This window comes from Oryzias latipes, chromosome 21 (assembly GCF_053564925.1).
Source record: "Oryzias latipes strain Hd-rR chromosome 21, Olatipes_Hd-rR_3.1".
Taxonomy (NCBI): Eukaryota; Metazoa; Chordata; class Actinopteri; order Beloniformes; family Adrianichthyidae; genus Oryzias; species Oryzias latipes.
This window is the reverse complement of record NC_136257.1, coordinates 6,842,203-6,984,787: the sequence shown is the minus strand read 5'-3', so window position 1 is coordinate 6,984,787 and position 142,585 is coordinate 6,842,203. Positions and strand designations below refer to the sequence as shown.

Genomic DNA, 142,585 nt, shown 5'->3' with positions numbered 1-142,585 from the left:
GAGTGGCGGCAGCTGTGGTGAATTAGGCCAAGCAGAGAGGGGAGGGGGGAGGAACCTGACAGAGGCACCATGACAGTACCCCCCCTCAACGACCGCCTCCAGGCGGTCCAGGGCGGCGATCAGGATGGGCCCGGAAGAAATCCTCGATGAGGGACGGGTCCAGGATGAGAGAGCGCGAGATCCAAGACCGCTCCTCAGGACCGTAACCCTCCCACTCAACCAGGAACTGGTGCCCGCGACCCCGACGCCGGACGTCCAGAATCCGGCTAACCGTGAAGGCGGGGGCGCCGTCGATGACCCGGGCGGGTGGTGGGGAAGCGGACGGCGGGCACAGAGGACTGTCCTGAACAGGTTTGATTTGGGAGATGTGAAACGAGGGGTGTACCTTGAGAGCTCGTGGCAAACGAAGTCGGACACAGGTAGGATTAATGATCCTGTCAATGACGTAGGGTCCGATGTACCGTGGAGCCAGTTTCCGGGAGGTGGCTTGGATGGGAATGTTGCGAGCGGAGAGCCATACCCTCTGACCAGGCTGGTAAGTGGGCCCCACCACCCTGTGTCGATTGGCAATGCGGCAGTTGCTCTCCTTGGTGCGGAGGAGAGCAGCTGTGGTCTGTTGCCAGATGCGTTGGCAACGCCGGAGATGTTCCTGGACAGACGGCACCGCCAAATCGAGTTCCTGGGACGGAAACAGAGGTGGTGAGTACCCGAGGGCGGCTTCGAACGGAGACACCCCAGTAGCGGAGGACGAGTGTGTATTGTGGGCATACTCAATCCATACTAAATACTGGGACCAGTCCTTGTCGTTCTGTGCCGCCAGGCAACGCAAAGCTGCCTCCAGTTCCTGGTTGGCCCTCTCCGCTTGACCATTGGACTGAGGGTGATATCCAGAAGTGAGGCTGACCGTGGCCCCCAAGGCGGAGCAGAAGGCCTTCCAAACCTGAGAGACGAACTGAGGGCCACGGTCAGAAACAATGTCCAGGGGAATGCCGTGATGCCGGAACACCTGATGAACCAGGACTTCAGCAGTTTCGGTGGCTGTGGGCAACTGGGCAAGGGGAATGAAATGAGCCATCTTGGATAACCGATCAATGACAGTGAGGATGACGGAATTACCCTGAGAAGGGGGCAAACCGGTGACAAAGTCCAAGGCAATGTGTGACCAGGGACGGCTGGGGGTAGGCAATGGTTGAAGTAGTCCTGCCGGTGCAGAATTGGATGACTTAGAGCGGGCGCAGGTGGTACAGGCAGCCACAAACTCTCGAACATCCTTGTCCATAGAAGGCCAGAAAAACCTTCTACGGAGGAGATTGAGGGTTCTCTGGACGCCGCCGTGGCAGGACACCCGAGAGGTGTGTCCCCAGGAAGTTACTTCCGACCTGAGAGAGGTAGGGACATACAGAGTGCCATTAGGGCAGGGGGCATGATCGGGTTCCTCACCTTGGGCCTGGATGACACGGTTTTCGATGTCCCAGGTAAGGGCGCCCACGATACAGGTGGAAGGGACGATGGTGGCTGTGGACTTGTCCGAGGAGCTATATTTGCGGGAAAGAGCATCGGGCTTGACATTCCGGCTATTGGGTCTATAGGTTATGGTGAAACGAAAGCGATCAAAAAATAAGCACCAACGAGCCTGTCGAGAGTTAAGCCTCTTAGCCGTCCTCAGGTATGCCAGGTTCTTGTGGTCCGTCCAGACGACGAAAGGGTGTTCAGCCCCCTCCAGCCAGTGCCTCCATTCCTCCAATGCTAACTTGATGGCCAGCAGCTCCCGGTTTCCCACATCATAATTTTGCTCTGCTGGTGATAATTTTCTAGAAAAGAAGGCACAAGGCTTGAGCTTACCGGTGTGTTGCTCTTTCTGGGACAAGACCGCTCCGACCCCTGAGTCCGAGGCATCCACTTCCACGATGAACTGGCGAGAAGGGTCGGGTTGAATCAGGATAGGAGCTGTGACGAAGAGCCCCTTGAGCCGATCAAAAGCCTGTTGAGCTTCCTGGGTCCATTGAAAACTTTGAGTGGTGGAAGTGAGGCGTGTAAGGGGTGCTGCAATACCGCTATAATTCCTAATGAATCGCCTGTAAAAATTGGCAAAACCAAGGAAATGTTGGAGTTTTTTCCGGCTGTTTGGGGGTTCCCAATTGGAAACAGCTTCGATCTTTGAAGGATCGGGTCGAATTCGTCCCGCCTCTATGATGTATCCCAGAAACTGTACATGGTCGACGTGAAATTCACATTTCTCTGACTTGACATAGAGTCGATTCTCCAGGAGTCTGGTGAGAACCTGGCGGACGTGTTGTTCGTGTTGGGTCTGATTATTAGAATAGATGAGGATGTCGTCAAGATAAACAAAAACAAACCGGTTCAGAAAATCACGAAGGACGTCGTTTACTAGTCTCTGGAAGACAGCGGGGGCATTAGTCAGCCCAAAGGGCATGACCAGATATTCATAATGACCTAGTGGAGTGTTGAATGCCGTCTTCCACTCGTCTCCCTCCTTAACACGGACCAGGTGATAAGCGTTGCGTAAATCCAGCTTGGTGAAGACACGAGCTTCCTGAACAGAGTCAAAAACAGATGAAATAAGAGGTAGAGCGTACTTATCTTTTATGGTGATTTGGTTGAGTTCCCGATAATCGATACAGGGGCGTAGTGTCTTATCTTTTTTCTCCACAAACAAGAAACCAGCAGCTACAGGGGATGACGAGGGGCGTATATGACCCAGGGATAGTGCCTCCTGGATGTAGCTCTCCATAGCGAGTCTTTCGGGTCCGGAGAGGTTGAATAGTCGCCCCTTAGGGAGGGTGGAGCCAGGTTGTAATTTTATTTCGCAATCATAAGGGCGATGGGAAGGAAGAGCGCAGGCTTTAGTTTTGCTGAAAACGTCCTGTAGATCGTGATAACAGGTAGGGATATTTTCCAAATTGACAGCAGTATGATTTTCAGGGGACTGCCGATAAGTGGCGGGTATAGCGGAAGAAAGGCAATTAGCCAAACAGTATGCGCTCCAATTGGTGATTTGTCCAAGGCTCCAATTAAACTGTGGGTTGTGAAGCTTTAACCAGGAAAACCCCAGGATAATAGGGGTGTGTTTGGAACGTGTGATGAAGAATTGGAGGGTTTCTCTGTGATTACCGGAAGTGAGTAGCTGGACGGGTTTGGTGCGGTGTGTAATCCGAGAAAGGTGCTGACCTCCCAAGCCGGAGGCCTCAACAGGGTTATCCAAAGGTTCTGTGGGGATACGTAGTTTAGTGACGAGATCCAAATCAATCAGGCTTTGTTCGGCACCGGAGTCTATGAGGGCCTTGGTGCTATGGACTTCCGTTTTGGTACAAAGTTTAACAGGAATGTAGAGGAAATTAGGAGTAGTATGAATGGTGGAACATTCCCCAAGCGACTTGTCACTAGGCAGGGAATTCAGGAGTTTACGTCGCGGGCATTTAGAAACTAAATGTCCCAGAGCACCGCAGTAGTAGCACGAACCTTCTTCTTGACACCGCTTTCGCTCCCCCGCCGACAGTTTAGAATGTCCAACCTGCATCGGTTCCTCCGAAGTGAAATGATCTGCTTTGGTTGGTGACTGGCGCGGAATAACAGAAAAATAAGGTTGGCTAGTGGATATGTGTTGATTACTCTGGCGATCGTTATGCCGTTCACGAAGCCGGGAATCAGACCTGAGAGCTGCAGAAACAAGCTCTTCGAACGAGTTAGCATCTGGTTGGGTGCATAGATGATCCTTAATGGATTCGTTTAGAGACTGGTAGAATATTCCTTTTAATGCTATATCTGGCCAGCCTGCTTCAACTGCCAGGACACGAAAATCTATAACGTGGTCACTTACTGACCGACCATGCTGTTTTAAATTTAACAGGCGTCTGGTGGCTTCCTCTTGCTTGCGAGGCTGATCAAAAATTAGGCGAAATTCATGAATAAAATGTTCATAACTAAGGTGAGTAATGGGATTAGCTGATATAAAGGCGTGAGCCCATTGTAGGGCTTTATTTCTGAGTGAGTTGATGATGAGAGTGATTTTACTGTGGTCCGTGTGATAATACCTGGGAGCATGTTGAAATATGAGCTGACACTGTAATAGTAAGCCGCCACAGGCTTTGACGTCACCCGAAAACGGCTCAGGTTGGAGCCGGAAGTTTTCCGTAGCATGGGTGGGATCGGAAGCGGAAGTGTAGCTGTTGCCGGAAGATGGAAAGTGAGTACCTGTAGCAGAGTTAGCATATTGTCCGGTTAAATCAATTAGAGCTTGCGTCATACCGTCTAAACGGCGGAATAAGTCCTGCTGAGCCGACGCCATTTGAGTGAGGGTGTTAGCTTCATGTCCTAGCATAATCCCTTGCTGAGTTACGGCGAGGCGAAGTTCCTCCGGGTCAGCTAGGTCGGGGTTCTGGCGAGTTCGTTCTGTCATGACTTGCAAGGCTAGGCAGACCCAGATGCTGAAACCCGGAAGGACGACAGAAGGTGAGTAAGGATAGGTAAGAGTTTATTTTGCTCCGCTAATGGGTGATGTTCCGGTACGGCAGGGAGGTGGCGTGGCTGGAGAGGGTCCGTGGATCCGGGGCGAGACCTGAGGATCGGCGATGGTTCGAGACGAGGCTGGAGGTCCGGCTAAGGCTCGTGAGGCGGCTAGGCGTTCGGCGAGATTCCCCAGTGAGGCAGGTAACTCCCGATGGGCGTCTGCTTGGCGAGTCCAGATTTGAGTGTCCACTCGTGGCATGAGATTCCTGGAGACAGGACAAGATGTACGTAAGATAATGCGAGAGATCTATGACAAGGGACTGTGAGGTGACCAGACTAAGCACCATTAGAGGCAACGAACTCGCGTTGAATACTGGTCCTGGAGCTCCTTATGAAGGTCTGGCAGGCTGATGAATTGAGTGGCGGCAGCTGTGGTGAATTAGGCCAAGCAGAGAGGGGAGGGGGGAGGAACCTGACAGAGGCACCATGACAGTTGCCTTGCGACATGATGGAGAAGATGTCAATAGATGATGTAGAAAAGAACCTCAAACGAGGTATTTACAACAGCAGTCCAACCCTTTGGCCTCGGACCGGTAGCGGTCATTTGGTACCGGGCCGCACAGAAAAAAATAAAATAACTTACACGACTTCCGTTTTATTTTTTTCTGAAACAACAGGCTTTTAATAATTATACAAAAAAGAAGTCTAAATGAAGTGCTTACCTTTGAAATAATTACATAAAAAAGAAAGAAAGTCTATCCATTCTGGTTTAAAAATTCTGCCCACTTTTATCTTTTTGGACCCCAACATTTCAATGTTTATCTCTTTCTTTTTCAGTTTCACCCATCTCTTATTCTGTCACTCATATCTTTCCATTCCTCATTTTGAGAAAGCAAACAAAGGTTTCATAAATCAAAAACTGTGTTTTTTTTTTATAACTTAAGTTTTATTTTTCATTTTTGTTAACAAGATATAAGACACTTGAACATGACATCAAACGAATTGAATCTTACAAAGAGAAGAAAACGAAAGAAAAAGAATGATAATAATAACTAAAAATAAATAGATAAAAAAGACAAGAAAAAAAAAGAAAATTGAACATGTCAGCCACCATTCCAGAAATGTAAACACGTTATACATTGGCCAGTGAGTTTTTATATACAGTCCATTTGTCCCATTTTTCCTTAAAATGTCTTTCTCTCAATCTTAAAGCAAAAGTCATCTTTTCCATAATATAAATCTCCTCCACTATTTCAGTCCAGTCTGTAATGGTTGGTGGTTCTGGCTTAAGCCATCTTCTGGTTATTGCTTTCCTTGCTGCAATCAGGAATATTTTCACCAAATACTGATCTTGAGAAATAACTGTTTCAGAAATGTTGCCCAGATGTAATACTATCTGCTTGAAGGGGATTGTGTAGCGCAAAGCGTTTGTTAAGAAATGATGAATGGAATGCCAAAATGGTCCTATTTGCGAACAGTTCCAGAAGATATGAGAATGATTTGCCTTTACTGCACCACACTGTCTCCAACACATCTGTGGATTTGCTGATAGTTTACTTTTAATTGAAGGTGTAATAAAGAAACGCATGAGGTTTTTCCAATTAAATTCCCTCCATTTCATTGATGTGGTAGAGGACTGAGTTGATGCACATGTTGAATACCATTCTTTCTCTGAAATAGTGATGGACATTTCTTTTTCCCACTTTTCTTTAACATATAAAGTTCTGTTTTTCTGACATGAAATGAGGCTGTGGTACAGTTTAGAGATCGTTTTGGATGATTTATGCTGGTACGCTCCAATTACTACCTCTAAGACTGGGTTTTGTTCACTCCCCTCTTCTGATCTAATTGCTTTGTTAAAATATTCCCTCACCTGGAGGTATCGAAAAAAATCATGGTTGGTGAGTCCAAATTCCACCTTTAAGTCCTGGAAGTCCCTCATCTTATTTTTGTTTGTGATTGTGGCAAAGGCTGTAACCCCCTTTGTTCTCCACTGATTAAATGTGGAATAGTCTTTTGCTGGTTTGAAGTCTTTGTCAAGATAAATCCATTTAAGTATTTTCTTTTCCTTTTTCAGCCTTAATTGCCGTACTACCTTTTGCCAAAGTTCCATGGTATATGTTGTTATTGGATTTAATAATGTGGTAATGTTGTTTGGTAAGTCCTCCTCTCCTAAAATGGTCTGAATCGGGTGTCCTGATACACCTATCTCAATCTCTTTCCACCTGGAATAGTATTCAGAGTCACACCAACAGCAAATGTAGCGCATCTGTGCTGCAAAAAAATATAATTTCAGATTGGGGAGAGACATTCCCCCTTTATCTTTAGGCAATTGTAATGTTGCATATCTAATCCTGGGTTTTTTCCCTTCCCATATAAATCTGGATATCATCCTGTCCCATTCTATGAACTGCTTGGGAGGTATTTCTATTGGAAGTGACTGGAATAGGAAGAGTAGCCTTGGTAAGATGTTCATTTTCACCACATTTATCCTATCTGTTAAATCAAAAGGGTAAGTTGACCACCTCTTAATATCCAGATTGATGTTTAAGTTAACTGTATTATAATTTTCTTCGTATAGGAGTGACAAATTTTTGGGTAAAAAGACTCCAAGGTACTTAATTCTTTTATTGTCCCACTTAATATTGTAGCTAGATGCAGTTTTTTCTGATGGGGAGTGGTTGAAAAGCAGGGTTTGAGTTTTAGAAATATTTAATTTATATCCCGCAAGAGAGTTAAATTCTTTCAGGAGTGTCATTAGTTTAGGCATGGAAGTGTTTATGTTCTTTAAGAACAGTAACACGTCGTCTGCAAATAATCCAATTTTTTGTTCTCTGCCGTCAATTTTGATTCCTTCTAGTTCCTCGCACTGCCGGATGGCCTGGGCCAGTGGCTCAATATATAGAGAAAAAAGAGTCGGACTGATGCCGCAGCCCTGCCTCGTTCCTCTTTTTAACTCGAATCGGTCTGTGAGGGAGCCGTTTATTTTTATTCTAGCTGTAGGCTTGTCATAGATGGCTTTTATACATTTAATTGAGTTCTGTGTGAATCCAAATTTCTCTAGGGTTTGGTAGAGGAAATCCCAGTTCACCCTATTAAAAGCCTTTTCTGCATCAAGGCTAATTAGAGCTGCTTTTATTTTGTTTTTAGTTATGGTGTGAATTACATGCAGGCTTCTTCTAATGTTATCCTGGGTTTGTCTGCCTCTCACAAAACCAGTTTGGTCTTCATCAATTAACTCAGCAATAAATGTTTCAAATCTTTTAGTTAAGATTGATGTATAGATTTTATAATCCACGTTTAACATTGATATTGGTCTATAATTAGTGCAATTCTGTCTATCTTTATTTTCCTTGGGGATTAAAGTGATTATTGCGTCTTTCCATGAAGGTGGAGTCCTACCTTCTTTGTGGGTATAATTTAGGGCTCTTAGTAAAAGTGGCATTAGTTCCAGTTTAAATTTTCTGTACCACTCTATGGGGAATCCATCACTACCTGGAGCTTTATTTGTTTTAAATCTACCTATTGACTTTTCAACTTCTTGTTGTGTTTTTTCCTTTGTTATTATTTTATTTTGGATTTGTCCTATACAAGGTAGATCTAGTTTGTCTAAAAAACTTTTAATTGCTCCCCTGTCAGTGGCGCCCTCTTGTGAGTACAAACTGCTATAATAACAGTAAAAGGTGTTTTCTATTTTTTGTGGATCCGAATGAATTTCTTGAGAGAGTGGGTCTTTGATATTTGGGATTGCAGAATCTACTTGCTGCTTGCGTAGCTTTCTAGCTAACAATCTAGTGTATTTTGGGCAAAAAACTGTGTGTTAACATATTCTTTAGTATATAAATCATGATTTAATCCAGGTTTGAGCAGTCCAGATGCAGTGGTTTTTGAACATGACCTGGGGCCTGTTGCACAAAAGTAGGATAAGGGATTAAGCCAGGATATCTTGGTGATCCTGGCTCAATTGATCCCCAATCCGGTTGCACTAAAGCTGGATAGGGGGCAGGAGGATATGTTATGGTATAAGTTACCATGGAGATTTATTCTGTGGAGCTAGCCTGCTCCAGACCAGGCTAAATTCCAGGATCTATTTAATCTCATCCCTAATGTCAGTCAGCAGTCGCCACAAATGGAAACCAATAGTTATTTCACTGCTCACTATACATTGTTATCACATATAACTAGACCCACTGTCATTATTTAAACGTTCGTGATCATTAATTTCAATAATTTTGGATAAACAATGAGTTTTAGATGATGTTGCTGTCATTAGATAATTTACAGTTTCCCATAGACTATAAAGCTATATATAAAATGATAGAATATTAGGGCCACAGAGGGAAAAAAAGACAAGTCATAATATTGTAACCAGTTGTTTTAAAGGAGGACAGTTGTTAAAATGACAGATGTGGGGCATTTCATGAAATTGTCCTTCAGTATGGTTTCATAAACGAAGACATGCTGTGAAGTATCACTATCAAAACTGTAAAAAGAATATGTTGCTTTTCTGCAGAAAGAACCAGCCTCATAAATTTATGACTTTATCCTTTTTTCCTTAGTGGGCCCTAGTACTCTGTCATATAAAATAATACACATTCCATTTAAAACACAATGTGTAACATTATGTTCCTTTATTGAATAAGGACAAATTAAAGCAGGTAAACTACACTCAAAAAAAGGTTCACTTTGAATTAACATAAGAAAATTATGGAAATGATTTCCACATGATTAGATAGGGTTACTTGAACAAAAATGAATCATATTGGTCCTACTTAATGTACTTAGGTTCAAACTAATAAATTTAAGTTGATTCAATCTAAATACTGCAGTTGGACCCAACTTTAAATTAATATTGTTGCTCACTCTAAAAAGATAAAAGTTGATCCAACTTAACTGAATCACTTCAATTGGTAACACCTCATTAAATTAAGTTTATTCAAATTAAATTTGTATGACTTCCTAACACAATTTATGTTGATATAACTTAATTTTTTGCTTTAATGTTATTTCTATATCTGACATTGATAATGTTTTCCAATGGGTCTTTTAATTTTCGCATCAAAGACATAAAATGCGCAGTGATGTCCCACATCACAAGACAGGAGTTCAAATAACGCGAATTCTGTTTTAAGTTACATGAACGGTTTACCGCACAAGGGGTTTGGTCATCATCCTCTCCCACACTCTAACTCATGGTGCAGAAAAGAAATAAACATATCAGTTTAAATCACTAGTTAAAACAGAGTAAAACAGCTAGACAATAAAACCCATGGACAAAAACTCACACTTAGACCCCAATCTGCCCAGATAGACAAAGAAAATGGAATCCCACAATTCCTTGCGATTACTAATGTATCCAATTCAACGGTATCATGTTGGATCAACATGATTGAAATTAGTAACTTTTAAATGGATTATTTTTATGTACGATCGACATGATTCATTCACGTAAGATTTACAAACATAACATTTTCTGGTTGAAATGACAACTTACATTTTCATAAAATTTATTGGCTGGAAATTTAATTTAAAAAAATCTCGAGTGTGCTTTATCACTGTGGCGGTGTTGCCTTTCTTCTTAATTATATCTTTTACCTCCTCGTATGCCTCCATGAGGATTTGTGCTTCCGACGGGGAAAGGTACGCGGCTCTAGTTGCCATGGTAAATCAGTTTATCTGTGATCTTCGGCGGGGTCTGTTTGAGTGAGCCGTGAGCGCGCACCTATCCAGGATTGGTTACACCTGGCTTGATGAATCCGTGTCTGCTCATCCTGGCATGGTCTTTGTGCAACCGATTAAGCCTGGACGCACATGTTTTGGATTCATTGAGCTCAGCTCAGTCATTTATCCCGGATGTCTTAATTCTACTTTTGTGCAACAGGCCCCCGGGGCCTCATTTATAAACGTTGCGTACGCACAAAAGAAGGCGTACGCCACTCTCTACGCAATAGTTGAGATTTATAAAAAGCAAACTTGACGGGAAAATGTGCGGTCCTTCACGCAAGCTCTGACCCAGGCGTACGCACAAAAATGGGTGAAATAAGAAATGGCGACACCGTCGGCAGATGGAAGAAACACGTGAAAGTGAAAATGACAATACTGCCTCTCATAAATAACATGAAGACTTCACAAAGCAAGTCTTAAGGCCCGTACACACCGGGACGAATATTCGCCAGGCGTTATTCGTCAGCGTTTTTCGCCACGTTTTTTGTGTTCACACCCAGGCGATTTTCGCTGACGATGAGTGGAGTGAACATGCAATTTCATTCCCTGACATTAGATGGCGCTTAATGTAAAACAGAAATACTCCTGTACACAAGGTGGCGCTGCGCAACTTTACGCTTCTTAAAGTCGCTTTTCACTCAGAAGAAGAGAGCAAGTATTTACACGCTTGTCAGAATCAAACAAAGAAAACATGAATATTTCAAGCACCAGTAGCTCCAACTGGTGCTTGGTTCGGGGATGTTTTAGAATGTCCGTCATTATTGCTTCGCGGCTGTGTAGACGCTACTTGGCGTCTATCTTCTTCGCTGGTATGTGTGCTCAGCAAGGCAGTTTTGTGTTTGAGCGCCCCCAAGTTGTGTTTTACTGTAACTTCAAGAGCTCCAGACACGTGAGCAAAAGCGCCGTTCTCATTGGTCGAGTAGATTTCGACGCGACGCGTCGAAAAAAAAAAATGAACCCGAGGCGTTTTTTTTTTTTTGACGCTTTAACGCCTGGCGTTTTTTTGCGTCGGTGTGCACACTGTCATTGGTGCCCTTTGTTTAGTCACGAGGCGTTAAACGTCGGCGAAAATCGCCGGCGAAATTCGTCCCGGTGTGAACAGGCCTTTACAATTAACAGCCTACACGAACACCCATTTGATCGATCAGCAGTGAAACAAAAAAAAAAAAAAAATCAAACGAAAATTAAAGCTACAAGTAGCATTTAGCGGGCCCGAGCACGTGCGACCGCCTGGCACGAGCGACCACCCCGTGAGCAACGCCCTGCTCGAGCCATTCTCGTCGTTCTTTCTTGTCCATTCTGGAGCTCCAAGCTAATGTTAATATGACAACAGCCTGTGGGGGGTGGGGGGGGGGGGGGACTGTAATCTGTTGCCTTAAGGGACAAAGACTTTTGCATATAGCATGAAAAAAATTCTTAAATCTAAGCCTCGTTTAGACCTGCTCATTTTCTCATTAAGGAGAAGAAGGTTTTTTATCAGATTAAGAAACAATTAATGATGATAATTGCTATTACTGTTCCTAAGAATGAGAAGAATAGAACTCATTCAATTTCCACTACAATGTCAGAGTGTCAGCTATGTCTGATAACTTGGCGAATTAGCTGGACCGGGATCTTGCAAAGTGCAGGTGGTTAACGTCCAGTGTGATGAGTCTGTGGACGGCAACAGTACAGCATAGCTTTTGGTTTCCACAAGAGAAGAATTCCTGACACATCTGCCCTAACAGACAACTACAAGAGGAGTTGAAATGTATAACACGGTGAAGGAGTTTTTGTGCAGAAAAAGGTACCATTAGAAAAGCTGGAAGCCATATCAGCAGACGGGGCTCCTGCTATGATTGACCGACAAACAGGTTTCATAACTAACTGTAAAGCTGACCAAGACTTTCCAAAATGTCTGCATTACTGCTGCTTCATTTACCAGTAGGCCTTATGTGCAGAAGTGATTGGCTCTGGACACATAATGACTCCTATTGTGAAAATCATAAAAAAACCTCAGCTGCAAAGCAAAACAGCACAGGGTTTTTAAGGTGCTATTGGTGGAGATATCTGCTGAATATGGTGAATATGAATATGGTGAATCTGAACTTGTATTCTTGACTGACATTACTGGAAAACTAAACCACTTGATCTGCGAGCTGCAAGACATTGGCAAAACTATATTTTTTTTAATTGACCAGCCTGCCTGAGCCAGTGTTTTTCTTGTGGGGATCTTTTCTGCCAGAGCTTGGTCAGTGGATGTTGCTGCAGTTGTCTCCCTTGCTGGGACAGCTGGAGTTAAACATAGCAGCCTCACGGCTGTGAAGTGGACCCCGTTGCTGTCCCAGTCTGGATGGGCACTGTGGTAATGTTCCAATGTTCAGGCTGGCTCCTGGTATGAGGAGATTCCCAATTACCATTTCCTAACCGCAGAGCCAAGGATGTGTTTACATGTTTAGGTCAAAAATGTGATGGACAGCTTCATGTTGTCTATTGATGTAAGTTTACACCTAAACATGCCATCCTGTTACTAATCCAGTTGATGTGGTTCTCCATCTGTGTCTAGGTGATAGAAAAGCATTTTTTTATATTTAGAGCTCTAAGCAAACAAACAGTTGTCTATATAAAAGAGCTTTTACAATTGTGCACTTTTAGCAGGACTTTGAGTACATGTGACCAATGTATAATGGATTTTTACAGACTTTGTTTAAAACTGAAGGTGACAGAGACTTTGGAGAAGTGGCTACATTGTTCTGGACTTCTTTGTTTCATCCACAGAAGAGTAAAATATGTGATTGATTTTGAAAAGCTGCTGAAAAATGTATCTTTTTGAAAATTGCAATTCTAATTTAGGTTTTACATTTTGTGTTCCATTTTTTGTGATTTTATTAGAAAGATTTGTGTTTTATTTGGTGTTTAAAGGTGGTACATATTGTATATACACAATCTTCTTAGAGACATTTGCTATATGTTGTGTTTGTTGTCATTGTAGTTTAATTTTATTGGATGTATTGAAAGGAAATGAAAAGAAGTTGCAGCATTGATTAAAAAAGCATAAAAGAGACATTTACTGTCTGATGTTACATCTGTAGGAGTGTACTGAGGCTGGGTTTTGTTTTGGAGCACATTCATATGTTTTGTTTGTAAAAAAAAAAAAGATAAAATATAAAGTTAATTGTATTTTGGATGAATAAAAAAGCAATGATTAGTGCTAAGGATGTATAAAAGACAAACAAAACAAAGGAAATTGCTGTATTTTAGTGTTGAACCAGGCTTTCTAACTGTTTTACTTTCTGTCTTCCACTCCTGGCTAATTTACATGTGAGCACACAGCCGGGGGGTGGGGGGGGGGCTAACTCCACTCCTGCAGCAGGGGAGACTGATGAAAAGCTTGAGGATGTAAGATTGAAGTTGACCAGTTCCTTTTTCTCAATGTAAATATTTTTTATTTTGGTGCTGATAAACTAAACAGAAGTTATGATAAAAATATTTGCTTGAGTCAAAATGTCCAAAAATTTGCTTTTAGCACAATAGGGTGATTAAGGTGGGTAAATGTTTCTCGTACGTATAGTGCTGCTTTTCAAACGTGGAGCTTTGTAAGACGCATCTAATTCTGAAATCTCAGCTTCCTGAGACAAAGGGCTGATTTCCTATGAAGCTTGATTATATGACTGCAACGGAATCGACCACTTCCTGTTTGGCAGTGCCTTACGCAGGCACCGTCAGATGTACAGCCATGAAACTTGAGATGATGAGAGAAGAGCCTTCTGAGTATCTCCAGTTTTAATTTCATGCACATCGGAAAAAGCACATAGAAAATACAGGGGAGAATGTGCCCCATGCAATAACTAGGTGGCGCTATAGAGCTCGTCCAAAGTTGTCATATCCATTGGTTCAGAATGGAAGCCTCATCATATCCATTGAATTTCAGTGAGATTGGACAAGGAATGTGCACGTGAGAGCAACTTTTATGTGCATGGCGAGACGCCCAACTTTGCCGCTCTGTCACGACCACACACCCGCATTGAAAGTTATGGCTTTTTATCAGAGTAAACTTCAATGGCTTTTTAACAGGTGGACATCATTTTGAGGTGTGTCGGCTCATCCTACTTGGAGCAGTGATGCTCCAAGTAAAACATGTCATTTCCTGTTGCCAGCAGGTGGCGCTACACCTTTTCCAGATTTTTCCACTGCAGATTTGTTCAAAGTCAGACTACAATAATGCACATCAATTTTTGTTCAGATTAGATTATGCATGGCTGAGTAATGGCCATTTTTCTTTTCATGGCGTGTTTTCGAAACGACCTCCAATTTTGACGTGCCGCCACGGTCACAAACAACCGTAAAAACTTAAAAGCTTCGCAATTTAACATCGGACATGTGTTTAGTTTACAAAACCAATGTTTGGAGTCATTATTCACAAATCTCTAGGAGGAGTTCGTTCTAGAATGAGGCCTGCAAATGACCAAAATACAGCAAAAACGACATATTGACACCAATATAGCAGACTTCCTGTTCAACTGACAGCTTGGTACCAAGAGACTTTTTTGTAGGTTTTCATTTGATGAACATGTCCTGTGAAAAATCAAGCTTGTATGTTAAAGAACATGGCGGGGCTTGCGAAAACAAACATTGTAGGTGGCGCTATTGAGCCGTTTTTGTGCACCCGTGGGAGTGCTGTATATCTAAGTTGGAGATATGTATGGGGGAATCTCATTCTGAAATCTCAGCCTTGTGATACAAACGGCTGATTTTTTATGAATTTTTAATTATCTGACTGCAACGCAATCAACCACTTCCTGTTTGGCGGTGGCTTGCACAGGCACCGTCAGGTGTACACCCATGAAACTTTAAAGGATGACAGAAAACCCTTGTGAGTATCTCCTGTTGAAATTTTATGAACATCGGACAAAGCACAGAGAAAAGATAGGTCAGAATGTGACAAAAAATGGATTTGTCACTATCTAGGTGGCGCTATGGAGCTCGTCCAAGATTGTCATATCCATTGGTTCAGAATGGAAGCTTCATCATATCAATTGATTTTCAGTGAGATTGGACAAGGAATGTGCACGTGAGAGCAACTTTTGTGTGCACGGCGAGACGCCCAACTTCGCCGCTCTGTCACGACCACACCCCCGCATTGAAAGTTATGGCTTTTTATCAGAGTAAACTTCAATGGCTTTTCAACAGGTGGACATCATTTTGAGGTGTGTCGGCTCATCCTACTTGGAGCAGTGATGCTCCAAGTCTAACATGTCATTTCCTCTTGCCAGCAGGTGGCGCTACACTTTTTCCAAATTCTTTCACTGCAGATGTGTTCAGAGTCAGACTACAATCATGCATATCAATTTTGGATCAGATTGGATTATGCATGGCTGAGTAATGGCCATTTTTCTTTTCATGGCGTGTTTTCGAAACAACGTCGAATTTCTACGCGCCGCCACGGTCACAAACAACCGTAAAAACTTAAAAGCTTCGCAATTTAACATCGGACATGTGTTTAGTTTACAAAACCAAAGTTTGTAGTCATTATTCACAAATCTCTAGGAGGAGTTCGTTCTAGAGCGAGGCCTGCAAATGTCCAAAATAGAGCAAAAATGACATATTGACCTCAATATATCAGACTTCCTGTGCGAGTGACAGGTGGGTCCTTTCAGACTTTTTTGTAAGTCTCCATCTGAAGAACATGCCCTGTAAAAATCAAGCTTGTACGTTAAAGCGTATGCGGGGCGTCGGGACAAACGTCACTGTAGGTGGCGCTATCGAGCCGTTTTTGTGCGCCCATGCCAATCTCCTATAAAATACGAAATTTTTCGCGACTCCTGATGTGTGTGCCAAATTTGGTGAGTTTTGGGGTATGTTAAAGGCCTCAAAAAGGCGACTCTTCCGGTAGAATAATAATAATAATTAAAGCTACAAGTAGCATTTAGCGGGCCCGAGCACGTGCCACCGCTTGGCACGAGCGACCGCCCCGTGAGCAACGCCCTGCTCGAGCCATTCTCGTTGTTTTTTCTTGTCCATTCTGGAGCTCCAAGATAATGTTAATATGACAGCAGCCTGTGGGGGGGGGGGGGGGGGGGGGGGGACTGTAATCTGTTTCCTTAAAGGACAAAGACTTATGCATATAGCATGAAAAAAATTCTTAAATCTAAGCCTCGTTTAGACCTGCTCAATTTCTCATCAAGTAGAAGAAGGTTTTTATCAGATTAAGAAACAAGCAATGATGATAATTGCTATCACTGTTCCTAAGAATGAGAACAATAGAACTCATTCAATTTCCACTACAATGTCTAGATGAGTGTCAGCTATGTCTGATAACTTGGCCAATTAGCTGGACCGGGATCTTGCAAAGTGCAGAGGGTTTACGTCCAGTGTGATGAGTCTGTGGACGGCAACAGAACAGCATAGCCTTTGGTTTCCACAAGAGAAGAACTCCTGACACATCTGCCCTAACAGACAACTACAAGAGGAGTTGAAATGTATAACACGGTGAAGGAGTTTTTGTGCAGAAAAAGGTACCATTAGAAAAGCCAGTAGCAGTGACTGCAGACAGGTTTCATCACTCACTGTAAGCTGTAAAGCTGACCCAGACTTTCCAAAATGTCTGCATTACTGCTGCGTCATTCACCAGTAGGCCTTATGTGCAGAAGTGATTGGCTCTGGACACATAATGACTCCTATTGTGAAAATCATAAAAAAAACCTCAGCTGCAAAGCAAAACAGAACAGGATTTTTAAGGTGCTATTGGTGGAGATATCTGCTGAATATGGTGAATATGAATATGGTGAATCTGAACTTGTATTCTTGACTGACATTACTGGAAAACTAAACCACTTGATCTGCGAGCTGCAAGACATTGGCAAAACTATATTTTTTTATAGACCAGCCTGCCTGAGCCAGTGTTTTTTTTGTGGGGATCTTTTCTGCCAGGGCTTGCCGGCTTGGTCAGTGGATGTTGCTGCAGTTGTCTCCCTTGCTGGGACAGCTGGAGTTAAACATAGCAGCCTCACGGCTGTGAAGTGGACCCCGTTGCTGTCCCAGTCTGGATGGGCACTGTGGTGATGTTCCAATGTTCAGGCTGGCTCCTGGTATGAAGAGATTCCCAATTACCATTTCCTAACCGCAGAGCCAAGGATGTGTTTACATGTTTAGGTCAAAAATGTGATGAACAGCTTCATGTTGTCTATTGATGTAAGTTTAAACCTAAACATGCCACCCTGTTACTAATCCAGTTGATGTGGTTCTCCACCTGTGTCTAGGTGATAGAAAAGCATTTTTTTATATTTAGAGCTCTAAGCAAACAAACAGTTGTCTATATAAAAGAGCTTTTACAATTGTGCACTTTTAGCAGGTCTCTGAATACATGTGACCAATGTATAATGGATTTTCACAGACTTTGTTTAAAACTGAAGGTGACAGAGACTTTGGAGAAGTGACTACATTATTCTGGACTTCTTTGTTTCATCCACAGAAGAGTAAAATATGTGATTGATTTTGAAAAGCTGCTGAAAAATGTATCTTTTTAAAATTGCAATTTCTAATTTGGGTTTTACATTTTGTGTTCCATTTTTTGTGATTTTATTAGAAAGATTTGTTATTTATTTGGTGTTTAAAGGTGGTACATATTGTATATACACAATCTTCTTAGAGACATTTGCTATATGTTGTGTTTGTTGTCATTGTAGTTTAATTTTATTGGATGTATTGAAAGGAAATGAAAAGAAGTTGCAGCATTGATTTAAAAAAGCATAAAAGAGACATTTACTGTCTGATGTTACATCTGTAGGAGTGTACTGAGGCTGGGTTTTGTTTTGGAGCACATTCATATGTTTTGTTTGTAAAAAAAAAAAAAAAAAGATAAAATATAAAGTTAATTGTATTTTGGATGAATAAAAAAGCAATGATTAGTGCAAAGGATGTATAAAAGACAAACAAAACAAAGGAAATTGCTGTATTTTAGTGTTGAACTAGGCTTTCTAACTGTTCTACTTTCTGTCTGCCACTCCTGGCTAATTTACATGTGAGCACACAGCCGGGGGTTGGGGGGGGGGGGGGGCTAACAGCACTCCTGCAGCAGGGGAGACTGATGAAAAGCTTGAGGATGTAAGATTGAATAAATAAAATCCTAGAGTTGACCAGTTCATTTTATAAATGTAAATCTTTTTTATTTTGGTGCTGATAAACTAAACAGAAGTTATGATAAAAATATTTGCTTGAGTCAAAATGTCCAAAAATTTGCTTTTAGCACAATAGGGTGATTAAGGTGGTTAAATGTTTCTCCTACGTATAGTGCTGCTTTTCAAACGTGAAGCTTTGTAGGACGAAATTTCAGCTTCCTGAGACAAACGGCTGATTTCCTATAAAGCTTGATTATATGACTGCAACGGAATCGACCACTTCCTGTTTGGCAGTGCCTTACGCAGGCACCGTCAGATGTACAGCCATGAAACTTGAGATGATGAGAGAAGAGCCTTCTGAGTATCTCCAGTTTTAATTTCATGCACATCGGAAAAAGCACATAGAAAATACAGGGCAGAATGTGCCCCATGCAATAACTAGGAGGCGCTATAGAGCTCGTCCAAAGTTGTCATATCCATGGGTTCAGAATGGAAGCTTCATCGTATCCATTGAAATTCAGTGAGATTGGACAAGGAATGTGCACATGAGAGCAACATTTGTCTGCATGGCGAGACGCCCAAATTTGCCGCTCTGTCAAGACCACACCCCCGCTTTGAAAGATATGGCTTTTTTATCAGAGTAAACTTCAATGGTTTTTCAACAGGTGGACGTCATTTTGAGGTGTGTCGGCTCATCCTACTTGGAGCAGTGATGCTCCAAGTAAAACATTTCATTTCCTGTTGCCAACAGGTGGCGCTACACCTGTTTCGGATTTTTCGACTGCAGATGTGTTCAAAGTCAGACTACAATCATGCACAACAAATTTGGATCAGATTAGATTATTTATGGCTGAGTAATGGCCATTTTCTTTTCATGGCGTGTTTTCGAAACGACCTCAAATTTTGATGCGCTGCCACGGTCACAAACAACCGTAAAAACTTAAAAGCTTCGCAATTTAATATTGGACATGTGTTTAGTTTACCAAACCAAAGTTTGGAGTCATTGTTCAAAAATCTCTAGGAGGAGTTCGTTCTAGAACGAGGCCTGCAAATGACCAAAATACAGCAAAAATGACATATTGACATCAATATAGCAGACTCCCTGTGCAACTGACAGCTTGGTACCAAGAGACTTTTTTGTAGGTCTCCATCTGATGAACATGTCCTGTAAAAATCAAGCTTGTATGTTAAAGAACATGGCGGGGCTCTCAAAAACAAACATGGTAGGTGGCGCTATTGAGCCGTTTTTGTGCACCCATGCAAGTGCTGTATATCTAAGTTGGAGATATTTATGAGGCATCTCATTCTGAAATCTCAGCCTTGTGATACAAACGGCTGATTTTTTATGAATTTTTAATTATCTGACTGCAACGCAATCAACCACTTCCTGTTTGGTGGTGGCTTGCGCAGGCACCGTCAGGTGCACACCCATGAAACTTTAGACGATGAGAGAAAACCCTTATGAGTATCTCCTGCTGTAATTTTATGAATGTCGGACAAAGCACAGAGAAAAGATAGGTCAGAATGTGACATAAAATGTATTTGTCAATATCTAGGTGGCGCTATGGAGTTCGTCCAAGATTGTCATATCCATTGGTTCAGAATGGAAGCCTCATCACCTCTATTGAATTTCAGTGAGATTGGACAAGGAATGTGCACGTGAGAGCAACTTTTGTCTGCATGGCGAGACGCCCAACTTCGCCGCTCTGTCACGACCACACCCCTGCATTGAAAGTTATGGCTTTTTATCAGAGTAAACTTCAATGGCTTTTCAACAGGTGGACATCATTTTGAGGTGTGTCGGCTCATCCTACTCGGAGCAGTGATGCTCCAAGTAAAACATGTCATTTCCTTTTGCCAGCAGGTGGCGCTACACCTGTTCTGGATTTTTCCACTTCTGATGTGGTCAGGGTCAGACTACAATCATGCATATCAATTTTGGATCAGATTGGATTTTGCATGGCTGAGTAATGGCCATTTTTCTTTTCATGGCGTGTTTTCAAAATGACCTCCATTTTCGACGCGCCGCCACGGTCACAAACATCCGTAAAAACTTAAAAGCTTCACAACTTAACATCGGACATGTGTCTAGTTTACAAAACCAAAGTTTGGAGTCATTACTCCAAAATCTCTAGGAGGAGTTCTTTCTAGAGCGAGGCCTGCAAATGTCCAAAATGAAGCAAAAATGACATATTGACCTCAATATATCAGACTTCCTGTGCGAGTGACAGGTGGGTCCTTTCAGACTTTTTTGTAGGTCTCCATCTGAAGAACATGCCCTCTAAAAATCAAGCTTGTACGTTAAAGCGTATGCGGGGCGTCGGGACAAAAGTCACTGTAGGTGGCGCTATCGAGCCGTTTTTGTGCGCCCATGCCAATCTCCTATAAAATACGAAATTTTTCGCGACTCCTGATGTGTGTGCCAAATTTGGTGAGTTTTGGGGTATGTTAAAGGCCTCAAAAAGGTGACTCTTCCGGTAGAATAATAATAATAATAATAATTAAAGTTACAAGTAGCATTTAGCGGGCCCGAGCACGTACGACCGCCTGGCACGAGCGACCGCCCCGTGAGCAACGCCCTGCTCGAGCCATTCTCGTCGTTTTTTCTTGTCCATTCTGGAGCTCCAAGCTAATGTTAATACGACAGCAGCCTGGGGGGGGGGGGGGGCTGTAATCTGTTGCCTTAAGGGACAAAGACTTTTGCATATAGCATGAAAAAAATTCAAGCAATGATGATAATTGCTATCACTGTCCCTAAGGATGAGAACAATAGAACTCATTCAATTTCCACTACAATGTCTAGATGAGTGTCAGCTATGTCTGATAACTTGGCCAATTAGCTGGACCGGGATCTTGCAAAGTGCAGGTGGTTAACGTCCAGTGTGATGAGTCTGTGAACGGCAACAGTACAGCATAGCTTTTGGTTTCCACAAGAGAAGAACTCCTGACACATCTGCCCTAACAGACAACTACAAGAGGAGTTGAAATGTATAACACGGTGAAGGAGTTTTTGTGCAGAAAAAGGTACAATTAGAAAAGCTGGTAGCAGTGACTGCAGATGGGGCTCCTGCTATGATCAATAGACAAACAGGTTTCATCACTCACTGTAAAGCTGACCCAGACTTTCCAAAATGTCTGCATTACTGCTGCGTCATTCACCAGCAGGCCTTATGTGCAGAAGTGATTGGCTCTGGACATATAATGACTCTTATTCTGAAAATCGTAAACAACCTCAGCTGCAAAGCAAAACAGCACAGGATTTTTAAGGTGCTATTGGAGGAGATGTCTGTTGAATATGGTGAATATGAACATTGTGAATCTGAACTTGCATTCTTGACTGACATTACTGGAAAACTAAACCACTTGATCTGCGAGCTGCAAGACAATGGCAAAACTATTTTTTTTTGACCAGCCTGCCTTAGCCAGTGTTTTTCTTGTGGGGATCTTTTCTGCCAGGGCTTGTCAGCTTGGTCAGTGGATGTTGCTGCAGTTGTCTCCCTTGCTGGGACAGCTGGAGTTAAACACAGCAGCTCACGGCTCTGAAGTGGACCCGTTGCTGTCCCAATCTGGATGGGCACTGTGGCGATGTTCCAATGGCCAGGCTGGCTCCTGGTATAAAGAGATTCCCAAATACCATTTCCTAACCGCAGAGCCAAGGATGTGTTTACATGTTTAGGTCAAAAATGTGATGGACAGCTTCATGTTGTCTAAACATGCCACCCTGTTATTAATCCAGTTGATATGGTTCTCCATCTGTGTCTAGGTGATAGAAAAGCATTTTTTTTTATATTTAGAGCTCTAAGCAAACAAACAGTTGTCTATATAAAAGAGCTTTTACAATTGTGCACTTTTAGCAGGTCTCTGAGTTCATGTGACCAATGTATGGTGGATTTTCACAGACCTTGTTTAAAACTGAAGGTGAGAGAGACTTAGAGAAATGGCTTCATTGTTCTGGAGTTCTTTGTTTCATCCACAGAAGAGTAGAATTGGTGATTGATTTTGAAAAGCTGCTGAAAAAAGTATCTTTTTCAAATTGCAATTTCTAACTTGGGTTTTACATTTTGTGTTCCATTTTTTGTGCTTTAATTGGGAAGTATTTGTTATTTGTTTGGTGTTTTTAAGGTTCTGCAAATATACACATCATTTTTTAGAGACATTTGTTATCAGTTGTGTTTGTTGATTTGTAGTTTAATTTCATTGGATGTATAGATGTCGTGTGGGGGGGAGGCTCGAGAGCAGGTAGGACCCAGGCGCAGAGACGTGAGGCAAACGGGTTCAGGGCAAGTGGGTTTATTTAACTAACAAAAAGCGCTGCAGAGCAGGATGACAAAACTAAAAACAAAAACTTACTGTGGCATGGCAAGGGACATGGACGCCAGACAAGAAGACGTGATCAACATGAGCAGAAGTTAATGGACCAGCACAGGAGGAAGGCAGAGACAAGACTTATATACAGACAGGGCAGACAAGACACAGGTGAACACGATTAGGGCAGATGGGGACCAAAGGAAGTAAAACTCAAGAAACATGACAAGACAGGAAACCTTTCAAAATAAAACAGGAAACAGAACCAAACAAGACAGAACAAGAACTAAAGCGAAAAACAAGACAACAAACTGAAACCATGACAATAGAAAGGAAAAGAAGTTCAAACATTGATTATAAAAAAGGATATAAGAGATAAAAAAAAAGAAAAAGGAAAAGAAAAAAGATAAAATATTGATTTAATTGCATTTTGAATGAATAAAAAACAATGATTAATAGAATCAGAAATCAGAAAAAGTTTTATTGCCAGGTTCAGTAGAGCGCACTTTACAAAACGAGGAATTTGACTTGGTGTATAGTGCAATTAAGAATAAGTTAAAAATTAAGTTAACAACAACAACACACTATATACAGTAGAGTAAGGTGAATTAAAGTGGGAGCACAGATGGGCTGGGATGGTGGGGCCTGTAAGTGGCACCGACAGTCCTTTGGTGGGCGGGGGGGTAGGGGGGGTCACCTGGGGGAGTTGGGGTACTGTTCAGCAGGCTGGCTGCAGTGGGGAAGAAGCTGTTCTTGTGGCGCGAGGTCCTGGTCCTGATGGACCGGAGCCTCTTGCCAGAAGGGAGGGGCCGAAAGAGATTATGTCCTGGATGAGAGGGGTTGGCTACAATCCTGGCTGCCCGCCTCCAGGTCCTGGAGATGTGCAGCTCCTGGAGAGACGGGAGGTGGCAGCCGATCACCTTCTCTGCTGAGTGGATGACGCGTTGCAGCTTGGCCTTGTCTCTGGCCGTGGCCGCAGCGAACCAGACTGTGATGGAGGACGTGAGGGTGGATTCGATGATGGCGGTGTAAAAGTCTACCAGCATCTTTTCAGGGAGGTGAAACTTCTTCAGCTGCCTCAGGAAGTACATCCTCTGCTGGACCTTCTTAGTGATGGAGCTGATGTTCTGCTCCCACTTGAGGTCCTGGCTGATGATGGTTCCCAGGAAGCAGAAGGACTCCACAGAGGTCACCGGGGAGTCACAGAGGATGACAGGGGGGAGGGGGGCTGGGGCCTTCCTGAAGTCCACTGTCATCTCCACTGTCTTCAGAGCATTAAGCTCCAGGTTGTTAGCGCTGCACTATGACACCAGCCTGGCTATTTCACTCCTGTAGGCCGACTCATCTCCGTCAGAGATGAGGCCGATGAGTGTGGTGTCGTCAGCAAACTTCAGGAGTTTGACAGACAGGTGACCAGCTGTGCAGCTGTTTGTGTACAGGGAGAGTAACAGGGGTGAAAGGACACAGCCCTGGGGGGATCCGGTGCTTGTGGTCCGAGTATCTGAGACGAGCTTCCCCAGCCTCACATACTGCTGTCTGTCCGTCAGGACTCCTGTGCCTGACTCCACCTGCAGGTGGAGTCAGGCACATCCATCTTGGAGAGTTTTTAATACTAAAGATGTATGAAAGACATACCGAAAAAATATGTCTTTCAGTGTTTAACTGGCTGTCTTTGGATTATGCATGCCTGAGTAATGGCCATTCTTACTCCTCATCTCTCTGTTCACTGCTTGCTAATTTACATAGCAGGGGTCCCAGCAGGAGGGGGCGGGGTTGTAACACGACTCCTTCAGCAGAGCCAGGCTGAGAGAGGCTTTGACATGTAAGATGTTAGATGTTAGAATGCTAGATGTTACAATGACCAGTTCATTTTATATCTATGAAAATATTCAGGGACCTATGGGACATGTTCAGCTATAGGTTTGTGAAAATTGGTGTCGATTGTTGAAACATAAGTTACCATAAAAAAATGTTTGTTTGGAGTCTAGACAGATTTAACACAGGTTTTTGGATGAAAAAGGATTTTTTATAAATCATCTGTTACACTTTTAAGTCTGAAAAAAATATGGAAGGCAGCAAACACAGATCCCTACCGTTTTTAATTTTTTTGTGTTGATATTTGAAAGATAAGTTATCCAAAAAAATAGGTGTTTGCAGTTTTGCCTAAAAAGACGTTTTCGGACCTTTTTGGATGAAATGCTGTCTAAAAGTTCACCTGTAACTTCAATCATTCTGAATTTTTTTAGGAAGCAGTAGCACATAAATGCCTATTAAAGTGTAGTCTTTGGTGCTGATAACCTAAACAGAATTTATGCTAAAAATCTTTGTTCAGTCCAAAATTGCATAGGAAAAACACCGGTATGAAGTTTCTCGTAGACCCTATAGTGCTATCTATCAAAGTTGGAGATTTGTAAGAGGCATCTAACTCTGAAATCTCAGCTTCCTGAGACAAACGGCTGATTTGCTATGAAGCTTTGTTTTATGAGTAAGTGCAATTGACCACTTCCTGTTTGGGGGGGCCTTATGAAGGCACAGTCAGATGTACACCCATGAAATTTTAGATGATGAGAGAGGACCTTTCTGAGTATCTCCAGTTTTAATTTCATGCACGTCGGACGAAGCGCAGAGAAAAGATAGGTCAGAATGTGACATAAAATGTATTTGTCAATATCTAGGTGGCGCTGTGGAGTTCGTCCAAGATTGTCATATCCATTGGTTCAGAATGGAAGCCTCATTACCTCCATTGAATTTCAGTGAGATTGGACAAGGAATGTGCACGTGAGAGCAACTTTTGTGTGCACGGCGAGACGCCCAACTTCGCCGCTCTGTCACGACCACACCCCTGCGTTGAAAGTTATGGCTTTTTATCAGAGTAAACTTCAATGGCTTTTCAACAGGTGGACATCATTTTGAGGTGTGTCGGCTCATCCTACTTGGAGCAGTGATGCTCCAAGTCAAACATGTCATTTCCTGCTGCCAGCAGGTGGCGCTACACCTGTTCTGGATTTTTCCACTGCAGATGTGTTCAGAGTCAGACTAAAATCATGCATATCAACTTTGGATCAGATTGGATTTTGCATGGCTGAGTAATGTCCATTTTTCTTTTCATGGCGTGTTTTCAAAATGACCTCCAAGTTCGACGCGCCGCCACGGTCACAAACATCCGTAATACCTTTAAAGCTTCGCAATTTAACATCGGACATGGGTCTAGTTTACAAAACCAAAGTTTGGAGTCATTATTCATAAATCTCTAGGAGGAGTTCGTTCTAGAAGGAGGCCTACAAATGTCCAAAATAGAGCAAAAATGACATATTGACATCAATATAGCAGACTTCCTGTGCGACTGACAGCTTGGTACCAAGAGACTTTTTTGTAGGTTTCCATCTGATGAACATGTCCTGAAAAAATCAAGCTTGTATGTCAAAGCATATGCGGGGGCTCGGGACAAATGTCACTGTAGGTGGCGCTGTTGAGCCGTTTTTGTGCGCCCATGCCAATCTCCTGTAAAATACGAAATTTTTCGCGACTCCTGATGTGTGTGCCAAATTTGGTGAGTTTTGGGGTATGTTAAAGGCCTCAAAATGGCGACTCTTCTGTCGGAAGAAAAAGAATAATAATAATAACTCTTACAGATACAATAGGGTCCTTGCACTCCGTGCTCGGGCCCTAATAAACATTCGAATTACAATAGGGTCCTTGCACTCCGTGCTCGGGCCCTAATAATAATAAACATTCGAATTACAATAGGGTCCTTGCACTCCGTGCTCGGGCCCTAATTACAACAGAAATTCAAATGAACACTTATTTGCAAACGAAAAGTGAAATATGTTCTACAATATTGGCATGTTGTGCAATTCATCCTCATAAATAATAAAGTTAGCAGAACGAAATAATGTACAAAACTGATATTCTCGTCAATGTGTCCGTCTGGCGGAGCAGATATAGGTGCGGGCGTGCGGACGGACGGACAGATGTATTAATTGTCCACTGGGGAAAGTTGTTTTCATAGTAAAACATTTCTTCATAAGCTACGGAATTATGGTTTTCATGCATATGCCTTTAGATTGTTTTATTTTTGATAAAACAATGTATGGCGTATGTCTGAACCATTCAGAAAGCAACAAGAAATTACATTTGCGCGGAACAATTTCCCATTTCCACGTCGATTATTACCGACATCTGTAGCTTGTCAGATGTAATTAAATGGATGGAAATAAAATGCCCCATTACAATGCGTAATGACGCACAATGGTTGATCTTGCGCTCTTAGAAGATGTGGCAAATGGAAGAATTCGGAGTGAACGCATCTTTAGACAGCAAGAAGACTTGCTGACAAACGAGGACGAGTGGCTTATGAGCCGGTTCAGACTTCCTCGAGCCGTCCTGTTGGACCTCTGCGGGCTTTTGGGCCAGGCGTTACAGAGGGGCACTCGGAGGAACCACGCGTGTCACCCGGTGCATCTGGCGCTCCGGTCCCGCCCGCGATGCACTACAGCATTACGGCGTCTGCCACCGTTTGCCGCTCACGTGCCTTTTTGGCATTAGTAATGCCCACACTGTGCCCTCCAAACAACACTTTTCTCCTCTTTTCCACCTCGCCAACGATAACTTCTACTTCACATTGAGTGAAGTTATGTTTTTTTGATTTCCTCTCGGTGTTTGCCATGGTTTCGCAATCAATGAATATTCATTTGTGGGCGTTTCACGGACTATTTATGGGCAACTATGGGCATGTCATTAAGCCGCAAAAGCTGCGCTGCATTTAGAATCGGTTGTGATTTATTAAGGGAAAGATGCGTAGGACGTGCGTGCGCACGGTTTTATAAATCCGAATATTTCTGTGCGTACGCACGTCCTATGTTTCATCCGTACGCCACTTCTGACGCAAATCCTACGCAAAGTTTTATAAATGAGGCCCCTGGTCTTAGGTGGACTCAGTGCGCAAAATGCGATTAAAATCATCACATTTCACATGTTTAGAATACTCTGAAAAAAAAAAGGGGCTCCTGGTTGACTTCATAAATACATTTACATTGTAAGGCCCAACTCACACCAGAGTTTATTTCCTTGAATAATCCACTTTCTTTGGCAGAAGTTAAAACCTCACCTGGGGCCTCATTTATAAAACTTTGCGTAGGATTTGCGTCAGACATTGTTTTATCAAAAATAAAACAAACTAAAGGCATATGCATGAATACCATAATTCCATAGCTTATGAAGAAATGTTTTAATATGAAAACAACTTTCCCCAGTGGACAATTAGTACATCTGTCCGTCCGTCCGCACGCCCGCACCTATATCTGCTCCGCCAGACGGACACACTGACGAGAATATGAGTGTTGTACATTATTTCGTTCTGTTAACTTTATTATTTATGAGGATGAATTGCACTACATGCCAATATTGTAAAACATATATAACTTTTCTTTTTCCAAATATGTGTTCATTTGAATTTCTGTATTAATTTTCGTTAGATTTTTTTTGTTTGTTTCACTGCTGATCGATCAAACGGGTGTTCGTGTAGGCTGTTAATTGCACATTGGAAATTTTAAGCAAGACAAAATATTAACACATTATTTAAAACAGGCAGATTTTGTTTCTATTTATTTATCGATGTTTGGATCTGAATGGGTTTAAAGAAAACTAAAGGAGAAATTCATAGAAAGTCACTTTCTGTTCCTCCTGATTGGTATCAAAAATAGTTTCAGAACAGGTCGGATATATTTTTATGCAGCAGCAGCAACAATGTGAGAATCTGGCTTGGTCTGTGCTCTAACCAACAATGAGGAAGCGTTTTTCTCCAAGTCTAATTTGGGTTGTACTTCTGTTGCATCTATTTCTGAAACTTTTGGGTTTTAGCCAAAGCATTACCATTATTATTAAACTGAAATCAAGCGTAATCATCCCAGAAAGGTATCAATGATTCAAGGACGAAGTCAGTGAAGTCTTCATAGCTTCTTTTTGTTTACTTCTTTTTTCATTTTCTTTTAGATAATCCATTTGTATGCTACATGGTATAGCTGCATCTTCACAAATGTACATTTTAATACAGAATTTTAAAACTTACTCTGTTTTTAGTCCATCAGGTTCTCTTTTTTTTTCAATGATACTGGAATTCATCCTCTCAGTAACAGCATTCAGATGCTCAGTCAAATTGTCTTTGCTGTCAGAGATTTCTGACAAATATCTTACTGAATCACCATCTGAAAGAAGTCAGGCCAAAATAAAAACTTTATCAGTGACTTACTCACAGAATAGATGGTAGAACAAGTGCAGTTAACTAACAGACTATAAGAGTAAAGGTGCAGAGAAAATATTAAACATTATTACCCAACATGCAGGAATAGACTGTACAAAATGGGTGCATAAAGCCAGATCTTCACAGAGAAAAAATGAACAACAAAGTTTAACTTCTCTTGTTTTTAATGATAAAACATTAGAGAGACTGATTTGTTAGCCATAGTGGAGTTTGGAGTGTGACTGTTTGAAGTTTGTGGTTGTTTATTATATAGATAACCAGTTCAAACAGGTCCCATTAATACAGGTAACGAGTGGAGGACTGAGGATCCTCTTACAGAAGAAGTTACAGGTCTGTGAAACCAGAAATCTTGCTTCTTTCAAGATACATTTTTTCCACCATAATTTTCAAATGCATTCTTTAAATATCAGACAATAGGATTTTCTCTTTATGTCTCTCATAGTTGATGTTTACTTATGATGAAAATTACAGACCACCTCTCACCTTTTTATGTGGGAGGACTTTCACAATTGGTGGATAACTAAAGACTTTTTTGTCCCACTGTAAAACAAATCCTCATCTGACCTGTGGTCGTTGCCTGTTCCACCAGTTTTTTATTGAAGTTGTGAAATTGCCAGATAGTGAAATTTTTTATTTTTTTATTTATTATGCTATGCTGCCTAATAATGTTACCTAATAGAGACATTTTGATCAAGTGGGTCAAATGAAGCACTGAGGCCTAAAAAACATTTACAAATGTTATTTAATATTTATCGCACTGAAGTAAAAGCATAAAGCCACATAATTAGCTTTCTCTTACAGCAAAATGTTTTCATTCTGTCATCTGCTGTTTTATCTCTCACATGCCTTCCTGCTTCTTCTACGACATTCATAGATCTTCACTGTGGTTTTTTGTATTGAAAACTCCTATATAATATTCTACCAACATGTCTAAATTTTTCCGATGTGTCAAATTTAAGATTTTTAAATGCATTTTTTAAGACCATGAAGCAGCATAGAGCAACAAGTTTACTGGTTGTTTATCATTACGGTAAGGTTCAAATGTAGTACAAATCTCATAGGTCGGGGTCTGTCCACACACACACTCAAATGTTATCAACACACCTGCTAGCTGCAAAAAAGTCCACATGTCTACATGTACACAAAACAGAAAGTGTTCACACACGCATACTTATTTATGCCTTCAAACCAACTAGTGTGAAATATTTCATTCATTCAATCATGCAAACTATTAGTGCAAAGGTGAGCTAAGACCTGTTCTCAGGTGAGTGTTTATGTTCTCCTAAAATGGATGGTGGAATGTGAAAAGAAGGAGGGAGAGTGCCCAGCCATCCCCACACCAAGACCCCCGCCGCAGCGGCAGCCGGAACCCCCCAACGCCACACGGCAGCAGGCAGGGAACAACCGCCCCTCGGGCGACCACATCGGCCACCCAGGCCAGGGCCAGCAGGACTGCCGCGAGGCCCCCAGAACCAGAGAGCAGGGAGGCATGGGGGGAAAGAGAGTGCTGCCTCAGCCCAACCAGGAGAGCAGCCCCCTCCGCTGCGCCGGGTGGGCCCAACGCAGGGCCCCATCCGAGAAGGGCGCCCACAGCCCCAGACGAGCACCCCATCACCACCCAGGTGTTCTGAGCATCCCCCGCCCCAACCCCAGGTACGAGCCAGGACCCCCCAAGAAAGACCCACTCCGCACTCCAGGCAGCCACCCACCCGGCCCACGGTTGGTCCAGGAATGAGCAAGGCAGGGGCCGGCCGCTCCCGCCCAGGAGGGGAGCAACCCGGGGAAAAGGGGGGCTCACAAGGGGTGTTGTAAACATGGCCCGACCAGGCTCGGCCACAGTTGGAAATTTGGCGGGGCCCAGCGCTCAGGGGCAAGGACCAGAACCCACCCCACAGGGATACGGACACCCCCGGCTCAGGTGTAATGTGAACCCCCTCCCCGCGCGGAGAGAGCACCGCCGGGCCCAGGAAACCGGCACCCATGGGACACGGCCTCCGTTACCAAGGGCCCCGTACCCCCCACCAGGGATGGGGTAGGGGACAGATGGTCCTAGGTACCATCTTCCTTGCAAAATGTGTGTGCGTTTGTGTGTGTTTGTGAGGGTGTGTGTGTGCATGTGTGTGTGTGTTTATGTTTGAATGTATATTTTGAGGAGTAAAGGTGTGTGTACTACGGGGGTGCAGTTAAAATTGGCGGGTAGGGCACTGAGGGGACATCTGCTTACTCACAGTGATGTCCCCTCACCCTCCCCACCAAGGGGCCGTAAATGTCTAAGGTGCGGTTAAAATTGGCGGGAAGGTGCTAGGAGGACATCTGCTGCTTGCTGGCAGTGATGTCCAAGCACCCCCCCTACCAAGGGCCCTACATGTCTAAGGTGCAAATAAAACTGAAAGAGGGGGGTCCATTCCATACGGCAACCATGGGAGGGGGACCACTGCCAAGCAGCCCCCACCCCCAAGCGCCGGCCCTGGAAGAGCTCTGGTCAGGCCTCGAACGGGACTGAGGCAGCCAACCGGCCGGGGCAACCGCCGGTTTGACTTTTACAATAGGTGGGTATTAGGGGTGTAACATGTTCACCCCTAAAAGACCATTCCAGGAACAGCCGCAGCCAACTCCTCATATCTGAAACTTCAGGGGAAAATGAAGAGTCTGGCTGGTCCCATCATAATACAAACCAATTCAACAATTATTATGATAGATATTTAATATTGCTATATTTTATGAATTCCAAAAAATTCCTTATCAACATATAAAAATCTTTACAACTTTACAATCATCTTTTTTGTAAGAGTATTTACTTTGATATTTCATGTCAAAGTCAAAGAATTTTCAAGGACACTGCAGGGAGTTGAACCCCGTCTAGCTGAAGCCAGAGTACCATCTACCAATGCCTTTTGCTTTTTTGACTGAATATGGAAGCAAAACCTGGATTCCAACCAGCATGCGACTTCACATGATTAAATTCACTTGAACTAATTGTTAATGTAATAACTTTAAAAACTGTTGCACATTACAATGTGTTTTTGTGTCACATGCTTGTTGAAATATAGTAAAAGGAACCAAACATTTTATAACAAATGAACATTTACAAGGAAAGATGAACTTTCAAAATGAACACATGCATTACAACAACCCGGTCTCATCCTAAAATGTGTAGTAGCTACATTTGTCCACATGGAAATGCGTGAGAGTTTTACAAAAACGCCCCCTAAACTGTGAGGGGGATACGTTTCATTTTTCTATTCATTTTCTACGAGCCTTCTCAGGATCACGTGACTTTGGAGGTTTGGCCTGCCGTGAGCAAAAAACATGGCGGATGCACGTTCATTTTTCGGTGGAATATCCCATAAAACAAGATATTTTGAGGACTAATTTTTATTTTGACAACATTTCTAGTGAGAAATATACCATTTTCTTTTAAAATATGTTTTCATTTTGGACATACAGTTTGTAGTTTGCTTGTTTCGTTCAACTTTTTCTCCCAAAGGCTCTGTTACGTTGGAGAAACACGTTAACTTTCATTCATATCTGCAGACGTGCGCGTGGGTCACGTGACTAATATGTTTCTCTTTTTTCCGCAGAAAATGCAATAAAATAGGAGTGATTGTGGACTAATTTATTTTTGAAAACATTTCTAGCAGTATATATCCCCTTTATTTTCATAATATCCATTCATTGCAGACATGCAGTTCGTAGTTTGTTTGTTACGTTCAACTTTTCCTCAAAGGATCTGAAGGCGTTTGATCTTTTCCATAAATATATGCGGATTGACGTGGGTCACGTGACGTGACCTGAGTTTCTCTTTTTTCATATAGAAGATCTCGTAAAAAGGTACGTTGCTATTTATTAATTATTTTTATTTACATTTCTACGGACCCGTGTATAGGTTTCATGCTGTGTAGTAGTTGCGACTTTGAAGGACATTTAAACAAACCGGAAGAATGTTGTTCAGGAACGGACTGGAGAGTTCTCTAAATTTACTTAGCGATTTATTTTATTCAATATTCTTTTACATGTTAAAGTATTCACACTACAAGTCTAAATGCTGTGTACAATGTCTGATCTTTCCCATCATATCTGTGGGCCGACGTGGGGTCATGTGACGCGAGTTTCTTTTTTTTCCCGTGGAAAAAAAATCTCGTAAAATAAGATCGTCTGAGGTTTAATATTTACGTTTAATAACATTTCTAGGGACCGATGTACTCTGTCGTAACGTCCATGCAAGCGTATTTTTTCAACATCAACTAGTTGAGTTAAGAAATACACTGTAAATAATAAAAAAAGACGTTTGGCTCTAAACTGGTTTTGTGATTGCTCCCACGTTTATCGGGAAGATTAAGTTTTAAAAATAAGCCCAGCGACAAACAGGTGTTTATTTTTATTTTTTACAGAAATTAATGTTTCCATTACTAATGCAAACTTTTTGTTTTGCAGGTACTTAAAGAAACAAAAAATCAAATGTTTTTCAGAGCGAAGGTACCTTGTCGCATGACAGATTGCAGTTGTTTTTTATTCAAACTTTATTGACTGTAACAATTCAAAACAACAATTCCAAAAAGCAACAAGACAGAAACAAACCAGGGGATTATTATGAAATTTTTCACAAAAACATTGAAACTGACGCACAGATTGAATGTTTTAAATGCTTTCTTATTGTCAGAGTTTCTTACTGTGTTCATGTTTTGTTTGAACTCATTGATAAAGTCAGAAAAATGGGGGGTATGATTTATAACTTTGTATTTATGAATGTGCCATATGAATAAAAATAAAAAAAGGTTAATGATGTAGAATTGTTCTTTTTTATGGGATGGACAGTGGGTGAGGCACGACAGATTACAGTAAAACAGTCAAACTGCTACCACAATAGCGTTGAACTTCTGTTGAGAATAATTCATTCATAAATCTGTCTATATATTAGAATATCAGCATCTGGATCATTTACGTCTATTTTAACATAAAAGGGGCTAAAAAGAACTAACATCAACAAACAACAACTACTAATAAATATTATAGGAAATAAGGAAACTAAGTATAAAAAAGTAAAACAAAATAAATGTACATAGTATATTATTTATTATTGTAAATAAAAAAAAATAAACATGTCTGACTAAGAGTGGGGGTTGAGGTCGGGGGGGTTTTTGTCTCTTTTTTGGAATCCAGTGTAGAGGCCATGACCCCCCCCTGCAAGAAAAGTAGAGAAGGTTCAATCAAACTGTGATAGACAATGGGCTACAGTTTGTTCACTCAGTGCTTACAGGACGACTGTTTTTAATTTGATTAGTGTCAGTTATCCTTTGTAGGAAATATTAGTACTATTCAAATATTCATGAATAATTACAATATTACATTGATTTTTAACGCATAGCACAAAAGCATCAAATAATCAATATCTAACAACTTGTAGAACATGAATAATAAAACTTGGACATGCATCCATCATCTACCCCTTTTGTCCTTTTATTGACAAAATTAGAAAAGATTTATATAATTTTAAATAAACAAAAAAACAAATTAGGCTGATTATTATTTGGACTTATTTATTTGCGACCAAGCAAAAAAACTGATGGAAATTCATGTTGAAGAGGAACGTTGCTGGATTGTCCGCACGTATTTTAACCATAACCCCGGCTTCTTTACTTGCAAACAGGCATTTCAAAATAAATAAATCAATTCATTAATAATATATACAACATAAAACATGACGAGCACTCCATTAACTCCATCTGGGTTTCATAAATAAAATAAAAACGTTTACCACTCAAAACAATCATCAGAACTCTAACACAGTAAATATGCCAAACAAATTAATAAAAAAGCATTTATATACATTAGAGTTCTACTTTAAAATAGTAATAATGTAAAATAAAAACTGCTCCTTTTTTCTTTAAATGTCCTCATTGCATATTAATCTTTTCCTCCAATCACACGGCTGCATTCTGAAAGATGAAAAGTGTAAACTTGTTTAAGAGATGTTTAAGAGGACCACTGTAAACTAAGATAAATGTGTTAGTTAAAATAAAGTAATAATGCATAGTTATTTTATAATAAAAGACTAAAAAAGGCAAATTAATAATACAAAATCCAAATCTTTACAAATTCTGCAAGTATTTTGTCGTATTACTTTTTACTGGTGGAAATGCAAAGAAAAGCGACAACTTAGAAGAACTGGTTTGAACATGAATTATTGCACAAAGACGGAAAGGTGGGCGTGTCTCCAGGAAAGAGATCCTCATGACAACCAACATGATTTTTGATACGGAGGCTGATGCTTCAAGGAGAAAAGAAACGTCAACAGCCAGTGCTGATCAGAACACAATCCAATATTCTCATCATTTGAATAAATCCTGAAATGTTCATCTGCTGGTGTTTGTCTACATTTCTTGATGAAATTTTGCTGCAAAATAAACCCATTAACCATCACCGTGCTGTCTGTGATGGAATAAACGCCAGGGCTACTATTGTAAGATATACGGTAGTCAACATTTTCTTGGAAAGGATTCTTTTTAAATAATATTTTATAGAATCTTTTAATAGTGTGTAAAATGTTTTTAACTACAAAGCATTTTAATTGCATGTTATATGTTTTATATCAACTGTAATGCCCATTAAAAAGAAAAGCTAAAGTAAACTTGAACTGAATTATTTCTTTCTTATTAAAGATTTGAGGAAAAGTGTAAAAATAACCACCAGATGAATAATTCTGTAGTTTCACATTTCTTTGGAGAAACATTTGTTGAGGATAAAAAAACACAGGAATTTCTTAAAAAACACATCATTTTTGCTAACTGTGCAGAAAAATAAGATTGTACCAGGATAGTAAAATGTCAGGACTTGGGACACTGGTGGACGGCTGTGGGGCTGAAGTGGTGGGAGGATGGATGTCTGAAACGGTTGATGGTTGGACGGCTGAAGCACTGGAGGGCTGCTGGTTTTTCCAACCTTAATGGATGAAAATGATAAAATGATTAGTGTGGTTGTTTTGGTGAGACATGACCAGATCTGCTGACGGTTCACAAATGAAAGTTTCTAATCAAACTAGAGTTCATGCAGATTGAAGATGTCGTGTCATCAAGCTTCCATGAATAATGAGTTAAAACAACAGACTGAGGTGAATGTAAAATTATTATTACCAGTATACCTGATACAAGGCCTTCATCCAGTCAAAGCACGTTTCTGCTTGATCAGGGAACTTAGGGCAACTCAGGGGGCACAACATGTGTGTGGTAAGAGGCGGGACTTTTTGGCAGGTTTGGCAGCAATTTTTGTATCGTCATCGTCAAAATTTAAATTATCATATAACACTGTGAACAGATCGACAATTGGTTAATGACTCTGAGTCACAGATGGTAAATACATACCAATACAGACACTTCATCACATGTGAGGCGTTCTCTTTTGGCCTGAAATCTTTGTAGCCCGCCTTACATTTGGATGTTTTGGCGGCCACAGCGATCACAGTTGATGCAAGAAGTTGTCGAGCCTCGTGGCAGAGTCAGCTGAAAATAGGAAAAGCAGAATTTTTATGTCTCCAGTTCCCCATTCTGATAAGATTTGGGGAAAATATTGCCATATTAATGACAATTAGTGGTTATTAGTTTTACAATTAAATTAAGGTAGCAATTGAAGTCTAACAGTTTTGTAAGAATGTGCAGGTTATTATTTCTGAATTTTAAAAAGAAAAGTTATAAAAAAAGGTCATGAAGACTTGGTTTTGAGCTGAAGATGTCTTTCCTCTTATCCAAAATGATTTCTGGAATAAAACTGGTAAAAAAGCAGTTTGACTGGATCAGAGAAAAGGTTTGAGCGAGTGTGACGTCACCCATTTCCTTCCAGATCCATCATAACAAATTCAATTCTGTCGTCGTTTCTCTGTGATACAGACGTCACCACGTTGGAGCCAGTTGACAGTGATTGATCTGAGTATCAATTCTATGGCAACTACTGTCGCCAATCAGGAGTAAGCTTGTTGAAAGTCCACACTGCTTCCACTGAAAGTGAGCTTGGTGGAATTTGTCAAACAAACATTCAAGGTGGCACATGCTATTACTGAGGCATCTGTTGGTCAGTCTATAATTTGAATAACTTGTGATAAAGAAACAGTTTTGTAAAACAAATAACTGGAATTAGCAAAAAAACGCCTCGTCATTCAACGTTTATCCTAAACAGCCAACACGTTTTTACTAAAAACCCATCTCTGGTTTCCCAAATCTAAACATTACATTTCTACAGAGAAAAGTTCAAAGCATCGCCCACCTTCTTTCAGATGACCATAAAGTATTTTCATTACTGCCTCTTGTGTTTACATTTCTTACCTTTGAGACTTCTTTAGCTCGTGCAGAGATGCAGAACGCGCGACAACCAGATTACCTTTATTGACGCCCAACACCCACCGACCGGCGCGCGGATACGTGGGGGTGGGGTGGCTTAATGTGCACGGCGCGCACGCATGCGTATTTGCACTAAAATTTTCACATGGCCTCTTTGACATATAAACCTAACATTTCTATCATTTGTGTCTAAATTACGAGCATTAAATAACACAACTTGATGTGTGTCTGTCATAAAATATTCCATGTTGGGTCTAAATCAGATAAGCATTGTTCATCACATCAAATATTTACATATTTACTGTATTATACTGTTTTCATATATTTATTACTTTTATCATCTAAATTGTCCTAAGATTTATGAAAAAATGAAAATCACACACTGAAAAATAGGGTTTGCTTTATCAGTTTATTCTGCATAATGGAATGTTTGGCTCAAAACTGAGCTCTTTGGCATCAACTCAACCATTGGGTTTGGAGGAAGAGAATTGCTACCTATGACCCCAAGAACAGCTTCCCCACTGTCAAACATGGAGGTGGAAGCATTATGCTTTGTGGCTATTTTTCTGCACAGAGCTACGTCACCACGTTGATGGAGCCATTAATGGAAAATCCTGAGTGAGAACTTCCTACCCTCCTTAAGCCAGGACCCTTCAAATCAGTCATGGATGGGTCTTCCAACAGGTTAGTGACCTAGAACCTACAGCCAAGGCAACCAAGGAATGGCTGAAGAACAATCATATCAAGGTCATTGAGAGGCCCAGCCCATGTCAATCCTATGGAGAGATCTCACAGTCGCCAAGCAACAGCCACCAAATATTCATGATGTAGAAGGGTCAAAAGAAGGGCAAATACATTTATATAAATTCTTTCAACTTGATTTCTTTCTAGGTTTGCAATTCTGCACAACAAACAAAGGACAAAAACTTTTTTTCCTCCAAATAAAGGGAAAAACCTTGAAACTTCATGTGAGTTCTTGGCAACTGCCATTTCCCAAATCCTGCTCATACTGGACCCACATCTCCATGTCTTGGATATAAGTAATTAACTTGCCAATAACAAAGACTTATTAAAGGTCACTGAGGTGAACTTTGTAGACAAGTGCGGAAACTGTATAGTGTAAGGCTGATCGGCAAATAAAAGACCATGAAAGTCATCTTGGACTATAGTAGGCACAGAGGGTTCACAGCTTCCCTTTCCTTGGCATCCCCATCTCAGCTGATCTAACTTGGTTTCCTAACATCCAGGACGTTATAAACAAGGCACATCAGCACGTCTGAAGCTGCTGGCAACCTACCGCTCAGCCAGTCCAACTGCATCATGGTCTGGCTCTCAGATCAAACTGAAGAAGAGCAGTAGAAGCTTCAGTGCTGAAGATACTGGAGCAGATCATCGGCTACCCCCTTCCCTACCTGTCATCCTGTCTGAGTAAAGGAACGTGTCAAGGACAGCACCCTTCCTGCAGCTAACATACTGATAAATACACGTATCACTCCACACTTCTAATATTCTTAATTTCTCATGTCATTTACCCCTAATTTAAGATAACTCATTGTCATTTTGTTACATTTTACTTCAGTCTTGCTACAATTAAAATGTAGTCTGTACCCTGACAAAGGATTTGGAGATGCATAGCACATTATATGAGTTTAATAGGTCAGTGTTTCATTGTAAGGTGTTGGACATACAAATCAAAGGCCAAACGTTTGAGTTAAAATGAGAAGTGTCTTCAGCACAGGTGTGAGCACTGAAATGTTTAGCTAGTGTTGTAGAAACTTGAACGGAGGTAAAAAACAATGTAATTGTTGAAATTTAGGTTGAAAAACCCTTCATTGGTGCAGTTCAGAAAAAAATCTCTCATTTCAATTAAAAGTCATTTATTGGTACAAAGTTGAAATGAGGTTTTCCTTTATATAAGCCTTTTTTTAGGGGTGGAGCTGGGGCTTGAACTGCAGAAAGTCTCCTCCTCAGCAGACAATTAGTCCCTCATGTTCTCTCTCCATCAATGACTCTGTGCTGCCTAAAAATGAAATGAAGAAGAAAACACATAAATGCCACAAGCCCTGGACATCCATGCAGATCACAAAGAGAAACCTCCTGACTTTGTGGGGCAGAACCTTCCAAAAGCTGGGAGGAGAGCTCTTCAACCACACTTCAAGGACCTGCAGTGCTGCTGGACTTCACCAACCACAGTCTGGTCAGCAGCATGACATCATAGAGCCTTTAGTTCTTTACCATGGCACCATAACCTGCAATCCATCACATCATGCTTGATCAGTTATGCAACAACTTTAGAAAGTGTAACCCTTGTTCTATCCTAGGCACTTTACCATTGGGAGTTGGGTCATCTAGACCCACTAGACAGTGCTCTGAACCTTTTTTCTTCAATGATTTGTGATCTTCACTGGTGTCCATGGATTACATGAAATCTTTCCACCTTTATCCACCTTTGTCATGGTAGGGAGAACACGTCAATGTGAGGGTGGGGTCATAGGATAGCACAAAGATTACAAAAGATTTTTACCATATGTTGATGACAGCTGATTCTTGTTTTCCTGATGCTCAGACAAAGCCCTTCAGTGTTTTTCTCTGGGTCATTTTGATTGGTCCTTGTGGGAAGAGATTAATGTATTAATAATACTGAAGAAATCAAGAGATATTCCACATCAACAGCATGAGAGTAACATGAAAGAAACAAGCCAACATTTATCTACAACATTACCACAGTCTTTACCTGGAGGTATCATTCTGGTAACGTCTGCTCCAGCTTTTCTGACTTCCGCTTGTTCCAGCCACCGGCCTGAACGGCGAGGATGTCTGTGCAGAATGAAAAGATCAAAATGTATTAAACTGAGAAAACAAACTACACAAAAAGGATGCATCTTCAATGAGTATTTACCAATATTTGACACATATGTACTCGGAACATGTGTCTGCTGAAGAGAGGAAGCTGTTCAGTCGGTTCAGTCCCTTTCCCTGATGTTGTCCCTTCTTGATTTCATCCTCGGATCCTCATCATTTCAACCAAAATGTATGTTTGCAAACTTTTGAAACATAAGGGGTTAGAAAAAAACTCCAACAGGAATAAGGGCAGAGGCCCTAAGGGAGACCCAGGACACGCTGGGGAGACTACGTCTCTCAGCTGGCCCCGGGGTCCCCCAAGAGGAGCTGGAGGAGAGGGAAGTGTGGGCATCTTTGCTTAGACTGCTGCCCTCACAACCTGGTTCCTGATGAATGGAAGAAGATGGATGCATGGATGGAACGTGTTCAGGCCTTTCAGCAAAACTCCACGATGGCAGACTGCGATCCTTCCTCATTTACTTTGCCAGAAAACTTGTTGGAGGACTCTGGTGCTGCCACAAACTTACCTGCTCCACATCTCCCATCTCCAGGATTCTATCAAAACAAATGAATGTCGTATATTAACATGATGATATGACACAAAATACAATAAAACATATATGGAGGCATGTTCATTTTCTTAAGGAAGAGGCCATGAAAATAACTTTACATATTCTATTTCCCCATGAATGCAGTTCACAAAGGAGGTCACCACAGTGTTTTTGGTCAAAAACGCATCTTCCAAATAACCACTGAGCCTAAAAGAACAGAAAAGTTTACATAAAAAAAACATTTAGACCATCAAAAATGTAGGTGGAAAAGAATTTTACACAACCCAGTTGGCTCTCAAAACAGTACATTTAGCAAGTTCCATCCACTGCTACAGCCAACATGGAGGGAGAGCATGCAGGACCCTGAAACAGATGAACCTGACAGCCTCTCCATCTCAAAGTTAGCAGAAGATCAGTCCAGGAACTATTTGTACATGTTGTCTCCAAATAACTGACCAGTCTGAGAGAGGAAAGGGAAAAAAACATGAGGTTCTTTTATGTATATACATACATACAAGAATCAGGAATCAGACATTCTGTTGTCCCACTCCAAAAGAATTTTTAGCTATTATAAAATCGTTCCCAGTTTTTTTTGTAATTACGATCATTTTGTTTTTTTAAGACATTTTTCTGCAGCACAGCAGCTCATAAGAATTTCACCTCAGAGCTGTGGTGCAGATGTTTGCCTCTGCTAATTTCCCATAAACCATTTGTTGATTCTCTCTCCCGCTAGCTTATAGCACCTCACAAGCCCTAGCCGACATTAGCATAGCAAAAAAAAAAAAATCAATGAGCAACATTGGAGCTATCCATGTGTACACTTTTGAGCCAGATACCAGCTCAGACAAGGGAACTCAGGACATTAATGGATCTACCGGTATTTGTCTGCAGTGGATGCATCAGAATTGGAGTGGAGCAGAGACTCTGCCCATTCATGGCAGTTAGAGCGTCACAACTATAAGCTTTTTGAGACAATCAGTTTCATCTTCTCCTGATCCATTGAGATTTGAATAAATACTCAGAAACAGTTTTAATCTTATATTATTGTGTATGTGTTTATATTTTTGTTAATGTTCTCAATAAAGAGAAAAATGTTTGATCTTAAAAACATGACTTCCATTGGAGCGGCTCTTTAACTTTGTTGACAACGCTAGGATAAATAAATGTGGTCAGCCAAATCAGCCATAACTGTTTAGACCAGGGGTCTACAGCCTGAGGCTCCACAGCCACAAGTGGCTCCTTGACCCCTCCTCTGTGGTTCTCCGACAAAAAATAAAAATGTTTTTAATTCAAACAAATATCCTATTTTTCAGACGACACAGCGCATCACGCAAAACAAAACAGTCAGATAAGTCAAACTTTACTCAACTTGGTGATCTACTCAACAGTTGAAGCAAAGTATTACTGTGCCAGGCTCCTGACTACAGTACCCATAATGCTTCAATAATCTATCAAGCGGTGATGCACAATATTTTAAGAAATTCCAGCATTTATGAAGAATTTTTTTAAACCTGACAACGTACCCTAAAAAAATCAATTTGAGGTCAATACGCACAATTTAGAGGGCCTATACCATGCTAGCCATTTAGAATAAACTATTTCCTCGATCTCTGAGGCTCCGCCTTTCTCTTCTTGTGGGTGTCGCCTATTTCATGACATCAACCTAGAGTCGGCGTCGGCAGCGTTTCTGCGTTTCTTCCATCCAAACTTTTGCAAAGATGGATGTGAATATTGTGCAATGAAAGCATTTTGCTGATCACCACTAGCTCCATTGAGAAAGTGGGCGTGTCTGTTAGCCTGGAGGCGGTTTTAGCTGCACAGGCTCTTCCTAGAAGAGGCTGCTCCTCACTTATGATGACGTCACAATGTGAGGACCCTCTTATTGTGAATTGGGAGGGGCTGGTGCTCAGAGGGTTTCAGAGGAATGCTGAGAGATGCGTGAATGGATCAAAATACCGCTGTGGATTAGTTTTTGTGAGGAATTAACATTATAATACACTTTAAAATTTTAAATCGTTGGTGTTGCATGATATAGGCCCTTAAAGAAATACTGGCTGAGATGTACTAACAACATAAAATCTACAATGTGTAAAAAAAAAAGCCTTTGTAAACCCCAGTAGTTATCCAGTTTCCAAAATAACATAAATGCAAATGAGTGTTTGATTTTCTAAAGGCTGAAGAGACACCTTGTGTGTCCTACTGAGTTCTGGACAGTGAGACATTTGAAAGGCTCTTAGCTGTTTAAAGGGCTGCAGACCCCCGTTTCTGGCTAAATGAACCAAAAGGAAACTTACCTCTGCGGAGACCACGTGACGTTTCCGCCCCCGTCCTCTATACAGAAGAGGCCTTCACCGTGATCCTGCGGCCTTTTAAATTTAAGATGGAAAAACGCCTCGTCATTCAACGTTTATCCTAAACAGCCAACACGTTTTTACTAAAAACCCATCTCTGGTTTCCCAAATCTAAACATTACATTTCTACAGAGAAAAGTTCAAAGCATCGCCCACCTTCCAGCTGTCCAAGAGTTCTTCAGCCGCGCGCCTTCCTGCGGGTTCATCCGGGGGTTTCCGGGGGAGTGAGGTGGGGGTGCCCGTATGACGCTGCGTTCACTGGCTTTTCGAAATGCGCACTTCATGTCAATAGACCTTTTTCGCAAAAACCGGAAACACGTCAGCAACGTGTAAACCTAGTTCCGGTTTGTGCTTCGCTGGCGGAGAATGGCAGAGCCTAGAGCAGGGGTCGGGAACCTTTTTGGCCAAGAGAGCCATAAATGCCACATATTTTGAAATTTAATTTCGAAAGAGCCATACAATAATGTAGTGTCCTTTCCCCACACTGAGGCACGGAGACTTAACCTCTTTTAAAGTTCTTTATTCCGATTACTGCAGACCGCAACAAACGCCCTTCAATTAATTCAGCAACTCCTGAATCTCTCCCGCCGACACGAGAGCGCTTCTCCCAACTTTAAATTCCCCTGCTCCCGCTGCAGCCCTCCCATTTCCCTTATTCGGCCCATAGCTGAACCCCATTGGTCCAAACTACCTAACAACAGGCTGAGCGACAGAACTGAGGGCCAATCAGATCTCTGCTTGACGCGTTCAATGAACTCCAGAACTTTTAACGCGGCCCAACAGCCATCCAACTCAGTCCGCGACAATTTGTTTAAAACTAAATATACAAATGAATGTGTGCATTTGATTTAATTTTAACATTTTTAAAGTAAAATAAGTCTGTGGATTCTTTTTAATAACATTGTTATTCTGTTGCTAATAAATGATGAGTATTTCTCGTGGTAGTTTTGCTGATGGTCTAGTCTGGTTGATACGTGGTGAGTTTCTGCTTCGTTCAGGCGTTGAGACTTTAAACGTCATCGTAGGTCTGAATGTTCTGTAGATGTGAGACAGACTGCTCACATGCAGACGGGGAGCCAAACACACACTCACACGCTGCAGTGAGTGACGGGAAGCGGGTTTTACGTTTTTACAATCCCTGCGCGATTCACCTGCTGCCTGTCCCCACAACACCTCAGCCCCACCCTCTGCTTTCTCCCTCACACATCCCGTCCCCGCATCTGCGCGCTCTTTCTCAGAGACGGGAGCGCGCAGTTTTAGGCACGTCAATTCACAGGTTTCCAGCTGGTACAAACTCTGTGAAACAATAGATAATAGTAACTGATAGCGCTGGCGCAGATTTCTCTCTCTAAGCACTGCTACTACTGCGCGCCTCTGACATCGCATCGCGCCCGAGAAGGACTGGTCTAATGAAAAAAAAAAACTATAATTAAAGATTTGTCTGCGAGCCACATGTGACCATCAAAAGAGTCATATATGGCTCGCGAGCCATAGGTTCCCGACCCCTGGCCTAGAGTGTTTTCGAAGAGCCTGAGTTGTGTTCCGAAGTTCATCAGCGCCGATGCGATGAAGAGTGTGAAGATGCATTCGTCCACTAAAGGAAACAAATTGGACAAGGGATATAAATTCGTCCATGAAGAGTTTATCCACCATTACCAAGGTAAGCTTCAGCTAGCTTAGCCATAGCCGCATCACCGGTAACTCTGTGTGTTTGTTTACGTCAACTGTAAATCCTGGTGTTATTTGTAATATAAGGTATAACACATCGCAGTTAATATGTTGTGTGTGTGTTTAAGTGAAAAGGCATGAGATTAACATAACACCCAAAAATTTGGTGAAGCTGTAAATAAGAAATGTTAAGGTGCCCGTTTGCGTCTTCATTCTTCTTGCTGCAGACAGTTGCGGCACTTTCTTCACTTACTATTAGTATTATTTTTCTGAAAGTAGGGTGACCACACGTCCTCTTTTCCTGGACATGTCCTATTTTTCGATACTTATATGATAAAATAACATTGAACATAGATGAAATGTAATCATATTTGCTTCATGTATGCAGCTCTGCACACCAATTACTCTCGATGAAATATCTCACAAACTCACTTCACTCCTCTTTTTTACAAACTCAAATCTGGTCACCCTACTGACAGTTATAGTTTCATGTTACATTGATGTAGCAACATAAGTATGTCTTAATTTTAACCTATTTAATTTATTGTGGTTAGATATCACTGGATGCAGAAAGTGCCAACCTGAAAGCTTTCTCCTGCAGTTGTGCAGCTGGTAAAGGATTCTGCAATGACATCCTTTTGCCATCCTGTTCCAGACCGCACATTATTCACAGCTGGGTCAGCAGGCTGATCCACCCCCCCCTGGCCTGCACGAGTGGCTTGCAAAGATGGCACAGACCAAGAACACAGGTGGGTTTGTGATCAAATTATCATTATGATTTAAGAATGGATGTGTATCCATAACAACTGTAGATTATTATAAAAACACCCCCAGTAGTTATTACAGACTGTAATTTCTTTTTGCCTTTTATTTATAAGGGAATCCATCCTGAACCGGTTAGTGAGCTGGTGGTGCAAAAGCCCAAAACAGTTGGCAGGGACGGTCTGAGGTCCACACTGTACAAGGCATTTACAGGTGAATAATTTAACTTTTTGTTGCTTTGTGAGAGCAAGTTAAGTTTAAATGTAAAAAAATTACATTAAATTTAAATGTAGTTATGCACTTATGTCTAACTTTTGTGTGTTGTGTTTCTCTTGTGTAGGACCACAGCCAGATCCATATATGATGGCATCTGGAAGCAGATTATGCCAGGTGCAGCCCCAACCTCTCATGGCTGTGTTGGATGGGGTTTCTGAGATGGAATGAAAGAGAACTTGGATAGATATTATAGCAAATGCATGAATGCATACCTTAAATTACACTTATCTTGTCTTTAACAATCAGTTCAGCCTTCTGCCTTACTGTTGATCTGTAATGTTATTTTTTATTGTAAATGTTTGTTATTTGTGTTGTTATTAATCAGTTGTTGTTACGCATACCTAAAAATATTAAATGAGGCACAATTTTGACCAAAATTGTTTTATTTGTTCATCTAATTTTTTTGTGAAGTCAAAGTCACATTTCAACAGGAAAATATTACGAATATAACAATTATATTTAACTAGATTTTAAGAATATGTGGAAACACTAAATTTTTCCATACTATTTGCACATTATACATTATTTACATACCAAACATTAATTCACTCTTCAACACAAAAAAGTCCTTGACAATTTGCCAAAACACGGCATTTAAGCCAGATCTGATTCACACTGCCCATCAGTGTGAGCGGCATGAGAGAGTCCCAGATGTGAAAGGACTTTATCCTACTGATCACTCTTTCCACCATAATTCTGAGGCGGGTAATGGCTTGGGTTTGTTCTATTTCCTCCTTGCTGATGGAGCTGAAAGCTTAAAAGGTGGAATCATGATCTTAGACCCATTGTCAGTAAGGAGGTCTTCAATGAGGAACTTTTGTCCGCCATGACATCGTCTCCTGGCTGCAGCAAAGGAACTTGGCTTCTAAGTCATGGATGTAATCCAAAGCCTCATCCAGAGCACCTGTGAAGATAAAGAAATTAAAAATCAGTCTTAATATATTTATTCTACCTTTCAACACAACACAGTAATCATGTTTTGAAAAGTATGTTAAGTATTTAATTACAAATACATTTCATTTATTTTGGTTAATGACAAAATACCCAAAATTAATTAAATACATGTAATTAAAATAGGTGAGAGCGTGAACAGCTTTTATTATATACATTAATTTTTTCAGGTAGAAATGCATTTATCCAATAACGGTACACATAGTTGACTAACGTTAACCAAACACATTATGAACAACCTTACCTGCAGGTGGGTGTGTCACGTAGTCCTGATCCATCTCTACTGCCTTAGCTTAGCCACCGTGTCGCTAGCTTCACAGCATAGCTGCATAGACTGACGTTTGAGGTTCTGTCATATACTGACTCCCTTCTCAAAGGAGCAGTAAAGTTTTTCCAAGGGAAAATACTCGGGACGACACCACTCTTCAGGCGACGAACGACGCAGCCGCACCACACATCCGGAGCGAAGTTAGTAAGTGCCGACAGCAGAGGGTGCTACCTGTGTTTACATTAAAACTATGCCCTTCCTCTCTTCAGATCGCCTATATCCATTTGGGTTTCAGGTTTGGATCCACAGGAAAATAATGATACGAGAGGCCAGGCTGTTTTTGGTTGGAAGACGAACAGCCTGGAACACAACAGAAACTGCAACTCTTCGACTCTGCCATTCTTCATATGTGCCGCTATGCTAACAGGAAGTTGTTTTACACGTCATTGACGTATTTCCGGTCAAAAAATGCGGAAGTGTGAAAAAGGTCTATTGGGGCAAATTGAAGGCTTAAAAGCCTGTTTACTTTAGATAATATATCCTATTTAATATATCCTATTTAAAACATTATTGAGAATTACTACAGGAAACAGTGATGAAACCTTTTTTAACAGATAAATTAGAGCACTTCATTGTAATACTATAATATATGAGATACGTCAAAAAATTGACAGTTAAAGAAAAAAGAATATAATAGATCCTAATATTTTATAAAGCCCATCAAAATAATTGTTTCATCTCATTTATCATAATATTTATAGTTTTTTTTTTTTTTTATCACACACCATTAGACTCGTAGTGTAAATAAATTAAAATGCAGAAAAATCAATTTAAAGAACTCTTTGGTCCGTCCCTGAACTCAACATTTTCCCGGTTTGTTGTCACATGTCAATCAAAGCCTGATCGCCGCAAGAGCAACACGGAACGAGAAAACCTATACACGGGTTCCTAGAAATGTAAATAAAACAAATTAGTAAATCGCAACGTACCTTTTTACGAGATTTTCCACAGGAAAAAAAGAGAAAGGCACGTCACGTGACCCACGTCAGCCCGCATATATGAATGGAAAAGATCAGACGCTTTCAGATCCTTTGAGGAAAAGTTGAACGTAACAAACAAACAACTTCATGTCTGCAATATTAAGAAAATAAAGGGGATATATACTGCTAGAAATGTTTTCAAAAATAAATTAGTCCACAATCACTCTTATTTTATGGCATTTTCTGCGGAAAAAAAGAGAATCATATTAGTCACGTGACCCACGCGCACGTCTGCAGATATGAATGAAAGTTAACGTGTTTCTCCAACGTAACAGAGCCTTTGGGAGAAAAAGTTGAACGAAACAAGCAAACTACAAACTGTATGTCCAAAATGAAAGCATATTTTAAAAGAAAATGGTATATTTCTCACTAGAAATGTTGTCAAAATAAAAATTAGTCCTCAAAATATCTTGTTTTATGGGATATTCCACCGAAAAATGAACGTGCATCCACCATGTTTTTTGCTCACGGCAGGCCAAACCTCCAAAGTCACGTGATCCTGAGAAGGCTCGTAGAAAATGAATAGAAAAATGAAACGTATCCCCCTCACAGTTTAGGGGGCGTTTTTGTAAAACTCTCACGCATTTCCATATGGACAAATGTAGCTACTACACATTTTAGGATGAGACCGGGTTGATTACAAATACAAAAAGAACACAACTTACCTTTGGTAATTATAATACTTAACAAGACCCGGGCAATAAACAGCTACACACTGCCAGTCATCAGATACCCTGCAGGAATAATAGGATGGCCAAAGGAAGCGATACAGACCACAGATGTTAAGATATGAAAGCTCCTCACCATGCATGGAGGGTTCCATCCCAAATCCAGCACCCTGAGAAATCCAAGATGCATGAGTACATCAAGCTCAAGGCCCCAACTGACAGTGTGCTCAGTGAATGTCTCAGGCAATGGAGATAAGAGGATGTAGTGCTGGAGGTCAGATTCTCATGGGAGGACAAACCCCAGCATGGGATGTACCACCGGACCACAACTGAAGTGGCTGATGGTCCTACCAATGGCTAGAAAGGGTGGTCTACAGGACAGCACTGAAGCGCTCATCCTGCCAGCTCAGGGCTTGTTCCTGAGCTGCCAGTGCATTGCCACAGAGCAGCATTGCCTGGCAGTCGGGAACAGTTCCACTGGACTGGCAGACATGGTTGGTGGCTCCTGTTTTTAAGTGGGGAGACCAGATGATGTGGATCTGGAGAGTAGAGTTTGGCTGATAGTCAAAACTGAGATCCAGGACAGAATTTCTGGGTACAACCAGGGCCGAGACGGTCTGGTTTGATGACCACAGGATTTCCTGTGGCAGTTGTTGTTAACCTTATAGCACCATCGGCCGGTGGGTGATTTTCACCCGAGCAAAACTATCTTCATTAATTTCAATATGTCGCGTGTGAAGGAGTCTGTGCCATCAACAGGGTAGTCTCACATGTCCCAGGAATGGGATGTTCAAAGACCAAGTATCTAGTTTAATTTTATTGTTGTTTTTTTGGGAATTTTTTGTTCCCAAATTCCCAATTTTTCAGTAATTCTTGAGCATGTTTTTAGGAACGTCCTGTGTTTTTCTTTTTCATTTTATTACACGTTACCAAAGCTGTGTAACTTTGGTATGCGTGATAAAAGAAAAACCCACTGTAATTTATCATGTGGCTCGCTGATTCGAGACCCGGTTCTGGGATTTTTCCCAAATATATAGTTTTTGTTATTGTGCTGTTTTGACTTAATCTATGATCAACTTAATTTTTCAATCAACAATATAGCATTAAATCCTGGATTTTCTCCTGGAAATGCAGCTCCTTAGTTTCTTTCTTTATTATAGTATCTTCTGCCAGTTTTTGGTGCTTAACTCTTTCCACAATTTTTTAGCTGTTTTAATCATTCAAATATTAAAATTTTCATCTATGACTTTTGGTCCTTCTAATCCTCAAAATTTTCAAATTATTCCAGGATTTTTGGCTCCTTTGAAATACATGGGGAATCCTTGGTGCAGAAGCTCACTGGATCGAGACCGGGCTCTGGCTTTTTTCCTAAATATATATATTTTTTTAATGTGCTGTTTTCAATTTATTTACAGTCAACTTTGATAATTTCTTTCTTTATTGTTTTGCCAATTATTATTCAAGTTTCATTTTCATTCAGCAGGATTTCAACCCTGCATTTTCTTCTGGAAATGCAGATCCTTCTAAATATATTTTACAATCAAATTGGAATTAGAAAGAGTCCAAAGGGTGGTCATGTGATGCAATTTGAGAAGAGTCCCACTACTAACTTCTTGGGGCCAAATAAAAACCAACATCAGAGTACTGCTAACCCCAACCCTTTGAAGTAATACCTACTCACTAAAAAACAACTAAAAATACTTAACCAAATGAAATGTTGATGTTGTTTTTTTATTTTTATTTTTTCCTTTTAATAGAACAAAGAACAGAACAGGATCCTACTAAAGGTTTCCTCCATTTTTAGGAGAAAACCTTCTAAAACACTAAACTAATATTAACTAACCTACTAGGGTTCACTTCCCTTAATAAAACACCCTGTTGACACCTATCTCAATTTTTGAGATAAACCTTACAAACTTAGATCTCTTTTTCAGAATGTGCTTTTCAAAGGTTTTAGCCACGACAAAGTCACACACAGACTGGTCCAAGTTCATGCACATGAGAGTTACACTTTCTGGATATTTACAGAAATTGATCAAATTCATGTACGTCACTTTTTCCAGGCCTTTTAGTTTGTCATTTGCCAAATTGAAACCATAAGCCTTGCACATTTCCCACAGGACATCATACAGCCTTTTGAAAAGCAGTTGAAAGTTACTCTTGGAACATGTATAACCTGCTTTTCTGAAGACGTAAGGAATTGCAAATGTGAGGTACTCGTTTAACAAGGTGTTGCAATTTTCCATCTTGGCCTCTAGAATGTCTAATTCCTCAGGTGACAGGAGGTTTATGTCCACAGAGGTTTGGGTTGACCAAGATTTACTTGTGGACGTTTCTGGAAGGACTGATTTTAAGATTGACTTCTGTTCATCTGTCTTTTTCTTGCCGTTGCATGTCTGCATTGCAGCAACTTGTTTTTTCCGAGCAGAAGTCATCTTTGGGCAGCTGTTGAGGTCTCTGCAGACAACCTTTTTTGTCAAAAGGCTTTGTTTAAAGATGGCTGCAACAAGGTTGTCATGTATTTGATCCTCCAGATCCATAGCCATGACTATTGGAATGCCATTCATCTTTAAACTTTCTGTGACCTTTTTATAAATGACTTTGCTTAGTCCTTCAAAGTTTTTCTCACTTATGTAGCATTCCAAGGTCTCTGCTTCTTTCCAGAGTCTTGTAAAGAGACGCCTCCTGTAGGATTCAAACTTTTCTTGGCCTAAAGGCGTTTTACTCTTTTTGAAGGTACATTTTATGAGATCCTCCACCAGTTTTTCAAGAAGGGCCTTTTGAGCTTCTTTGGCTGCATGCAGATCCTTCTGGGCTTTTCCATCATCCCTTTTTTGGGATGTTTGGGTTCCAGCATTACTTTTTTCAGCTGTGAGCCCATCCGCCGCAGTGGAGCCAGCTTGCTGCTTGGTTCCTTCTTTGCATTTTGTTTTTATACAAAGATCCCCAAGTAACTTACAAAAGCTTGATACAATTAAATCAAAGTTATTGGAAAAGCTTTGTAAGTTGCTGGATTCCCTTTGCCTCAACACCTCCTCGGTTATTAAGACAATCAAGGTGTTGCAGGCGTGGGATGATGTGGGGTCTTTGCTGCTGTGGAGGACTTCCATGAATGCTGTGGGAAGAGTCCTGGTGACAAGGTCCATGACGGCTTCCTTTGTTCGCATACCTTCATTCGTATTTTGCAAATGTTTTGAAATCAGGTTTACGATCTTTGACATCAAATCTCTTATTATTTCTTTGGATTTGACATCAGGATGTCCTTTGATCAGCTGTGATCTTTGTGACCCTGAAAATCTGAGCAGGTCAAACTGCAAGAGCAACGTTAAGTCTGTGCTCAGATCGTTTAAGTATAATGGGGCCATCTCTCCCCTCAAGTTTAAAATCGTTGACAGATTTTCCCAAGTTTGGGGTCTATATAGAAACTCTGTTTGATGACATCAAATGACATTCATACCAGAAATGCAGCAGAAAAAACACTTAATGAGATCATAAAGTGTCATTAAAAAAAATCATGACATCATAAAGTGTCAAAGTGTCATAAATAAAAAAAATCATGACATCATAACGTAAACACATCATTAACACATCATAAATGACGCTTTATGATGTCAGACATCATAAAGCGTCACGTAAACACATCGTGACATAAACACATTGTGAAAACACTAGCCCTGCCCCCACCCACTCGCATTTATTACGGCCCTTCTCTGCATCATAATGAGATCACTGACACACACAAACCTCAGGTTTTTGTTTTGGTCACTAATTAAATTTTTTCACTGTAATCAGCTGCTATGGTAGACTGTAGAGCCCTACGCGGGACTATTTCCTTCATCCCGCTCCCGCCCGCAACCGCCGAATTTTGACCAATCCCGCCCGCTCCTGCAACGTATGCGTTATACTCCCACCCGCACCCGCAATATGTATGTCCACTCTCACCCGCACCCGCAAAACTCTGAGAATATATTCTCGCACAGTAATTGAGATGCATTGATTTTGTATTGTCTCTCTTCCCCCAGGAAAAAAACACGTATTTGTGTTGACATTATTTAAGAGCTTCATGTCCCTCCTCCAGCCTCATCTTTTCATGCATTCCTCTTTTGTGTAATGTGCAACTTAATATTAAATATAACATCTGGGAACGTGTTCACTGACGGTCACACGTTCCCAGATGTTTTTGCCATAGGGAAAGTGGGTGCTCCTCGCTCAGGGAGGTTCTGATGGAGTTTAGCTTTCTGGTTCTGATGGTTTTGGAGGAGGTTCTGCCTTCGGTTTGGATTCACGGAGAGTTTGAAGGTCAGCCTGCAGCTTTGCTCTGAAACGGTGAAAGAGAAGAAAACTCTTCTTCATGTTTGCTCTTTACACCTTCTTTCATTTCTCTCCATTCAGCAGCAGCTCACGGACGCGTAGACTTGATGACTTCTGAGTTGTGACAGCTCAGAGGGATGGGATTTTGCTTTTGCTGTAAAATATGATCTTTAATATATCTTTAAAAATTGTCCCTCCGTGTGTGCGTGTGTCCGCGCGCAGACAGACGGCCTAAAGCGCGCTGAACCAGCTGGTAAAGATGCAGGTCAAAGTCATTTGAATTTATCGAGGAAAAAAACATTGTAATGGTTCAACAGGACTTTAAGCTCCACAGACAAAGCCCAAATTAATGAAAGGAGGTTTTTGGGTTGTTTGATTCGTTTCCCTGGCCTGCATGTAAAAAAAAGACAAACACACAATACATTCAAACATAATTCCGTTTTATCAAAAACTTTGAACATAAAAATAGACTGCTTTACAAAAAAATATACATAATATGATGAATTAGGCTACATGAAAAACAACAGTTTTATAATTATTAGCCAAATGTTGCAGGTATTCTGTTTAAAAAATACAAATAAGAATAAAAACATTTAAACTTAGGCAGCCTGCTCAATAATACTGGCATCATCACGCCTCTTGGCATCGAGGGACTGTGCTGAAAAAAACAACACTCATAAATAACATAAAATAAACAACGTTAACTAATGAATTTAACAAATGAATCACTTTGCAATGTTGCTGTGGAGGAAGAGAATGTTGCTGATCGACTGCGGTCCCAATCCTGTGCGTCTCTCTTCCAAGATGCGCCCACAGACACTAAAGGCCCGCTCTGAAGGCGCACTGAATGCAGGGATACTAAAGATGAAACGTGCCAGCTTTGAGAGCGCCGGGAAGTGCTCTTTGTTGAACTTCCACCATTGAAGCACGCTGTCTGGGTCTGGGTTATCAGAGAGCCAGGAGCTGAGATATTTAGCCATTACATCATCCATCAGCTTTGGCACTGAAGCAACGGACACATCGTCTTCCCAGTCTCCAAAACAGTCTGTGCTTTGCCTTTTGGCTGGTGGCCCATCCTCTGCTGTGGCTGTGTCCAGGTGAAAGTGCATCTTCTGGATCATTTCCTTTGGACCTTTGGATAGGATTTGATTAATATAAAAATTAATATGTATTTTGAAAATGGCTCATTAGATTTTTTATTAATTCATTGTCTTTTATCTGCGTTTCTTTTTTTTAAACTGCTTTTCACTTATTCTATTGTCATTGCACTGTGTTTAGTTTATATCTGTAATAGGTTACATATAGCCCACCTTTACCCACTTCATCTTTTTCATCTGGGGGCAGCATCCCTAGCATTTGCATTTTAGGAGTCAGGAGCGTTGCAATTCTGTACATCATGTGGAGAGGTGATACAGATGTGTCACTGGTACCCATCAGTTCTTCCAGATGCGAGGCACATAGCTTGGCGACTCCAGAGAGCAAGGGCTCGAGCGTTGCTGCTTGGCAGTGTTCAATGAGTTTCACGGACCACGGCAGTGGAAGTGCTGCGCTGGGAGTGGAGTTGTCGGACTCTAAGTCATTCGTAGCTTCCTTGAATAACTTAAGGAACACAACTACTGTTTTTAACGTGTTTGCATTGAGCTGTGCAATTCTTTCATACTGGTTATTTCTAAGCAGTATTGTGGAGATCTTCTCATGCTGTTGCAGTATGGAATCCAGCATTTCATTATTTGAATTCCATCGTGTCTCGATGGATTGCTTAAGGGATTTTTTTAAGCTGTTTTGAAGACCGGAATGTTTGAAATATTTCACCAGGTTTTTTTGCACTGGTCAACAGTTCGGACAGCTCAGTACTTTCAGCCAACACGTCTGGCGCAAATGCACTTGATAGGGTGACGTTCAGGTGTGCGTTACAGTTCAGTCTGGTGTATCCGCGCAGGGCAGCAGCTATGTTGGCTCCACGGTCAGTGACGAACACAACACGGCCAGATAGGAGTGATACATCTATTCCAAATTCACGGAGTTTCTGGAACAGCAGGCTCCTGATAGTCTCCCCTGTCTTTGACACACCACTCTCAAAAGGAGCCGCGAATAACACCCTGGAAACAAGGTAGAAGTTGTTATTTGTATAATGGATGGTGCCGGATTTGAAGGAAGTTTTATGATAATCCTCCATCCATATATCGGTTGTGATGGCACATCCATACGTATCAATGATAGGTTTTATCTCCGCTGCCACTGACGCCTGCAGAACTTGGGCACGCCCTTCGACATGTCTGGATACAGTGGTTGGATGAGGTAAAACATCTTTAACGTCAAATTTGCCTCATTTATCGGCGGCATTAACAAAGTGTTGTGATATATTAACAAAGCCTTTCCCGGCGACAAAGTCATATGGCCTTATGTCTAGACAGCACATTTCCACACATTTTTCTGTAGTTTCTTGCTTAATGTGCGTAGGGAGATGTTTATCCTTAAAAACCAGCTTACTTTGACCGGGGAGAACAAACACAGGTGTGTCACCTCAACCCAGACGTGCCGGATTTGTGCCCATTGAAGATGAGCATTTTACCACATTTGTCACGACGAACAAAGTCCAGCTCCTTTCCATCCTCATCACAAACTATCGAGAAAGTCCTCCAAATGTCAGACTTTCCTTGTTTCGCTTTTGTGCTGTAAATACCTACTTTGAGGTTCTTTTCTGCTTCATCAATTGACATTTTTTAGCCAGGCAACCTGCTCCTTCCTTATCCCGCAGTGTTTTTTATTTCCGCCCGCGGCACAATTCTAACCGCCCGCTCCCGCAAGATTTGGGTTGGGTCCCGCGGGACCTGATTCCAATGCAGCCCTCTAGTAGACTGCATCAACAGCATGGTTGATTTCAGATTGTTAATAAGTCGTATCTGACAACCCTCTGCATTTATCTGGACTTGGGACCAGCACATGAAAGCATAAGATACTACCTTCTTCTGGTTGCTTATTGTCTCTTTTTTCTTTTCTCTTTTACTGTGTACAGTGTTCCCTCACTTGAAAAGTGTTACAAGTATACCTTGTGCTATCCTAGGCACTTTAACATTGGGAGTTACTAGACAGTGCTCTGAACCTTTTTTCTTCAATGATTTGTGATCTTCACTGGTGTCCATGGATGACATGAAATCTTTCCACCTTTATCCACTTTTGTCATGGTAGGGAGACGCGTCAATGTAAGGGTGGGGTCATCTAAGATAGCACAAAGGGTTAAGATGACTACTTTGCAGATTTGACATTTTGTATGTTGTTTTTTGAATGTATCTCCCACAATAATCAAAAGACCACAATTGGTTGAATGCTATACAGCTTTCAACCAATTGTTTTCCTGTTTCGTTTTTCGGCTCTTAACTCCTTTCAGCTATTTTAACCATTTAACTAATAAAATGTTCAGCTCTTTTAGCTTTTTCCTGCTACGATTTTGGGCCTTGAAATCCTTGAACTTTTCAAGATATTCCAGGATTTCCAGGACTTTTGGCTCCTTTGTGCAGCATCTCGCTGGTTCGAGACCCGGCTCTGGGATTTTTCCCAAATATATTTTTTTGTTATTGTGATATTTTGATTTCATCTATGGTCAACTTAATTTTTCATTCAGCAATATAACATTCAACCCTGCATTTTCTCCTGGATATTCAGCTCCTTAGTTTCTTTCTTTATTATAGCATCTTCTGGCAGTTTTTGGTGCTTAAGTCATTCTACAATTTTTCAGCTGTTTTAATCATTCAATATTAGCCATGTTCAGCTGTTGCAGCTTTTTCCATCTAAGACTTTTGGTCATTCTGTGATGTTCAAAGACCAAGTATTTAGTTTTATTTTATTGTTTTTTAGGGGAATTCTTTGTTCTCAAATTCACAATTTTTCGCTGGTTCAAGACCCGGCTCTGGGATTTTTCCCAAATATATATTTTTGTTATTGTGCTGTTTTCAATTTATTTACAGTCAACTTTGATAATTTCTTTCTTTATTGTTTTGCCAATTATTATTCAAGTTTCATTTCATTCAGCAGGATTTCAAACCTTCCTTTTTTTCTGGAAATGCAGATCCTTCTAAATATATTTTACAATCAAATTGGAATTAGAAAGAGTCCCACTACTAACTTCTTGCGGCCAAATAAAACCAACATCAGAGTACTGCTAACCCTAACCCTTTGAAGTAAGACCTACTCACTAAAAAACAACTAAAAATACTAAACTAAATGAAATGTTGACATTGTTTTTTTTATTTTTTTCCTTTTAATAGAACAAAGAACAGAACAGGATCCTACTAAAGGTTTTCTTCCATTTTTAGGAGAAAACCTTCTAAAACACTAAACTAATATTAACTAACCTACTAGGGTTCACTTCCCTTAGTAAAACACCCTGTTGACGCCTATCTCAATTTTTGAGATAAACCTTGCAAACTTAGACCTCTTTTTCAGAATGTGCTTTTCAAAGGTTTTGGCCACGACAAAGTCACACACAGACTGGTCCAAGTTCATGCACATGAGAGTTACACTTTCTGGATATTTACAGAAATTGATCAAATTCATGTACGTCACTTTTTCCAGGCCTTTGAGTTTGTCATTTGCCAAATTGAAACCATAAGCTTTGCACATTTCCCACAGGACATCATACAGCCTTTTGAAAAGCAGTTGAAAGTTACTCTTGGAACATGTATAACCTGCTTTTCTGAAGATGTAAGGAATTGCAAATGTGAGGTACTCGTTTAACAAGGTGTTGCAATTTTCCATCTTGGCCTCTAGAATGTCTAGTTCCTCAGGTGACAGGAGGTTTATGTCCACAGAGGTTTGGGTTGACCAAGATTTACTTGTGGACGTTTCTGGAAGGACTGATTTTAAGATTGACTTCTGTTCATCTGTCTTTTTCTTGCCGTTACATGTCTGCATTGCAGCAACTTGTTTTTTCCGAGCAGAAGTCATCTTTGGGCAGCTGTTGAGGTCTCTGCAGACAACCTTTTTCGTCAAAAGGCTTTGTTTAAAGATGGCTGCAACAAGGTTGTCATGTATCTGATCCTCCAGATCCATAGCCATGACTATTGGAATGCCATTCATCTTTAAACTTTCGGTGACCTTTTTATAAATGACTTTGCTTAGTCCTTCAAAGTTTTTCTCACTTATGTAGCATTCCAAGGTCTCTGCTTCTTTCCAGAGTCTTGTAAAGAGACGCCTCCTGTAGGATTCAAACTTTTCTTGGCCTAAAGGCGTTTTACTCTTTTTGAAGGTACATTTTATGAGATCCTCCACCAGTTTTTCAAGAAGGGCCTTTTGAGCTTCTTTGGCTGCATGCAGATCCTTCTGGGCTTTTCCATCATCCCTTTTTTGGGATGTTTGGGTTCCAGCATTACTTTTTTCATCTGTGAGCCCATCCGCCGCAGTGGAGCCAGCTTGCTGCTTGGTTCCTTCTTTGCTTTTTGTTTTTATACAAAGATCCCAAAGTAACTTACAAAAGCTTGATACGAATAAGTCAAAGTTATTGGAAAAGCTTTGTAAGTTGCTGGATTCCCTTTGCCTCAACACCTCCTCGGTTATTAAGACAATCAAGGTGTTGCAGGCGTGGGATGATGTGGGGTCTTTGCTGCTGTGGAGGACTTCCATGAATGCTGTGGGAAGAGTCCTGGTGACAAGGTCCATCACAGCTTCCTTTGTTCGCATACCTTCATTCGTATTTTGCAAATGTTTTGAAATCAGGTTTACGATCTTTGACATCAAATCTCTTATTATTTCTTTGGATTTGACATCAGGATGTCCTTTGATCAGCTGTGATCTTTGTGACCCTGAAAATCTGAGCAGGTCAAACTGCAAGAGCAACGTTAAGTCCGTGCTCAGATCGTGTAAGTATAATGGGGCCATCTCTCCCCTCAAGTTTAAAATCGTTGACAGATTTTCCCAAGTTTGGGGTCTATATAGAAACTCTGGTTTGATGACATCAAATGACATTCATACAAGATATTCATCAGAAAAAAACACTTAATGACATCATAAAGTGTCAAAGTGTCATATCACTTTATGATGTCATGACATCATAACACATCATGACATAAACACATTGTGAAACCACTAGCCCTGCCCCCACCCATTTGCATTTATTACGTCCCCTTCTCTGCATTATAATGAGATCACTGACACACACAAACCTCAGGTTTTTGTTGTGGTCACTAATTAATTTTTTTCACTGTAACCAGCTGCTATGTTAGACTGCATCAACAGGGTTGTGCTCATGAAAATGTGCGTCTTTGCCACTTCCGGTTCCGAGAATTGTTTTAAAAACCATCTTGACGCCAAATTGATTTGAAATGTTATTTATTTATTTATTTTAGTGCTCATTTCAATTTTAGGGTACTTAGAATCTTTAAATTGATACATTTACACAACAGATTTTACTCTTTGTCATTCAGTATATTTTTAACCCAAATTGTATATTAGTCCTCAGTCTCTCGAAACCAAATCATTTTCTTTAAATGTCCCGTTTCTTTTCATATGGCAGTTTTGTTGTTCCACCTTAGTTTATACTTCCTGTTATGTTTGTTTCTTTTTGTTGCACCGTGAGTGTGGGAAGGGTGATGACCCATGTGCAATGCTCGATGTTGTATGTGTTCAAAATAAATGGGTTTGCTATGCTGGAAGGGAGATTACTCTCAGCTTTTCTTGCTGCCTCCTCCTCTCTAAAGCTGTTCGGAATCGTGCAGTGTATGGGACACGGACGGGTCTCCAGCCCAGCCAGTCGATTGACAGCTCAACTGATTGACAGCTTGGCTCCTGTTCCAGCTGTAAGTGACCAACTAACTAGTCACTACAATATGATTTTGACACAGAATTCAGTATAATGTCAATTCTTTAATTAAATGCTTTTGTGCTACAACGTGCATCAAACCACTTTCACTCCACATTTATTTACCCAAACTAGTTTTTTATTTACTTTTTTTTTATTTTTTTTTACCCAAACTAGTGTCTGCATCTCTTCACTGTCTATTGATTAACTTCTAATAGGAACCTTTGTTAGTTTCACGTATAAAAGGTTTAGGGGTAACACACGTCTTGGTAACGCGTTTTTTTTTCGGGTAATATTCTTGGAAAAATGTCCAATCCAAAGTAAGTTTTGTAAAGATTAAAATATGTGCATGATAATTGTATAGTTTTATTACTACTACGACCATGTACAGTACCTACGTGGACATTTTGAACCCTTGTGCTATATCCAATGGGGTCAAGATGACCAGTGACGTGTTATCCCTAGAATCACATAGGTGGATAAAGGTGAAGAGGATTTCATGTAATCCATGGACACCAGTGAAGATCACAAATCATTGAAGAAAAAAGGTTTAGCGCGCTGTTTTGCTCCCAATGTGCATAGGATAGCACGAGGGTTAAGGTGTATTTGACGAGCTTGCCCATAAATGCGCTTCATGTGCTCCTTTGCACCATCTAGTGGACAGAAATGTACTACATTCAGAGTGAAAAAAGCTAATCTTCATTGCGGTTCTGAAAAACTGATTTCTATTTAACAAATTAATGAATAAATATGTAAATCTTTTTGATTTCAACATATATGGTAACTATATTAACATGGTGTCTGTAACAAAATGTCTAATGTTGCAGAATTTTTAAAAGCAGAAACCAATTTCATGTTGAAACTGCCCTTTTTAGTAATTTAGTAAAGATTTAAGAACAGTTTAGATTCACTGGTTCCAAATCTTACTAACATTTTATTCACACTTGCTAAAGATCTCATTCAATGCTGTAAATGGTTTAACACTTTATTTTCTTTAGAAATTGGTATTGTCATCTCAGAAATATTGTGGTGGGACATGAATGTAATTTCTATCCATTCTTTTTCTTCAGATCTGTGCATGTCACAATAAACATGGGCCCCTCCTATAGACAGCAGCACACGGACAAGGCCTCACCTTTGGACAGTCATGTCTCAGTGTCACTCCAAAGCCATGCATTGCAGACTTTCAGCATGGTTGTGTTATGTGTGGATGTAAGTGTGTAACAGGGTTCCTGTGGGCTCCCAACAAGTCTCAAAAGCATTACATTTATGAATGAGGACATTGTTCCTGAAAAAGTCTAAAAAGTTTTAAAATGTGATGGCTGAGCCTGAAATGTTCTGTGTATCGCAGCTATTGTTAGAAAAAAGCCATTTAAAGAAATAAATCTCTCAAACACACCTGACATGAAGAAATAATGACAGTCATATGAGCTTGTCGTGTTGATATTATGCAACATGGATGTGGTATCCAGGTTAGACCCGTGGCTGGACTACAAACATGCTGTTGACCAACCATGTGGATTTTTGTTACTCTTTCACAAGTGCTGTGGTTTTGTTTAAGAATTTACTGACGGGACATTGAAGGATTTCATTTTTCTTTGTCAGAGGTCTTGGGAAACAGGCTGAGACATGGTCTGAATTTTTTAAAAAGGTCTTAAAAAGTCTTAGATTGAACTTGAAGAAACTTCCAGGAACCCTGATGCGAACTCATTGAACAGATAAAAGGCCTGCTCTGTTCTAAAGGGATTTCTCTTTTCTACATCGGGTGATAGAAAGCAGAAGCTGCAGTGATGAAGACGCTGATGGACTCTTCATGCTCCTCCAAGGACCAGCAAGACGGAAGCCCGCACATCCTCACAATCACAAACACACATATATACACTGAAGCATGAGCACTTTAAACGGAAAAAGGACAATCGCACTGACTTTTGTGTTTACAAGGCTTTTTTTTGTTCATAGTGGGTGTAACCAGTGAAGATCACAAATCATTGAAGAAAAAAGGTCCAGAGCACTGTCTAGTGGGTCTAGATCAGTGTTTTTCAACCTTTTCTGAGCCACGGCACACTTTAACCTTAAAAAAAATCCCGCGGCACACCAGCATCCAAAAATTAAAAAAAAAGAAGGAGAAACTCATAATATGTATTGATCTACAGCCCCTCCACAATCTCACATGCATTTTTGAGATTATTCTTGCAGAAAAAGCTGGAAACTGCAGCTTTTTTTTCCTAAAAGATTCAATAAAAGTTAAGTTAGAAGATTTAAAAATAGTTTGATGCGTGTTCGTTGGTTTCAAGACGTTTAACAACAGATCTCCGTATGTGCTGTCACTCTCACAACCCAATGCATCATGGGAGATGTAGTGCATAAAACGGACGAAGATCGGTTTTCGGAGCTTCATTGTTTTGTTCACTTGTTACATGTTCTGATACCGGATTCTGTGGAAAGCTACACCGCAAAAGACGAGCTTTAGCTGGTATTTTTGTTAGAACTGAGCGACTTTACGAGCTAAATCGGGACAAGGAAGTGAAGACTTTAACCACTTCTGATTGGTCAGACTGATGACATGTGATTAAGCTCCCCAAGAATGATTGGTGGAGACAGTTAAAGGAACGGGACTTTTCCCAAACACAGCCGGAACTGCAGCTGAATCGTGGTACTGTCATTCTTATCAAAATGTCTTTAATAAAATAAAATAAACGCAAAGAAAAAGTATTTTACGATCTTTTATATTCCTAACTCCTCAGTGTTTTATCAGGGCCTGTTTGGATGAACACAGAGCTGAATCCTGGAGATGGGAAATGTTTTTAGATCAGTTAATGAGGGCAATTTTCCACGGCACACTTGACCATCTCCCACGGCACACTAGTGTGCCGCGGCACACTGGTTGAAAAACACTGGTCTAGATGACCCAACTCCCAATGTTAAAGTGCCTAGGATAGCACAAGGGGTTAAGATTTTGTCAGTCATAAAACTAAAAATCTTGTAAATAACTGTGTTGCAGGAATAAAAGTCTCTTCATACTGGAGAAAAGAACAAGTGTGTTTCATGTCTGTCTTCACATATTTGCATTATACCTGAAATGTCATTGATTCTATGAGCTATAGTCAAATGAACTGTTATCTGAATTTAAGATTCATGCATTCATATTGTGGTTCACTCAGGTTCTGGCACTTTGTTAAGTGAAAACTTTCACTGTTGGATGCTAACACAAAATGAAAAATAGGTTCATACATTCATACAAACTCTTCATACATTCATACTAAGGAGTTACCAAGTTTACAGTCAAAAGACGCAACAACACAAGGAAAATATGACCCCCTGTGGATGCTAAACCTACAAAGTCAAGTTTCTATCCAGCCATCCATTTTCTTCAACAGTTTGATCCCTTTTGGGGACACAGAGCTGCAAGAGCCTGGCTACTATTGGGCTAAGGCTACACCCTGGACATCACTTGCATCTCTGATCCGCCTCAAATGAAGAGAAGGGGGGGGGGGGGGGGGCAGGATTATGTAGTGTCTGTTCAGAAAGTGGGGTCAGTTCAAAGGTGGGTGGTGAGACCGGCGGTGGTGCCTACACCAGGGGAGCAGGGGCGGGTGGGGTGTAGACGTGGGCAGTAAGGGCGGATGGGGCGAGAGGTGGGCGGCGAGGGCAGGTGCGGATAGGTCTAGATTGATAAAATAAATGGTTTGTATGATCAAGATGGCTTGGTTTTATGGTTGAATATAAACTCATAGCATACATTCTGCTGATAAAGTCGTAGGTTGCTTTATGTTTGCTGGGGTTTATCAGATCAATATTGAAGTCTCCACAGATGAATAATATTTTGTTATTTAGAGAGCCGGTTTAGCTCGTGCTGGTTTGCAGCGCCTTCCGTCCGTGAAATCTGGATTCGACTCCGGGCTGCTCCCTGTTCCCTTCTCCACCTCTGTGCCGGTTCCAAGCCCAGTTTGAGAAGGTTGCGTCAGGAAGGGCATCCGGTGTAAAACATTGCCAAGTTTACCATGCGACTTGTTCGCTGTGGCGACCCCTGATGGGGGAAGCCGAAAGAGGAAGAGAGGTAAACATCTTTTCCATCCAGTCACTGAACATTCTAGGCTTGACACTGGCGACCTATAAACACAGTTTATACAGTAAACCCTTGTTTATCGCGGGGGTTACGTTCCAAAAAGAACCCGTGATAGGCAAAATCCGTGAAGTAGAAACCTCTATTTTTTTTAACAATTATTATACAATTAAATACTCTGTTATACATTGAAAAGAAAGAACAAACCATTTTACAGGCTCAAACATTTGTTTCACAAATCAAAGTACTTTAAAAACGTTTTTTTTCAACAAATAACTTCTGTACTATCAAATAATAATTTGAATCATCGATGTAAACAGAAGGCTTCAAATCGCGGAGATTAGCCCCGCCCACCGCGACCCGAAGAATTGGATTAAACGGGAGAAAATTTAAAATGATCATGAAAAAAATACAAAGTACAAACGGACAAATAGTGGCTCAGGTGTATTTCAATGCTCTTCAGTCTGAGAAGCTGCAGTGTTTTCTCCTTCTCAAGCCCGCGGTGCAGCTGTGTGTGTTTGTTCGGGAGAAGAACATAGTGATTGACAGTTGGTGTCGCTCTTTTTCTATGGGTTTTAGAGAAACTTGAAATTGCAAGATGATTTGCATGTACGTAATTTGGAAAGCTGATTTACGTACGTGTACATATTAAACTGCAACATTATTGACGCGCAGGTAGAGAAGAAGCGGAGTGACTTTTTTAGCCAATCAGAATGCAGAACACAATGCACGATGCAAATCCGTGAAGTAGCGAAACCGTGAAAAGTAAACCGTGATATAGCAAGGGATCACTGTAATGACATTTTTCCCTGAATCGTTACATATTTCAATTGTAAGACATTCCAGTATTCCAGCCGCTGCAACTGACAATTTATCAATTACTGTAAACTTTGTATTATTTTTCACATTTATTTCGTCTCCTCCACTTTTTTTGTTTACTCTGTTCACATAGTTGAATTCATAGTTTTCCAATTCAAAATCAGCGTCCATGTCACAGTTTCAGATATGGTCATGATATCAAAAGAATGCCCCATATTCTGTAAATAGTCCTTGATGTCTTCAAAGTTGGTATTCATGCTTCTGCTGTTAAAGTGAAGAATTGAAAGCTTTTCTTCTGGGATAACCGAGTTTTTAAAGTCATCAACGGTGTAATATTTGCAGTCCATATTAACAGTGGATAAGAATAGATCAGGGTCGATGTCTTGAAGGTTGTTATCATTATCACTGAATATGTTAAGGTCGATTTGCTCACCATTCAGAGAAATTCTTTTGGACTTTATGAATTCCTCCACCTGTTTTTCCACAGAGTTCGTCTGCTGCTTCTTGGATTCCTCACCGTTCTCGACGGTCACTGCATGCGCGTATGACCGGATTTTATTTTTAATCCAATGATTTTCACGTTGTTAGATCTGGAGATCTGCTTTTGTCATCCATTCGTTTTTCGATTAAATCCATCCTGTTGAAACACTTCTCCTGAATTTGTCCGTAAACAATCTTTATAACTTTGATCTCATCCAGCACGAAATCAAGGATTTTCTTCAAGTCCTCATATTCCTCCAACACTGTTTTTTTTTCTTCCGGTGGCATATTTAGGAATTGCTTTTCTCTTTTATGCAGTAAATAGAGTTGAGGAGTGCAGCTGCTCTATGCCTGCGTGGCGTTTCCTCCTTCGAAACGGAAGACTGGAAAGTGAATCGAATCACCAACAACAAATATCGAATTGAATCATTATTAATCGTTTCTGTCATGGTCGGACTACAAGGGAGACCCAGATGCTGGAACCCGGAAGAAACTCAGGAGGCGATGTAGAATGAGGATGTTTAATAAGAGATGGAAGTGGACGTCGTGGATGCGGGAAACTGCTGGGAGCGAGGGAGAGCACCGAGGACGATGCGGGGCAGCTTGTGACGAGGTGGAGCGCAGAGGACGGCGTAGACAGTCTGTGGCGAGGCGGAGCACCGAGGACGGCGAGCACCGCTTGGAGTGAGTGGAGAGGCCAAGGACGATGAGACAGGAACGTGGTGAGGAATCAGCGTGATCAGTGAAGAGATGACCTGAATACGTGAGACAAACGGTAAATACAAGCTAGGATTTACTAGAGCGAGAGTTACTCAACTTGAGGCCAGGCATGATCACCGGAGTGAGTATAACGGACTGGCGTAGAATGCTGGAGTGGATCTCCTTAAGACTGTTCTGCCAGATGATGAGGTGATGGAGGTCAGCTGGTTCCAAAGAGAGAGCAGGGAGGGGGAGGCAACAGCCGGAGGCACCGTGACACGTTTCACTTCTATCTATTATTATGGAATAATATTTTCCACATTATAATGATATAATGTGGAAAATTGGTTGGTGTTTTAACTAACATTGGTTGCTATTTTATTAAATTAACCCTTGTGCTATCTTAGATGACCTCCAGATTACATTGATGTGTTCTCCCTACCATGACAAAGGTGGATAAAGGTGGAAAGATTTCATGTAATCCATGGACACCAGTGAAGATTACAAATATTTGAAGAGAAAAGGTTCAGAGCACTGTCTAGTGGGTCTAGGTGACCCAACTCCCAACGTTAAAGTGCCTAGGATAGCACAAGGGTTAAGGAGAATTTTCAATTCTCCTCAATCACTTGTACCGTCATCTTTCTCGAAGACAGACAGGTGACAGGCTAGTCACCTGTCTGTCTTTGTCAGGTGTTTCTCTTATGTTAGAGATATGTCAAATTGTTAAATCTCGTTTTGTTGTTACGAGTGTTGTTGAGTGGGGGTTTGGACTTTTATAAGCATTAGCTTCTTCCATTCCCCTTCAAATCTTATTGATGGGGGTGACAGTGGCTCAGGTGGTTGAGCGGGTCGTTCAATGATCGAAGGGTTGGCAGTTCGATCCCTGCTCCCACGAGCCAAAATGTCGTTGTGTCCTTGGGCAAGTCACTTCACCCTCCTTGCCTCCAGTGTGGCTTCACTGGTGTGTGAATGTGTATGAATGATCCCGGTGATGGTCAGAGGGGCCGTAGGCGCGAACTGGCAGCCACGCCTCTGTCAGTCTGCCCCAGGGCAGCTGTGGCTACAACCATAGCTTACCATCACCAAGTATGAATGAGGAGTGAATGAATAATGGACACAATGTAAGTGCTTTGGGTGTCTTGAAAAGTGCAGATAAATCCAATCCATTATATTATTATTATTATTTTCAAAGTCGTGTGTAGACTTATTTTTTTCATTTAATGGAAATTTTGATTTGAAATAAATTTTGTTTTACTACTATTATTTGTTTTGCTTTTCTAGTAGTCGTTGTGACCTTTTACGTGTTTTCATGTGGAGTGATTTGTTGATTTGATGTGCACTTCAGGGCCACCGTAGAATGCACCTGATGTTTGTTTTGCTAAAAAAAAAAAAGTTTGGCTAAAAACAGAAGAAGAGCTGGCCATATTTGTCACACCTTTAGCATGTGGACACATTGACCACATGCTAAAGGTGGCATTTAACACATGTAGCAAGCTAAGACTCTAATTTTATTGCAACTGGTACATATAAAACCTACACACCAAGAAGTTCTGCAGAACATTAGTACCCCATAGTCAGATTTTGTAAATTAAAAAACAAAAAACAAAATCTGATGTTACCCAGTTTGGAAAAGCTCAAATTTAATTCTTTTAGTACTGTGTTGTTGTTTTTTTTATAGTCAGGCCCTGAAATGTAAAACCAAAACACAGAAAACTATAAGAAAAGAATGAACAGTTTTTATGTTGATATTTTATGTTTTATGAGCTATGAAATACAAATGAAAGAAGTGTTGCATGAAAAGTGAGATTAAGCAGAAACCAAAACTAAGAAGCTGATTGATAGAAATCTCATTCAACTGTCGTCAAAAAAGCATAAAAGAAGTTCTTCGATTGGCAATGAAATGTCAAATTTAAAAACGAAATCTTCAGACACAAAGCAGATTTTGATAAAAGAACTGATTACATTTTTAAGTAAGGAATATATTAAGTAGTTATTTCTCTTTCAAATTGAGCTACAAGTATTTTCTACTTTTGAAAAATAAGCAATTTTTTGCATGGTCTTGTACCATATATGTTTTCTGAAAGGTAAAAAAACCAGATCAAAATGCATCTCAATTTTAAGTAATTTTCAAACAAATAAAGTTGCTTCTTTTTCACAGATCCACTTCTGAGACATTTTGCATGCAACATCATTCCAGGATCCAGAAGTATATCTAATTTGAACACAGTCTTCTTCTCCGTAAGCTTGTATTCCACCACCATCATCAGGCTGATCGTCTCCCCAGAACCTGTCAGGTCAGAAAATAAAAATAATCTGATTCAGACAGCATACAGACATGCATCTAATTACCGTATTTGTATTTCTCAATTAAAAAAACAAACAAAATTTTCCTAATATACACATAGATATAAATTTGACTGTGTGTTAATGTTGTGCCTTTTAACCCACTACAGAAAGAAACAATTATAATCAAATGCAAGCAGTTAAACCAACCCCCAGCCCACTCTGTGTTTTAGTAGCACTGATTCAGACTGAACACTCACGTCAGAGTCAGAGGACTTCCATCTACCCATTTCCAGGTTCCCTCGTGGACTTTATCAGTCAGTCCAATCCAGACTGGTTGATCTCTGAATGTAACAAGAAAAGTCTGCAAAACATGTAAAAATATTGTGTGAAAAGAAAAAATAAAATGTACTTTTGCTTTGACTCATAAAGCTGTTCAGCAGCCTTTCAAAAAGAAAGGAAACACTTTCAAAATGTCAAAGTTAACAGAAGTTAATGATTTAAATGCATTCGAATTCAAATAGGATATCATCAAAACATTTAAAAATAATAAAAGAAAATTAAATAAACTATTTTTATTTTGAGCTACAGCACAACCATAAGCAGACTATAGACATCAACTAACTAGTTAATCCTTTACAAACAAGCTTTTGTCAATCAACATTTTATTGAGGGGTTTAAAGGATTCCTGTGGCTCACAGGCTTACAGTGGCCGGAATTGTGATCAGCCTTCCAAGAAGGACCAATTCCAAAGTAACAATGAGTTTATACAAACATGAATATACAACATCTAAACATTTGATTATCTCTTCCTCCATTTTCAACAAACAGTACAATGCTAACTTATCTTCACTGAAGAAGAAAATAAAACTTTCAGTGGAACAACCATATTTGATCGAGTCCTTTGACCCAGGCAGTGAAACTGCAAAAGGTAAGGCACAAGTCAGCAAAACATGCTAAAATACATAAACATAATAAACCCAAACAAACCACCCAAAATAATAAAGGAGTTAACAGAGTGTCCTTCAGTGTGTGTTATCATTATCAGGGAACTTGCTCAGATGTTATAATGGTTGACTGTGTGCACCCACCCAACCAGCATTAGCTTGGTCCCTGAGTTTATCATGTGTATGTGTGTGTATGTTTGAGTTCTTGTGTGAAGTTTCAGTCAGGGGAAACTGCCACAAAAGGCTATATCAAAAACAGAATGAAAACGAGCTTATCGGCGTAGTACATTGTACTTCTGTGTTATAGTGATAAGTCAGCTAAAAATTTGATTTATCCAAATGAGACAAAGAGGTTAGTGCAGTGACAAGAGATGTTCTGATCTGATCAGATGATCGGAAATTGGGCCTGATCACGTAGTTTCAGACTCCCACTGTACATCAATAGAGACAGCGTGGATAGGGTACACTCTTTTTGCTACCTGATCACTGAGGACCTCTCCTGGACAGAAAACACCACAGCAGCAGTGGAGAAGGCCCAGCGTCTACACTTAAGAAAACTCAGGAGGAATAACTCAGAAAATAAGCTGCTAGTGACCTCAGGAAGTATGGAAGTGCAATAATGTTTGTGTGCAATACATGTATTTACCTGTGAATGTATGTTCTTTTTTACTTTGCATTTTCTTTTCTGTCCTTAAGTTTTTTGTTCCATAGTTTTCTTGATTCTGTTTTCAACATTGACTTATCATTGTTTGAACAGCTGGAGAGCACTGATGAATTGTGTTAGTGATAGCATCATTCCTATTCTGTCCTAAGAAAAAAGTTCCGTTGCCTAGCAACATGACATCATGAAGGCATCATCAGGGCCCTTTGATGAAGCCTTAGAGTCATGTTGCCTAGCAACATTACAAAGTATGTCACCAACAGCTTTATGACATCATGATGACCAAACGAATGCTCTTACAGACGTGCTAACCCAAGTCAGGTTTACTCCTTACTAAAAATTTTTGAAAACCATGTTTCAGAAACAGGGCAGTTTTCTTAGAAAAGTCCTTTTCCTTGAAAGCAAAGATCAAAATCCTCCATTTCACAGTGACCCACTAAATGTCACTGTTCAATTTCAAGATGATGCACCAAAAGGAAAATGTTTGAAAATGACAAAGAATCTGCAACACCAACAAAGAAAAGAAGGGGAATTGAATTTCCTTCCCTAAATGATGAATCTGCATTCTCAATTCCTGACCATAACAGAAAGAGAAAGTCAAGCTATCTGGAACAATCGCTGGGAAAAAGATTCAAAAGAAATTCCAGCTGAAGAAGAAAACCCAAAGCTTAAATTTGAGGCAAAATATGTGCAACTGAATCCACTCGGTCAAGGAGGATGCGGATCTGTGTTTGCTGGCTATCGCAAATCAGATCATTTGGACGTTGCCATCAAACACGTCCCCAATAAGTACCAGTGCTGCAAACACGTGGATAAAAAGGGAAAAAAGTTATCCATGGAAGTGGTTGTGATGCTGAAACTCAGGAGCGGAACATCAAACTCCGCCAGCAGCAAAGCACCAATCGCCTTGCTAGACTGGTATGTGCTGCCACATGAGCTGATCTTGGTTTTGGAGAGACCAATGCCAGCAGTGGATCTTCAGACTCACGTTCAAGAACGTAGAGATTTGTTTGGAGAAAAAGAAGCCAAGATTATCCTGAAACAACTAGTAAAAGCAGCCATTTCCCTTCAGGACAAAAAGATTTTCCACAGAGACATCAAGGTGGAAAACATCTTAACACACATGTTTAGAATACTCTGGCAAACAAAAAGGGTTTCCTGGTTGACTTCATAAATACATTTACATTGTAAGGCCTAATTCACACCAGAGTATTTCCTTGAATAATCCACTTTCTTTGGCAGAAGTTAAAACCACCTGGTTTCTGATGCGGATCAGACAATCAAAATACTGATTCCCATTTTACACATTTTTACAGTTCTAGGGAGTTGCTTCAGTCTTTTAATAAGATCTAAATTACATTGAGAATCTGTCTAAACCCAATCAGACGGATGCTTAAATGTTATGGTTGATTTGTAAATGTTGATGTAATCCAAATAGACCAAAAATACAATAACGTACATTTTCCCCTTCAGTGTTTATCACCACCAGATCAGCTCCTCTTGCTCTGCAGAACTCTCTTGCTTCATCCCAGGACTTAGACTCTCCAGAGAAAAAGTAACAAGAAGAACTAAATCTGATCCATTTCTCAGGACATCCTGTTTTCCCTGGAACACATTTGACATTTTAAGCAGGACAAAATATTAACACATTACTTGCAATAAGCAAATTGTTTTTCATTTTATCTACATGTGGCAGGATGAGCTAATTGGGTCACAGGTGTAGTCACTCCCATTCTGGTGCTGCTAATGAGCACGGCCACCTATAAAATAGGACTGAGCTGCTCTCCCTGATTCCTGGCTGAGACTGCCTCTCTATCTGGGGTCCTGCTCCTCTGTCAGTGCAGTGGTTATCACAATTCCTTGTCACACAGTGGATCTGCTTGTGGCTAGAGAAAGGTGAATTGGAACGGAGTGAATCGCTCCCTGCCCCTCCCTTCAGGTGATACTCAGCAGTGATCTGGGGCCTCATTTATAAACGTTGCGTACGTACAAAAGAAGGCGTACGCAACTCTCTACGCAATAGTTGAGATTTATAAAAAGCAAACTTGACGGGAAAATGTGCGGTCCTTCACGCAAGCTCTGACCCAGACGTACGCACAAAAACGGGTGAAATGAGAAACGGCGACGCCGTCGGCAGATGGAGGAAACACGTGAAAGTGAAAATGACAATACTGCCTCTCATAAATAACATGAAGACTTCACAAAGCAAGTATTACAATTAAAAGCCTACACGAACACCCGTTTGATCGATCAGCAGTGAAACAAACAAAAAAAATCAAATGAAAATTACAACAGAAATTCAAATGAACACTTATTTGCAAACGAAAAGTGAAATATGTTCTGCAATATTGGCATGTTGTGCAATTCATCCTCATAAATAATATATTTAACAGAACGAAATAATGTACAAAACTGACATTCTCGTCAATGTGTCCGTCTGGCGGAGCAGATATAGGTGCAGACAGACAGACAGATGGATAGATAGAGAGAGATGTATTAATTGTCCACTGGGGAAAGTTGTTTCATAGTAAAACATTTCTTCATAAGGTTCAGAATTATGGTATTCATGCATATGCCTTTAGTTTGTTTTATTTTTGATAAAATAATGTATGGCGTATGTCTCAACTATTCAGCAAGCAAAAAGAAATTACATTCGCGCTGAACAATTTCCCATTTCCACATCGATTATTACCGACATCTGTAGCTTGTCAGATGTAATTAAATGGATGGAAATAAAATGCCCCATCACAATGCGTAATGACGCACAATGGCTGATCTTGCGCTCTTAGAAGATGTGGCAAATGAAAGAATTCGGAGTGAACGCATCTTTAGACAGCATGAAGACTTGTTGGCAAACGAGGACGAGTGGCTTATGAGCCGGTTCCGACTTCCTCTGCGGGCTTTTGGGGGTGTGTCACCCGGTGCATCTGGTGCGTCGGCGTCCCCCTGCGCCTCAGTCACCACTCCACTTAAAAGGGATTCCCCAATTATTGCCGCCAGTCTCTCATCAGGAGGGGTCAGCTCCGGTGTCCCCCCCCCCCCCCCCCCACACACACACCCGTGGCAGACACGGGTGGGTGTGTGTGTGTGTGGGGGGGGTTCAGCGCTAGACGTTTTTTTGCCTTGACTTTGATGTCCGACCTTTTCTTTTTTATTTCGGCCACGGTCCGAGGTTTTGAGGCTGCAGCATTTTCGGCGTCTGCCGCCGTCTGCCACTCACGTGCCTTTTTGGCATTAGTAATGCCCACACTGTGCCCTCCAAACAACACTTTTCTCCTCTTTTCCACCTCGCCAACGATAACTTCTACTTCACATTGAGTGAAGTTACGTTTTTTTGATTTCCTCTCGGTGTGTGCCATGGTTTCGCAATCAATGAATATTCATTTGTGGGCGTTTCACGGACTATTTATGGGCAACTATAGGCGTGTCATGAAGCCGCAAAAGCTGCGCAGCATTTAGAATTGGTTGTGATTTATTAAGGGAAAGATGCGTAGGACGTGTGTGCGCACGGTTTTGTAACTCCGAATATTTCTGTGCGTACGCACGTCCTATGTTTCATCCGTACGCCATTTCTGACGCAAATCCTACGCAAAGTTTTATAAATGAGGCCCCTGGTCTTTAATGTGGAACCCGCTGCTTAGTACAGGTTTTGGTGGCCTTGTTGGGTTTAATTGCAGATGCATCACGGGTCCCTCTTCTCAAACGGTCCACTGAGTCAGTGCTGAACAGCAGCGACCTCCACACAACACCCCCACTTGTGGCCTATCACGTCGCTGCACAGGCACTCTTGAGACTTGGAGGCTGTTTGAAACTCGTAACTTCTTCTCTTTCCTAGCTACTTGCAACAGTAACTGGTTGTCAAGTGGAAGTTCAGTTTTTCCGTTGTCACATTCTGTGTATGCATGTGAGTGGGGTGTTTTGTTTTTGTTGAGTGACCAGCTTTCTGTTTACAGGTTGGCTTTAGGCCCCTAGTGGTTTTATCTTTTAAATAGTATTTATAATAGATCTTTTTAAATTTGAACACACGTATCCACTTGGTTTGAGTCCCCATTTTATTTAGTGTGTGCCTGAACCGCTCATGTTGCCGCATACAGGCTCTGAATGAGTTTAAAGGTTCTGAATAAATTCATAGTCAATTTCTGTTCCTTATGATTGGTGTCAAAAATGGTTTCAGCAAATGTCAGATATATTTTTTTGCAGCAGCAGCAACAATGTGAGAATCTGGCTTGTTCTGTGATCTAACACCAAAAATAAGGAAGTTTTAGGACAAAAGAAAACTTATACTTAAATTTGGGTTCTACTTTTGTTGCATCAATTTTTACAACTTTAGGGTTTTAGCCAAAGCATTATTATTAAACTGAAATCAAGTGTAATCATCTCAGAAAGTTATCAATGTTTCAAGGAAGACCTATGATTGCAAACAAAACCGTTGATCATTTTGTTAAATATTGTGTATTGCACATCATTTAAAAACAATAACTTTTTTTCGTCTACTCTTTTTCTTTTCTTTTCAGAGAAACTATTGGAATAATACATGTTATAGCTGCATCTTCACAAATGTACATTTTTAATAAAGGATTTTCAGACTTACTCTGTTTAAAGTCCATCAGCTTCTTGGTTGTTTCAATGAGGCTGGAATTCATCCTCTCAATAACAGCATTCAGATGCTCAGTCAGATTGTCTTTGTTGTCAGAGATTTCTGACAAATGTGTTACTGAGTCACCATCTGAAATGAAATCAGGCCAAAATAATAACTTTATCGGTGACATAAGCAGAATGGATGGTGGAACAAGTGCAGTTAGCTAACAGACTTTAAGAGTACAGGTGCACAGAAAATAAATATTAACATTGTTACCCAACGTGCAGATATAGACTGTAAAAAATGGGGACATAAAGACATCATAGAAAAAATTAACCATAAACCAAGTTGAATAATTCTTTTCTGAACTGATATTTATTCAGCCATTAGAGACTGATTTGTTACACGAGTCTCTGAACCAAATTTGTTTGTCCATAGTATCAGTTTATAAAGATTTCTTAAGGTCCTGCTTTAATACAACACAGATCTTCCGACTTGTGGACGTAGCTTCAAGCAGCTGAAGACTTTTTAGAGAAGTTTGAAACTGCCAGATACTGGAAAAAAGTGTTTATGCTGAGCTGCCTTATAATGTTACCTAATAGAGACATGCAAAGACAAAAGCACATTAGACCAACCACAGAGCCCTGTGTTACACCACGACTAACTCTACTGTATAAGGAAAAGTTACATGATCGGATAAAAATGTATTACAACAGCTATAAGAAGCTCCTGTTAAAGACGCTTTCCAGTGCAACTGTTTGAGGTATATGAGGTCATAAATAGTAATATTATAATTTGTTTGACAAATATTGCATGTAGCATTGTTTTAGCCTTGAATAACGTTACTGCATCTTTTTTTTGTGTCATCTTCTTCTGTATCTTTAGATTTTATATGATAATTAAAGATTTTTAGCCAAAGCATTACCGATATGTATACATTAACTAAATTAAATCAAGGGTAGACATGTCTGAAAAGCATTCATCGATAATTCAAAGAAGAAATCAGTAAGGTCATCATAGCGTAATTTTTGTACATTTATTCTTATTTTCCTTTTAGTGAAACCATTTAAATATCATGTGATGCAGCTGTATCTTTTACAAATGTACATTTTTAATAGTGGTGAAACGACTAATCAGATTAATCAATGAATTGATTTATATTCCTGTGATCTAAGCAGATTGTTCTATCTGTGGTAAGTTGTTAAACAAATCAAATCAAATAGACATATACCATTTTAAAATATATTCAAAATCAAATCAATTGATTATAATGATATTGGAAAATACCATTTGGATTGAGAGATGTCCGCTTTATTTTACTAGAATGTAAAAACGTCCAAGTGCCATCACAGAAGAAAACACGCGTGATGAACACACAGTTCAAATGTGTGGAAACTTTGAATTTTGTAAAGACGTGACGATACAGTGTTTTTGATTTGATTTGAAATGGTTTATTTCAAGCAATCAAATAGAAATAATACACAAAAACAATATAATCATCAGTTATACATTCATACGGTAACTAATCAAACTTAGGATAATTAGACATGATTAATAAATATTGCTTGAAAGGGAGTGGAAGGAAGCGAACTTATATAATCCCACCCCGTTATACTATAACCATTTTATTACATGATTTATCAATATCCGGTTCCTAGGTTTTATCAGACAGAATTAATAATCATAAGGTATCAATAAAGCACATGCCAAAGATGAATTACTTAAGTACTACGTCAAAAATAACTATTTTAGAAATCAACATGGCAAATGCAGCATCTGAAATATATGCAAATTATGTTAAAACATAATACTATATCAGTAAAATAGACACAACACTGTTTCAGGAATTTTCATAGCAAAAATTTCATCAAGTATCAAAAGTTAAAAACATGTGCAAAGTTATGCTACATTAGGAAAGATTTTTGAATCAATTTATCAATTTTAGGAGCTAGTGAAGTACTATCATCAAAAGTCAATCAATTTAACAATTATCAATAAGTGATTAATCATTTGTTTTACTCTTTTTGTATTTTTTTTTTTTTGTATTTTTCTTTTTTTTTCTTCTTTTTTTTATATAATAAAGTAATGCTGTGGGGGAAAAATAAAAAGGGTCCATAAACTGTCGAATTGTCCAAGGTTGGCATTTCTTCTTTTACTGATAACAGCCGATTTTCTTGGTTTAAACAGTTAATAGTTTTCTTCCATGTTATGTCTGCAGACATTAGATTCAGGTCCATATCCTTCTTCAGCTGATATCAGCTGCGGTGAAAGTTGAGGTCAAGTTGTCTGCAGGTCAGAACTCTGCTGCTATTCAGGTTACGTCAGGCATACAGAGAAAGTGATGATTCCAGGTGTCATATTTCTTGAAATTATTTGGCTCTTTGATTTATTACTCCACGTTGTTTCAGACAACCGTAATCAAGCACTTCTCAAAGTCCTTCATGGTGTTCACGACCAGAACCTTGGACCGGTCCTCTGGACCGAGCGGTTTGACGTAAATCCTGCAGCCTTTAACCCAAGTGTTCTCAATCTGCTTACGCTTCCTGAGAAGTCGTGCATGTTTTGAGATTTCAGCATTCCTTCTGGTCAGATGGTCGTTCAGATAAACAGCCAAACCTTTCAGTTGTTTCCTTTGGTTCATCAAAGCTAGCTTGTGTTTGTGATTCACAAACCTGATGAGGATCGCTGGTTTATCCGTCTCCTTTCTCCTGGGGAGCAGGTGGCAGGTCTCGATGGTATTGAGATCCAGGGAAATCCCTTTAGATGTGAGAAATGAAAGTATTTGCTGTTCCAGCGACGCTGCACCGAACTCCGTATTAGAACTGCTAGCTACGCTAGCGCTAGCATTAGCAGTGCTAGCTCCTGCTGCATTCAGCTTCGCTCGAGGCTTGATTGGTACTCCAGTGAGAATGACATTATTCATCCTTACTTGCTGTTCCACATCGTCCAGTCTTTTCTCCAGAATCTCGACCCGGTTTTCTCGCTGCTCGTTTTGAGCCCGAAATCTTCGGAACTCTTCCATCATCTCCCAGAGCGGTGTTAGCTTAGCCGACACTTGATCCATAAAACTTTTCAGCGTTTCTTGAATAATGTCAAGAGACTTTTTGAGCTCTTCATATTCCTGGGGTTTCTTCGGGGGCATGGTCAGCTCTCTTTTTTGGAGAAAAATCAACTTTTTAAGTAATTTGAAGATAGTTGTATTCGCAGAGAGGCACGCCACGCGTCCTGCTGTACAGTGTGGTAGAATGTACTAATAATCACCGGATCAGTGCCAAGTAATTTATCTCTGAGTCACACTGGTGGAACTTTGTCTGAGTCACCATCTGAAATGAAATCAGGCCTAAAATAAAAACTTTCAAAAACTTTATCATTGACTTGATCAGATTGGATGGTGGAACAAGTGCTGTTAACTAACATGTTATAAGAGTAAAGGTGCACAGACAAGATTAACATTATTACCCAACATGCAGATATAGACCGTTAAAAAACGGGTGCATAAAGACAGATCTTCATGGAAAAAATGAACCACAAACCAAGTTAAATACTTCTTTTTTTAACTGTTATTTCTTATCTTTCTTATATTTACTGATATTTAACTCCTCCCCCTTAAACCTTTTCACTTATATGTCCAGTTACCAGTCCACTACCTGCACCTTCTTCCTCCTCAGTTTGCACTGTTTGCACTATTGCACTTCTATTTATTGTTCTGTTTGCTGTTATCTTTTTGCTTGCTGTTGTTTATTCTTGTTATTCTTAAGTGTTTTATATCGCACATTAGCACCGCATCAAATTCCTATTCTGTGAAACTGCTCTGTTCACTAAAAAAGGGAAATACTCGAATCCTTGAATCTTTAAATCGTTAAGAGACTGATTTGTTTCACAAGTCTCTGAACCAAATTTGTTGTCCACAGTATCAGTTTATAAAGATTTCTTAAGGTCCTGCTTCAATAAAAGCTAAAAGGTCAAATATAACACAGATCTTCTGACTTGTGTTGTTTCTCTTTTGGCTTTTTCCCATCAGGGGTTGCCACAGCGAACAAGTCGCATGGTAAATTTGGCAATGTTTTTTTTTTTTTATGCCGGATGCCCTTCCTGACGCAACCTTCTCAAAGCAACCGGGCTTGGGACCGGCACAGAAGTAGAGAAGGGAACAGGGAGCAGCCCGGATTCGAACCTGGGTTTCACGGACGGAAGGCGCCGCAAACCAGCACGAGCTAAACCGGCTCCCAGATCTTCTGACTTGTGGATGTAGCTTATTCAATCACCTGAAGACTTTTTTAGAGAAGTTTCAAAACTGCCAGATGGTGAAAAATGTATGGTTTATGTGGTGCTGCTTATGTTACCTAATAGAGGCATGTAAAGACAAAAGCACATTAGACCAACCACACACCAAACGCTCTTTGTTACACCACGACTAACTCTGCCGTATGAGATAAAATCAGATAAAAATGTCTTAGAACAGCTTTAAGCAGCTCCTGTTAAAGACGCTTTTTCAGTACGACTGTTTGAGGTATATGAGGTTATAAACAGTAATATTACAAACTGTTTGACACTATTGCATGTAGCATTGTTTTAGCCTTGGATGATGTTACTGCACTTTTTTTTTGTTGATCACAAATTTAGACTCACCGCTCTCGTCTGAACTGAAGCTCTGTTACTTATGCCTAATGGCTAATAGTTCTATAAATAATTCTGGGAACAACTGGCACCAACGTTTTATAAAACGGTCACTTTATCAAAGAAGGCCAATCACTACCACCTGACATGAACTCAGCCAACATAATCATTCTTCTAAAACCAGACAAAGATCCCACAAGTCCTTCAAGCTATCGCCCCATTTCTCTAATCAATGCAGATGTAAAAATTATTTGCAAAACACTAGCACAAAGAATAGAAAAATCACCCCTCACATAATCCACCTTGATCTAACAGGTTTCATCAAAGGCAGAGACTCGCGTGACAATGTCCGCAGACCTGTTAATATAATTGACTTTGTCGCTATTAAAAATCAGGAAATGATTATACTATCGCTGGATACTGAAAAAGGTTTTGACAGAGTAAATTGGAAGTTCCTCATTACTGCCCTCCATAAGTTTGGAGAATCATTTGTCAATTGGATTAAAATATTATATCACAACCCCAATGCATCCCCTATACTCACAGAGAAGGCCGAGAATGACGAGTCCAGCTAAAAGAAGAACACTCAGCATCACCATGAAAGTAATAACACCGAGATAGAATCTCCTGTTGGACTTGATGGAAGCTATAGGAGGAAAATTATAACTGAAACCACAATAGACAACATAAAGTAATTTCATTTTGTTTTATCAGTGAGTTCACTCTTACCTGGTGGATTTGATACAGAAAATTTGAAGACAGGATCTTTGAATTCATCACCGGTATTTTCATAAATGGCTTCCATTATAAGGGTGTAAAGTCTAAGAATTTGTGAAGTGTGTAACAGACTTACTTGTATACTGAACAGCTTTTCCTGTCTGAGGTTATTACTGAAGAAGTGGGAAGTCAATGTCATGTGACAGTAGTTGCATTGCGACAGGAAGCTCGGGTGAAGTGAATGTGTGAAAGTGGGGTGAATAAAACAGAATTTCTACAAAGTTTAGTTTTTACTTTTTTTCTTTTCTAAATTCTAAGTGTCCAGCACCTGAGCAAACAAATAAGAACTCATGACCAGATTTGACGATACAACAGGTAGTTATTAGGGGTATAACGGTACTGGTAGGTCAAACTGAAGGAAAATCTATATGTTCAATTATTTATTTTTACAGTTAATAAAAATGGAGAAAATATATATATATATATATATATATATATATATATATATATATATATATAAAAGAAAACGCCCCTCTCACCCTCCGCGGGTGGTTTCTCCTCCAAGCTCGGGTCCTCTACCAGAGGCCTGGGAGCTTGAGGGTCCTGCGCAGTATCTTAGCTGTTCCTAGCACTGCGCTTTTCTGGACTGAGAGGTCTGAGGTCTTTCCAGGTATCTGTTGTAGCCACTCCTCCAGCTTGGGGGTTACTGCCCCGAGTGCTCCAATTACCACAGGCACCACTGTCACCTTCACTTTCCAGGCTTTCTCCAGTTCTTCTCTGAGTCCCTGGTATTTCTCCAGTTTCTCATGTTCCTTCTTCCTGATGTTTCCATCGCTTGGCACTGCCACATCCACCACAACGGCTTTCCTCTGTTCTTTATCCACCACTACAATGTCTGGTTGGTTTGCCATTACCATCCTATCAGTCTGGATCTGGAAGTCCCACAGGATCTTTGCCCTCTCATTCTCTACCACCTTCGGAGGTGTTTCCCATTTTGACCTTGGGGCTTCCAGTTCATATTCTGCACACATGTTCCTGTATATTATTCCAGCCACTTTATTGTGGCGCTCCATGTATGCTTTACCTGCCAGCATCTTACATCCTGCAGATATGTGCTGGATTGTTTCAGGGGCCTCTTTGCACAGCCTACACCTTGGGTCTTGTCTGGTGTGGTAGATCTGAGCCTCTATCGCTCTGGTGCTCAGGGCTTGTTCCTGAGCTGCCAGGATGAGCGCTTCAGTACTGTCCTGTAGGCCAGCCCTTTCTAGCCATTGGTAGGACTTCTTGATATCAGCCACTTCAGTTATGGTCCGGTGGTACATCCCATGCAGGGGTTTGTCCTCCCATGAGGATCTGTCCTCCAGCACTGTGTCCTCTGCTCTCCATTGCCTGAGACATTCACTGAGCACACTGTCATTTGGGGCCTTGAGCTTGATGTACTCATGCATCTTGGATGTTTCATCCTGGATAGTGGCTTCTACACTCACTAGTCCTCGGCCTCCTTCCTTGCGGCTAGCATACAGTCTCAGTGTGCTGGATTTGGGATGGAACCCTCAATGCATGGTGAAGAGCTTTCGTGTTTTAACATCCGTGGTCTGTATCTCTTCCTTTGGCCATCTTATTATTCCTGCAGGGTATCTGATAACTGGCAGTGCGTAGCTGTTTATTGCCCGGGTCTTATTTTTGCCATTGAGCTGGCTTCTCAGGACTTGCCTTACTCGTTGGAGGTATTTAGCTGTTGCAGCTTTCCTTGTTGCCTGCTCCAGGTTGCCATTTGCCTGGGGAATTCCAAGGTACTTGTAACTGTCCTCGATGTCTGTTATTGTTCCTTCTGGGAGTGAGACCCCTCCTGTGTGGACTACCTTGCCTCTCTTTGTCACCATCCGGCTGCATTTCTCGAGCCCTAATGACATCCCAATGTCAGTACTGTAGATCCTGGTGGTGTGGATCAGGGAGTCAATGTCACGCTCGCTCTTAGCATATAGCTTGATGTCATCCATGTAGAGGAGGTGACTGATGTTGGCCCCATTTCTGAGTCGGTATCCATAGACAGTCTTGTTGATTATTTGGCTGAGGGGGTTCAGACCTATGCAGAACAGCAGTGGGGACAGAGCATCACCTTGGTATATCCCACATTTGATGGACACTTGTGCAAGTGGCTTCCCATTGGCTTCAAGGGTGGTTTTCCACAGCTTCATCGAGTTTCCTATGAAGGCTCTTAGAGTCCTGTTGATGTTGTACAGCTCCAAGCATTCAGTGATCCATGTGTGTGGCATTGAGTCATAGGCCTTCTTGTAATCAATCCAGGCTGTGCACAGGTTGGTGTGTCGTGACTTGCAGTCTTGGGCGACTGTTCTGTCGACCAGGAGTTGGTGTTTGGCTCCTCTGGAGTCTCTACCAATGCCCTTCTGTGTGTTACTCATGAATTGATCCATGTTTCTGTTTATCTTGGATGCAATGATGCCTGAAATGAGCTTCCATGTTGTGGACAGACAGGTTATTGGCCGGTAGTTGGATGGGATTGCACCCTTTGAGGGATCCTTCTGGATCAGGATCGTTCGCCCTTCCGTTAGCCATTCGGGGTGAGTGCCATCTCTTAGCAGCTGGTTCATTTGTGCTGCCAGGCGCTCGTGGAGTGCGGTAAGCTTCTTTAGCCAGTAGGCATGTATCATGTCAGGGCCCGGTGCTGTCCAGTTCTTCATACCTGAGACTCTTTCTTGGATGTCAGCCACTGTGATGGTTACTGGATTCTGTTCAGGGAGGTTGCTATGTTCTTTTCTCAGAGAGACCAGCCACTGGGCATTGCTGTTATGTGCTGTCTGTTTCTCCCATATACTTTTCCAGTACTGTTCAGTTTCCAGCCTTGGTGGGTCTGCTCGGCTGTTTTGACCCTGCCACTGAGCGTACACTTTTGCAGGTTGAGTTGCGAAGAGCCTGTTTATTCGTCTGGCTTCATTGTCTCTTGTGTACCTCTTTAGGCGGCTGCTCAAGGCTAGGAGCCTTTGTTTGGCAGTTTCCAGTGCTTCAGGTATGGACATCTGGCTGTATCTCTTAGGTACTTGCTTTCTCATTGTACCTCTTTGAGCCTCTGTCAGCTTACTCACATCCTTCCGAGTTGCCTTGATTTTGGCCTCTAACTGTTGCTTCCATGGTGGGTACTGTTTTCTTCCATGGTTGCTCTTATAGCCAAGCATCTCAAGGATCACTGCTGCTGAAGTGTAAACCAGTTCATTGGTTTCTGTGATGGTTGTGGTAGGAATTGCCCTCAATGCTTCATTCACAGTTTCCAGTAGACTTTCAGGCCATCACTTAACCGTTGTAGCTGGTGTCGGGGTTGCCTAGTGTTCATTGTAGACATGATCTTGTCTTTCAGGTCAGTTGCTGCCTCGCTCAGTGTAATTGTGGTTGTTGGGGCTGTGTACCCAATCTCAGGGTGGGAGTGTGGTATAACCTCCTCTCTGACCTGTTGTTCTGGCTCTCCCGTGGCATTGTATTGTATTGCTTCAATCTCAAGTTGTGATAGGAGTTGCCGTTTGTGGATGTTAGAGCACTGGGCTACCAGTTGTTTGGCAGTTAGCCCTGATTGTCGGTTTCGAAGCATCCATTCATTCCACATTCTCTGCATGTAACCCCTCTGGGTGGGATTACTTGAGTAGTAGCATTCTAACAGAACCTTGTTAGAATGCTACTACTCCTATATATATATATATACTAGAACGCTACTATATATAACTACTAGAATGCTACTACTACATATATATATTGAAGGAAAGAGAATCGTCCGTTTTTGGGTTCTTTCCATCCATGCGTGTTCGATAGTCGAGAGTGGTAAAACAAACAAGGATTCAACCGGTTTAAAAATACACGGAGTTTATTTCCCTGACAATAGTTCTAAAGCACAGATTAAAACATTAATGCAGATATATCTGGATTCTCAAGTAAAGATCTACTGACGCACAAGTTACATGCGAATTACTCGTAGATTTTCCTAAGAACAATGGAAAACTTTAAAACCAGTCTTTTTAAGATGTGTTTGAATCTCCGCCTTCCGGAAAGATCATGGTCGCTGATCCTCCGCCCCGGAACACTCTGATTCGTCAGCTGATAGCCCGCCTGCTTCCACCGGCCAATAGCTGAAGGTTGCAAAGTCCAGATCCGCTCCGCCTTTCCAGGGGTGGGGGCCATTCACCGGCGCACACAATCCATGATCAAAAGGAGTCCTCCTCTGGTCCAAAGTAAATCATACCAGCCAAACGAATACTCCATCGCCGGCACGAGATCAGAGGTCAGCTTCATCCTCCACATGAGAACACGAACCTGAACACTTTCCCAAGGATAAGGTGTTCAACCCAGATAGTAGAAATGTAGTCCATGACATATTTATTGCGTCTCTGGAAACTCCTAGATTTGCACAAAGAAGTCCTAGTTGCTGCTGCAACTACAAAGCACAAGTGAAGGTCACTGGAGAATAAGTCCTGTTGAGTTCAAAATGAGTTCACTTCACACTAAAGATAAAGCTATAACATAATGAAGAATAAGATATTAAAACATACATTTTCTACAATATATATATATATATATATATATATACATATATATATATAACAAAAATACAAAAATATAAAAACATAAAAAGTAAAAATGAAAATGAAAGTTAAAGTACAGGTGTATTTGAATGAAAGTTGAAGGAAAACAGAAAAAAGGGAATTGTGAATGGGTAGCGCGCATCGCCAATCAAGGTCCAGCTGTGCGCACCGGCGCGCCCGTAGTGTCACATCAGACAGCCAGAGAGAGATTGAAAGTCTTGCAAACCTTCTCAATCCATTCAAAAAAGCGTCGAAACTAGAGGTAAGATCAGGCCTAAAAAAGCCAGCCCGACCCGACACAGGCCCGCGGGCACTAAAGCCGAACCCGGTCAGAACCCGACCAATCAACTTGATTTGCAGGCCCGAGCCTCAAGCAACCCCGAAATTTCAATTTATCCCATACTATTTTTGGCAGAAAAAAACACCAGATTTCTTAAAGGTAAAATAATCTACATATTTTTATGATCCTGAAAGTTATTTTCTTTCAAACAGAGTGGTCGCTGCAGCCGCGCGCGTAGTCAAGCTCTCTGTTGTGGCATAGAGTTCCGCAGGAAGCGCTGCGCATAGGTTTCTCCCTACGTGGGCGGCCGTGGTGCAGCGGTAGGGCGGTCGACTCATGATCGTAAGATTGCAGGTTCGATTCCCGCCTTGCACGCCCATGTGTCGAAGTGTCCTTGGGCAAGACACTAAACCCCACTTTGCCTCTGGTGGGAGGTTGGTGCCAGTGTTTGGCAGCGGAGCCGCCATCAGTTTGTGAATGTGTGAATGTGTGTGTGCTTGGGTGAATGGGACTGTGACTGTAAAGCACTTTGGGCCTTCGTAAGAAGGTAGAAAGCGCTATATAAGTATACGCCATTTACCATTTAAATGCATTTGCACAACGAAATAACTCTGGAAAACAGAATAAGTGAAAGAGAGATCTTGATGCGAACTCGCTTCATGGTGCATGTTTGCCTTTTCAGTTCCCCTGTCTTAAGTTTATCCTTGACTTCTTGCTGCTCCATATCGGGGATACCTAAACAAAATAGATGCAAACTTGCGGAGGGAAGATTACATTCACGACACGTGCGCAGAGCTGCGGGTGGCCGGCGCGCCCCTCTTTTTGCCAGTTGCTGAACCACAGTGTATGTCAATCAATGGTGGGCTGGTGACTGGGGGGCGGGGTCTACCTGTGTGTGTGTGTGTGTGTGTGTGCATACTTGCGTGCGTGTGTGTGTGTGTGTGTGTGTGTGTGGGTGCGTTCCCACACACACACCCACGTTTTCCCTCTGAGTAAGGAGCTGGCTGTGCCTTTCGGTTCGTGCGGTAACCGTTCTGCCATACAGGATTAATAAAGAGCTGTTTGACAACCGCACGCCTAAGGAGCTTCTCTGCAGCCGTTAAAATATATTTATTAAAAAAGTCAGGGAGAGAGCGAACGAGAAGCCCGCCCCGAACCGACCCGAATGTAATGATTGTCATTACGAATTTCGGGTTGGGTCGGGTTCTGACTCGGGCTCGGGCTTAAGATCTTACCTCTAGTCCAGGGGTGGGCAAACTTTTTGACTCGAGGGCCACAAAGGGTTTGACAGAAGGGCTGGACCAGGAGTGGATGCGTGGCGGGATTTGGCAATCCACCTCCCCAGATAAAGAAATATTATGGAATCTGAACAAAAACATGTTTCATCTCTATTTGAAAATGATTTTGTATATTTTAAAACCAAACATTTTGGTGTTTTTATCTTATATCTGTGACTTTTATTCTCACTTTTAATGCCAGTTGCAGCAACGGCGTGATGTCCTTCAAGGAAAGAAGCAAACTTAGAGAAAAAATTATGCATTTATGTACGGTGGCCCTGAAGTGCAAAGCATTCAACAAATCACTCGATACAAAAACATTTTTAAGATCACAACAATTAAAAAAAAAAAAAAATTTTAAAAAGCAGCATTACATTTTAGAAAACAAAACAAAATTTCAGAAACCAAAACTTGAAAAACAAAAATGACAAAAAAAAAAAACATTTCAGAAAACAAAATTAATTTCCAGGAAAAAAAGAAATATTAAAAAATGAAAACATTTCAGAAAAAAAAAAAAAATTCCAGAAAAAAAATGAAATATTAAAAAATGAAAAACATTTCAGAACACAGAATGAATTTCCAGAAAACAAAACGAAATCTTCAAAAATGAAAAACATTTCCAAACCGGAAGAGGCAGGTACTATGGGACAACGCTGATTGGATGATGATTTTTGTCAATCATTTGAACTGAAAAGTATTTTAAATGAAGCGAAGACGGATTTTATCGTCCAAACAACAATGTACTATAATAATCCACGAATTTCCCATTTATATATCAAATAAAAAATGCAGCAAACTGTTAATGAACTTTAAAATTATTTTTTTAACATTTCGCCTGACACACGGTCACCCGGAAGTAGTTTGTGAGCACTTTTACTTTGAACGCTGTGCGCTAATGTCTACGGCTGCGAGGTTCACGCTGTCAATCATCTTTAGGTAAGAATCAATTCTGTGGTCTTTTCTTTTGTCAGTCACATGTCTCTAAGGATGTTAATTTTAGGATGTTAAAGTGCTGCTTTGAAAAGATAATTTCTTTTTATCTTGCGCATGCGCAAAAAGAACCCGATGGAGACGAACCGTCTTCACATGATAGCCGTTCCCGTTTTCGGTGACAACATGAGAGAAAAAGCTCCGAGCCAGCCTGATTCTGTGATTTATACAGTAATTACAGTAATTATATGGCATCAGTGTTGCTAAAAATCGACTTTAAGACTGAAATCAGTAAACAAGTTCTTATGGGAAATAATATTTAAGTGCATTGTATATTTTAGAGCCATGCATATACACATATACTGAAACTTAAAAATGAACTTTAAAGTTTATAAAATACTTAATTGAATTAACATGTGATATTTCTGCAGGTGAAGTTTCTCAAAGCGAAGTTCCAGAAAGGTTTGTGCTGCAGAAGAACAGATGGCAGCTCTACATGGGAATACAAGAAGACTAAAGTCATTCATATCATTGTGCAGTGTACAGGCAAGTCACCATGATTTATGTGAAATGTAATCAATAAATATTATTTAACCTTAATATCTATTTTTTTTTTTTTAAATTGCAGGTCCTTTAAAAAACGTCTTTAACCTGCTGCATAAGCCTGATTAGTTGTAAATGATGCAGTGGGGAGTGAAAAACGAAGCACAATTCCTGGCTTTAGAGTCGGGCTGATGATCTGGAAATCACATCTATGAGGAATCGCATCAAACACTTCTTCAACTCCAAACAACTTAATGTTCCTTTAAGCAAAACTCCAGTTTAAAATGTTCATATTAGGCTTGCTTCATTTAGGAGTTTTTCCATGTTTACCATTTTAGGTTTTAAAGCTTTATTAACAAAGATGATGTTTGATTTTCAAAGCTGTTGTTTAGAAATGTTTTTTTGTCAATGAAAAAACTGAATGCTGATGTGAGGATTGTAATAATGGATATGAAAATAAACAAATTTGTTTCATAGCAATGCAGTATATTTATTGAAAACTTAACATGAATACGTTATTCAATAACAGAAACAAAGAAACAGTTGTGGATTTTCCTTTATGGGCTTCTTCATGCAGTCAATCAAATGTTGCGCTTACAATCAGCATTTACTCAGCGTACCTGTCAGTCACATTTATTAGAGGAAAAAATGCATCTGGGAAAAGTCTGTTTGTGCTTAACTATATCAAAAAGAGTCATGTCAGGAAAGGTTTGTCCACATTGCTGCTCAGCATCACATCCAGAGGAAGATGCACAGGTAAGGGACCCCAGTTCCTGCTCGTACATGCTTGCAGCTTCCTCTGCACTGGACTCCAGCTCCATTGAAATCCCTGACAGAGATAAATTAATAAATTAAAAATCCCTGACAGAAAAACATCGGCTACCGTTCATCTTTCATTCAGGAAAAAGTTGAGTTCATCAAAATGAGGAGAAAATGGGTTAAACCAGAAATTCATTAGGGAGGGGTCAAAACACCAAACTCAGAATAAAATACATTATTTCAGTCTTATAAAAAATACATTCTAAAACAATTTGGTATTCCTCCTCTGCCTGAAAGACTAAAACGTTTTTTTTAAAGATTTATTTTACACTACAGACTTTGCCACCTTTAGTTACACACCTGTACATGTCTGATGATGTGCACATCCAGTCATTTACTGTCATGTTTCTGTGCACTGACACACTCTAAAGTCACAGATCTTAATAGTGTGATTAAGAAGCATTCATAAATGTTATTCTGAGACACAAACTGCAGTTTACCTGACAGCTTTGCTGATTTATGCTGCTGGTACACCTGTCTGAGAATCCTGCCCACGTGACCCCCCCTCTCCAGCTGATGAGGTAACCTGTCATTAACGTATGACTGAAGGATCTTGGATCTGTCTGTAAACACCCACCTAGAAATCACGTTTAACGCTACATTTATTAGATCAAACAAATGTGCCTCCATACCTTATCAGTGGATGGCGGGACTGCATTTCCTGATGTGCGCCGTCTTTAACACCCGTTTCTTCGCAGCTGCTGCTTTAGACAGAATCCTCTCACGACATTTTGAAACATTTGTAAACCTGGTTGGTGTTGATATTTCTGGGTGCGTTCTGTCATCACATCCGCTAAATATTCAAAGATTAAAGTTTATGTTAACGTTTTACCGTCCCTTTCTTTGTTTACCTGCAGAACGGACGTCTGCTTCAGACGAAATATTCAAAAAATAATTTAAACCTTCATTATCTGTTTGCTGCATTTTTGATTTAATATGTAAATGGGAAATACGGGAATTATCATGGTACATTGTTGTTTGGACGATAAAATCCGTCGTCGCTTCATTTAAAATACTTTTCAGTTCAAATGATTGACAAACATCATCATCCAATCAGCGTTGTCCCATAGTACCTGCTTCTTCCGGTTTGGAAATGTTTTTCATTTTTGAAGATTTCGTTTTGTTTTCTGGAAATTCATTCTGTGTTCTGAAATGTTTTTCATTTTTTAATATTTCATTTTTTTTCTGAAATGTTTTTCATTTTTTATTATTTCATTTTGTTTTTCTGAAATGTTTTCATTTTTTTTATTTCATTTTGTTTTCTGGAAATTAATTTTTTTTCTGAAATGTTTTCATTTTGTAATATTTCTTTTTTTTTCTGGAAATTAATTTTGTTTTCTGAAATCTTTTTTTCTTTTTTTTCTTTTTTATGTTTTGGTTTCTGAAATTTTGTTTTGTTTTCTAAAATGTAATACGCTTTTTAAATTGTGGCTGTGATCTTAAAAATGTTTTTGTATCGAGTGATTTGTTGAATGGTTTGCACTTCAGGGCCACCGTATTTATGAGCTGTTGGAATGATTACATAAACTAAACACTAGAAAAACAACAAGTCTTCCAACACAACACCAAAGTATGATAAGTTTCTTCCCCCAAACAATAGTCCTTTTATTTGTTAAGTGTCATTTATGAGGAGACACCAGAATTAAAGGGAAAATAAATCAATAAGAGCTAACAATATATTTGATTTTGGTGTGGGGGGCCAGATTACAGTAATTTCCGAGTTATAGAGCGCACCCGATATCAAGCCGCACCAACTCATTTTAACGTATTAAGCTTGCTTCTAACATACATAAGCCGCGTCGGTGTACAAGCCGCATGCATTACGCAACGCCAAACCGCATGCATTACGCAACACTGTCAGCCCGACAAAGCAAGGCCTGACTCCCAGGTTAGGTGCAAATGTGAGAGGAGACAGCCTTGCGTCAGCTCATGAACTTGAACACACCCACATCTGCCAAACAGCATGGATGTAACTTCTGTTCCCAAGTTCCTCAGTTATGTTTTTTTTTTAATTTACTTATACGATTAAGGTATCATACATAAAATTACAAACAATAACCATGTAATTAACATTACATCCCTCAGTTATGATGAGGAAATTTACCTCCGCGATTCCCCATTTCCCATGAGTCTTAGGGGCTAAAGGCGGGGCCAACGCCCGGGTCGCCACACTGTTGTACGTGTTAAAGAATGAGCAAGTGTTAGGGGGTTGGTTGATGGTGAAAGGCAGTAAGAAATTTGGAGATGGAATGAAAAGGTGTAATTGAATTATTGCAGGTTAGAGGAATGATCTGGGTGAGAACACACGAGCCACCAAAGAGGAACTGGGTATTTTTGGCCATAACAACAAGTTATTAATCCTAAAAACCTGACTGGCCAATAAGATGGTAAAAAAACTATAAAATACATAATACAGTTCTAAAAAGTATAAAATACAATAAGATGAAGAAACAGGGTAAAAACTACTAAAAAGCTATATTAAAAGTCCGGGGGACAGCCGACAAAAGCAGCTTTGGGAGACAGCAGATCCGGAATCCAGGGGACGTACTCCACCCGCCAGACTTGACCCATGATGTCCTTTCTCCATGACCAGGGAAGTCCTCGGGTCACACGCACCAGGACCTGCAGGCAAACACATCACCAGAAGCAACCACGGTTGCCTTAGGCCATCCTGAGGAGTGTGGCTATGCTTTCCCATACTTACAGGCCAGGCAGAGTTCCCCTCTGCCTCTGCGCGTATTCAGCCTCACACACTCCTCCCCGTGTCATGTCGCTTCTGGCTGGCCTTCCCCCGCGCTGGGACTCCTGTGTGGAAACACACAAGCGGCAGCACCAAAGGTACTCCAACATCCAGGCTGGACCCAGCCTTCTTGTGCGTTTCTACCAGTCTGCTAAGTCACGTCGGGCTACTTACAACACAGGCAGGGTCCCTGCCCTGCCCCAGCGTGTTGACGGCATGGCAGAACTGGCGGTCCCAGCGGTCCAATTGCCCCCGGTGCGTGCGCCCTCCTCACTCCATTTGTGCATCTGATAAGTGGTCTGGCGGTCCAAATGCGTCCCCTGTGCATACAGGCCCGGTGGTTCCCGGCGTGTATGCCACGCTCCCAGGGTGCGCAGAACCAAGCGCCCCTGGGGCATGCGCCCTCCTGGCCGGGCAGGAACTTTTCCCCAGAGTCTGCTGCATTCTGGAGCGCCCGTCTGCTTCTCTGCTCCACTCCTATATAGTCTCTCAATTAAGAGCAGGTGCTTCTAATTAAGGGGCGTGTCCACATGCAGCATGCAAGGGGTGTAAAAACACAACAAACATGCAAAAACCATCCAATCATGCAATAAGTTTGTCCCACCTGCTCACACAAGGAGCACCAGTGGATGGAGGGGTGAACGGGAACAGCTCTCCTTCCGCTTGTGTCACGGCAGAAGTTTCATTCAACAACTAATACTGTTGCTCCGCGGACGCCTATGCGCTCCGCGCTCGTCCCGCGCGCTCCTTGTCTACCCTTCCTATCTTCTCCAACTACCCCTGGCTGCAGCCTGCAGAATTGCTCAACATAGTGGAATGCTGAAACGCTAAGGAATGTGAACACGCTGTGGAATGTTAACCCCGCCCATGCTGAGCCCGTCAACATTGCCACCTACCGGTTTTTAAGGAGTTTTTCCTTACCGCTAAGGGGGGGGTCTAGGGCAGGAATATCAGTTTAGTTTAGTCTGTTTTGTTAAAGTTTAGTATTATCCCAATGCATTCTTTGTATTCATGATCCCTTTTTCATTGTATGTTTACCTTAAAATTACCGGTATGAAGCCCATTGAGACGTCTGTAGTTCGAATTTGCGCTAAATAGAAAAATATATTTAATTGAATTATAGAATTTATACAGTGATTGCTGTGTTCTTATGCCTTTTACAAGTTTCCATGTGCATGTATTAGGAAGTTAATAAATTTTGTCTGGCCTCACGGACTCAAAAAATAACTCATTGAATGAACTCAATTTAATTGTGGGCAGGATTTCCATCCAATAAATATGAGTAACCCCACCTCAAAGAAAATTTTTCCATGTAACGAAATATAATTGAGTTAGTCTAACTCAATTTTATCAAGAAAGGCAAGGGAAAAAAAACATGCAACAGCAGTCTGAAGCCCCTTGAACTCAGAACCTCTGTATGTTAAACCCGCTAACTAATCCACTGAGCTAACACTTTTGTGACAACATTAAGCCGCCGGTATAAAGAAATAGATTCATTATTTACATAAATGAGGCTCGTCGTGTACCGTCTTGTTGGGAGAAGCAGAGTTGAAACGATTTCATGCCACAGTTCGTTTTTTACGTGGTAAAAAAACGAACAAAAGTTTTCACTTTTGACAAGTCGAATGATTTGAAGGACCAAAAGTCATAGCAGGCATTAGACGAAGGAGTTGAACATTTTAATAGTTGAATAGTTAAAATAGGTGAAAAATTGTAGCCGTAAGACGGCAAAAAGAATAAATAAAGAGAAACAGGAAAACAGCATTCAACAGCATGCCCCTTACTTGAACTCAATTATTTTGGATTACTGGAGTTATAGGGGAAACTATTAATACATTTTGTGTTAGGTCAATTAAATGTAGATACATTCTTTTAAAATAAATATATTTAAATAAAACAAACAGAATTTTATTGTGTTACATGAAAGAGGGGCTTGAATCATTTTTTTGAAAACTACACCTGAGCCGGGGGTGTCCGTGTCCCTGGGGGTGGGTTCGGGTCCTTGCCCCTGGGCGCTGGGCCCCGCCAAACTTCCAACAGTGGCCGAGCCTGGTCGGGCCATGTTTACAACACCCCTTGTGGGCCCCCTTTTTTCCCCGGGGTGTTCCCCTCCGGGGTGGGGGTGGCTGGCCCCTGCCTTGCTCCTCCCTGGACCAACCGTGGGCCGGCTGGGTGGCTGCCTGGAGCGCGGAGTGGGTCTCCCTTAGGGGGTCCTGACTCGTACCTGGGGTTGGGGCGGGGGGATGCCCGGAACTCCTGGGTGGTGATGGGCTGCTCGTCTGGGGCTGTGGGTGCCCTTCTCGGGTGGGGCCCTGCGTTGGGCTCTTCCGGTGCGGCGGGGGGGCTGTTCCCCTGGTTGGGCTGCTCTCTTTCCCCCGTGCTTCCCTGCTCTCTGGCTCTGGGGGCCTCGCGGCGGTCCTGCTGGTCCTGGCCTGGGTGGCGGATTTGGTCGCCCGGGGGGTGGTTGTCCCCTGCCTGCTGCCGTGTGGCGTTGGGGGTTCCGGCTGCCGCTGCTGCTGCGGCGGGGGTCTGGGTGTGGGGGTGGCTGGGCGCTCCTCCTGCTTCTTTTCACATTCCACCATCCATTTTAGAAGAACATAAACACTCACCATAAACACTCACTAGTTGGTTTAAAGGCATAGGTATGCGTTCGTGAACACTATCTGTTTGGTGTACATGTTGACATGTGGACATTTTTGCAGCTAGCAGGTGTGTTGATGACATTTCAGTGTGTGTGTGGACAGGCCCCGCCCCTTTTGTACTACATTTGAGCCTTGCTGTAATGATAAACAACCAGTAAACTTGTCTGCTCTGTGCTGCTTCATGGTCTTATCCCCCCCTCCCACTATCACCCCCCCCTCTCTAACGTCCCTCTCTCTTCTTCCCTCCTTTCCTTTTCCGTCCGGTCCAACACCAAAGATTTTCAAACATAATTGAAATTAATAAAGTTTGGCCTCAATTACAAAAGGGGTTTATTCAGTCATGCCTTTGGTTTGTCTGAAGATTAATAACCCCTCTTGTTAAAGTAAAATATGTCCAACACAAGAGGCCCTCAGCTCTCATCTGTCTGCCCAGCTGTTGGACAGGACAAGTTTAAAAAAAATATATATATATGTCTTTAATAGAATCAAATAAACACAAAGAAAAAAGTATTTTACGATCTTTCATATTCCTAACTTCTCAGTGTTTTATCAGGGTTTGTTTGGATGAACAAAAAGCTGATATCCTAGATCAAATAAATTACACAATGTCTGGACATTCTTATGATTCATGTAATGTAAAGATTTAGAGATTAGGTTGAGATGGTTGAGTAATCCATTAATGTGAGGTTTCACCTTTAAGAATTTACAAGTATGAATAAAATGCTTTGAAATTAAAAATCAGTGCATTAATCAGAAAGTCCAGATTTTTGTCAATTAATTGTAATCAAATTTTAATTGTATTCCAATTTAAAGGGTTAATGATAATAGCCAATTGTGAAAAGAAGACCAAAACTGTTTTACATGAAAACATTCAAAGAAAATATGTTCCACAGTTTGTACATCATTTCCACAAAAGACACAAAGATCACTATCCCAGTTAAAGCGAGAATGTAAAAAATGATTGGAAGGGTAAATATCATTTAACGGGAATGCTCCAAAAATAGCACTGCTTATATAGCAAATCAATATGTTGTGGCGATCTGGGGGTTAGCCCCGCCTTTATCTTTTAAGATTCATGGGAAGTGGGGAATGTTGGTTGTGTTAAATCACTCACCATAAGTGAGGGAGCTGTGAGCAGAAGTGAAGTTAATGTTATTTGGCAGGTAGTGGGTGTGTTCAAAATAAACGGACAGATATGATTGTCGGCTTACTTATGTGAGTGTCGTTCTCAACAAACCAGGGTTGTGCTTTGCATGGGGCACGGGTAGCAGATTCGGACAAGTGTGGCCGCCACTAAGTAAGAGGATAGTCGCAGGGGTGTCCAATTACAGGAGGTTTTTAGTGGCGCCCTTCATACCACTAAGTGCCCATGAAATAACCCTCAGTCTCAAAAAGGTTGGTGACCCCTGCATTAGACAGTGGTTTGTGAACCTCACTATTGTCCATGGATTACATGAAATCTTTCCACCTTTATCCACCTTTGTCATGGCAGGGAGAACACATCAATGTAAGGGTGGGATAATCTAAGATAGCACAAGGGTTAAACCACACTCAAATCCACCAGAGGGTATAAAAAATAATAATAATAATAAAAGTAATTTGGCTGTGTGTGTGTTTTGATGCTGCCCCCAACACGAAAGTGACCGCAAATCATTTACGCCCAATACTGGAAAAATAAAACTAAACATTTGATGTGCGTGCAGACTGATACCCTCATGGTCAAAATGGCGAACTTCAGAGTATAAAGATAAACACAGGACGTTTCTCGAATAATGGGAAGATTCTTACTTTTTCACTGAATGGAATGGCAAGTCACTATGTTTATTATTATGAGCTTTTGGAAGCAGTAAAATTGTTCATGGCAGAAAAAAACAAAACGTATCCCTGGGAAAATTAAAATTACCATAAAAAGAAGACTACATGAAAGTAGATACAGAGGGTACATAAGCCTCAAGAATAGGAAGGTTAAATTGGGCTTTGCTAAAAACCATCTAAAAAAGCCAGCACAGTTCTGGAAAAACATTCTTTGGACAGATGAAACCAAAATCAATTTTTGCCAGAATGATGGCAAGAGAAAAGTATGGAGAAGGTGTGGAGAAACTCATGATCCAAAGCACACTACATCATCAGTAAAACACTGTGGAGGTAGTGTGATGGTCTGGGCGTGCATGGCTGCTAGTGGCACTGGGACACTAGTGTTTATTGATGACGGGACACAGGACAGAAGCAGCCCAATGAATTCTGAGGTGTTCAGAGACATACTGTCTGCACAGATCCAGGTGAATGCAGCCAAACTGATTGGGCGACGTTTCATAATACATATGGACAACGACCCAAAACATACAGACAAAGCAACTCAGGAGTTTATTAAAGCAAAGAAGTAGAATATTCTTAAATGGCCAAGTCAATCACCTGATCTTAACCCAATTGAGCATGCATTTCACTTGTTGAAGACTAAACTTCAGACAGAAAGGCCGACAAACAAACAGCAACTGAAAGCCGCTGCAGTAAAGGCCTGGCAGAGCATTCAGAAGGAGAAAACCCAGCATCTGGTGATGTCCAAGAGTTCAAGACTTCACGCTGTCATTGCCAACAAAGAGTTTTCAACCAAATATTAGTAATGACCATTTTGTTTTCAGTTATTGCATTTGTCCAATTCTTAACGAGCCCATGAAATGAAGGGATTGTGTTTAAAAAATGCTTTAGTTTTTCACATTTTAATGCAGTCTTTTTGTTCAACCCATGGAATAAAAGCTGAAAGTCTACACTTCAATGGCATCTGAGTATTTTTATTTAAATTTCACTGTGGTAATGTACAGAAACAAAATTAGAAAGAATGTGTCTCTTTTCAAATATTTATGGTCCTGACTGTATATGTTTCTGAAAGGTGAAAAAAAAAAATAACAATCAAAATGCATCTTAATTTAAAGTAGTCTTCAAACATATAAAGTAGCTTCTTTTTCACAGATCCACTTCTGAGAATTTTTGCATGCAATATCATTCCAGGATCCAGGAGTATATCTAATTTGAACACAGTCTTCTTCTCCGTAAGCTTGTATTCCACCACCATTATCAGGCTGATCGTCTCCCCAGAACCTGTCAGGTCAGAAAATAAAAGAATCTGATTCAGACAGCATACAGACAAGCATCCAATTACCATATTTGTATTTCTCAAAATTGACCATTTACACATAAATATAAATGTGTGTAGGTGTGTGTGTGTGTTAATGTTGTGTTTTTCCCCCCACTACATAAAAAACAATTATAATCAAATGGCAACAGCTAAACCAACCCCCAGCCCACTCTGTGTTTTAGTAGCACTGATCCAGACTGAACACTCACTGCAGAGTCAGAGGACTTCCATCTACCCATTTCCAGGTCCCCTCCTGGACTTTGTCAGTCAGTCCAATCCAAACTGGTTTATGGCTGGATGCAAAAATAAAAGTCTGCAAAAAGTGTAAAAAACTGTGTAAAAAGAAAAAAATAAATGTATTTTTGCTTTGACTCATAATGCTGTTCAGCAGCCTTTTAACATGTTTGTTAAAATAGGATACACTTTTAAAATGTAAAACTTAAAAGAAGCTAATGATTTAAAACACATTTGAATTTAAATAGGATCCCATCAAAACATTTAAAAAAGAAAAGAAAACAAAATGAACAATTTTTTATCTTAGGTGACAGAACAAGCACAATACAGATGATATGAGCTATCTGTTTAATCCTTTACAAAAAGGTTTTTGTCAATCAACGTTTTATTGAGGGGTTTAAAGGATTATTGGGGGTCCCAGGTTTACAGTGGCCGGAATTGTAATCAGCCTTCCAAGAATGACCAATTTGTCAAAGTAACAATGAGTTGTTTTTTTTTTGGAGTTTGCATGTTCTCCCCGTGTGTGCGTGGGTTTTCTTCGGGATCCCTGGCTTCCTCCCACCATCCAAAAACATGCTTCATAGGTTGATTGGCAACTCTAAATTGACCATAGGTGTGACTGTGAGAGTGAATGGATGTGTGATTGTGGACATTCTACCCTGCGACAGACTTGCGACCTGTCCAGGGCTTCCCCTGCCTTCGCCCACAAGTGGCCGGGATAGGCTCCAGCAGCCCCGTGACCCCGAAAGTGAAAACGGTACAGAAAATGAATGAATGAATGAAAACAATGAGTTTTTAACAAACATAAATATACCACATCTAAACCTTTGATTGTCTCTTCCTCCATTTTCAATAAACAGTACCATGCAAACTTATCTTCACTGAAGCAGAAAAACAAACTTTTAGTGGAACAACCATGTTTGATTGAAAAGCTTATGGTTTCTGTTCTATCTTGAGTGCCTTGAACCAGGATTTATGATTCCTAGTTCTGCTCAACTATCTCTCATTGAGTGGAACAATGGGACTGAATTTAGGCAGTCCTGTGCTCATGTTTCTGTTCCTATTCCTAAAAGATCCTGGTTCCACATTTCCATGGACTTTGTTACTGGTTTGGCTACTTCAGATGGTGAAACTGTGGTCTTCAATGTTGTTGACTATTTCTCCAAAATAGCACACTTCCTTCAGCTAAGGAGACAGCAAATGTACTGCTTCTGCAGGTGCTTCGGCACCATGGTGTGCCAAGTGACATCGTTTCAGACAGAGGGCCCTGGTTTTTTGGCTAGGCTCTGGTGTATGTTTCATCATTCGCTTGGAGTCGCTGTATGTTTGTCCTCAAGTTTTCCCCCTCAGTACAACAGCCAGTCAGAAAGACTTAACCTACAGTCAGAAATTAGTCTATGCATCCTCTGTTCCTGAGATCTTTTGTGGTCTTGCATGGTGGTCTGGGCTGAGGATGCGCATACCAGCTTGCCTTCTTCTGTCGCAGGAATGTCCCGTTTTGAAGTGATGCACTGTTATTTGCTTCCATTGAAGACTTGGGCTGCTGTAGCCCCTCATGGGTCAGATTCATAGGACTTGCTGGAGGGTCTGTTTAGTTTTCCTTATTATGGAGGGATATAAGGCTTTAGGTTGCCCTGGCCTCTTCATGTCCACCCCACATTTCATGTGTCTTGGGTTCCATCTCATTTAGTTTTTCACCCGGACCTAATTTCTGACTTTTAGCCTGCGAACTCTGATCAGCTTGATAAACTGTGGGGCCAGCCTTTGAGGGGGGTTACTGTCCTGTTTTCAGCCTGCTGATTAGTCTTTTATTTTTTTTCTGCCCCATCTCCCTGTAATTAAGACTTATCAGTTGCTGCGGTTACATGTGCAAAATATCTTTGATCGGATCAAAGATTGGATTAGAATTGAACTGTGTACATGAGCAGGGAAAAAGCGTATTCGATTATAACAAACATTTACATACGCCACACTTTCAATTGGAATAAATCATTTGGACATGTCCAGAACTCTCTAAAATCCCGAAAAAACTGCTGAAGAAAGAAATGTTGAGTTTCGTAAACAAACCTGCAACATATATTGAGATGATCTTTTAAACGTGATTTTGTTAATGTTATGATCATTATTACTGGTAAGTGCTTGTTCTCTTAATTTTTTCTTATCAGTGCTTTTTTTCTTGGCAGTCTGGAGCCAGAAGAAGGGTTAGGTTAGGCTAATACGTGCCAACAACAACATTTAGCCGTGGATGCAGTTAAAATCCATGCGCTCAATGCCACAATGTGCATCTTTACTGAACGTAAATATGTGGGAATAACATCAGGCTTTATTTTGTCTGGTCACAACTGGAAACATGAATTAACATGCTTGTTTATATGGTTTCTCAGGACTGAGCTGCATTTTTCTATTCAAAAGCTGCCTCAGTTAGCTCACAAACAAAGAAATTTTCATCCGAACGAGTCTGATCAAGGTAGAGTATTCTGAACGGCGTGTTTACCTGATGATTTTTATTCTGATCAGGTCTTCATTCCGATTACTTTTGTCCACGCAAACGCAGCTTTTGTCACTTGTAAACAACATCATGTTGTTTACAGCAACATCATGGTCTGATTTCATGTTGCTGTGACAGAGTGGATTCCTAAAAAGTACTGCTTTGTTGGATTACTGTGTTTTTTTTTTTTTTTTTTTTTGTCCTGAGATTTTTTTTGTCTTGTTTGTGCGAGTTGTTCTCAGGATTTGGATTTATGTGACTGCTCACATCTGGACAGACTGAAGTGGACCCCGTTGTGTGGAACTAGTACTGAGGAGGGTCTCATTCCCTGTTTGGAGTTTTGCCTCTTCCTTTTCCCCTGAGGAAGAACCTCTTAGTCCTACATTTGAATCATGCTGTAAGGATAGGCTCTGTCATTTTCCCCTGCCATTTTTGTTTTCCCCCACTAACTCTATTCTGCATTTTAGATTTTCTCAATGTGGGTCTGACTGCAGTTATCACTTCCTCCTTCGTTTGGACTGATTTGGGTTGTCCTCACTAAATAATTACATTAGTGTTTGTTGTTTAATCTCTGTTTGTTAATGTGTTTTTTTTTTTTTTTTTAAAAAAGTAATCCAAAAGAGACACAAACTAAAGAAACAAGCACCTTTTCGTCATTGGTGTTTATCACCACCAGATCAGCTTCTCTGGCTCTGCAGGACTCTCTTGCTTCATCCCAGGACTTAGACTCCACAGAGAAGAAGTAACAAGAGGAACCAAATCCGATCCATTCAGCAGAACATCCTGTTTTTTCTGGAGGACATTTGAAACGTAAAGCAATTCACAATTAACACATTATGCAAAACAAGCAGATTTGATTTTATACAGAATCCGAATTCTTTCAAAAGTTCTGTAGAAATTCATAAAAAGTAACTTTCTGTCCCTCTTGCTTGATGTCAAGAAATTATCTTAACACCTATTAGGGTTGTGCCGATGGATGATGGGTGACTGACCTCACGATGGAGAGACACCATCGTGATGCCACACACCCGCCACGCTGCGAATCGACACCATAAGCCACGATTACATGTGCAAAATATCTTGATCGGATCAATGGTCGGATTAGAATCCAACCGTGTACATGGGCCCAGAAAAATGTTTTCAGAATATAACAAACGTTCACATGGGTCACACTTTCAGTCGGAATAAATCCTTTGCACTTGCGCAGTAGTGTTTGAAATACAGGAAGAGGAAATTAGTTTTGGCCGAGCGGCTATATACATAGATATGTAGCAGCTTGGGAATATAGGAGAAGATCTCCTAAACGTGCTTTTATTAATGTTATGGTTATTTTGAAGCGCCTATTCACTCATCATTTTAATTTTAATCCGTGTGGTCAGTGCTTTTTCTGCTGAAGAACGGAGCCGGAAAGAAGCCAGAGTTAGCAGTATGCTAACACGGGCAACATTAGCTTTGGAGGTACATAAAATCCATGCGGGAAATTCTGCAATCTGCATCTTGGCTGCACGTAAATATGTGGCAATAACATCAGCCTTTATTTTGTCTGGAAACGACTGGAAACACAAATCCACGTGATTGTTTGAACGGTTTCTAAGGACTGAGCCACATTTCTGCTTTGAAGCTTACACCGCCTCAAAACCGCTGTGTGATCTAACGGTCCGAGCTCTGCCCGGACACACACTTTTAGACCCGGTTCTCCTAGCTCGTTCACCTAGAGCTGTGAGATGGATCACAGTGCTAAGTCTCCCACACATAGCGCACACGTATGCATGTTTGCAGACGACACAACTCTGGTGGGTCTCATCACCAAGGGCGATGAGACCAACTACAGGGAAGAGGTGGATCTGCTGACAAAATGGTGCGGAGATAAAAACCTCGTGCTAAATGTCAGCAAGACAAAGGAGATTGTTGTCAACTTCCAGAGGGGCCACACTCAAAACCTGCCACTGATCATTGATGGTACTGCTGTTGAGAGAGTGAGCAGCACAAAATTCCTGGGGGTTCACATCAATGAGGACCTCTCCTGGACCGCCAACACCACATCATTGGCAAAGAAAAGTCAGCAACGTCTCGACTTCCTGCGGAAACTAAAAAGATCAGGTGCTTCACCAGCCATCATGACCACATTCTACAGAGGAACCATCGAGAGCATCCTCTCCAGCTGCATCACTGTGTGGGGGGGGCAGCTGCACACACAGCAACAGGAGAGCCCTGCAGCGCATAATCAACACAGCCAGGAGAATCATTGGACCACCACTCCCCTCCCTGCAGGACTTATACATCAACCGCCTCACCCGCAAAGCACTAACAATTGTCAAGGACACACACCACCCTGCACACAACCTTTTCAGCGTTCTGCCCTCGGGGAGGATGTACAGGAGCCTCCGCTGCCGCACCACCAGAAACAGCTTCACACACCAGGCCATCAGGATGGTAACCCCCCCACCCCCCCCACCTACCCACCACCCATCTCCCCCCATGTACAGTGCTCAAATGACCCCCCCCCTCCACTGCCTTGAACACTGCCTTAAGTGCACTCGCACTTTAAATAGCTAATAGCAATTGTTGTAAATTGTCTTTCTTTTTCACTCCTTTCCCTTATCTATTTTATTTTTTTCTTCTCTTGAACAGACATGAGAGAGTAAGAAAAGGAATTTCGATTCATTGTATGTGATGCACATGTGAAGAAATCGACAATAAAGTTGACTTTGACTTTGACACGTAACAAAGCATCTTCTTCTCTATTTTGTTTATTTGTTTTTTTTGTTAAAGTCATTTCCCTCAGTTTATACTGGATCATCGCGGATGAGTCATTAGTTGGGAAATAAAATATATAAAGTAAAACAACGAATAATAATTATATGATAATTATGATAAAGAAAAATTATAATTTATATGCAGCTGTTGCAACAACATTGGAACCTGTTGTGTACTCTATTATCAATTAATGATGAAGTGTTTGTCAAATTTACAAAAGTTACAAATCAAGCTTAACAGGCTATACAGTAGGTGTTAATGCAACCCAATGTGGCTAATATTGAAAGATCTTTTTTCTGTATAGTCTCGGTCCCATTCACCCAAACAAACACACAAATTCACACACTGATGGTGGCTCCACTGCCGAACCAGATCCCGAGCCACTTCAACTGGCTCCTCTTGATGTGGAGGAGCAGTGGCTCTACTCCAAGCTCTCTGTGGGTTACTGAGCTTCTCACCCTATCTCAATCTATTTCGGTCATCACCCAGAGCTCATGACCATAGATGAGCATTGAAACGAAGATCAACTGGAAAATTGAGAGTTGTCCTTTCTGGCTCAAATAGCAAAAGCATAACGGCAGATGCTGCTCCAATCTGCCTGTCAATCTCACGCTCGTATCTTCCCCCATTCGTGAACAAGACCCCACTTAAACTCCTCTACTTGGGGCAGGAGCACTCTAACCACCCACCCACCCACCCAGAAAGGACAAACTACCTGTCTCTGGACAAGGACCATGCCCTCAGACTTAGCTGTGCTGACACTCCTCCCAGACCCTCCACAGGACACCACAGGGGACGCGGTCAAACGCCTGTTCCAAATCCACAAAACACATATGGACTGGTTGAACAAACTCCCACGAACCCTCCAGCACCCTAAAGAGGGTGTACAGTTGTTCCACATTATCGCGATCAGGACAGAAACCACGTCCCTCCAGGCCCCACTGTCTTTGCCAACATAGCATTGAAGTCCCTCAGGAGAACAATGTATCTTCAAAAAGTAATTTTTTTTTCATACTTACTCTGTTTAAAGTCCATCAGCTTCTTGGTCGTTTCAATGAGGCTGGAATTCATCCTCTCAATAACAGCATTCAGATGTTCAGTCAAATTGTCTTTGCTGTCAGAGATTTCTGACAAATTTCTTACTGAGTCACCATCTGAAATGAAATCCGGCCAAAAAAAAATCTTTATCAGAGACTTAATCACAGAATGAATGGTGACACAAGTGGAGGTAGCTAACAGACTATTAGTGTAAAGGTGCACAGACAAGATTGAACTTTTTACCCAACAAGTTGATATAAGGGTGTGTTCAGACTTGAAAAGTCTGTTGGTCTAGAGTTCTGAGTCTGCTTAATTTGATCCGGGTCGAGTCCTGAACCTGGTCTGTAATCAGATTGACGCCAGCTGGACTATTCTGGTTCGAACTAAAGCTTACAAACAAAATCATGTGACTAAAGATCTCTTCAGTCATTGGGCAGGGATTAAGAGGGTGGGGCTAAGCTAAAACAGAAATATGTAAGTCCTTCGCTTTCCAGTCCTTGTCAGGATAGTTCACTTATTAAAATTTTATATTTGATTAAGATTTGTATCATTGTGAGGTACACTTTTTACTCCCTACCTTGGTATGGTGTATATATGCAGGGTGGTTACTGAGGAGGGGATGACAAAGATGTACGTTGATAAATGTTTATGACACATAGATTGTCGGGAAAACAGTTTAATGTGTATCACGTTAAAAGTTGTTTTAATGAGCATGCATTCATCCATCTACATTTCAATAAGTTGCTGTGTCTTATTGTTGCTTATTTACTCTGTTTACATCCTGTAATGCCAGGCTTTTGTGGCTGTTTTAGTTCAGTCGTTCCACTCCGATTATGGAGCTTATTCAGACTGAGGAAACTCAGAGTGACCTGAACAAACTGAGACCACCTCAAAAGAGAGACCAGGAACCGCTTAGTCATATTCAGACTAAAAATTTGTTCTGCATTATTGGGTTAAACATGAGACTCTCGTTCATTTTAAACAAACCAAGTGTGTCCAGTCTAATTACACCCTGAGAAATGGGAGCCTAAAGACAGATACCATGGAAAACATTTTTCAAGAACATTGTATTTTCATTTTTCTTTTCTGAGCTGATATTTTCAAGTTGCTTGCAAAGATTACTTAAGGTCCTGCTATAGTAAAAGCTAAAAAAGGTCAAACATAGAACAGATCTTCATTTGACCTGTGGCCGTTGCCTGTTCGACCACTTGTTTGATGAGCTTTTAAGAGAAGGTGAAAAAGTGCCAAAAAAGTGTCATTTTTAATCTGCTGCCTAATAATGTTACCTAATAGAGACATGTAAAGACAAAAGTCGATTAGACCAAGCACAGAGCCCTGTGTTGCACCATGCCTGACACTGCTGAATGAGGAAGACTTACATGATCAGATAAAAAATGTCTTAGAACAGCTTTAAGCAGTTCCTGTTAAAGATAATTTCCAGTATTTGCAGGAAAATAGTTTGATCAAGTGGGTAAAATGAAGCACTGAGACCTAAAAAACAATTACAAATGTTATCTAATTTGTAAAACGAGGAAACAGCATATTTAGACTGGGCAGGAAACAAGCCCATTTATAGGTTTTTGTGTCTAAATCTTCTTCCACTTTTGGCTTCTCCCATCAGGGGTCGCCACAGCGAACAAGTCGCATGGTAAATTTTGGCAATGTTTTTACGCCGGATGCCCTTCCTGACGCAACCTTCTCAAACCGGGCTTGGAACCGGCAGAGGTAGAGAAGGGAACAGGGAGCAGCCCGGAGTCGAACCCGAATAAAAAAACCCAGAATAACCATACATGAAGATTTTTGTGGTGTGATCTTCTTAATATAGCTATTTTTAAGGGTTCTTCCAGGAAAAACTTGTCAAAAACAAAAATTAATGTAAGAGGAATGACACAAAGCTGATAAATAAAAATTTCAGCTCATTATTTTCACAGAACTTTAATCTTTAGCATCCATGATCATCCAAAAAAATCATTATTTTTTTTGCTGTTACACTGAAGATAGTCTTGAATAGACGGCAGAAAAAACTGTAGACAAAAATGTATTAAGACTTAGATTTTGAAGCATTCATGACCACCTGAAACAATCTTATTTGGCTTCTTTGACCTTGTTGAACAACTGTCCAGTTTGACTGTCATCAAAACTACATTTATGAATCCCACTTCTTCCTGTTTATGCCTTCCTTTACAATTTTAATTTAAACAAGTGTATTTTAAAACTTTAAATATAGTGTATACAGTTTTTTTGTGTGTCAGAATAGCGCAATAAAATCTTTAACAAAGACAGTGAACCACATAAAATAAATTAAATATTAAAGAGGCCATCGGCAACTAATAAAGCCTCTTCTAATCATTCCTATTATCTGCACGTGTGTATGATAAATGTTTTAAGTTTTCAATCCACCTCTGAAGCTTGTTTTTGGACTGTGGGAGGAAGCAGAAAACCCATGTGTCTGCGGGGAGAACATGCAAACTCCACACAATAAAAACCCAGCCGGGATTTAACTATTTGAAAAAAAAGTGCAAACCACCACATTACCATGCAGCAATGCTCCAATTCTACAACTGTATAAAAAGCAAAAAATAAATTATATTTCTGACTCAAATGCAAAAAACAAAATAAGCCTATTGTCACATTTGGTCTGTTGTGCGTTAAATACTCACAGAGGAGGCCAAGAATGACGAGTCCAGCCAGAAGAAGAACACTCAGCATCACCATGAAAGTAATAACACAGAGATAGCATCTCCTGTTGGACTTGATGGAAGCTATAGGGGGGAAATTAAAACTGAAACCACAATAGAAAACATAAAATCAAATAATTTTATTTTATCAGTGAGTTCACTCTTACCTGGTGGATTTGATACGGAAACGTGGCAGACAGGATCTTTAGGTTCAAAATTTTGATTAACGGCTTCCATTATAAGGATGTAAAGTCTAAGAACGTGTGAAGTGTGTAACAGACTAACTTGTATACTGAACAACTTTTCCTGCCACAGATAATCATTGATGTGGTGGGAAGTCAATGTCATGTGACAGTGATATAGATAGGATATATAGGAAGCTGTGTTGAGGTTAATCTAAGTGGGGTGACTAAAACAGAACAGAAGTTCTGCGTTTACTTTTTTTTTTTTAACTTTTCTTATCCGACAGCTGAGCAAACAAATGTAAGCTGAAGGATTTGGAATGATTTAATGAGCATGCATAGATACAATATAATTAACACATGATTCAGATAGTTTTTAGGCCTAACTGACTATCCTGACGGTCTACAACTGCACAAAGTGTATATTTGTATAAAACCCTTTTGCATTTGAGGCTAAACGTTATATTAATTATGTTTGCATACTGTTCATCTCTTGCCGGACCAGACGGGGAAAAAAAGAGAGTGGAAAAAGAATGAGAGAGCGGGATGTTAGAGATGGGGAATTAAGGTACAAAAGAGAGGGGAGAAAAGGGGTTAAAAAGTTTGAGGATGATTAAGAAGTAGGAGGAGTTAAAATCACACCGCAACAAGTTGCTGGAGATTTATCATTAATGTCAGAAGGAAGTATTGGACAATCCAAGGAGGAGCACACTGAGGGTAAGAAAAATGCAGTTTATTGAAGCTCAGGTGTTAATGTGACGATGATACCTCCAGATGCACAGGGGAGTCTGTAATGGAAACACAAGAAAATGTTTGTCAGGTTCTACAAACAATCTTCAGGCGGGAGTACTCCACCTGCAGGAAACAGCTTCTTGTGTAGAGATGCACACTGAAGACATCAGCGTGGAGAATTAGGAGCACCAGAGATTCCGTGAAAAACTCAGTCATGCACAGGCACGTGAGATTGTATCCGAAATCCAAACTGAGGAAACACACCAACAAAGACCAGATTTGACTCAATGTTCAAAAACAGAACTGGGATCAACATCAACAGGCAGAAACGTCTACGTGATTTTGCTTGCTCGTGGGTAGAGCACACAACATACTGTCAGAGCATAGGTGACGGCACCTGTGCTCAGTTGAGTGCTTGTGTTCTACTATCAAATCAATTAACTTGATGACTTGTTCACACATTTAGTTAATTTTGTTCTGATTGTTTTGAGTCATTCTTTTCTTTTGAGTTCTCTCTGAGGCCTGATGAGGTGGCAAAGGGAGGAGCAGGACAAGTTCCTGAACATTTGGAGATGATGGAGGAGGAAAACAAAGTTATTCTTTAGACTAATGTTTGTATTGTTGAAATATGTTCAACTTGTTTTGAATTAAAGTTCTGTTTTTTATGTTAAAGCATTAAATGACTAGTAATTTGAAGTAACCAAATAACCCATGACGCATGTTTTTGGACGGTGGGAGGAAGCTGGAGTCACTGAAGAAAACCTACGCATGTATGGGGAGAACATGCAAACATGCAAAGGATAATAACCTTCAAAGTCATATGATATATTGTTTTCAAATAGAAAACAAAGAATATTTCTGGATTGAGTTTTGCTCTTAAGCAAACTGTTGTAGCTGCAAACGGAAAACAGAGATAATTCTAGGTGTCCTTAGTTTTTGTTACGTACCAACATAATAGTGGATGGTGATGGGTACCTTTCATGTATTAAAACGCATTCATAGAAATGGATCAACAGAATGCAAAAGTAAGACACCTTATAAGCTCAGCTTCCTGTGAGTCCTGGGAGTGTCCAAAGATCCACCAGAAATGTTCAGATGTAGATTCTTCTGTCAGCATGAAACCTTAAGTCTAGTAAAATTTTGCAGAAAATAGCATCCTAATGTCTAGAAATAACCCTGCAGGATGGTTGGAACATGATCTTTCACCTACAGTTTGAATGGAGTCAAAGAGTCAATAAAGGTGCTGAAGCTAAACAGCACATTTAGTTTTCATGTGGCTAATAGCAGCAGAAGGTGTTTATGTGAGGATCGAGTGCTTTAGTTTTTGGTGATGGCTTTAGTCATGTTCTCTTTGCTGTTTTCCTTCTGTTGGTCACACCAGATTTAGTTATAAGGTGCGGACAATTATCCACAGCTGTTTTGGTTTCTGTCAAGTTTCCTCACCACCAAGATCCTCCACCACCAGTTCCTAAAAGTTTAAAGCACAGATGTGTAGTTTGAAAGGAAAATAACCTCCAAATATGTGGCTACATTGAACTTTCTGTGTTTAATAAAGCACATTGATTTTAGCATCAAAAGTTCACTTCAGAGTTTTGTGAGATTAAAAGAATTTTATTCAAACCTTTGATCATCTTTGTTTCCACAGAATTCTTCTTCCAGAATCAACACCACAACTTTTCTAGTGTCTGACTAAAAAAAAACAAAAAAAAAAACACAAAAACAAAAAGACATTTCACGAAACTTCATGGTTTCCATTTGATATTTTATTTGGGATTTCCGCAAACTAAAACTCTAGAAGCAATTCATTGTTAAAACAGGGATCTGCAACCTGAGGCTCCGAAGCCGCATGACATAATTTTACTCCTTTACTGTAGCTTTATGGTTAAAGAAAAGCAGCAGGTTTTTCATTAAAAAAATGAATGTTAAGTACAAAGTAATCAATTAGTAAAGTAAAACAAAAAAAAGTCAAGTAAACTAACTCAAACTTTACATCATTCTCAAACAGTTGAAGGATGGTACGTATCACTCTGCCTGGCTCCTGACTACAGTTGCTGTAACGCTCCACCAGGCGGTGCAGCTTCATAGTTTACCCAAAGTCCAACAATTTGACACATTTTTGAGCACTGCTCCTTATTACAGAAAATGAATTGGACGTCAGTAAGTGCAGCCAGAATTCATACCAGATTATAAAGTCGATTATCTATTTTTGAACAAATTCAAACATTTTTAAGTGGACTTCATGGTTTGAAAAATACAGGAAGGGCCACTTAACTTTAATTCAACCCTAATTTATTTTTGGTAAGTTAGATGTACACATTTCTGAGCTGCTTACGTTTTCTCATTGCCTTGGAAAAGGTAGAAGCTGATTTTTTTGTACAGTCTGATTAAAAAACATTTCTTGTTTAAGTTTGTACCCTTTATGTATTTTTAATGGTTAAAAGATCTTGGCCTTTCTTCTTTTTCACAGATCCACTGCATTGAAGAGTGACATTTAATATCATTCCAGAGTCCCGGAAATCCATCATGGATATGTCCACAGTCTTCTTCTCCATTATGATCATCAGGCTGATCAGATCCCCAGAACCTGTCAGGTCAGAGAACAAGAGAATTAAATTCAGACAACTTTGTCAAATAAGTATTTGTAGTTGTCAAAGATAGAAGCATACACACACTCACACTGACACACACATACTTCTTGATGTCAGATGCTTCAGTTATGGTCAAGTTGTGACAAAGCCACATAAATGTATCATATTTTCTGTATTTTACACCCTATGAGGTGAAGAGGTCCTATGTTTTCCTTTTATTTTAGTGTATGTGTGTAATTAGTGTATTTGTGTACCGGGGATGCCGCTGACGTCACCCCTCACAGCTGATGCGATCAGCTGGGGTGCGTTAACTCACTGCATGGCTTCCGGGTTGAAAAGGGACAGACAAGGTGGGCTGGAGGACTAAGGAGAGTGACAAACTCTGACAAGACGGAAAGGGAGACTAAGAGGGCCCTTCCAAGCAGTTCTGGTACAAATGACGCCCTGGGCGAGCCACACCAGTAGCGCCCCCTCAGTGCCCACAAATTATGACCCAGAAATGCACAATTGCTTGTTATAGTTATCTTTATTCTTTAAATATTTAACAAATACAAATTATAAAAAGTGGCTTGTAAATTCTTACTGCTTTAAGTACTTTTATAAAAAAAAAAATCCAAAAGTACCAATAACTTACAATGATAACATCAGTGACATCACACAATATGGTTTAAAATGACCTCCATCTTAATATAAAAAACTGTGTACAATTAGTGCAGCTTAAAGCTTACTATAGCTTACACTACAAACTTGGTTTGAGTGTGTTATTAAAAACTAAAAATGTGCCCGTCTTGCCTTAATACGGGCAAAGTCATCAATTAAGACATCATAATTTAGTTTTTCAGCAATGGTGTGGTTTATGCTGATTACTGCCAAACCAGAGAGCCGATCCTGAGCCATGGAGGACCTTAAGAAGGTTTTGATAAGCTTAAGCTTAGAAAAGCTTCTCTCTGCCTCTGCCACAGTAACAGGTAATGTGAGAGAAATCCTTAGAGCTGTCCACAGATTTGGATAAAGTTCTGTCAGTTCAGAGTCGTGAAGGAAAGATAGCAGGTCATGTTGTGTCATCGTCTGCTTTTGGAGGTTGGGCAGGTGTTTTAACTCTTTTATCAGCTCATCCCCATCCAGGTCAGATTGTCCATTGTACTGTAATGTGGCACCAAGAGCCTGACACTGTGATTTCAGAACCTCATCTGATAGAGTTTGAAAGTTGGACACTTTGCAAGGTTTTGAATCTTTCCTGGATAGCAGATACTGCACAGTCCACAACAGCATTGAAAAATTCCATCTCAAGTTTTTTTAGAGCATCTCTCAGAGGTTCATCAGAAGATTCATATGTAAAGTGAAGCTTGGTGGATCTGAGCCCCTTCTTCTGAAGTACTGCCTCCACGTTCATTTCTTCACACATTACCTTAGCAGATGTCTCTGCCGCCACAAACCCAGTTGCTCTGTAGGTAGGCAGAGCTGTCTCTGTCTTGTGTAGCAGATTAACTGCTATGTCCACTTGCATTGTTGCAGACTGCATCATTTTGCTGACATACTGTGTATGGCTTAGTATGTCATACAAGACAACTGTGCAAATACTGAATCGATATGATCCAACCTTCTCTGACAGTGACTGCGCCTCAGTTTTAATAACTGGGTCCTTGGTGTTGTCCCTGACTTCTAGAAGTGCCTCTCTCACAGCTGCTGACTGATACCTCATGGGTTCCACACTCTTCACTTTACTCTCCCATCTTGTGTCAGTCCACATCTTTAAAGTGACTTTCACAGGTTTTTTCAAAATGGCCCATCTCTATGTGGATGCTGAAAAGAGACTGTGAAGTTTTTGCAGAATGCCAAAATAGTTGGTTCAATGTATGAGCCCCACATGGTACAAACAGAGCTCTTGGGTTCAGCTGTAGGAGCCTGGCCTGTACGCCCTTGTTCTTTCCATGCATCTTTGCTCCGTTGTCATATGCCTGGCCTCGACAGTCCTCAAAAGAAATGCTCAATTCCTCAAGTTTTTTCAAAATTGCAGTTGTCAGATGTTCACCTGTGGATTCCCCTGCCCCCAAAAAACCCATAAAATATTCTTTAATGCAGGGCTTTTCCTCCAGTGAGACGACTCTGAGCACAACAGATAGTTGCTCTGTGTGGCTGATGTCTGATGTGCAATCAAGAATTATGTAGAAAAACCTGGACCGTTTGATGTCATTCACCATTGCTGAAATGGAATGGCTGCTCATCAACTGTATGATTTCATTTTGTGCCACCTTGCCAAGGTAACTAGGGTGGCTGGAGGTTGCCTTTTGGACACGGGTGACATGCTCCTTCATAACTGGATCAAACTCAGCCATTAATTCCACTTCTTTCAGAAAATTACCATTTGAAGAATATAATGTCTCAGTATTCCCTCTTAAAGCCAGATTTCTCACTGCCAGAGATTTTATGATAGCAATAAACTGTTTTAGTACTTCTCTCCATCTTTTTGTTTCAGCCTCCAAAAGTGCCATCTCCTGCTTATCGATTGATTCTCCTTTTTTTATTCTTACAGCTAACTCCTTCCAAATTTTCATGCAGTTGATATGATCTGGGCTGTTGTCGTGTGAGTTGATCAAATAACCGGCATGCTTCCAATCATTAAATCCAGGGTTTGTTAAATTAATGTTTTTTTTAGAAAAAAGTTTGTAGCAAAAACAGAAGAACCTATTATTTTTTTCTGAGTACACCAACCATGTTCTTTTCATCTTTTCTCCACTAACTAAAGTCTTTTTAAAGTACTGGTGATGACAGCTTCTTCCATCATTGTCATTCCTTGGAAAAACAAATGTGGATGGCACCTCACTGGTCCTCTGCCAACCAGATATGTCCGATCCCTGTCAGTCATGGATAAGGGTCAGTTAGCTGGGTCTGTGGGCAATTCCTCATCCACTGAAGCCACTGTAATGGATGGGAATGTTTTCGGTGTTTGTAATCCTAAAAAAGGCACATATATTGTGAATAAATGTTTGCAGAATTTGTTCAGTCAGTATGGATTGTCATACATTTTATGATATTATGTTCACACTGTGACTATGAAAATATATACCATATCTAGTATCTAGTAGTAATTTAAATAATTTGCAAACCTGATGTTTCCTGCTGTTGTGAATCGGATGCAAATTGTTCTTCAGCATCTGTGCAAATGTTCGGCTCTGCGTCCTTAAGTGCCAAAATGGGTTCTAAAGTGCTATCTGTCTCCTGAGTGACGGAGGAGAAGGATGTAGATGCACGTGGTACATCTTCATCATCTTGCCTTGCAGCAGGTGCTTCTAAATATTTTAGAAGTGCATCTAAAATGAATGGAAAAATAGAACATTGTTACAAATTACTTAGACAACTATATCAAAGTAGAGGGGATTAAAGCTGTATATTTTTAATGCAATTTCTGACAAAACCCACCGCAAAGTTAAAGTTAAATTTAAATAATACTGAGAATAAGAGACAAAGTACTGAAAACATGTAATTACAAAAATATAAATAACGTGACAGCAGGTCATCATTTTGTGTTATGCTATTTTAATAAAAGCACAACACGAGTGAAGAAATTAATTAAAATTGGATATGAGTGAATATTAAAATTGTATTTAATTAGCTGAATTTAGTGCACAAATAGAGTTGGATTAAATAAGAAATTTTGAAAGTAGGGGCTAAACAATATAGCCTTAGCCTAACTCTGTTCAAAGTTTAAAAAGTTGTCTTAGACTACTAACACATAATGACATGAACAATATTTAATATCATACATACCTTTGTTCGTTTCACGTTTCTCTTGGATTTCTTTTTTCTTTTTCCTAAATTGGGCACCCGATGGTTTTGTCCTTTTCATTCTTTACGAAAATAAACAAGTTAGCGTTTTCTGACACCAGCTACCGCTTGCATCAGCTTGGCCTCGGGCTAAACCAATAATTATTATAGTTTATTTGAGAGATTGATTGAAATTGGGTTTTAAAATAGATTCATGTTGAATGCAGTATTTAATTTGGTGTAATGACTGGTTTAATTTGAAAGTACAAGTAGTTTGAGCTAGGGATGATTTATTAGACTGTAAAATACTCCCAATTACCTGTTTGTTATTCACCCAGCCGCTGGTGAATCCCCCCCCCCCCTCCATTGTTTGACTTGTTTTCGCCCAAAGAGTCCCGACTCCCACAAATAGGTGAGGGTGGGGAAAAAAGTGGAAAGGGCGCACTTTTCAGTGTCGTGCAGCAGAGGGCGCAGTGTAACATTTAAAATGGAACCTTCAAATGTAGTGGTGGTTACGTGCACGGTGGGTCTGCTGTGAATGAATGAAAACTTTATTAATCCCAACAAGGTGAAACTCAGTTCCAGTACATCTCGATGAAGAAGGTCAGACAAACAGCAACACAGGATACACACACACATCTCGAGAGGTTACTGAGGTCAATGCAGCCGAGCGCCTTAGATGACCTGCGCCGGCGCACCTTTGTATAGCATGCAGATGGACCACGAAGAGGGCCGGGGGTTGGGTTTGGTGACAAAAAAAAAAGTTGTATCCCTACACTGCGTACAATGTGTTGATACAAGAAAAAAACTACACCGTTTAAACACAAATAGCACATATTCAGACAAAGACACAGTACATGAGGCTCATGGGGGAAACGGTGGTGGACGGGAGTGGGGGGCCCCCCATGAGTCTGTCCATCAGGTGCAGCTCCGTGAGCCAGGCACATCTTCCGGGCAGCTCACAGAGGAGGTAGGGAGGGGGTTGGGAGGGGGTGAGTTGCAGTTATCAACCCTCAAGAACAGCTGCTGCAGTCCACTCTGTAGAAGCGGCTTTATTTTGGTGGAGCCAAGGACAGTTGTCCACAGCTCCTTCGGGGAGTCTGATTAGATAAAATGCTTTTTGGGCGCCAGCAGGTTGTTTGTACTGCCGGCAAAGTCCTTGACTGGCTCTTCGCTTTGTGAGGCAGAGATTGATCCGAATGAGAAGTGGGTGAATTTAGCTCAGTCTTCCCTCAAATCCGGGCAGAAACTTGCTCCAAGGTCGCATCCATCTTCCGCACAAGTTCAGGGGTCTCAGGCAATCTGCTTAACTGGGCAAGACAAGCACAGAGCTTTTGATCCGCTTGTGAAAGTTTCTCATTCTGAGTCTCTGCTCCCCGAAAAATCTTTCCCAGGAGCTTTGATTGATTGCCTCTCTCCATCTTCTGCTCCCAGACCGCCTGATAAATTAGAAATCCTCCGATCCCAATTACGAGGAATCCAATTATCAGAAATCCAAATAGTTACACGTCCTCGACATCCTCCACGGACAGCTGGGCCAGGCACACCAGCCTCCACTTGCCCCATGGATCGATGGTGTATCCAGCCGCGTGGGTGCCGTCCGGGCAGGAAGGGTCCGCTTTCCCGTTCCTTAGTGTGGAAAACACTTTGTCGATCGAATTTAGAGACCAGCTGATCAGATCCATTTTCAGAGTGCAGAAAAGCAGCGGCTTCAGAAGGGTGAAGAATGCACCTCTCGGGCAGACAGGACAAAAAGCCTTGGGGAAGGGCTGACACAGGAGGAGCGAGAGGAAAACATGTCTGTCCTCGACGAGAGTCAGAAAGCAAAAGTGTTGGATTGTATCCCAGAATTCTCTGTTCTGCTAGCTCTGGTCGAAATGGGGTTGAGAAAAGGTTTTTCTTTTGCATATGTACCCTGTCATATGGTAGTTGTATGTTGTTTCACCCTTAGCTATTTCATCCCATATTGTTTCCTTAATTTATTTTTTTTGCGCCATAAGTTTGAGGAGGGGAGAGGATGATGACATGGCCTGGGTGCGACACATATTGTTAGGGATGTCAATGTTAAACTATGGGTTGTCAGGTGACACATTGTGTTCGCCGGTCAATCATGACCCGAAGGCATTTCAAAAAAAAAAAAAGTTGATAAATGCCGCTCCCTACTGGATGCCGCCCTGGGCGACCGCCCACATCGCCCATATCAAGAACCGCCACTGCTTCCAAGGAGCAAGCACGCACGGAATACCTCGGAAACCGACCATCGGGAGTTACAGAGGAGGATCTGACATGGACCTTTCCAAATTCTGCCGCAGGGACTATAATTAATTTCTTTTGGGGATGGACGTGGCAGGAAAGTGACCAAGAGCAAAATGAGACTCCCTGACGTTAACCCGAAGGACGGGGTGAGATCATTTCAGTTTTCCTTTTTCTTTTGACTTTGGGAGGGATTATTATATTGGAGCGCTTCCACGCGTACAGGTGGGGGACGCTAGACGGACAATAGGGTGTCATTGTAAACGCATGCACGGACCTATATGTAGATATCGGGAGAGCGATTCATGGAGTGTGACTGAGATCCATGAATTGTTATGGTTAAAGAACATTTCTTGATTTAATTGGTTGTTCATTTGTGTTCAATAGTCAACCCGCGACAATTATCGTAAGACTCTAAATGAACTGTAGAGTGTTACAAAGTGGTACATTCCATCCAGGGGCTTGTAAAAATGTATTTTACTTAACACATTACAGAACACATTACAGAACGAAACAAACTTGTGTGCATTTAATTTTGTTCTGATCGTTTTGAGAAATTCTTTTTTGAGTTCTCTCTGAGCCTGATGAGGTGACAAAGGGAGGAGCAGGAAAAGTTCCTGAACATTTGGAGATGATGGGGCGGGGGGACAAAGTTATTCTTTTGTTGGTGTCAGGTTTAGAGTTAGCAGGATCCACAAAGCAGGCAGGATTTGTGCAATTTATTGAATGTAGATGAAAGGGCTGGGCGGTAAAGTTCATGGAAAGTTGATCTGGAGAAACAGAGAACAGGAATCAATCTGGATTGATTAAAAAAATAGGGTGATAGCTTGAAAGACTACTGGGATCTTTGTCTGGTTTTAGAAGAAGGATAATGTTGGCTGAGTTCATGTTAGGTGGTAGAGATTGGCTTTCATTGATAAATGTGACCGTTTTATAAAACGTCGGTGCCAGTTGTTCCCAGAATTCCTTGTAAAACTCAGCAGGAAAGCCGTCTGGTCCTGGTGCCTTGCTGTTAGGCATTAGTAACAGAGCTTCATGAAGTTCAGACAACGAGAGCGTTGAGTCTAGATTTGTGATTTGATCTTCATTTAACCTGGGTAGGTTTACATTATTGATAAATGAGTTGATGCTTTGTTCTGATGGATTGATCTGTGGTGTGTTTAAGTTTTAATAAAAATCTTTAAACGCATTATTAATTTTGACCGGGTCATGGGTGACATTTCCTGTTTGGTCCATAATAAAAAGTGATTGTTGATTTATCTTTATTAATTTTAAGCTGATTAGCTAGAAATTTGCCAGATTTGTTTGAGTTTTCATATCTTTCCAGTCGAAGTCTTTGTATCTGAAATTGTGTTTGTTTGTTGATGATGTCATTTAACTGCAGCTTTAAAATTTTCAGGTCGCCCAGAATGTGTTCCTGTGCAGAAGTACCATAAGCAGTCTCCAGGGTTTTGATTTTGTTTTCTAATTCTAATAAATCTGCTTTCTCTTTGCGTTTTTTTTTAGATGAGTAAGATATGATTTTCCCTCTCATCACTGCTTTTGCTGTTTCCCAAAGAAGACATGGTGAGATCTCAGGAGTATTGTTAAATTCTAAGAAGGTTGCCCACTCTTTTTTCAAAAATTCAATAAATTCCTGGTCTTTTAACAGAGATGTATTAAACCTCCTGAGGGTGTGGATATTTCCCTAGAAATATATACAGAAACTGGTGCATGATCACTGATAATGATTGGATGAATGTTGGAACTTCTAATTTCTTTTAAAAGAGATTTACTGACTGATAAATAATCTAAATGAGAGTGTGAATGGTGTACTGGAGAAAAAAAGGTGAACCCCTTAGTGTTTGGATGACATCAGCGCCACGCGTCGCAGAGACCCAGATCATTCATGTACTGCTTTAGAATACTTGCAGACCCCCATGTGCGCTGATTTGCTGCTGTGCTGAGTCTGTCAAGTTCAGGGTCCAGAATCAGATTGACGTCTCCTCCTATAATGATTGTGGAGTCAGAGTGAACCGAAAGTGAGGTTAAGAATCTGTGAAAGAAGGAAGAGTCGTCAACATTCGGGCCATAGATACTGGCTATGCAAAAGTCCTTATTCTGAATGGATATATTAATAATTACAAATCTGCCTTCTGGGTCAGTAACTGTATCCTTATGAGTAAATGTAACGTTTTTGTTAATCAAAACTACAACACCTCTTTGTTTGGAGTTGTAACTAGCAAAATATATGAATGGGAATTGTGAGCAGCACAGGGGATGATCAGCTGGTTTACATAAGTGGGTCTCCTGCAGCAGAGCTATATCTGCTTTAAGATCATTCAGGTGGGTTAACACTTTCAATCTCTTTGGCCCAGAGCCAAGTCCACACACATTCCAGCTAACGATGTTAAGACTGTTCATAACTGCTCTAACCGGGAGAGCGCAAGGCTAAATAGTGTGTGTGCCAGTCCGTGTGCGCATGCCCGCTGTACGTGCCCGCTGCGCCGAGAAGCGCTGTGCGTTGTGGTTGAACGTTTCCTGGCTGTGAGCTGCATGTTGCGTGCGTCCTGTGTGAGCCTAAATGAGATTTTTGCAGTTTATCAACGTGTGTGTGTAGGATCGCGTGTGCATGCCCTTGTGCGTGCTAGAATGAGTGCGCGCCCGTTCCGCGCATAGAAAAAAAACTCACCTTCGTTGCGTTGCTTTTACCTGATTCACATACGAGGAAAGGGGAAGGGGGGGGGGGACAAGAGAAAAGAGAGAGGAAAAGAGAAAGAACAAAAAAAAACGAAACAACCACAGAAACATGAATGTGAGAGGGGAAGAAAAAAAAAACAGTTTTCCTGAGAGGTGTGGATTATTGATGACCGATTATTTCCAATTCAATTAAATAAGTTTGCGGGTTTCTTCTGGGCAGCGCAGATGTCAGTGCGCCTCTGAAAGCCTTCAGCACAGCCAGGGTGTTAACTCTGGGTCCCGGAACAGCTTGCCGTTCAGAAAAAGCTTATCCACGGAAACCACGGCACGGGATCCAGCAGATAGATGTTTCCTCCTCAGCGGAAAGAGGATTTTCCGACGGCGGAGGATCTCGACCGGAACTGGTCGTTCACGCTGAAGTGGGTTCTCTTCAGCTCCCGGCCTCGGCCCTTCACCAGCTCCTTTTGTTTATAATGTTCAAATTTAGCCACAATTGGACGCAGGGGCTGGTAGGCGAATTCTTTAAAGAAGCAGATGAACCAACAAAGGCTGGAGGCTGTGATGGAACTAATAAAGGTTGTCTGATTGGATGCAGAACAGGTGTGAGTGACTTGATCCTCAGGCAGGAATGCGAGGGCGATCCTGATACCTGACAGTTGGACTATTGTTTGTGTTCTTGAAATATGTTCAACTAGTTTTGAAGTATAAGTTCAGTTTTGTTTGTTAAAGCTTTAAATTAGTAGTAATTGACTTCTGTAGTTAATATTTAGGTTTTGAATGTTTTGTATTTGTAGTTCCCTCCCTATTGTGTCATTGGTCTGATCAGCCAGAATAAAATCTCCCTAATGTTTGCTGTTGGGGGGTCAGTTTTGCTTCAGTTGGTTTAAGCTTTGGTTCCTGATTCTCTCAGTTACATTTTTGTTAAGTTGACCTTTTTAAATAGAGGCCAATCCCATTTTTTAGGTGACATAAAATGTCTTTTTTGAATATTTTTTTGTCCTGTGAATCAATCAGAAGAGCGGCCCCTGATAACCCTTTTAATTGCAGGAAAATGGAGTTTCCAGAGGGGGGGACAGCTCTTAGGGCCCAGGCAATGAGCCAAGTGTTGGAAACCTGGTCTCCTTTCATTCTCACATGAGTCAGCAGGAAGTCAGAGATGCCAGGCAAAGGGAAGAAAGTGCTCAGCAGAAAAAATGATTCAGAGCACTCCAGCACCAATTTGAACTCCTATGATTGGAAGTTCAGGCACGTACCACCTCAACACCTGAACTGGATTTACCAGAGCCTGAACTGTCTAACCGGGGACCTCTGGAGACTGCTGACACTTCTCATGTAAACCTCAGTAATGTGGCTGACAATTCAACACACCAACCATCAGGTCAAGAACTATTTTTTGTGGATGTGTGAATGGTAAATGGCGTATGGTTATTTAGCACCAACCTTCCTTTAAGGTCCAAAGTGCTTTACAGTCCCAGTCACCCATGCACACACACATTCACACACTGATCCAGACTGAACACTCACTGCAGAGTCAGAGGACTTCCATCAACCCATTTCCAGGTCCCCTCCAAGACTGTGTCAGTCAGACCAATCCAAACATCTTGCTTTTTCAATGCAGAAACAAATAACTGCAAAAAAACAAAAACATTAGCTGCTCACCAGTTTGTCAACATATTTTCAAATGAGATGACGTTTTTTCTGTGAGAAGTGCTTAGAACTGCAAAACACACATCACATGAGGACAATAAGCACGAGGCAAAAAATTAAAGACTGCTAATTTTGAACACAGGACATCTGTATACAGACACCATTGACTTTACAACTGAGCTATCTCCAGCATGACAGTTACATGTTGCCATCATAGATTCTAAGTATGTTCTTTATTGAATAACCTTCATAGTGTATTATCTAATTAGGAAAAACCAAGTTGAAATGATCCCAAGCCACAGAACGTTTTTTAAAGGCAGGCATGGCAAAGTGCAATGAACTGAGGCTGATTCGAATACAGCGGAAACAACAGAACTGGTCAGGAAATGTTCCGGATTCATTTTAATTTATAGAGAATAGTGAGCCCAACTGTTCAAACACAAGTGACATTTGAAGCCTGGTTCAACCAACCAATGCATTTGGCGCTTCAAAAACGTCATCACCCACGTGATCTGCGCTAGATGACACACGCCCCAAAACATTGTGCCTAAACACTCTGTTTCACGAAGGTGAAACAAGCTCCGGAGTATCCGTGTCAAACAGGCCATCAATAGTTAAAAGTAGTTAAAGGATTCATGTTGTTGCAGGTTTATATGAGACGATTCTGTAATCAGACATTTTTAATTAACAGTTCTATGACCTTTCACTGAAACCAAACAAAAAAACGTGAAGTCAAATAACCATATTTAATCTAAAAAATATATGCTTTTGGACTTTGGAATTTCAGCTGGGATTAGGTCTGGCCTGAAACCAGATTGTTCTTCTTTTAAACAGATTTATTCTGTGCTTTGATCATTTCCTGTCACATAACCTAAACCCAGCTGTTTATTGGACCATTCACCTAACACACATGTTTAGAATACTCTGGTAAACAAAAGGGTTTCCTGGTTGACTTCATAAATACATTTACATTGTAAGGCCTGATTCACACCAGGGTTCATTTCCTTGAAAAGTCCATTTTCTTTGGCAGAAGTTAAAACCTCACCTGATTTCTGATGTGGATCAGACAATCAAATCCTGATTCCCATGTTTCCACATTTTTACAGTTCTAAGGAGTTGCTTCAGTCTTTTAATAGGATCTAAATAACATTAAGAATCTGTCCAAACCCAATCACATGGATGCTTAAATGTCATTGTTGATTTGATCCAAAAAAGACCAAAAATACAATAACGTACATTTTCCCCTTCAGTGTTTATCACCACCAGATCAGCTCCTCTGGCTCTGCAGAACTCTCTTGCTTCATCCCAGGTCTTAGACTCTCCAGAGAAGAAGTAACAAGATGAACCAAATCTGATCCATTTCTCAGGACATCCTGTTTTCCCTGGAACACATTTGACATTTTAAGCAGGACAAAATATTAACACATTGTTTGAAACAAGCAGATTTTGTTTCTCTTTATCTATGGATTTTTGTAGCCTTGTTGGGAGTAATTGCAGATGCATCATGGGTCCCTCTTATCTTCTCAACAGGTCCACTGGGTCAGCGCTGAACAGCAGCGACCCCCCCTCACACACACACCCCATTTGTGGCCGATCAGTGGCAGCCACTCATGGGACTTGGAGGCCGTTTGAAACTCGTAACTTCTACTCTTCCCTAGCTACCTGTAACAGGAACTGGTACTCAAGTGGAAGTTCAGTGTTTCCGTTATCTAGTACTGTACATACATGTGAGTGGGGTGTGGTCTTTGTCATCTGTTTGCAGACGGGCTCTAGACCCCTAGTGGTTCTATCTTTAAAATAATATTTATAATAAATCTTTGTCATTTAGAGCCACGTCTCCACTTGGTTTGAGTGCACATTGTTGTTGTTGTTTTTTTTAAGTGTGCCTGAACTGATCATGTTTGCCACATACAGGATCTGAATGGTTTTAAAGGTTCTGCAGAAATTCAAAGAAAGTCATGTTCTGTTCCTCCTGATTGGTGCCAAAAATGGTTTTAACCAAAGCATTGTTATTACACTAAAGGTTTAGTGTCATCATCCCAGAAAGTTATAATGATTCAAGGAAGAGCTATGATTGCAAACAAAATTGATCTTATTATTAAATATTGTGCATTGTCCATCATTTAAAAAAAAATACAGAAACAGAAACCATTTGTATGCTACATGGTATAGCTGCATTTTCACAAATGTACATTTTTAATAAAGGATTTTCATACTTACTCTGTTTAAAATCCATCAGCCTCTTGGTTGTTTCAAGGAGGTTGGAATTTAGCCTCTCAATAACAGCATTCTGATGCTCAGTCAAATTGTCTTTTTTGTCAGAAATTTCTGACAAATGTCTTACTGTGTCACCATCTGAAATGAAGTCAGGCCAAAATAAAAAACTTTATCAGTGACTTAAGCAGAATAGTGGAACAAGTGCAGTTGCCTAACGGACTATAAGAGCGAAGGTGCACAGAAAATATTATTAACCAACATGCAGATAGAGACTGTACAAAATGAGTGCATAAAGACAGATCTTCATGGAAAAAAATGAACCACAAACCAAGTTTAACTTTTCTTTTGTTAACTGATAAAACATTAGTGAGACTGATATTAATCATAGTAGATTTTAGAGTGTGACTGTTTGGGGTTGTGGACAGGTTTCTTTTATATAGATAACTAGTTCAAACAGGTGCCATTAATACAGGTAAAGAGTGGAGGACAGAGGATCCTCTTACAGAAGAACTTACAGGTCTGTGAAACCATAAATCTTGCTTGTTTGCACCTTTTTTCCACCATAATTTTCAAATACATTATTTAAAAATCAGACAATATGATTTTATCTTTGTCTCTCATAGTTGAGATTTACTCATGATAAAAATTACAGACCTCTCTCACCTTTTTAAGTGGGAGAACTTTCACAATTGGTGGCTGACTTAATACTTTTTTGTCCCCTTGTAAAACAAATCCTCATTTGACCTTTGGCAGTTGCCTGTTCGACCAGTTTTTTAGAGAAGTAAAATCGCCAGATAGTGAAAATGTATTTATTTATTTTGTTTATTCATTCATTCATTCATTTATTTATGCTGTGTGCCTAATAATGTTAACTAATGTAGAGGCATGCAAAGTCAAAAGCACATTAGACCAATCACAGAGCCCTGTGGTACACCACGCCTATCTCTGCTGTATGAGGAAGAATTTTTTACATGATCAGATAAAATATCTTAGAAACAGCTTTAAGCAGCTCCTGCTAAAGACATTTTCCAAAATCTGCAGCAAAATATTTTGATCAAGTGGATCAAATGAAGCACTAATGCCTAAGAAACATTTACAAATGTTTTCTAATATTGATCACACTACAAAAAATGTATACATGTGAGAGAAATAGCTAAATTTGGGCTGCACGGCTGGGCAGTGGTTAGCGCCCTTTACCTCACATGAGCCTGGTTCAAGTCCCGGCTGGGGAACCTGACGCAGAACATCAATGACCTTTCTGTGTGCAGTTAGCATGCTCTCCCCATACATGCGTTGTTTTCTCCAGGACTCCTGCTTCTTCCCACCAAGACATGCTTCATAGGTTCATTGGTTAAACTAAATTGTTCCTAGGTGTGAATGTGTATGGATGTGTGATTGTGGCCCTGCGACAGACTGCTGACCTGTCCAGGATGTCCCCTGCTTCTGCCCACATGTGGACAGGATAGGCTCCGGCATCGCCGTGACCCCAAAAGGGATAAAATGGGTTTAGAAGATAAATGATTTAATTAAAAAAAAGAATCTGCTAATTTTATTTAACTGAGCTACAACCCTTATAGTCCTCGACAACACATCCCTGAAAATGATTGGTTTCTTTGCTATTTGACTGAAATAGATGGCAGAAAAAATGAAGACCTATTCAAGACCTTAACTGACTTTAGATAAAATTATATTCATAATTCACCTCAATCCCTCCTCTTCCTGTTTATACTTTTTTTTAAAATATTAATTTAAACTGTTGAAATTTATTTTAAAACGTTACATTTTTTTTTGCTTACACAGCTCCCTGTTGTATAAACACAATAAGAATTTAAACGAAGACAATGAAACAAGTTTAAAAAAAACAATAAATAATCTACATGGAAACTAATAAACCATCAGACAGACCCATACAACACTGTGGGATGATTGTTTCAGGTTTTCTACATTACAACTTCCATTCATCTGTTTTCTATTCCTGCTTGTGAGGGTTGCTGGAGCTTATCACTACTGCTTTAGGAGGAGCGCGAGTTACACCCATTTGTAGTTCATTACAGACTCACACATATTCACACCTAATAGAAAATCAGAGTCACCAATTCAGCTATGAAGCATGTTTTAGGGCCATTAGAGGAAGCTGGAGAACCAGGAGAAAACCCACACATACACATGGAGATCATGCAAACTCCACACAGAAAGGACCAGCTGGAGCTTAACCATTTGAAATGAAAGTGCAAACCTCTACATTATCATGCAGTCTTACATGCCACAATTTAAGAACATTTAAAGAAATTACATTTCTGACATGAATGTAAAAGAAAAAATAAACTTATTGCTACATTTGGTCTGTTGTGAGTTAAATACTCACAGAGGAGGCCAAGAATGACGAGTCCAGCCAGAAGAAGAACACTCAGCATCACCATGAAAGTAATAACACCGAGATAGCATCTCCTATTGGACTTGATGGAAGCTGTGGGGGGGAAATTATAACTGAAACCACAATAGAAAACATAAAGTGAATTAATTTTGTGTAATCAGTGAGTTCACTCTTACCTGGTGGATTTGATACAGAAAATTTTAAGACAGGATCTTCAGGTTCAAAATTTTGATAAATGGCTTCCATTATAAGGATGTAAAGTCTAAGAACGTGTGAAGTGTGTAACAGACTGACTTGTGTTCTGAACAGCTATTCCTGTCGGACGTTATTATTAAAGTGATGGGATGTCAATGTCATGTGACAGTAGTTGCATTGTGACAGGAAGCTTGGATGAGATGAATGTGTGGAAGTGGGGTGACTAAGATAAATTTCTACTAAGTTCAGCATTTACTTTTTTTCTTTCTAACTTCGAAGTTTCTATCAGCTGAGCAAACAAATAAGAGCTGATGACCAGATTAGACTGTTACAAAAGGTGGTTATTAGGAGTGTAACGGTACTGTTAGCAGGGATAATTATTCCGTGTAGGCTTATACCATTTGCCTACCTGCAGCAGAATTATTCTGAAGAAATCACGTCTCTTTTTAGTTACAAAGCAGTCATATCAGTCCAGGTGGTATCTCCCCGAGTCATACCGTTATCAAAAAATGTTCTAATAATATTCTGTTTGTAATATTTTACTGTGGAAAAAAAAAAACAGTGTTGCTGAACTTTGTGAAGCTAAAATGTGAATGGATTTGCCATTAGTTTTTGTTTCCTTGGTTGTTTGTTTCATTTACACTTGATCATTTTGCAAGAAATACAAGGAATCTGGAAAACTTCACCTCCACCGAGTCATAATGGTTGAATTTTTGGTTAAAGATGTCCTGGATCAATATTAGATAATTGAATTGGGTCATTCAAAATAAACCAAAATTTAAAGTATTTTCTAGTAGTCGTTGTGACCTTCAACGTGTTTTCATGTGGAGTGAATTGTTGATTTGATGTGGACTTCAGGGCCAATGTAGAATGCCCCTGGTGTCAGTTTGGCTAAAAAAACTTTGGCTAAAAAAAGAAGAATTACCTACAGAGTTGGCCATATTTGTCACACCTTTAGCCCTTTTTGGGAAAGCTCAAATTCAATATTTTCAAGGTTTTCAATCCCTTGGTATTGTGTGTTTTTTTTTTCCCAATAGTCTGGCCCTGAAATGTATCATAAAACACAGAAATTTACAAGAAAATAATGAAGAGTTGTTACGTCCTTATTCCTTTTAACAAATTTAAATTCTAACATGCTTTGCACAGACAGAAGATTGTGGGACTCCACCGGAAACTCTCACTAAGTATGAGCTATGATTTACAAATAAAAGTAGGTGTTGCATGAAAAGCGAGATTAAGCAGAAGCCAAAACTGCATAAGAAGCCGACTGATTTTGAAATCTCATTCAACTGGAGTCAAAAAAAGCATAAAAGAATTTATCAATTGGCAATGAAATGTCAAATTTCAAAGCTAAATCTTCAGACACAAAGTAGAAATTGATAAAAGAACTGATTACATTTTTAAGTAAGGAATTCTTTTTTTAAATAGTTATTTCTCTTTCAAATTGAGCTGCAGATATTATTTTACCTTTAAAAAGAAGCAATTTTTTGCATGTTATTGTAGCCTGTATGTTTTCTGAAAGGTAAAAAAAAAGTACTTAATCTCAATTTAAAGTAAGTTTCAAACAAACTGTAAGGATTTTGTGGTTTTGTTCTTGGTCATGTTTTTGGTTTTCTTTTTGTCAGTCACTCCCGTTTCAGGTTCATGATCCACAGCTGTCTTCAGTTCAGTTAATTCCCCTCACCCTATTTAAGTGTCTTGGTTTCTGTTCATCCTTGTCAGGTCATCTGCTATGTTGTGTCACAGTTTTGATTCTCCCCATAGTTCTGTCATGTTTCAGTTTGTTAATTAAATGTTTTATTTCCTGTCACCAATCCCGGTCTCCTGCATTTTGGGTCCTCCACCAGTTCATGACACAAACAAAGTTGCTTCTTTTTCACAGCTGCACTGCAGAAGAGTTTCACATGAAACATCATTCCAGGATCCAGGAGTATATTTAATTTGAACACAGTCTTCGTCTCTATATGCCACCCTTCCTACAACATTATCAGGCTGATCTTCTCCGGTCAGATCACAAAATAAAATGATCTGATTATGAAAGTATACTGACATGCATCCAAGTATTTGTATTTCTCAAGTAAAAAAACCTGCAAAAAACAACATAAGCTCCTCACCAATTTATTAACATATATTCAAAGGAGATGTTTGTAAAAGTCAAAACTTAACTAAAAGCAGTAATTCAAACACATAAGAATATAAATTCATTTAAATTTATTTTGATGATGAAACATATGATAAAATGATGTCAACACACACATAATTTCCAGACAAGCTGTCAGAAGTCAAAGCTCTGTCTCCTCCTCTGGTCACCAGCAGAAGCAGTCTCCAGAGTACTGAAGGCAATTAATCTCCATCACTTCCTGGATGCTGCTCACCTGACTCTCATTCACTCAATCAACCACAGCATCCTTAAGCACTGCACTGATCTGAACTCAGAGCGAGAACCAATTGGATACAGCAGAGCATTTCCTGGGAATATAAAGTTCTTTCCCGATTAACAGCCGCTTTAGTTGAGGATGTCCTGCTTTGGATTGAGTCCGGGTCTGAGCTCGATTCGTCCGCAGGGAGCTGTTTCCAAACAAACACAGAACTGTTGTTTGGGGGCACATGACATGCTGCCTTTCTTGTTGATGGAAGGGAGACATGGCCAAATCGAGATTGGATGCAAAAGCAGCTGCGGGTAGGCATAGCTATGTTGTGACTGCGAAGGCGTGGGGAGACGATGGAGGATGAGAAAGTGAGGATAGCATGGAGATGAGCTTTGGGATTGAAACAGGAAAGGAAAAGAGGGGGCAATAGTTTTGATGGAGCTGATGCTAGAAAACAAAGACGGGTAATGTCTACTGACAGTGACAAAGGGGGAGGGGATGGGTATAAAGTCATTCTGGGATTTTTTGAAGGTCAAGGGTTGGGTTCTTTGATTAAAAAGGAGAAAAGGGAGTACTGGAGGGGGTTTTTGTGATACAATTGGTCGAACAACTCCGGTTAGTACGGTTTGGGAAATGATTAGGATAATGAAGGGTATAAGAAGGGGGTTACAATATCCAGTATTAAAAAGGGGTGATGACCTGGCAATAATGGACATGGATAAAGCTAAAATATTGGCTAAAATCTTTGTGAGAAGTCAAAGAAATATTTCTCGAGCTTTAGGAAAAGGAGGACAGATGAAATTACAAGGAGTTTACATACTTTGAGTTGGATTTAGCACTACATACAGCCTTGAGTTTAACACATGTGAGTTAGGGGGTGGAAGGTGTGAAAAGAGTGGGGGGCTGCGTAGGTGCGGGGAGGGGGCTATTTTTCATTTTTGTGCTTGTTTATTTTAATTTTAATGCTTGTTTTTATATTATTTATTTTGTTTTGTTTTAATGTAAAGCAACTAAATAAAGTTTTGATTTGATTTTATTTGATTTATGTTGTTTTATCTGTAAGTTCACTCTTACCTGGTGGATTTGATACGGGAACCTGGTTGACAGGATCTTTGGATTCATTATTTTCATAAAGGGCTTCCATTAGAAGGATAGAAAGTCTAAGAACATGTGAAGCGTTTAATAGACTGATGTGTTGACTGAATAACTTTTCCTGCCAAAGTTTATCATTTATGTGGTGGAAAGTCAATGTCATGTGACAGTGATATATAGCATTTTGACAGGAAACTTGGGTGGGGTGAATCTAAGTGTGGTGACTAAAACAGAACAGAAGTTCCGCTTTTCATTTTTTTTTAACTTGACCTGTTCAACTGCTGAGCAAACAAATGGAAGCTTAATGCTTCTTGTGTTTCAATAGGGGGTTGTGAATATACAGACAAAAAGTGTATATTTTAATAAAATCCATTTATATTTTAGGCTAAACTTTATATTATTACTATTACTTATGTTTGCATACTGTTCATCTCTTATTGCGGACTGGACATAAAAATAAGAGAAAAGAAGGAGAGAGTGGGATGTTAGAGATGGGGAATAACGGTACAAGAGAAAGGGGAGAAAAAGGGGTTAAAATGTTTGAATATGATTAAGAAGTAGGAGGAGTTAGAATCACAGAGCAACAAGTTGCTGGAGATTTATCATTATTAATGTAATTGTTAGAATAATGTATATAAGTTATCTCATATTTGCTGTTTTATGCATCACCTACCTATATATAGGTGATATAATCATGTTTGCAGAAGTGTGTGTGTCCGAATCTGTTTCACAGGAAGGTGGAGGTGACACCCTTGGGAGAAAACGATTTTTTTGCGCCTTTTCAGCATTCTCCTGAGAACCTGTGTTAGCTGTGTCTAGAATGTATTGAAGGACGCTCTGTGTTAGTTTATCCGTGAGAAAAGGCTTTGCAGGTCCGGAGATGATTTAACAAAACAAAATCAGTCCTCAACAACACATCCCCGAAATTATTGGTTTCTTTGCTGTTAGAAAGTCTCAAATAGAAGGCAGAAAAAAATGAAGAATTATTCAAGACCATATTAAGGCCGGACTTTAGGGAATATATACTTAAAATTCTTCACATTTTGAAGCATTTATGATAACCTAAATTTACTGACTTCTGCTTCTTTGACCTTGTTGCAGGACTGTTCAGATTGACTCAGAAGATTTAATCACAGAGTGGGGAGGGCATTTGGGGGGGGGGGGGGGGTCTTGGAGGAGGAGTCAGATAATATGGCAGGTGAGGAGGGTTGTAGAAGGTAAGGTTATGGGGGGGGGGGCTGTGGGTGCCCACAGATCTCTGGGTTGCTGGGGTTGGGTGCCGGGGCTGGCTTGCGGAGACGGGAGACGGGGCGCCGGTTGGGTGGTGGGCGGCTCATGGGTTCTCGGGGCCCTGGCTTCGTCCTTGGCCCTTGTCTTGGTGTCTGGCGCCAGGTGGCCCCCATGGCTGCCGCCTGGTACGGCTAAGTGCTCCTGTCCTGCGCCTTGCTGGGTGGGTGGGCGGTCCCCTTCTCCCCCCCTACCGGGCTGCTTGGGTCCCGATGCTGTGGGCACTCCTGGCCAGGGGGTCTCTCCTCCCCTCTCCTACCCTGGCTAGTCGGGCTGGGTAGAATCTGGTTCCCCTTATGAACACACGGTTCACTTTGGCAGCATGCATGTATCTCCACCCCCACGTGCACACTGCCAAACTGCTCCCTGTCAGCTTCATCCCTCCTCCTAGCCCACAGTGTATTGATGGAGAGATGTGTTCCGCTCATTTTCGTGTCAGAATTTCACCTTTGATGTAATATTTGTCTTTCCAACAGATCTGGTATAATTGTTACAGCTTAAAATAATAACTTATTCAAATCAGTGCTTTTATCCCCCCCCTCTCACATTCTTCCCCTCTCCCTCCCCACACACACTAAATGTAACAAATAAATAAAAAAACTATTCAACAAAAAGGGGTTTATAGAAATCTACACTCTGGTTTTCAAGTTACATAACCTCTTTTTGTGAGAGTAAAACCTGTCCAACACAAAAGGCCTTCAGCTCTAGTCTGTTTGCTCAGCTGTTGGACAGAATACATTTAAACAAAGAAAAAAAGAAAAAGAAACAACGGATGGGAGCGGACGGACGGGGCTCAGAGCACCGCCAACACCAGCTTTCCAGTGGAGGCCAGGAGTCCACGGGAACTCCATGAAGACCAGGCCGATGCTGGGCCCAGGGTTCCAGCACTCTGCACTACACCCAAGCAGTCATGGGCTGAGGTGACCCGTCGCGGCCGGAGGATCGGTGGATCCAAACCTGACACTGCCAGCACCAACCGCGGTTTGCCCCGCTGGCTGAAAACCTCACTGCGGCGTCACCGACCCGAGTGGGCTCGGACATCGGGCAGAACTCCTACCGGCTCTGCTGCTGGTGCCTGGTCTCAGCCAGGAGACGATTTACGCTACCACCTCTACAGGTCCAACGGCGTCTGCTGCTTCTGGGCCCGCTTTGCTGGAGCCTGACCGGCTTGCCCTTCTTCCTGGAGCCGCGACACTGGCTCAGCCCGGACCCTCTGCTGTTCCACTGGCGCCCGCTTATTGAATATGTCTGGAAATTTGATTTTTTTTAATTGAAATCTCCTCTTTCAATAAGTTTTTGTAGTAATGGGATTCAATTTCAATAAAACATTTTTCCAGACTCATTTGACAACAATCTTATTAGTTCTAGCTGGTTGTTTACATGTTTTAACAACATGGAGGTAGTTCACTAAACTATGTGACAATATCTCTGTTTGAGATTAACATTAAAAAAACAGAGAGAAAATCATCTGGTTGGGTCCAAACATGTGAGATGTTCAGTGAATGGCATGATGCTCCGGTTTGCATGTTCATGAGCGCTGGAAGCATGTGTCTCATTCACACTTAATGCTCGCCGCAATGCCACTCCTCCCAGACCAAATCCAATTACTGGGGACAAAGGGCCCAGCCCGGGATCAGGACTCCATCAGCTTCACTGTGCTGCGCTGCCGCCGCCGAGCTGCTGCCGCCGCCACCGCTGTTGCCGCTACCACTGCCGCCGCCGCCGCAGTCTCTAAGAACCTTGCTGGACTCGTAATCATGTCAAGGGTCTATTGGATTTATTGGATTCCAGGTGTTCAAACATGAAATTCCCAGTAAAGAAAAAGTCTGCCTGAAAAAAAACACCTTTGGGTTCACATGAAATGTTACGCCATCAAATGCTCACGCTAAATGTAAATCATGTGAACAGGAAAATAATAAAAATGGTTATTTTAATTCAGAAGTACAAAGCAATGTGGTTTAGATCACTGAAACAAACAAATCCTTTCCTCTAGTTGGCCCTTAAAAATATGAAGGTCAAGTATGATAGGAGCCTGGTGGAAAATTAAATGTGAGCCGCATGTGGCCCATGTGCTGGACTTTGGACATGCCTTTTGTAGTTTATAAAAAATACAATTTAATGAACCTATTTGTTTTTAAAAATGCTCTTTACGACAAAGAAAGAAATTCACCAAAAATTCACTGGTTCTTTTGCCATGTTCTTTTTTTTTTTCTTCTTCTGCCATGTTCAAACCATTTATGAAAATGTTAAACCTGAAGATCCTGTCTGCCAGGTCTCCATATCAAATCCACCAGGTAAGAGTGAATTCACTGATAAAACAAAATCAATTAACTTTATATTGTCTATTGTGGTTTCAGTTTTAAGTCTCCCCCTTTAGCTTCCATCAAGTCTAACAGGAGATGCAATCTGGGTGTTATTACTTTCATGGTGATGATGAGTGTTCTTCTTCTGGCTGGACTCGTCATTCTCAGCCTCCTCTGTGAGTATTTAACTTACAATAGACCAAATGTGACTGCAATAAGTTGATTTTTCTTTTCAGTTGAAGTCAGAAATGTAATTTCTTCAACCTTTTTAAATTATGGCATGTAAGACTGCATGATAATGTAGGTCTGAGCTCCAAGTGGTGACTAAAACATTCACAACATGGTTTTCCATATTTCCAATGAAATATTCATGTGAGTTGCAGGATCTCGCTCAACAACTGTGCGAGGCTACATAAAATTATTAAATTATTATTTCAAATTATAGTGATCTAACATGAATGCAAGTGAGTTTTTCTTTCTTGCCTTTTTTTTTCACATATTTACCTACTATGACTTTAATTCAGTTCATTGTTTTTAATATAGCCCAAACTTAAAACAATAGTTATTCCAATAAGCTTTATACTAGTAACTGTATAAGAACATGAAATCATAAAGAACATGAAGTAGAAGAATTTATTAGGTAATTACTAAACTAAACAGACTGAGCTAAACTGGGCATCCCTGCCTTTAGACCCTCATCATTCTCCGTAAGGAAAATTCCTAAAAATGAAACAGACTCCAGGAAAAAATAAGAAACTTCAGGGGTGTCCACATGAAGGAGGGATCCTCCCCCAGGACAGACAGGATATGTACCAGAAATGTCAGAGAATAATGATCTTATCTAACTCTGCAACTACATGTTTAACCCTTGTGCTATCCTAGGCACTTTAACATTGGGAGTTGGGTCATCTAGACCCACTAGACAGTGCGCTGAACCTTTTTTTTCAATGATTTGTGATCTTCACTGGAGTCCATGGATAACATGAAATCTTTCCACCTCTATCCACCTTTGTCATGGTAGGGAGAACACGTCAATGCAAGGGTGGGGTCATCTAAGATAGCACAAGGATTAAATGTATGCCACCAATCCTGCTCTCCTGCATTTTGGATCCTCCACCATCAGTTCCTGACATTTTAAAGCACAAATGTGTTGTTTGAAAGGAACATAGCCTCCAAGTATGTGGCTACATTGAACTTTCTGTGTTTAGTAAAGCACATTGAGGTGAATTATTGATCCTAAACTCACAGAGCTTCTGAGATTAAAAGAAGCAAAAGAAACCTTTGCATTTTTTTCTAGTGTCGTTTACACACACAAAAAAATAAAAGAATCCACAAAACGTTATTGTTTCCATTAAAAATGTATTCGGGATTTCAGAAAACTAAAACACAAGAAGCAAGTCATTGTCTAAAACAGGGATCTGCAACCTGAGGCTCCGGAGCCACATGTGGTCCTTTACTCCCCCACTGTAGCTCTATGGTTAAAGAAAAACAGCAAGCTATTAATAATAATAAAAAAGACTGTAAAGTAAAAAGTAAGCAAGTAATAAAGAAAAAAGAAAAGTCAAGTAGACTAACTCAAACATTAAATCAACCACAAACAGTTGAAGGATGGTACGTATCACTCTGCCTGGCTCCTGACTACAGTTGCTGTAACGCTCCATCAGGCGGTGCAGCTTCATAGTTTAAGTCCAACAATTTGACACATTTTTGAGCACTGCTCCTTATTACAGAAAATTAATTGGAGGTCACTATACAGCCAGAATTTGTACCAGATTATGAAGTCGATTATCTATTTTTGAACAAATTCAAGCATTTTTAACTGCACCTCATGGTTTGAAAAATACAGTAAGGGTCACTTAACTTGCTCTGATTTATTCTTGGTTAGTTAAATGTTCACATTTCTGAGCCGCTTACATTTTTTCATTGCCTTGGAAAAGTTCAAAGCTGATTTTTTTTTTTGTACGGCCAGATAAAAAAAAAATAGTATTATTTAAGTTTGTACCCTGCATCTAATATGAAGGGTTAAAACATCTTGGTTATATCTTAATAATAAATGTATAAAGATTTTTCAAACAAATAGCATTTATTCTTTTTCACAGATTAACTGCTTTGAAAACTGACATGGAACATCATTCCAGAGTCCCGGAAACTCAAAATTGGTATGTGCACAGTCTTCCACTCCACCAATATTATCAGGCTGATCAGATGCCCAGAACCTGTCAGGTCAGAGAACAAGAGAATTTAATTCAGACAATTTTGTCAGATAAGTATTTGTAGTTGTCAAAGATAGAAGGATACACATACTCACACTGACACTCACACTGTTATGAAATGGTTTTCTTTTCCTCTGCTGTGACCTCTCCTGGAGGCCCTCCCTTTCCTGAGGCCTGCTGTGAGACTCACAGGTGTATGTCATTATGATTAGGTTCCTATTTAAGGTTTGAGTTTCTGTTGTACTGTGTCGAAGCGTCTTTTTGGTCTTGCTCTTTCAATATTGCTGTTTTTGCTCTCGGCATTAAAAGCCCCTTTTTTTTGGATTTTAAATCTGAGTTTTTGTCTTTCCTGCTCTTGGGTTTTTATCCCTGGGGATCCCCGTAACATTACGCTTCGACCATGTCAAACGCAGCAGGAAGAACACATGTGAGGGACCTACCTGGTTCTTCCACCAAAGGAGAGGCAACCGCCGGTGAGGACATGTCCGACCTGGCCCGGGAGATGCGTGGATATATGACCGGCATTGCAACAGCTCCACGAGCGTCTCACAAGGCTGGAACACGTCCCTTCGTCTTCGCCCCGTCAGACCCGACAAGGTCAACCCAAGCCATTTGATGGTACTCCTGAGGACTGTCGGGCGTTTCTCACCTCCTGCCGCTTACACTTCGATTTCAATCCCAGTGAGTTTCCCTCCGAGCAGAGCAAGGTGGTGTTTGCTCTGAGTTTCCTGACCGGAAGGGCCAAGCGATGGGGGTTGGCTGAGTGGGAGTGTGGAGCCGAGATCTGCCGGTCCTTCCGAGCTTTTTCCGCCCTACTCCTCGTTGTATTCGACCATTCCACGCCTCATCGAGCTGCTGCATCCAAAATCCTACGTCTCAAGCAAGAGACTCACAGCGCCTGGGATTTCGCCGTAGAGTTCCGTACGTTGGCTGCCAGCACCCGGTGGGCGGACGAAGCCTTGGTGGATGTATTTCTTCAGGGCCCCCGACGTTGTCAAGGAAGAGCTGGCGGCGAGGGAGATTCCGGAGGATTTGGAAGAGCTGATTGATCTTGCCGTTAGTATCGACCGGAGGATGAGGGAGCGCAGCCGTGTACAGCGCAGCAACACCTGGGCTTCCGCCCACTGCCTCCGGAGGGAGTTCCCTCGCTCCCTCCCAGCACCCCACGACGGGCTTCTCGTCCTCCTCCTCCTCCTCCCCCAGAACAAATGCAGCTGGGAGGTGGTCGTCTCACCCCCGCAGAGCGACGCCGCCGCATGGGAGACGGACTTTGCTTATATTGTGGTCAATCAGGACACTTTGTACGTAACTGCCCAGGAAACACCAGGGTTCACCTGCAAAGAGGGAACTGGTGAGCTGTCAAACCTCCTTTTTTTCACCCTCACGTCCTTCTACCAAAGTCTTAGTGGCCTGTGCAGGAGCACAAGAGGAATTTGAAACTTTAATTGACTCTGGCTCTGATGGTGATTTGATTTCTCAGGAGGTGGTGAATAAACTCAGAATCCCAGTTGAACCACTGTCTCCCATCTTAGTTATTGGTGCCATCAATGGGTCTGTCATTCACAAAGTTTCATCTAGGACAGTTAACATTAGGGTCTCGGTTTCTGGAAACCACACTGAGTTTATGAGCTTTTACGTTGTGGAATCTCTCAAGCCGCAGGTTATTTTGGGGTTCCCTTGGTTGTGCAAACATACCCCCCACTTAGACTGGTCTTCTGGAAGGGTGCTGTCATGGAGCTCTTTCTGTTTGTTAAACTGTTCCTTCTCTGCCGCTGTGCGTACTCCTACGAATGTTCTCCAGCCACCAGAGCCTCCTAACTTGAGTAATGTTCCTCCTGTGTACCATGATCTCAGTGACGTGTTTTGTAAATTCCGAGCTAGGTTTCTGCCTCCCCACCGCCCGTATGACTGTGCTATAGACCTCTTGCCTGGAACCCAACCACCCAAGGGCCATATCTACCCCCTGTCTCCACCTAAACAGGTGGTTATGAACGACTACCTGCAGGAGAGTCTACAGGCAGGCATCATTAGACCATCTTCCTCTCCTGTAGGGGCTGGTTACTTCTTTGTGGGGAAGCGGGATGGGGGTCTGCAGCCCTGCATTGTTTACAGGAGTTTGAACAATATCACTATCCGAAACACTTATCCTCTCCCCCTGTTACAGACCGCTTTTGACCAGTTAAGTGGGGCCCAAGTCTTCACTAAACTGGACCTCAGAAGCCCTTACCATCTGATCCGCATAAGGGAGGGAGATGAGTGGAAGACCGCCTTTAACACTACGATCGGGCACTTCAAGTATCTGGTCATGCCTTTTGGACTCACTAACGCTCCAGCTATATTCCATTGTTTAATTATTGATGTTCTAAAGGATATGATCAACAAATTTGTCTTTATATATCTTGATGATATTCTTATCTTTTCACCAGATCTCGATTCCCATGTGCAGCACGTCCAAGCCGTCCTCAGCGCCTTCTCGAGAATCAGTTATACTGCAAGGCAGAGAAATGCGAATTCCACACCACACAAACCTGGTTCCTTGGCCATGTTGTTTCCCCAGGTAGTGTTCAGATGGACAACGGCAAGGTCAAAGCTGTTCTGAAGTGGCCCATACCCTCGGGACGTGAACAGCTCCAGCGCTTCTTGGGATTTTCCAACTTTTACAGGCGCTTTATCAGAGGCTTCAGTGGCGTTGCTGCACCCCTCCATAGGCTTACTTTGGCTAAGGTACATTTTATCTGGAATGAGGATGCCGATAAGGCATTTACTGAGCTTAAGAGACCTTTCTCTACGACCCCCATTCTGACTCAGCCTGACCCCTCCAAACAACTTATTGTGGAGGTTGATGCGCCTGAGTCTGGGGTGGGGGCTGTTTTGTCTAAGAGGGCGTCCGATAATAAAGTCCATCCCTGCAAGCTCACTCCTGCAGAGAGAAATTATGATGTAGGGAACAGAGAACTGTTGGCTGTGAAACTGGCTTTGGAGGAGTGGGGCCATTGGTTGGAGGGAGCTCCAACCAATGGCCCCACTCCTCCAAAGCCTGGTCTGGACAGACCATAAAAACTTGGAATATATCCGGACCGCCAAGCGTCTTAGTTATCGTCAAGCTAGGTGGTCTCTCTTCTTTGATCGGTTCAATTTCACACTATCCTACTGACCTGGCAGCAAGAATGTCAAGCCTGACGACCTCTCACGCCAGTTCCAACGGGAGGAGGAGTCTGAAGGGTCTGCTGTTGCCATTACTATTGTTCCCCCTCACCTTGTGTTAGGAACTACTCGCTGGACTCTGGAACACAAAGTAAAGGCATCTGTACCTGATCCTGCCTCCATACCTGCCGGCTGTCCAGCTGAGTGCCTGTTTGTGCCCCCATCATTACGCATGCTAGTTTTAAAGTGGGGACATTCTTCCCGCCTGGCTTGCCATCCTGCAGTAACCAGAACCAGTTTTCCTGTGGCTCAACGTTTTTGGTGGCCTTCTATGTCCTCCGATATTAAGACTTTTGTGGCTGCTTGCCCTGTATGTGCTAGTGTCAAGATCCCTAGGACCCCACCTGCTGGACTGCTTCACCCCCTACCTGTGCCGTCGAGACCTTGGTCTCACGTCGCCATGGACTTTATCACTGGACATCCCTACTCGAGAGGTAAGATGGTTATACTCACCATCATTGACTGTTTTTTTTCAAACTAGTGCACGCCATACCCCTACAGAAACTTCTGTCTGCCAAGGAACTTGCCATTCTTGTGTCTCGTCATCTGTTCCGATTACATGGCCTTCCTCTGAACATCACCTCTGATCATGGTCCACAATTCATTGCTGCCTTCGGGAAGGAGTTCTGCAGCCTTCTTGGGATTAAGGTTAGTCTCAGTTCAGGCTTCCATCCTCAGACCAACGGCCAGGTAAAGTGGTACAACCAGGACCTGGAGACAACTTTACGAGCCATGTGTAGCAAGAACCCCAGGACTTGGTCATCTCAGCTTCCTTGGGTATTCCCACAACACCCTCATCAATTCATCTGGTTTCTCCCCCTTTCAAGCAGCTTACGGCTATCAACCCCCTCTATTTCCCCACCAGGAACTGTTGGCCTCCTCTCTTGGTCCTGCAGCTTTCGTGAGACGCTGTCAGCGAACCTGGAGGAGATGTAGGCACGAACTCCTGCAGAACCAGGAGAGGTTCACGAGAGTGGCTAATCGTCGGCGGTCTGCGGCTCCAAAGTACAAGGTTGGGGACAAGGTTTGGCTTTCTTCTGCTGATGTCCCCTTAAAAGGAAGGTCCAAGAAGCTGCTGCCCCGCTACATTGGACCTTACTCCATCACTCAAGTAATCAACCCTGTGGCTGTGAAACTGGACCTGCCACGCTCGCTAAAGATCCACCCCGTGTTTCATGTCACTAAGATCAAGCCAGCCAGAGACTCTCCTCTTAAACCCGCTCCAGCGTCTCCTCCAGCCCCTTGTTTCGTGGATGGCGGGCGGCCCGGTTTACACCATCAAGACACTCCTCGTCTCCAGAAGAGTGGGCAGAGGAATACAGTACCTTGTGGACTGGGAGGGATACGGTCCCGCGGATCGCCAATGGGTCCCTGACCGTTTCATCGTTGACCGAGACCTGGTCATACGCTTCCATCGTGACCATCCCGGTCAACCTCGTCGTCCGTCTGGTAGCCAGACATGGGAGGGGGGGTTATGTTATGAAATGGTTTTCTTTTGCTCTGCTGTGACCTCTCCTGGAGGCCCTCCCTTTCCTGAGGCCTGCTATGAGATTCACAGGTGTATGTCATTACATTATTATTAGGTTCCTATTTAAGGTTTGAGTTTCTGTTGTACTGTGTCGAAGCGTCTTTTTGGTCTTGCTCTTTCGAGTTTGCTATTTTTGCTCTCTGCATTAAAAGCCCCTTTTTTTGGATTTTGAATCTGAGTTTTTGTCTTTCCTGCTCTTGGGTTTTTGTCCCTGGGGATCCCCGTGACACACACACTTATTGAGGAGCTTTCGTGTCGTAACATTTGTGGTTTGTTTGGGGGCAGAACCCACTGCTCCACAGTTAAATTCAGTTGTTATATTTCTTCAGATTTGTTGCTTAGTCAACCATCTATACTTGTACACAAATTTATTTTACTTTACACATTAAATAACAAAATAGACTTAATGACTTGTGCACACATTTGGTTAATTTTGTTCCAATTGTCTTGAGTATTTCTTTTCTTTTAAGTTCTCTCCGGGTCCTGTAGAGGAGACAAAGGGAGGAGCAGTACAAGTTCCTGAACATTTGGAGGTGATGGAGGAGGAAAACAAAGTTATTTTTCAGTTGGACTATTGTTTGTATTATTGAAATATGTTCAGTTTTGTTTTTTAAAGCTTTAAATGACTAGTTATTTACTTATTTAGTTCATATCTAGGTTTTGAATGTTTTTTTTTCGTAGGTCCCTCCCTATTGTGTCATTGGTATGATGAGCCAGAATAAAATCTCCCTAATGTTTGCTGTTGGGGGGTCAGTTTTGGTTCAGTTGGTTTGAGCTTTTGTTCCTGATTCTCTCAGATACATTTTTGTTAAGTTGACCTTTTTAAATTTATGCCTATGCCATTTTTGTTTAGGGTGACATAAAATCTCTTACTTGAATTTATTTTTTGTTCTGTGGCTCAGTCTGCAGAGCGGCCCCTGACAACCCTTTTAACTGGAGGAAAATGGAGCTTCCAGAGGGGGAGGACAGCTCTGAGGGCACAGGCAACGAGCCAAGTGTTGGAAACCTGGTCTCTTTCGTTTTCTCACATGAGTCAGCAGGAAGTCAGAGATGCCAGGCAAAGGGAAGAAAGTGCTCTGCAGAAAAAACGATTCAGAGCACTCCAGCACCAATTTCAACTCCTACGATTGGAAGTTCAGGCACGTACCACCTCAACACCTGAACTGGATTTACCAGAGCCTGAACTGTCTAACTGGGGACCTTTGGAGACTGCTGACACTTCTCATGTAAACCCCAGTAATGTGGCTGACAATTCAACACACCAACCATCAGGTCAGTCCCATCTGGATGAGCAAAAACTAGTGTACAAGAACTATTTGTTGTGGATGTCTGATTAATAAATGGCGTATGGTTATGTAGCACCGACCTTCCTTTAGGGTCCAAAGTCCTTTCCAGTCACAGTCACCCATGCACACACACATTCACACACTGATCCAGAGTGAACACTCACTGCAGAGTCAGAGAACTTCCATCAACCCATTTCCAGGTCCCCTCCAAGTCTCTGTCAGACAATCCAAGCCAAACATCTTGCTTTTTCAATTTAGAAATAAATTCCTGCAAAAAAAACAACATAAGTTGTTCACCACGTTGTCAACATGTTTTCAAATTAGATGTTTGAAAAAAGTTAAAACTTTACTGAAGGCAATAATTCAAACACATTAAAATTTAAATCCATTCAGGAAGAAAACATTAAAAATAAAAGATAATCAAATATACTACCATTACACTGAATTACATTACAGGTTGAAGCACTATTTATTTAATCTGAAATGTGCTTGTGTTCTGCATTTTAGATAAATGTATTTTGATCCTGAAACAACTGCCTATGATAAAATGATATCAACACACACATAATTTACAGACAAGGTTATTTCCTTTAACTTTGTTCTAAAGGTTAAAAGTGTTCTTGTTCTAGGATTCCAGGCTTACATGAGGCAGTTCTGTGATCAGCCTTCTAAGAATGATCAATTTGTATGAGTGACAGTGAGTTTAGAATTAAACCTGATTACAGAATATGACCACATTTTCTCTGTCTTCTATTTTTAATAAATGGTAAGATGACCAAACTTCTCACTGAAACTAAACCAAAACAAAAACCCTAAGTCGAATAACCACATTTAATCTAAAAGTAAAAGCTTTCAGAAATATTTAATATCAATAGCTGTTAATTAGAGAAATTTGTGGCTTTTTAAGCGGGGATTAAGTCTGGTCTGAAACCAGGTTGTTCTTTTTTAAATAGATTTATTCTGTGCTTTGATCATTTCCTGTGACATAACCTATACCCAGCTGTTTATTGGACCATTCACTTAACACACATGTTTAGAATACTCTGGTAAACAAAAAGGAGCTCCTGGTTGACTTCATAAATACATTTACATTGTAAGGCCTAATTCACAACAGGCTTTATTTCCTTGAATAATCCACTTTCTTTGGCAGAAGTTAAAACCTCACCTGATTTCTGATGTGGATAAGACAATCAAAATACTGATTCCCATTTTTTCAAATGTATGCAGTTCTAGGGAGTTGCTTCAGTCTTTTATTAGGAGTTAAATTAAATTAAGAATCTATCCAAATCCAATCACATGGATGCTTAAATGTTATTGTTGATCTTTGATGTAATCCAAAACAGACCAAAAATACAATTTCGTACATTTTCCTCTTTGCTGTTTATCACCACCAGATCAGCTTCTTTGGCTCTGCAGAACTCTCTTGCTTCATCCCAGGTCTTAGACTCTTCACGCAAGAAGTAACAAGAGGAACCAAATCTGCTCCATTTTTCAGGACATCCTGTTTTCCCTGGAACACATTGGAAATTCCAAACAAGACAAAATATTAAGACATTATTTAAAACACGCAGATTATGTTTCTTTTTATCCATCGGCGTCTGAATCTCAATGGGTTTAAAGGGTCTGTAGCGATTCATAGAAATTCACTTTCTGTTCCTCCTGATTGGTGTCAAAAATGATTTCAGCATATGTCATATATATTTTTATGCAGCAGCAACAATATGAGAATCTGGCTTGTTCTGTACTCTAACTCCAACAATAAGGAAGTGTTTGTCTTTAATTTCATTTTGGACAAATGAATACTTCTAGTTTAATTAGAAGATGTAATTAATATGCATCCATTTCTGAGACTTAAGTGTTTTAGACAAAGCATCATTATTAAACTGAAATTAAGTGTAATCAAAAAAGGTATAAATGATTTAAGGAAGAAATCAGTGAAGTCATCATATCTTTTGTTTTGTTTACTAGTTTTTTCTTTTAGAGAATCCATTGGAATGCTACATGGTATAGCTGCATCTTCACAAAGGATGCTGTTCATCGACTTAAGTTCAGCATTCAACACCATCATCCCCCAGCAGCTCACTCACAAACTGGCTCAGCTGGGGCTCAACACGCCTCTGTGTAACTGGCTGCTAGACTTCCTGACGGGGAGACCACAAGCGGTGCGAGTCGGCAGCAACACATCCAGCACCATCACGATGAACACGGGGGCTCCCCAAGGATGTGTGCTGAGCCCCCTCCTCTTTACCCTGCTGACCCACGACTGTGCACAGACACACAGCTCCAACGTTTACGTCAAGTTTGCAGATGACTCCACAGTGTCTATAATGCCAATATATGTATCATTAGCATCTTAAAAACATCCTAATAGTAATGCTTGTAAATATGTTAACTAAGTAATTTAATAAACCTTATTAGACTTATTGTACTAATAAATGTCTTACTAACACTCTAAAAATTCTATTATAATGCTTGTTAATGCATGAACAAAGCTTATTAAGGAATCTTAATATAAAGTGTTACCAATGTTTCTTCAATAATTAGAGACTGATTTGTTACATTTTTTTTCTTAATCATAGAATCAGTTATTCAATTCAGAAAACAATATTCATAGTTGCTTATAAAAATTCCTTAAGGTCCTGCTTCAATAAACGCTAACAGGTCAAATAAAACACAGATGTTCTGACTTGTGGACGTAGCTTGTTCGACCAGCTGAATTCTTTTTAGAGAAGTTTCAAAAATGACAGATTATGAAAAAAAAAGTGTGATCTATGCTGTGCTGCCTGATAATGTTACCTAATAGAGACATGTAAAGATAAAAGCACATTAGACCAAGCACAGAGCCCTGTGTTACACCATGCCTAACTGCTGCATGAGGAAGACTTATTTACATGATCAGATAAAAATGTGTTAGAACAGCTTTCAGCAGTTCCTGTTAAAGGCATTTTCTAGTATCTGCAGGAACATATTTTGACTCCTGAACACAGAAACTGTCATACTGGA

At 40.9% G+C, this 142,585-nt stretch overlaps 5 protein-coding genes and 4 long non-coding RNA genes across 18 annotated transcripts in view; 2 read left to right on the top strand and 7 right to left on the bottom strand.

Annotated features, from left to right (window-relative positions):
• Nucleotides 1-33,353: 33,353 nt before the first annotated feature.
• Nucleotides 33,354-37,270, bottom strand: LOC105356720 (uncharacterized). Its single transcript, XR_002872580.2, has 4 exons — nt 37,164-37,270; nt 36,210-36,347; nt 35,661-35,790; nt 33,354-34,032 (listed from the first exon to the last, which is right to left on the bottom strand). It is a non-coding gene; the product is annotated as an uncharacterized LOC105356720 (long non-coding RNA).
• A 1,768-nt stretch (nt 37,271-39,038) lies between these two features.
• On the bottom strand, nt 39,039-48,403 carry LOC111946810 (uncharacterized). Of its 8 annotated transcripts, none has more exons than XR_013652985.1 (10): nt 48,257-48,378; nt 43,078-43,183; nt 42,865-42,936; nt 40,690-40,777; nt 40,078-40,574; nt 39,913-39,995; nt 39,703-39,787; nt 39,509-39,625; nt 39,281-39,427; nt 39,039-39,198 (listed from the first exon to the last, which is right to left on the bottom strand). XR_013652985.1 is itself a non-coding variant. In XM_078940237.1 (6 exons), exons 1-6 carry the CDS (start codon nt 48,333-48,335, stop codon nt 40,392-40,394), a joined length of 387 nt encoding a protein of 128 aa, XP_078796363.1. In that variant the 5' UTR covers nt 48,336-48,403; the 3' UTR covers nt 40,373-40,391. The 8 variants fall into 8 exon arrangements, 1 of the variants encoding a protein (XP_078796363.1); XR_013652987.1 differs by having other exon boundaries at nt 39,296-39,427; XR_013652988.1 differs by having other exon boundaries at nt 39,341-39,427.
• Nucleotides 44,423-45,933, top strand: LOC144988909 (uncharacterized). 2 transcript variants are annotated; one of them, XM_078940238.1, is made up of 4 exons: nt 44,423-44,581; nt 45,144-45,338; nt 45,468-45,564; nt 45,692-45,933. In XM_078940238.1, exons 1-4 carry the CDS (start codon nt 44,555-44,557, stop codon nt 45,793-45,795), a joined length of 423 nt encoding a protein of 140 aa, XP_078796364.1. In that variant the 5' UTR covers nt 44,423-44,554; the 3' UTR covers nt 45,796-45,933. The 2 variants fall into 2 exon arrangements, 1 of the variants encoding a protein (XP_078796364.1); XR_013652993.1 differs by having other exon boundaries at nt 44,435-44,581; nt 45,245-45,338; nt 45,692-45,878.
• A 17,124-nt stretch (nt 48,404-65,527) lies between the features above and the next one.
• LOC105356749 (CD209 antigen-like protein C) lies at nt 65,528-79,687 on the bottom strand. The gene is made up of 6 exons (XM_011489280.3): nt 79,536-79,687; nt 79,351-79,452; nt 74,202-74,336; nt 71,070-71,215; nt 68,263-68,366; nt 65,528-68,006 (listed from the first exon to the last, which is right to left on the bottom strand). The coding sequence occupies exons 1-6, from the start codon at nt 79,609-79,611 to the stop codon at nt 67,847-67,849; spliced, it is 723 nt and encodes a 240-aa protein (XP_011487582.1). The 5' UTR covers nt 79,612-79,687; the 3' UTR covers nt 65,528-67,846.
• A 6,347-nt stretch (nt 79,688-86,034) lies between these two features.
• Nucleotides 86,035-87,619, top strand: LOC144988771 (uncharacterized). Its single transcript, XR_013652790.1, has 3 exons — nt 86,035-86,602; nt 87,028-87,142; nt 87,225-87,619. It is a non-coding gene; the product is annotated as an uncharacterized LOC144988771 (long non-coding RNA).
• A 63-nt stretch (nt 87,620-87,682) lies between these two features.
• On the bottom strand, nt 87,683-88,822 carry LOC144988772 (uncharacterized). Of its 2 annotated transcripts, none has more exons than XR_013652792.1 (2): nt 88,399-88,822; nt 87,683-87,968 (listed from the first exon to the last, which is right to left on the bottom strand). It is a non-coding gene; the product is annotated as an uncharacterized LOC144988772 (long non-coding RNA). The 2 variants fall into 2 exon arrangements; XR_013652791.1 differs by having other exon boundaries at nt 88,591-88,822.
• A 6,859-nt stretch (nt 88,823-95,681) lies between these two features.
• Nucleotides 95,682-106,027, bottom strand: LOC144981297 (C-type lectin domain family 17, member A-like). Its single transcript, XM_078939317.1, has 5 exons — nt 105,651-106,027; nt 102,972-103,106; nt 99,842-99,987; nt 96,683-96,786; nt 95,682-96,436 (listed from the first exon to the last, which is right to left on the bottom strand). Exons 1-5 carry the CDS (start codon nt 105,703-105,705, stop codon nt 96,277-96,279), a joined length of 600 nt encoding a protein of 199 aa, XP_078795443.1. The 5' UTR covers nt 105,706-106,027; the 3' UTR covers nt 95,682-96,276.
• Nucleotides 106,028-107,410: 1,383 nt separating this feature from the next.
• Nucleotides 107,411-124,419, bottom strand: LOC101164851 (C-type lectin domain family 4 member E-like). The gene is made up of 6 exons (XM_011489421.3): nt 124,282-124,419; nt 124,097-124,198; nt 121,735-121,869; nt 120,751-120,896; nt 119,392-119,495; nt 107,411-109,166 (listed from the first exon to the last, which is right to left on the bottom strand). The coding sequence occupies exons 1-6, from the start codon at nt 124,349-124,351 to the stop codon at nt 109,010-109,012; spliced, it is 714 nt and encodes a 237-aa protein (XP_011487723.2). The 5' UTR covers nt 124,352-124,419; the 3' UTR covers nt 107,411-109,009.
• An 8,172-nt stretch (nt 124,420-132,591) lies between these two features.
• Nucleotides 132,592-142,585, bottom strand: part of LOC144988880 (uncharacterized) — a 13,071-nt gene continuing 3,077 nt past the window's right edge. The window contains exons 2-4 of the long non-coding RNA XR_013652939.1: nt 140,947-141,092; nt 139,747-139,850; nt 132,592-133,567 (exon numbers count right to left, since the gene is read on the bottom strand). This is a non-coding gene — a long non-coding RNA (uncharacterized LOC144988880). The remainder of the gene's footprint in view (nt 133,568-139,746; nt 139,851-140,946; nt 141,093-142,585) is intronic.

Bases quoted from the DNA above. Each gene is read 5' to 3' on its own strand.
- LOC144981297 (XM_078939317.1), bottom strand. From the start codon at position 105,705: ATGGTGATGCTGAGTGTTCTTCTTCTGGCTGGACTCGTCATTCTTGGC. The intron at 99,988-102,971 runs GTAAGTATGAAA...AATGTCCTCCAG, and splicing joins GCTGATGGACTTTAAACAGA to AAAAAACAGGATGTTCTGCT. The intron at 96,787-99,841 runs GTGCTTGTTTCT...CACTTTTTGCAG, and splicing joins TAAACACCAATGACGAAAAG to ACTTTTATTTTTGCATCCAG.
- LOC111946810 (XM_078940237.1), bottom strand. From the start codon at position 48,335: ATGCACGTTCATTTTTCGGTGGAATATCCCATAAAACAAGATATTTTG. The intron at 40,778-42,864 runs GTAAGTTTCCTT...CTGTTCTTTTAG, and splicing joins GTCACGTGGTCTCCGCAGAG to GCTCAGTGGTTATTTGGAAG. The intron at 40,575-40,689 runs GTAAAGTTATTT...TTGTTTTGATAG, and splicing joins TTCATGGGGAAATAGAATAT to AATCCTGGAGATGGGAGATG.
- LOC105356749 (XM_011489280.3), bottom strand. From the start codon at position 79,611: ATGGAAGCCATTTATGAAAATACCGGTGATGAATTCAAAGATCCTGTC. The intron at 71,216-74,201 runs GTAAGTCTGAAA...AATGTGTTCCAG, and splicing joins GCTGATGGACTTTAAACAGA to GGAAAACAGGATGTCCTGAG. The intron at 68,007-68,262 runs GTGAGTGTTCAG...CTGACCTGACAG, and splicing joins GGAAGTCCTCTGACTCTGAC to GTTCTGGGGAGACGATCAGC.
- LOC144988909 (XM_078940238.1), top strand. From the start codon at position 44,555: ATGAAGAGTTTATCCACCATTACCAAG. The intron at 45,339-45,467 runs GTGGGTTTGTGA...TTTATTTATAAG, and splicing joins GGCACAGACCAAGAACACAG to GGAATCCATCCTGAACCGGT. The intron at 45,565-45,691 runs GTGAATAATTTA...TCTCTTGTGTAG, and splicing joins ACTGTACAAGGCATTTACAG to GACCACAGCCAGATCCATAT.
- LOC101164851 (XM_011489421.3), bottom strand. From the start codon at position 124,351: ATGGAAGCCATTTATCAAAATTTTGAACCTGAAGATCCTGTCTTAAAA. The intron at 124,199-124,281 runs GTAAGAGTGAAC...TCCCCCCCACAG, and splicing joins TTCTGTATCAAATCCACCAG to CTTCCATCAAGTCCAATAGG. The intron at 109,167-119,391 runs GTGAGTGTTCAG...CTGACCTGACAG, and splicing joins GGAAGTCCTCTGACTCTGCA to GTTCTGGGGATCTGATCAGC.